Source organism: Hippichthys cyanospilos, chromosome 1 (assembly GCF_059441005.1).
Source record: "Hippichthys cyanospilos isolate Australia breed blue-spotted pipefish chromosome 1, RoL_Hcya_1.0, whole genome shotgun sequence".
In the NCBI taxonomy this organism is placed as follows: domain Eukaryota; kingdom Metazoa; phylum Chordata; class Actinopteri; order Syngnathiformes; family Syngnathidae; genus Hippichthys; species Hippichthys cyanospilos.
Window position 1 is genome coordinate 16,449,132 of NC_142369.1, and position 144,179 is coordinate 16,593,310.

Below are 144,179 nucleotides of genomic sequence, written 5' to 3' on the forward strand. Positions count from 1 at the left end.
GGAGGCTCCATGCTGGCCCAGGACATGATACACATAACCTATACTCACTTACTCACACACAATACACACCAAGACAAACCAAAAGACAATGGGTTGGGCCGAGGGCAACTGCCTAAGAATCATGGACTCTGGACAACTCAGTCAAGCTATTTGGCACAAAACACAAAAAAGTCACAGTAAAGTAGTCAAGCAAAAGATTGTAGCAAATGAAAACCAGAATTTGCAGCATATCTTGCATTGCATTACTCCAATAAAAAAAATATGGCTGACAACAAAATTTTTGGAGCCCTTTTGTTAGACCAGGGGCGTCAAACTCATTTTTATTGTGGGCCATATTGTAGTTGTAGTTTCTGTCAGAGAATAGAACAACTTTTCAAGCTCGTTACCCACATTTGCTACTTTTGAAATCAGGGGCCGGCAAAAACTGTTTTTTAAGAGGGATTGGGAAAAAAAATCGTTGGTTTAATTTTAGGTTTGTACAATAATTCTTCTGAGCAAGATTGTATACAGTGTACATTTCAGTTCATGAAACCATGACTAAGAACCACAGCACAATGACATTGCCAGTAATGCTGACAAAAGTTGTTATTGTGAAAGAGAAGTAGTGAACTGAATCAAGGTTATTTATTCACTTAACTGGGCATAGTTTGCCATTTCTTGTGCTAGCAGAGCAAAGTGATTCCATTTTATGGTCAATGGAAGCAAGCAAGGCAGCAAACTAACAGGCAAAACAGTTGGCTTGTAATTCCGTCAGTAACGGGACTGTTGCTCTAATGGACATCTGACGAAATGTCTAACTCGGCAATCACAACAACGGACAAAACACACCCTCTCCAACATAATTATTCCGCTATTTTTATGTGCATTCCTGTCACTCGTCGGTCTGTCTGCAAAACTACTGCAAAACTTAAATAAATGTTTGTTGTGTATATTATTAAAGATTTTGAAGAGATTATAATATTGCTTTGCCCTAAATACAAGTAAAACGTATCATTGCCGTTGCCTGCAAACATTGAAAATCTGTGTATAATTGAGGGCCATTGGAATGCAAAAAGGGAGGGGGTATTTTTATTTTTTTTAACTTAAAATATCTTCTGAAAAAGACATTGGTCTATCGGAAACATATTTTATCCAATCAAACCAACATTGTATACAAAGAAAAAAAAAAAACAGAGAGACAGTACAGTTTTAAATCATTGTGATAAACAGGCCTTTTTAATATCTCCACTGAGTCAAACAAGACTAATGAAATCTTCACTTTGAATACTGTAGCCTTCTAGGGATCTTTTAATTTTTTTATTTTTTTATAATGATCCAATTTTTCATAGAACAGCCTCATCATTTTCAGTCTTATCCCTGAAACAAATCAATTTCCTGACAGTGTGCAGAGTCGTAGAAGCATGAACATGTGATTCCTGCCACGGAGATGTGCAGCCTTGAAAGCACTCCACCGTGAAATGTCTTACAACGAGCCAAGTTCTGGAGGGGGTCTGGGATTGGGCCTTGCTGATGTTTTTCATAAACAACACGCTGTACGCATTACATTGTCATCAGCGCAGTTCAATTGATTGGAAGTGTGGTCAGTTTAACACTCAGCGGCTTCCGCAGACAGTGTGAAGTCTGCTTTCTTATGAGGTCAAAGGGCTTGGGAGATGAGTGGTATGTTGGCAATAAACAGAGTACACCATTTGCCATATCAGTGGGAGCTGGGTTTGAGTGTTTTAGGGTGTTACTCTTCTCATCTTGACTTTTGTCATCTAAGGGTAAAATCAGCTAATGTTATCTGAAAGCGGCTTCTGTATCGGGCATGCTGTTTAGATGGTTATTGAAAGGAATACCATATATCTTGATTTCAAATAGCACACACAACTTGAAGCTTCAAAGTTAAAACATGATATTTTTTCCAGATTCACTGTTGGACTTCTGCCCAACCTGAATCTGGTTCCGTTCAAGGTTTTCTATTTCTGTTTGAAGAGAGTTTGTCCTGGCCACTGTGGCTCAGTGAGGGCTCACAGGAGGATATTGTCAGGTTTTTGTAAAGATCGCGGTCAGCTCTACACAATAAGTGCCCTGAGAAGACTTCATTATGTTTTGGCACTCTTCAAAACCTGGAATTGAACTGAACATGACTCACAGATTCCTTTGCGATGTAGCAAGATAACATTTTGTGTGCTAGGCAGAGCCGAAAGTGAGTTGGAGAAAAAGCGTCCTCGACTGGCGGCCCTAGACAGACAAGAGGAGAGCTGTAAACTAGAATTTTGAGGACAGAATGCAAACTCACGCATGAATCGTGACAAACGGACACATTCCCATGGCAAAATGCGAACTTCTCTCAGGAGGTCTTGGTAAGGTTCTACACTGGAGACTCATGGCAACTTAGGACAAAGTCTGATTTATCGCTTCCAGATTTTTGGATTGATGTCGATGGACATTTTTCCCTTTCCTGAAGAGACAAAGACATACAGTAAGAAGAAAATGGATAAATCAACATGACAGCAGACCTGATAGCCATACACCACTCGGTTAAATTTCCTGGATTTAGATGAAAACAGTCACATACTGTGCGACTGAAAATTTAAACAACCACAGTGGGAATCTTTATGATCGCTGTAAATACTCCTGATCTCCAAACCTACTGTGGTCAACCTTCGGCTATTATGTCCTCTCGCGTTACTTTTAGTGGCTTTTAGTCCTCAAATTTCTTTGTAGCAGCATTGTGAAGTTATCACAAAAGCCTGCCAAAGATTTCATATATTGCTGCTTGTTTTCTCCGATCAAAGTGATTGAATATTGCCTCTAGGTGCACACAGACTCTTTAAGACAGGCAGGAGAGGAAGGATGATTCCCAAATTGATTATGTGTCACAATTTGATGAAGTTTCCTATTTGGTAAAGTCTTGTTGTAAGGTATTGCAATAGTAAAACAAATACATATCTGGAGATTTTCTTGACAAAATGTTCAATAATAGTGCATTGAAATATATAAATAAATGCATTGAAATAATGCATGAAATTCATCCATTTTCTTTAGCTGCTTATCCTCACTAGGGTCTTTGGCTTGCCGGTGTCTATCCCACCTGCCTATGGGCAGGAGTCGAGGGAAACTCTCAACTGTTTGCCAGCCAATTGCAGTATATGAAACTATATCAGTGTCATTTGTGCTTTGACTACTTTGAGTGCAGCCTTGGCAGTATGCTGGTACCCAGCAGGTCAGGTTCCTTTGAAGACTTCGATGCCAATGGGGTGAAGACTTCTCTGCTTTTTTTTTGTGCTGGTTCTATCCAAATGTGTCTTTCAAATGCTTTCTTCCTGTTCTGGCCACTCCAGGTGCTGACCCAACCCTGTTGAATACTGAAACATGTATTGCTGCTCATCTATTGAGTGCCTCTTCTGATGCTGCCCTCTCACTCTCTTCATCTCCCTCTTCTTTTTCAAGGCCAATGGGTCTGATGCCCTGTGATGATAAAGTGTAGAACATATTTTCCTTCCACTTACAACTTAAGACAGAGGTCTCCAAGTCTGGTCTTCAAGAGTCTCTATTAAGCCATTTTTCGATGTAACCCTCCTCCAGTAATCATTATCAATCTTCTGCAAAGCTTGCTAATGAGTTGATCATTTAAATTAGGTGTGTGGGAACATTAAAATCAGACTGGACACGGGCCAAAAGAACTAATACAAATGAAATTCATGAAATGACACAATATTCAAGTACATTGTTGAAATTAAATTGCGTGCAGCATGTGTGAGACTGCAACGTAATATGAGGCTAATTAAATAGATGTTTGTTTGATGGTGATGAACACAGTTATGCGGGTCTTGTCACCATTTCACAAAAAAATATTTGCTGGACCGGGACTAAACGCTTTTTTTTCTGCTCAGGAATTTTAACAGGGGGCAGCCATTTTAGCCTGGCAAGCAATACCCCCTTTTCATGTATCTGGAAAGCATCCCATTGACTGCAGTTCCAAACAAACCGTGCAATCAAATTACTTTATTTGCTGCGACGTGTTCACTCTTCAGAACAAAGTGCATCCTCCTCATGACATTCAAAGTGGCTCGTAGGAGAGGCGATAGGTTGTTTCATTCAGCATTAAACGCTGTTAAATGACCAGGCAAGGTGACACTTATGAAACCCCGAATCATTCAATTTTTACCTCAACAATGACATAAATCAATCTTTAATATCTTTCTTTGAATGGACCCTATAGAACGTATATTGCATTGAATATTTTTGGGTTGACTTCCCCTTTAAATTACTGCATGTATGAATGCAACAGCATTGACATATACGTACTGTAGGTACATTATGCATTTGTGCATATACTGTACATTAAATTATTTATTGTACATATCTGCGGATGTAGAGTTGGACATTTTCTTCTGTTGATGCCTTAATTAGTGCACAATAATGTGGTAATTGGCCTTATTAAGGAGCTTAAATCTAATACCAGCTCTGTGCATTGCTGTAGGCCGTGAGAGAGTCAGTGAGCACGTCTCCCCACCACCCCCCAAGTTATGACTCATCAGCTATCTTCCAGAACGTATGTGCAAGGTCAACACAACATACAGGGAAATGCATCGACGTAAATACCATGGCAGATAAATCGGTTTTCTCAAGACTACTATATTCTGCTTGATGTGCGTTGGTGGAGCTCCCACAGAATGACGCAGCAGAGCGTAACATGTTTCACCAGATGCAATGGTCCAGACTTGACGTTGAAGAAAAAGTTCATGGAATGCCGTAGCAATAATTGACCCCATTTAAAAGCACCACTTACAAAGTGCTTTAAATAATTGAAGAGCTGCCCCTATAACACACAAGTAAATTTACTATCATTCGCAAGTATTTGCATATTTGTGCGTGTGCACTAACACAAATCTCAGTCACTAACCATGCATGTTTGCACACAAGCACAAGCTACTCTGGAAACAGACTTCTTAATGAAGCCTCCGCTGAGTGAAAGTGGAACAGAAATACATACTGTCCCATTTCTGCCTTTGGTTCACCCTCCCCTCCGCTCATTCCTCTCGCTCAGTCTTTTTCACCTTCTCCAAATCATTTGTTTTATTAATGTTTTGTTGTCATTCTCTTTTGTCTGGATAAGTTAAATCACTACCTCTAATTTATAGCTACAGGCAAACACACTTGTGCAGACAAGCTTGCTGATGAGAAGGATGCCTGGGAACATACGGTGTGTGTAAAATGTAAAATGTCTGTTAAATGTCTTTTTTATCCGTGGTTATTTGCATAAGAAAATAACAACGTGCGCATAAGAATTGCTCAGGAGCAAAATAAAAAAGGATGCACACTGGAGCAGAGGCGAAATGTGACAGAGGGAGATGGGTGGAGAGAGTAAATCCAATGACACTGAAGTGGGGAGCACTCAGGTGTGGTGAGAGGATTATACAAAACCCTGAGTATAAATGACAGTAAACACCTGAATGACAGAGAGTCGAAAGGGGCGGGAGATTGGGTGAGTGCCACAGTTTAAAGGTCCTTCAAGAGAACATAATCAACACTTTGATGCTTTAAAGGTTGTACTTTAGTGTAGAATGCGGTGAGTCACTAAAGTTCCAATATGGATATCACCAAAGATAGACAGTCGGCATATTTTCCCTTTTGAAGTAAACTTCAACGGATCTTCTTGGTTTCGCTGTAGATCAGTTGTCACGGTCATCATGATATTGTCCACATTCTCAAAACGGCTTCTCTTGAGCTTGGGGAAAGAGAAAGAACATTAGATGGAGTCAAGTCACGCGAGTGCTCTTTTTGAACTGTCAGATGCTCGAGCAATGTTCACAAGCATTTTGGCATAGCCAAGTAGCACAAAAATCACCTCCTCTCATACGCCGCTTGTTGTGAACTGAAGATAACATCACATTTGCTCAGGTAACAACCAATTATGGCTTAGCTTGTGAATGTTCCATAAGCAACCTCAGAAAACAGGTGAGCCATAATCGGTCAGTACCTGAGCCTTCATCAACTGTCACAACAACCAACAAAAATACAGCCTCCTTAGGCAGGTATAACACAAGGAGTTTATGAAAGGGAGACAAGAATTGAGCATCCAGCTGGGAAGTCAGTCGGTCATCTACGCTCTACAGTCATCGTGTGAGTCAAACGTTGATGTTTAATCTTACCTTGGTTGTTACTGACTCAGTCTTCGAAGACAGGCTCACTTTCTGGGTGAATGCAATCTCTGTTGTTGCTGCTGCTGCCTAAAGCACAAAAGTCAATTTGAATTTCCTTTTACTGTGTTAAGGGCCTATGATAAAACATGGATATATCTGAAATTCTACTACTGTATGTTGTTACTAACACCACTCGTATAGATGGGTAATAATCTTGCTGGCTTTGAACATTTCATAATGGGTTGGCTTTCTAGACTAAGACAAAATTTGTATTCTTTTCTCAAAAACAGTGACGAAACATTTAAATTTTGACTAATGACTAATCTGTTAAGATCTTTATACCATGAAAAACCATACAGTCACTAGTGGGGAAGAGGGATGCTATAGGGGTTAATTCCTGTTCCTCAAGGGGATATTTTCACAAGCAGCAAAAAGGGCAGTCGTAAGAGGGGAATGCTAGATTATGTGAGTGAATTGATCCTTTAGAGTCAGTTTCTCTGCAAACCTGTGCTATGGCAAACTGTATTTCATGCTGCATTGTCAAGATGATCCAGCTACTTCTTGCATGGCATTTTTTTGTGCTCTATTAGCAGCGGTGCCAACACATTTGCCTCCTCTGACAGGACACTCAAATGTGATTTTAACCTTTTGGCTCTGGGTTAAATTCCGCAGAGAGCGGAGAGTGTTGCTTCCTAAATCTGCTCTTAGTTAAATCCCTCACCTCTGGAGCCATATCACTGTACATCGCTGACTCTACATGAAGCATGACCCCGTTTCCCTCCAACCGCGACCCCCTCCTTCGCCCCGCAGTCTTGGAAGATAGAGGAGCACAGGGGAAAGGCATGCCAAGGCAGAAGACACTTTTAAGCAAAGATTAAAGGTTTTCCTTTTTAATCAGTCATTTGGCAGCCATGTTAGCATTTCACCCTAGTGTGGCTAAGGATCAATTTTTAATGCTGCGGTGCATCTAGCAGACAGGGTGATTGGCAGAGTGAGGAGCTATTTACAAAGGGTCTATTTACAAATTTTCCATAGAAATACACTGAGGGCACAATCGACATCTCTCACAGAATATCAAATGAGCTCTTTCCCTGTACTCGCTTCGTCATGAGGCATGACCTCAGCTGTTCCCTGATGATCGCCGCTTCTTGTGCATGCCAGAGTGTTTACCCATAAGTCTCAAATGGAGGAAGAATAAAGATCAACACCTCTCTTCAGTTGCATTGTTTGTGTTATACTTCGGTGTTGCGTTGCCAGGATCTGGATAACTAGGTCAATCAAGTCTGGCATGAACAGATAAGGAGAACATACCCAAAGGAATGCCCCAATGACAAAAATGATTTGATTGTGTCACCCCCTTAGTTTCCCACTGTATGAAAGGCCAAGACGCCACTACTGCCCCAAAGCTACGAAAAAAAAATATTCCTTTTAAATCGAGTGAAAGTCCAGATTTTTGATCACAGTTATGGATGAAGTTCCACAAGCGTGATGCATACTGTATACCATGAAATCTTAAGAAACCATGAAAACCATAAACCATAAATCTTGGCCAACTTCAGCACAGTGCATCTGTTCACATGCCTGTTCTACATATTTTTGTGTTTCCACTATGGCTGATGGCAAATAGAATATCAATTACAGTATGCACATGATTGTTAACAGTTTTAGTCTGCAGGGCAGTTAGTAAGTTAAATTACAATTTAACCAGTACATTTAATAATTTGTGTAATAAAGGTGATCGTTTCACCCAAGAGTGATCTGCTTCACTTTCCATTACTTAGTATGAAATAATTTTTTGAGAGCCAATAAATCGGAGGTCAACCAGCAAACTTAGAGGCTATAACTGTATGCATTTAGTCTGCCATCAACAAGTACCTATGGGCATGTGGTACAGTGCCATAACATGCCAAAAACATAATATGCCAGAACATTGAGATGGATGGATAATGCCAGCAAAAGAGAATGCTCCACAAAGATTGCTCCTCTCCCCAAAAACGTCTGTCTCCCAAAACTCAAACTGAAATGACTTGTTTGTAAAGTTTTTCTGTGCGTTTCAGTTCCCACAAGAAATACTTTTCTATCATATGTTTTAATTCGCTTAAAAAAAAAAAAAGCCAGAGAATGACCGCTCGACAGAAGAACAGGACACAAGGATTGCCACAGCCAAATGGCCAAGCTCACTTGACCTGTGTAGCGCTGTCTCCCCTGCTGAGTGTCCAATCACATCATTTACATGTCACATTCAACGTGAGGCTTTCCAGATGGCCTTACTGTTGCAACCTTGTGATCTGATTGGCAACTGTCTATTCACTCACAGTGCACAGACGCCTGCAACTGTTGTTTGCAAAGGCCTCAGGCAGACTTCATACAGCCTGGCAACTCAAGTTAGCTGAATTCCCATTGGAGAAAATATATTAACCTAAAACTACAACACTGGAGGGAGCGTAACTAAATGGATATAATGTGACACCGAGAGAACAGTATGGACAATAATTTATATATATATATATATATATATATATATATATATATATATATATATATATATATATATATATATATATATATATATATGCAAAATGAATAGAAAATGAAATTGAATTTTATTCTAATTATGATAATGATGCCAGGTTATGTTAAGCCAGCAGCAGCAGAGAAGGCCTTGCTGGCTCTGACGGCTACCCTTGCAAAGAGTTCACAACCATTGTGGCATAGTAGGACACAGGTTTAACACAGATGTAGACAGATTTGTGAATGAAACTTGAGTCCATTCTTAACATAAAAAAGCCTTACACCTGTATCCCACTGAGCGGCTAAATGTCGTTAGTTTTTGTGGGGGTAACGGACATTGACTAGTCATTAAGGTTTGTTCAAGGTCGCACAGACGTTAGCCAGATGTTTACCAACAGTTTTAATGATTGCAAAAGTTTTTCTTGTCACCAGAAAGCGTTCAAATATTTTTGCCAACAAGAAAAACTGTTTGCGACCTTTTAAACCTCAGTGAACAACTGGCAAATGTCTTTGCGATCGTATGTGACCTTAAATGAAGACAGACTTACAATTTGCTACTCTAACAACCAGTCACAAAACTTTGCCACTCAGTAATTCTTTGGGTACATTTAATGAAAAATGGGAGCAAAAACAAGCATTGCATTTATATTTTAATTTAGTGTATTGTCGATTACCACTACTCCACTGTGTTGGCCTCTGTTCATAACAAGACATTTCAATCAGTATTTTGTGGTAAAAGCATGACTTTGAAACTATCTAGTAAAGCTAAAGGTGCCCAACAATCAATGTCGTTTTACTAAAAACCAACCCCATGTACATTTCTTTTTACATTTACAATTGTCATAATAACAACGTCAATAATAATACTACTAATAATGATAATAACAGGAACTTGAATTCTATTAAATAGAATATAGAATCTTTTCAAGGAAAAAGCCAAGTGTGAAGGAAATCATGTATTAGGTTGTGATCATTATGTGCTTATTTCTTGTCTAGAATAGTGTGCATTGCTATCCATCTGTGCAGGCCTAGTTCATCTCGCCCCAGTCCTTAGATAAAGTTGTTGACGCAGGAAAGTGTGAGCCGGGACCTTGGCCCAGCTGTTGGTGGCGCCCGACTGGCTCTTTTAGTTATGTCTTGTAATGTGCAATGCTTTGCTGGATTAATAAAAACCAGGCAGGGGCGCTTGGGCGTTGAATTAGCGTTGGAAAACCCACAAGTTCATTTGCCCAAGATTTTTCCCAATGCCTGGCATTGAAAAGTCAATCTTGGCTGGTCTGAGTTACTCTTTTTGCTGCTTAGCAGCTAGGCTTGTCCTAGTCTTTTTTTAGTGATTTCTCTGACACCAAGCAACGCATTCAATGTTATACAATTTTACACGAAAAGGAGAGATGACTGAGACCTTCAGCACTTCGCATGTTCATGTTTGTATAGACGTGACTCTTACATTCCTTCCAATCGGCTGTCTTCAAATCCAACCTTGGACCAGTCAGTCTCTCTGCCAATCCATCCAGCCATTCATCAATCCATTCACTCACAGTCAACCAACCCTCGAGCTGACCGACACATACAACATTGATCCGGTGATTGACCCTGCACTGGCGGATCAATAGTCTCTTAAATGGCATCATTGTAAGCGCTTAGGCACAATAGCCAGACATTGTTTGTGCAGTTCATTTCCAAGGAAGTGGGGCTGTTTAGGGCTCTCGCACGAGTCAGCGCTCCAATTTACTCTACTTACCTGTACATGACTGCAGCAGTGAAAAGAGAGGGCAATGGGTGGAAAAAAAGGTATTGCGCTTGGAGATTTCAGTGCAGTGCAGGCAATCCATGCAAAGCTACATTTGATGACTCAGGACACCTCCGTACTTGCGAGTACCAAAAAAAGCACGACGCACATACTTCTGAAAAATACAATTACTTCAATTATTTTAGCACGTTTATATTATTGTAATAGAATTAATTTGAGGGGGCAGTTGCCTTGCAGGAGTTAATGTTCAGTGGCACACTGTGAAACCAATTGTGTCTTTGTATGCATGTAGAGAGGGACCTGGAGCCAACATATTGGCATTAAATGACTGGAACTCTGACAAGCCCAGAAGCTCTGTCACTGCGGTTCACAGGTCTTGTTAGCCAAGGTGTCGGCACGGTGGAAATAATGGTGCGTGTGTGTGTGTTGGGCGGGAGAGTGGCGGGGGGTGACTTTAGACAGCAGTCCTACCGCCACCTCCTCACCTGACACCTGTAATAAAACTAAACAGGGCCAAGGTGCTGTGCTACGTATGTGTATGCGAATTGTGCGAACGTGTGCACCCCCAAAAAAGGAGCACAGGTGCTCCACGCTTGTTGCTGCTGTCACCAATTTGTCGGAGCCTCCAGACAGAAGTACGAGTACGGTGACGGAGCTGGGGCTTGATAAACATAGAAGCCCAGCTTCGATTTCCCATCCAGTCCACTTTGGAAACACATGGCTCTTCCTGGACACTCCTGGCCAGATGAAAGAGGAGGAGGAGGTGGAGGGGGGAGAGCAGGGGTAAAGAGAGAAGAGCAGCAATGGAGACTTGTGATGGGCTTGCAGTGGGATAAATAAAATAGCTATGTGGGGGAAGGAAGAGAGACAAAGTGATGAGTGGAGTACATGGTCACGAATTTGGGAAAGAGATGAGCACGCAAGACAAAGTGCTGACTGAAAAGCAAGATCGACAGGCAATAGATAAAAATACATATGCATCAATGGAGATGATAAAGATGGAGATGGGGGTTAGTGTCAGCAGATTGGTAGGTATGACTTGAGGGGTGAAAAGACAATAGGTAGATTGAAATGAAACATCAATGGATTGGTGGATCAGTATAAGGTAAATGATAATTGGTTGGATGGATTGATGGGGAGGGACTTGGATGGCTAGGTAGGTAGGTACAGGTAGATGGATGAACAGAAAGATGGGTAGATATACTAATGGCTGAATGATAAAAAAAATATTAATAATTGAAAAATGTTCCCACCAAATCATAATTCCAATTTATTATGCAGTTATTTATCAAACCCTCGTTCCATTTGTCTTTTAACAAGCGTAAGCAATAAATTAATCTGTATTGCAATAAGCAGTATCAGATTTTGTAGACATGACTATGTCGGTTTAATAAATTAGGCTTCCATTAAGATGAATACAAATAATCCATGAATTAATACGAATGTTTGTCCACTCCAATTAGCGTTAACTTACTCAACACTTTGACTTAAAGTGCTTTAAGTGTTTGCTATGAAAACAAAATCCTGGCAAACAACTGTGGCGTAAACATTAATCAGTAAGTCATAAATCAGATTACATCAGTAACACAAAGCAGTCTTATCAATTTTAATTTGATGAATAGTTCAGCCCCACTGTAGCCGGATGCTTGTTTGGCTGGATGAAGGTATTTGCACGGATGGATAAAAGGCAGGCAGAGATAGATGTGTGGGCAGGTAGAGGTGGGTAGGTGAGGCAACAAGGCCGTAAAAGACATACCGATGGGAAGCTAAAATCTGGGCTTGCAGAGTAAATTTCATAAAGTATATTTTTGTGGCGGACACTAGGACCATGTCTCTCACCCAGTAGGCATGTTGCTATGATCCTTTGATGCTTTAAACCTGTTGGCTTTGTCTTTGCTGTTTTGGACTTTGTTGTATCAGTTTTGTGATGGCATGCAAAGAGTAAAGATCTCCACTAGCACAGCAACGTGTGGTTTCTTCGCCTCGCCACATTTTGCTCTAAAAAGACTATAGGTGGTCCCAGTCCAAAAAGAGTAACAGTCAAAAATAAGAGCGCTAAGTAAAATTCACCAGGAAGAGAATAAAATATTGAGCGCAAACCAAAGAGTAAATTTGACTCTATTTGGAGTTTGACCAAACACTGTCGTTTTTGAGTAAAATATACCCTAGAAATATACTGTGTAGATTCTTTGATTTCCCAACCTTCGCCAACATACCCGGTTCTTAACTGCGTGCCTATTTTTCTCCTTGCCACAGTATTCCCTTCCCTCCATTTATCACTTTCCTTGGAAACAAGTTGCAGTGTTACGCCTTTCAGCTGATATCAGAAGTTTAAAGCGTAGCTCTAGTTGGATGTCAGTGAAAGAGGCGGGGCACCGAACTACCCTCTGCCCCCCTGGAGAGTTAAGGAGATCACATTTGAACCCCCACCTCCCCGCCATCCCTAACTAAACCCCACCCTGCCGTTCCCCTCCCTCCTGCCTTAACACCAACATAAGAGGACAAGTGTGGGCTCTAAGCACCGGTGATCAAACACGAGCGGCTGCTGGGTGCGTTCGGCTCAGGACGGTTGGCCTAATAGGATTGGAAGCCCCCAGGTGAGCCAAAGGACACCTCCAATCAGCCTGATTAGCCAAAGGCAGAGCCACGTTTAGTGCTGATGTAGTAGCGAGTGATGCACGCTCCTAAAAGGATCATAGGGGTTGTGGAGAATATCAGAAAAGTTGAGAAGCCGTGGATGGCAGCTTCTGTCAGTTTGGTGCAAGAATGCTGGAATTAAGAACTATCTGAAGTTATGTGTTAAGTGTCTTTTTTATTAAGCTGTTTCTCTGGGTAATAATCATGCCTGATTGCATGTTGCATCTCCAACATATGGGAATTTGTGTTTTGGCTACTGCATATGAGTAAAAACACACACCAGTGGTCAAATTTACACTAATATCACTTTATAGTTGCGCATACAGCCAGCACACATATGCAGCACTTTAATAAAGTCATCAGAGCCCAAAATTATGACGAGTGACTGGTCTCATTTTTTAATAAGCAAACATCAACCAGCATGTAAAACACAATAAAATTAGCGCACATCAAGCTGCTGGGTCCGACTGTGCAGTAACGATACTTCCCTCTGAAATGAATTATGGTTTGATGAGTGCTGAAAGTGAATGAGGAATGACTATGGGAAACAGAAGGCAACATTTGAAATCTGGGAAAAGAATCTTATGAATGGATTTGAATGTGTTTTTTGTGCAAAACACCATTTCATACAGACAAACATAGGACTAGCCAAAAGTCAGTACCATCATGTGACACAAACCGCTGGCTGCATCACATACTTGCAAACAAAATAACATTAACCTTTTTAGCACACTCGTTCATGAATTCTTAGCAATCACACGGCATTTCATATTAGAAACTATAGAATTATAGGTAAACGTTCTGGGGTTAGGGCTGGGGGTAGTAAATGCATATCTTACGTCTAGCCCTTAAAAATGTCAATTGATCAAGTTTCACATTTTATTTGAGGAAAACCACAAGGTGCCTCAGACACACATTGGGTGCCTTTACGCTCAATCAATAACCCTTTTAAAACACAAACAATTGGCAATATTCAGATTAATAAATACCTTGCAAACACGTGCAAAAAAATGATAATTTTGGATTTTAGAAACCTAAATCAGACCCTTGAGGTAGCCACTTTTCTTACCCCAATTTGTAGTCATGTAAATGTATTTAAGATACTGTACACTAAAAATCTTTTTTGATATAAAAGTACTGCAAATATATGCCACTTAAACCTCACTGTAACAAGCAAGTATGGAAAAAAACAAAAACAAAACCGTAAGGAGAAGTAAAGCCACAAGTCTTACATTGTGCTAAGTATTGATTTCTCTATGGAGGAGAAAAATGATTAATATTATTTATATCGTAACATGATGACAACATGTTTCATCAGAAACAATGTCCATTTGCATTAAGACGTTATCTGTGCGTTGTGGTTTCAACTGGGGTAACACAATTAACTCAAACCCCTTTATTAAAGGATGTAAAGAAAAATATTCAGAATGTTTCATAAAGCTACAAATTACCTACACATTACCTGTTCTTAACTTGAAATTTGACCTCATGTAAACATAGCCAATGATGGAATTCAGATTTACTATAAATATGGATAAGTATTTTTGTAAAATACAGTACATAATGTCCTATTTTCTCACAGCTTGTCTAGTTGGAGAGTACCTAGTGAGAAAAATACACTTTACTGTAAATTTTGAATGCATTTGGCAACAGAGGCTCTCTGCGCTTCGTTTTTCCATTCATTGGTATTACTTTGAAAATATAAATATATGCTTGTATAACACAGTAGATACTTCTTCGGTAGAGCTTAAAGGATTCTTGTGGATTCCAATTTTTAACAGGAAACTTTGTCTGAAATGTTTTTTAGAAAAAGATCATACGATACTACTGGCACTGAGCGGCCATTGTAAGGACCCTTAACATTTCAACAAAAATGTCGCGAGTCGCACATTTGCCTTGCAGCCTGACAGTGGGACAAGCTGTAGGATTCAGATCCTTTTGAGTCCAGGATGCTCACGGAGCAGGCACCCACAGGGGATCTGACCCCAGAGAAGAAGCTCTCCACCTACTTAGAGTATGAACAAATGCTGTATTCACACATGCACGCTATATCATCTTGCTGCGAGGCGTTTGTGCCATGTTACCTCCCTCCCTCATCAGTGTCTTGAGATTGATTGTAGGTCTACTTAGACAGCCCGCACAATTACGCTTACTGTAGAAATAGCAGAGCCGAGGACCTACGGGGATTCAGATGCCAGTCTACTTCAGATTAGCTCATTCCTGATCCTTATAACTTGTGATTTCTTCCAAATTGGAGTAGAAACACTGACCTTGAATGGAAGCAGTTAAATGGAACAGGGAATTACACCGTCAGCTTGGTTGGGTTTAAAAGCGGGAGCTAGGCCTGGACTGAGATGGTAACTCCCCTCCCATGAGAGACACACAAAAACACATACGGCTTTTTCCACGGTTGGTTGAGCGGAGCGACATGCATTCACACACGCGCGCTGTGTAATCTATGTTATCCACAAAAACTCAAGCATGCTATCACTCATCTCAGCGCGCCTATTTATGCCTTCCAATAATAAATTTTTATTTAGTACCTCCATTGAGGACTTTTAAATTATGATGTACAATAAACCTGGCCCACGCAGCTCCAATGCTCTTTCAGGGAATGTTAATGTAATGTAGTAAGCAATTTTGCAAAGTGGATTACAAATTTCACATTCAGGTTTTATAGCACATTACAATAACTTAACCACATCTAAATGTTCCGCATAAATTGGGAAATATGGGCTGCTTAATATGCTATTTTTCTTTCTTTCCTATTTTTTTTTTTTTTAAGAATCCTTCTGCAAACCCTGCCAAGCCAGCGAGCATGCTGCTTTGTGCGGTGGGGGAGTCAATAATCTTTATGAGGTGGGTTTTAATTACAAGGAGATAACAGAGTATCCTCCTCAAGGCAAGTCTCCATCAATCTCCATTCTGCATCGAGTTGTATGTAGCCGCAGCGGGCACGGGCACACATGCACATTTTATCTTTTAATCTTCAAGAAGCAGCCATCACAAACACACGAGACAACTGTTGCTCAGTGCCGCCTCCGCCTCCCTACACATAAAGGTCCACTTAAACAAGTAACACATGCTTGTGCACACGTTTACTGAGCGCGGGATGCAGGAACACACCTGCAATCTAGCAGAGTAATCCACCGAAAAAGGTTAAGGCTGATGTCTTCCCAAATCATGGCAATCTTAGAGGTCACATCAGTCATGTGCTAAGGTCAGCCTTCCCACAAAGGTCTTTTCGTAAATTATACTCAACCTGAAGTCACACTTTCACAATTTCAAAATGGAAAAGTTGAATTTCCATTTCAATCCAATCCTTTCACTTGGTAAATTAAAAAACAAAAACTCCTAAAGCGTTACATAAAAATGAACCGTTAACTCAGTTTAATTTACTTCCTGTGACAGTTTAATGCTAACTGTGCAACCAAACAAAAGTCATTGGACAGATGTTCACATAGTTTTACGTAGAAAAGTTGGCTCGCTGCTAGCTACCTCCACAGAGCCTCGCATATGCTGCTGGAGTGTGCTGCTGATGATTTAACCTAAACTTAGATGTAGAACGTTTTTAGAATTGCTTTCATGAGAGGACTATAATAATAAAAAAAATGCCTTTAACTAACTCATGAGTTGTTTTTTTTTCTTTTCGTTAAATTGCATTTTACAAAAACAAAGCTGAACTTCAAGGATTTAAAAAAAAGCTATTATAACAGTACTTTTTTTTTAAATTTGAAGATGTTATAATATTTCCATGATTTTACTCAAGTAAATATCTGTTAAAAACGTTGTAGAAAATAATTGTTGAAAAATGAAATCAATCACGATTGACTGTGAAAACTCTTGAGATGAATTAGTTTAAAAAAGGTTTTGGTTGACAACACAAAACAAAAATAAACATAATAACAAAAATATGATTTATCATCCATCTAAAATAATGGAATACAGTTCATGAAATGTGTTCTAAGCCATTATATTATTATACAGGGCTCCAAACTAACCTTTACCCCCCTACTAATGGAAAATGGACATTGCACTTTTATAGCGCTTTTCTACTATCCTCAAGTACTCAAAGCGTTCACACTGACAACTCATTTACCAAATACCCTCACACACCAGTGGTGGTAAACTGTTTTGTAGCCACAGGTGCCCTGGGGCAGCCTGACAGAGGCGAGGCAGCCATATTGCATCTACAATGTGGCTGAAGTGTCTTGCCCAAGGACACAACAACTCGTGAGTCTTCAGTTACGACACGCTCTACTGTCTGAGCCACGGTCGCACGATGACACCTAGTTCCATTCATCCATCCTCTTGAGCCGATTATCCTCACAAGGGTAGCAGGCTTGCTGGTGCCCATCCCAGCTGATTTTGGGCAGCAGGCGGGGGACACCCACGACTGGTTGCTAGGCAATTGCAGGGGACAAAGAGATGAATTACCAGTCACGCACCCAATCACACCTAAGGGCATTTTAGTATGTCCTAACTTGGATCTTTAGGGCAAAAAACAGAAAGGCTATATAATATATATATTAAATTCACTCGACTCATTTTCACTCTATTACTGAGGAATTGGCTGACATGTGGAGCAGACATTTTTCGCCAATAAAAAAATACTCAAGATTCGAGTTGAAAAAAGAAAAAAAGAGTATAAGCACATTTGCTGGTTGCACTAAAATTGTACTTACTCCCTCTCAAGATTTTGGATCAAAATAGCACAATTTAGGGCAGTCTAGAGCCCTGATTATTAACATATTTTACTTTTTGAGCTCATTTCTAGTGAAAAACATGCATATGCTGTGTTGGTTTGAAAGCACTAAGTTGAACTTTTTAACAGAGTGAATAATAAATTGCTAAATTCTGTCATTCCTGCTGTTTCAAATAGATCTTTCATTGCTGGATCTTAATGTGCTGCATGAACATAAACAAATACCTTTTCATGAACATTATTTTTTTCTATAACGTTACAGAGCGTAACATGAGTAAAGCTGAAAATAAAACACAGTTTACATTTTAAAGTCAACTAACATTCCTAATAAACACACTTTTTTTTTCCTATTTGTATGTTTTCTTCATATACAGCCTTAGGGACCATTACAATTCTATAATGATCACCAAAGTAAAGCACAGACCTCCATCAAAGATGAAGTACTAATACAGGTAAACCTGAAACAATTCAGAGCACTTTGCATTTGGATTTGTTAGCCCATGTGTTTGTTGGTAAACAGACTCCTTTTGGATGAATGGAAGAACAGACAGGAGGTGCCAATACAGTATATGATTCAGAGGCTGTTCCAATTGTATAATATTGACTGATATGGTAAAAAATGGTCTATATTTTAACCAAAATATTAGTCGTTTATCTTCATTTACTGTAACGGATTTTGACTTCATGTAGATCAGACCAATGCAGGGAAATATAACAGGCATGAATAAATTGAAACCACCCAGCATGGAGCACATGATGTTAACTAACTGAACTAGAAGAAGCAGTCATGATAAATGTGATCTAAAGGAAACCAAAGAACCATTTTGAGCCCTCCGCTCACAATTATTATTTTCATTTAATATCCCTAAAATTATTTACTGTAGTTGCTGCAAATAATGCATCTGAGTTCATCGAACTATGCCAGTGATGTATAGTGACAGGCAGAAGCAGGACATTCTCTTCCGCTAGAAGACAGAACGTACAATATACCCACATATCCACTTTTTGTGATATATGTGGCATGGAATTTTCAGAGACGGTACACAGTAAATGAATTCTGTTGAGTAATTAGATGCTCAGTAAAATGATAGAAAGACATCCTGGTGACTTCATTTGCCTGCAAGGTACCAGTAATTCTCATGTAAATTAATGGAAAAAAAGCACAATTATTTGAAATGAGTCTCAATTTGATAAAATGGTGGATTCTCTCTCTCTCTCTATATATATATATATATATATATATATATATATATATATATATATATATATATATAAATATATATATATATATATATATATATATATATATATATATATATATATATATATATATATATATATATATATATATATAGAGAGAGAGAGAGAGAGAGAGAGAGAGAGAGAGAGAGAGAGAGAGAGAGAGAGAGAGAGAGAGAGTGAACCCCGGGTTACGGCATCCCCAGCTTAAGTTCTTTTCGCGTTACGATGTGGAATACTGAGTCCTCTCTTAATGGCATTTATCCTGCTTCACAATTAACATAAACAACTGCCATGAGCTGTGGGGTTGGTTGTTTTTTTATTTTGCCTCCCTCTTGAGGCGTTTTAAAAAAAATTGCTCTTATTTTCTGTTGGCGTCAAACTGCTCCCGCTGCAACACGTCACAACAATGCTGGTCTGCTATTGGCCGGCATCTCGACTCCCTAGCCTCGGCTACCCTTACTAGAGAATAAGGCCATATCAAGTGTCACTCACAGGTAAATAAATCCTTTATATATTTTTTTATTTATGATGTTATTTGATTGCAATCATGTATATTGTATATAAAGTAGCACTTACTATACCATTTTGATCCCAATTTTTAATATGTATATACAACGTTTTATGTTTTTACCTGGGGCTTTACACACATTAGCTAATTAACATAGGTTTGGGTAGCCCGTTATACAGAAAACTTGCGTTACGATCCCAACTGCGGAATAGATTAATCTCGTAAACATATATATATATATATATATATATATATTTTTTTTTTTCCCCCAATGGGGGATATATATATATATATATATATATATATATATATATATATATATATATATATATATATATATATATATATATATATATATATTTTTTTTTTTTTTTCCCCCAATGATTGATGGTTTTCAGGTTTTACTCTTGCAGAGATAAAGAACTTTTCCACATGGTGCTCATGTGAACGTTGGCCTGCCTCGGCGTACAGTATATTTGCAAGTGAGGGCAGTATGTGTTGGTTTATATATGAGCATGGTTGTATGTTTCTTGTTTCGAAGTGTGTGCCACAGTGTGGATTTGCAGATGCTTTACAGCATATGCTCCTGCTGGGAGTGGATGTGGATGAATGTCACTAGATGAGGTTCCATCAGTGTTTACATGCATCTATGGAAGTGAACAGTCCATACCTGAGGTTCAACTTGTAATTTTGTGTATTTGTGTTTATGCTTGTCTATGTGACCCTGGTGTGTGTGTGTGTGCATGTGAGAGTGTGTACGTGTAAGTGAATGGGCGCTGTCAGGTGCTGCTCCGCGCCGCGCCAGCTGCATCTGGAGCCATCTGTGTCGAGGCTCAGTGGGAGACGAGCGGATGACTTTAATGTACTTGAACCCCAGAAAGACCTTTCCCAGACAGTCGTCAATGTGAATGCAAGACAACTGGGCCCAGTCGAGCTGAACCGGTGGATCTGGGTGGTGAGCAGGAGACAGACGCTTTGGTTACACTATAACCCCCAGTCAGACTCACTGGGGAACCTCTGGCAGCCAGATACACAAAACAAGGGAATCTGTTTCAATGATGCTATCATATTGCCTCTTTTTTATTTTTTTGATGTCAGAGGACACTGTTTCAACAACGAGTTGTCTGACAAGTTTGTGTCTTCTGACACAATGTTTTCGTATACCAAAGAATATTATCTGTATAAGGCGAATGTTTCTTATGTACTGTGTTCACAATTGCACACAATTGCACATAACTGATTGGACTTCTTTTTTTTCTTGCTTGGCCTTTGTTTCATTGCTGCCCGCACATTACCAAGCAAAGTCAGCATTGGCTATTCGACACAGTATTTGGTGTGTCGAAATGGGCCATTTCTTTATTCCTTATAGCTTCTTATTCTGTTTGATTCCCGAGCAGACTACATTCCATAATCAAGCAAATAACAAGGTCGGCAATAAAAGAAAAAGAAAAAACAAAACAAAAATCTAGTGTACACTATATCTAGTGTATATAGTGTAAATAGGTGCATGGTAGATGACTGGTTAGCACATCTGCCTCACAGTTCAAAGGTCCCATGCTCAATTCCAGCTCGCCCTGGTCTTCTCGTGTGAAGTTTGCATGTCTGTCTGTGGCTACTTCAAATTTTTGCATTTCCACTTACAATAACTGACTCTTTTAAGAACTACAAGAGACTTTCTTGGTCTGCATTTGCAAGTTGTAATACTATGAGTTTGCGCGAAAAAGCCAGCGGGTCCAACCTTGTCCGAAAAGGTGGAGCAGTCTGTTTGTCGCAGTGGAAAGGGTTGTGTACAAAAAATGGAAGAAAAAAAGTAATCCACAATGTTTACGCAGCAATGACGATAAAGTTGGCAAAATTTAAATTGTTTTTCAGTAATGAAACAGTTGATAGCATTTGATACATTTGTACAAATACACCTGTTGAAGTTCAATGTAATTAATTTTTTTGATTAAAACTTTACTTCTGCTTGAATATAATTTGTTTTGCATGTTCATTTTTGTAAACAAAGAAACATAATTCAAGACCAATAATTGTGGATAACTATGACTTACTGTATGTCATAATCTGTATTTTTAATTGCTTCATTTTCACTGTATAATGTTAAAATTTACTCAATTGACTGGACATATTTTTTTTTTGTAAACACTGCTTTTTGCTTTTTATGATTATTATTTTTATTAAAGTTGTGTTATTCTAAATAACAGCACCCGCAAGTACATTTTTGGGCTATTTGACTCATGTCTGCTCAGTAGTATTTGCTGCTTGCTTAGGAGTAGCAAAAGTTATTTTTTTATGATGTATATAATTCTGATTTCATTATCAATTATCACATGTAGAAATTCAAATCATACAACAATATGATAAGTCAAAACTAGGATTAAAACAACATCATTTAGTAAATAGTTCCTTTGGCTTGGGGACAAAAAATGTAAGGATCAGGCCTGGTTTTCTTACTTGACTTGGGGAAGTCAACCGTCACTCGTCAAAACACAGCATTTATATATTATATATATATATATATATATATATATATATATATATATATATATATATATATATATAAATATGTATATATATATATATATATATATATATATATATATTTATGATTTATATTGCATTTGTGGGGTATGAATTACGTAGATAAATCCAACCGTTTTAAGAAAATGGCATTATGGATAAAAACTGTGGGTATTTACTCCTTCATGCACATTCCCAAAACATATAAATAAAATGTTGGATCTAAACTAGCGGGGCGGCACATAAAAAAAAAAAAAAAAGGTTGAGATGTGTTATAATTTTTTTTATTTGTTTTATTTCCCACATTATTATTTCAAATACTGTGAGGCTAGCAAGCTAAAGCACTTCAAGCCAGTCAAAAATACAGTATAGGTCTTGATACACTTTTGCTGCCGATCAAGCACAAAAAAAAACAGTATCAAGTCAAAATATTAGACTTCTTCTACAAAAAGAGGAAAACATTTTTGAAAATTTGAAAGAAAAATCTTCGAAAGAAATGAAATGATTCCATTAAAGCCCCAGTGAATGTAATTCAGGGGTGTCAAACTGGTATTAGCTTGCGGGTCACATGGAGGAAAATCTGTTCCCAAGTGGGTTGGACCAATAAAATCACGGTATATATTTATATAACTTTAAAACAACAACTTCAGATTTATTTAGTTTTAATATTGTCCAAAATAGTATACGCACAACCTCACTATTAATCATAAAACATTAACATTACTATTAATCATAAGGGTTTTATTTATGGAAGAAACTCATTTTTATCCTTCACATTAGAAAATCCAGTTTGTGGGCCGTATGGATGACAGCCCTGACATAATTGAATGGTATTTAGATTTTGCTATGATAAGCTGTGATGTATCAACCAGAGTTATAGTCTTTTTTTTTATTTCTTTATTTGAGATTGGTGACGGCACTCTGAAGATTCAAAAAGAATTGGAAATGCATTCTCACGATCCCGCAAAAGCGCTACCAAACAGCAACAAGCAGAACTGTTTATCACCACCGCAAAGTAGAGACCCAGTAATGATCTTGCAGAAACCATATGATTAGTGAAGCACAAAATCAATTAATGCAGAAGCAGAATCAATAGGTGTCTCTCAGCATATATGTCCTGCAGTTAATTAATAAACAATAAAGACATTAAGCAACAGAGCATCAGACTGTGGCAACGACTGTCATCAGTCATGACGTGTGTACTGATGGCATCAGCAGGAAAGCGAAGGGAAAACACTGACAGATATAAATGAGGGCCGAGTGAAATTCTGAATACACCCACAGGCTAAGATTGTGTGACAATGTACACACACATCCAAGGGCGTGAGCGTGCATAAACTTACCAAAGCACTCGAGCGTGAGCTTTCCAATGCTTCGAAAACACAAACATGTATGGCGGAATCCTTTCAACACTCCCCTAACTTCAGGCCAAGCATCTCGACTAAAATAACAATCCCAGAAAATTAGGATTTACTACAATAAGTTTGGAATAAACTCAGGGTTGATGAAGCCTGAATTGTCTTAGAAATTGGCCCATAATATCTACTGGCAATAAAGACGACTCTGTCCTATTCTATTTGACTAAACATAGGAGTGTTCAGTATTGTTTTATAGACAAAAAAGGGCCTCATTTGACAATGATTTTAGTATTGTTCACGTGGGTGTAGAAATGCACAGGGCCATATACAAAGGTGTTGTTCATAATCAGTACAAAATTTTATTCCCTCACGTAGCCAGGCAAAAACACCTCCACCAATACATAGATACAGTTGCACACTGCATTATGCTAAATTAACCATACAGGATTCATGCAATTAGGAAAGCAAAAGTAATACTGTGTTAATCTATATTGCTCGGCTGATAAAATAAAAGCCTAAATTGTTCTTGTTCATTTTTGGAAAATTAGGCAAATATGTTTTTAGCAAGCACCTTTATATATTTGCTTTTTGTTAATTTTACGTTTCTGAGTTAAACATCACTGCTTCTACAAACGTTCTAGTTGACGAAAACAAATGACTCGCTAACTAAGAAATCCACAAAAAAAAACAAAAAAACAGTGAAAACACCGTTGGAGCATAAACATGAGCTTTGCAAAGGCAGAAACTTTTGACAGAGGTCTTCCAATTGATTTTATCAGTAAACTGTCTTGTGAGTTTATCTTTCCAACATGTGTTTGACAAATCTGTCTGTGGTCTCATATGTGTGCATTTTAATTGCATACTCACTCATCACTGACAACAGGGACAAATAACAATTTGTCTTTCTGAAGTTTCTGATATCCTTGTCTAAATGTAATCCTAACTGACAAGTAATTATGTGAGTAAAAACTAGTTTTTGCGCTGGTGAATCACGCCATGCATTGTCTATTCAGGTCTTAGATAGGCTGAATTCTGTGACATAACTTTTAGTAGACAGCTGACCCGCTTTGCCAGACAGTTGGCATTTGCAACGAAACTCTAGCCCATGCATGTATTTGTATTAGGTTTACGGCAAGTGTGACAAACCGCATTTCCGGTAAATTCAATAACCCATGATGTCGGTGATAATGGTCAGGGACATTTTTTAATTTTTTTTTTTTACAACGTATTCCCTTCACGTTTTGCTGTGACACACGCTCTTGACATCATTCAAATTCTTTCTCACCCCAATCATGTGATACTACGCCGGCTGGCCGTCATCTAGTCTCGGTAGTGGCGAAACAATGAGATTTCTATCTGTAACACCATTACCAGCCATAATAGAGTTATAGTTGCCTTGGTGTGTGTGGGTAACGTACTGGAGAACTTTATTAAGTTGATGACCTTTTGCTTTTCTACCTTATTCTACTACTACTGATACAAGATGGCCTTCAAGCCCCAGAGAGAGGAAAGCTCCGGTCGAGAAAGAGAAAGTTTAAGATGGCCCTATCATCAAAGTTCCACTTCAGTTCCAAACAAAGTGCTGTCTTTGAGGGACGTTTGTTATTTGTTTATTTATTTATTTTCCTCAGAATTTTGACTGGAGTGGTTTTCAGCGTGGCACTGCGCAGCTGATTACAGGGAGAGTCTTAATCAGGTGGCGCAGTCTGCTCGGGGGCCCCTGGGGCTCGCCGTGTGCTACATCCTGTCAGACTGCACAGAGAAACAATCAATCATCAGGAGAGCTCGGAGACAGAGGCGGCTGGGAGGATGGGAGAGATGAAGGGAAAGGTGGTTAGTGAGGGGGGCAAAGGAGCAGGGGTTGAGGAAGAGAGGGAGGAAATGCGGATTTAAGGTAAGTAGATGAGGAGCGACACAAGGCTGAAGACTGAAACTAACTTGGAGTTATGAAGCTGCCGGAGAGACTATTAAGAAGTCAAGCAAGACAACAAACGGCGGCCATTTAAAAGCTCATAATCAGTAACTACAACACTGTTCACTGCTAACCTTCACCTAAATGTTCCTTTTAGCATCCTGGCAAGACATCATCCTCACGGTCGCATTGTAAAAAAAATCTCTCCTGGCGGATGGTTCAAACGACCCCACGGATAAACAGGAGGAAAAAGAATCGAGAGTAGGGGAGCGGAGGGATTGAGGTGGGCTGCGTTTTACACCGTCTGGGCTCTGTCTGAGGCCTGTGTAATGATGCGGCTCTTTAGAGAACGTCGAAAATGAAAGGCCAGAACAATCCTCTGTGACAGGTGGGATCCTTTACATCTAACACAGGAAAGACACCACTGAGCCAACACACACAGACACACACACACACACACACACACACACACACACACACACACACACACACACACACAGTATACTATTGGCTATTTGCATTGAAAAGGGCCGTGCACAGTCATAAACTAAAGGGAATTCCACAAGGACAACTGCTCTGTCCATGTGAAGAAGAGGAGTTAAAATGGACAAAGAGCAGATCCCATAAAGGTGATTTATAGAATTTAAAAAGATGTGCTTTCTTGGCACACCAAACGGGATGTTAAGTGCTCGGAGGGAGGGATCGCACACAGATCCCCCACAAAACCTTTTAATCTTGATCCTGGAAAAATAGATCTTCTCCAACTCCCCAAGAAATGGGAGACGTCTGTGGATATTTATGGGAGAGCAAGAGACAGCCTTAATGATATGAAGAGAAAACTGGAATCTGCAGCAGTATTTGAAGGGCCAAAAGTGGAGCGGGTTTGTCTTACCTCTTGGCCCATCCCCCAAGTGAAGACATTCCCGCCATCCCATGTGAAAAAAGGCAGCCAAGTAAAAGTGTATAAACAATTTAGGAGAAGTGACACAAACAAGGACCAAGCAAAAGAAAAAGGGAGGGGAGGTGAAGGTATGGAAGGGAAATCCACAGCTGACAAAAGGGTCTCAAGCATCATACATCAAGCACTTGTTACCTCTCCCGGTGCTTGTGATTGCACATGACTGCAAACAAGTCAGTGATAAAAATCTGAAGAAAGATGAGACCGATCAGGCCGACTTTAAAGACCATCAATCACGGCCCTGTAAGCTCCAATATTATTAGTTCAAGTAAAGCTGCACTCTTCCATTTTATGGACATCATAAAGGACTTTGGTGTAGGCAGGGGGCAGGAGCGAAGGAGATCCCCCAGTGTTTTAACTAGGACTGGGATGGATGTGTTTGGAAAAGCAGACAGGATGGATGGACAGCGCTAATGTAGTAACTCTTAAGGAACACACCTCTGCAAGGGAAAAAATGTGTGCCGGCAGTGCAAGGTCCCGCTTACAAGATGTAAGTAAAAGTTTATGGTGGGATTGATGCTGCTTTCCTGTTTTTGCCCTGTGATAGTTCAATATCTGCTCAGCATGTAAGGAGGTCTGACAACATCTTAAGACCTTGGGGCAAAACAAGACAGGAGTTGGGTTACCTTAGTACAAAGAGTAAAACATTTTGCGGGAATTTACACTGATAATGCAATGTGATCAATATTTTATGCTTGGAATACATTAAAAAACATGCTAATAAATATGAAATATGTATTGCTTTCAAATTCGGATTTGTGGAGACATTTTTCTAGCAAATTCCGTGTTTCACCACCATGTTTGTAGGTCGTGTCAGCATTCAATTTGTTGTAAGTCCTTACTCTTTTTCTAGTTCCAATTAGTTGCACATAGGGATGGAAAAGAAAAACAGATTTAAATCAGAAAAAAAAACAACAAAAAACAACAACAAAAAAAGTGCAACGTGTTTGCAGTACAGACAATATAAATGTAAACTGACAAAAAACTTATTGCATCAGATTCACTAAGGCCAAACGTACACATCGTCATCCCACTCAAGTGAAGTGAGATAAGTATTGAATACATTTGTGCAGAGATGCACATGGCGAGTTAAATCTAAAATGGAAAACATTACTGTTTATGTATCAAAACATGCATTATTTGAGTGTGTTCTGATTTTAGGAAACACAAATATCCTACTAAAACCTTTGCAAAATCAGTCGTGAACTTGCACCTTCACTAACTGCAATAACTACTGGGACTGGAACTTACACCGGAACATGAGCGGCATGCTTATATTATTTCAGTGTTAGATTGTGAGCATTTTAAGGCTTCAGGACATATTTCTGTAAATGAACGACTCCGTTTTTATCATTTAAGTCGCTAAAACTTGTCAGATAAGCATCCCTTAAAATGTTTATACTATAGAGAAGTTGATCAACTTAATTAACACTTGTTCCTACCTCTCAAAGGAAATTCTGACCGTTTTCTAATACACCCCCCCGCCCCCAACTTTCTCTCTCACTGCTCACGACTAAGGACATAAAGGCGAGCGTGAAGTCCATCACTGGCTGTTGAATAGCTGCCCTTTGTGCCTCTGAATGTCATTCACCAGCTGAAAGGACCCCAAGTGCTGCCATAGCACCTCTGTGTGCTGCCTGCTTTAAAGAAGCACTTATGCCCACTGAGATGTGGCTGAGAACATTCACAAGTTTAAACGCATTGCAAAAATGAGCAAGAACAAACTTAGATGCATATTGGGGTGTGAGTTATTCAGTCACTTTCATTTGTGGCACGGAACTTGACAATTGTCACCATTTGGTTTGACCTTTTTCACATTTCCACTGGTGATAGGACAACTACACAGCCATCCTTCACCTTGCGCTTCTCTATCAAGTCCCAGAGGCCTTCGCTTGGTTTGTTAGGCCTGACAGTGGCACACCAGTGAACAAAAGGACTGCAGGGTTTAGGGCTGCCCTGGAATGTCATCGGGTTCACATTTCACATGCAGATGCGTGACCCCGAAGCCCTTTAGAGGGAAGGTGTGCTTCAACCTCGCCGAGAAGGAGGAGAGGGGGCAAAGGGGGATCAAGAGGCACTTTAAGGGGAGCCTGAAATGGGGGAGGGGTGAAAAATAAGTTTGCACTGCTTGCTTTTACTCCTCCGATGTTAAAAGTTTCTCGCCGTGTCTCAGTGGCGCTCCCAAAGCTCTGCTGAATGGTGCTAAAGCTCACTTAAAGAATAGCATAATTGTCGATATTCTGAAAATGCGTTAGAGCTCGCTCCTTTATGTGTGGTCTGTGATGCGCCCCCTCTCTTCCCCTACTTCCAAATACATAAAAGCATTAACTTTTTAAGTGCACACTTAGGGTTTTTCCCAAATGGTTGAAAAAGCACAATGGGAGGGGTTATGTAAGGCAAAAGAACTGTGAGCTCCACAAAAGAAACCAAAGTTACTGTCATATGCTCTCTGTAGGCCCAGCCAGGCACAGTTTCAACTCAAGGGCTTCACACTCCTTTAACATATTCTCCCTGCCTCGCTCTTCTCCGAGCGTGCTCCATCCTTGTTCTCTGGCTCACACTTTACTTTGTGGCTTATAGCTGGAGCATCAAAGGCAACAAGACCTTCTGCGAAAGCTTGAAATTTCCATGCGCATTTGTTTGTTTTGACCTTGAAGCCCTTTCCGAATGCTGCGACGCTCCAATTTGCAGAAAATGTAGGAGGATAAAAATCAATTTTGGCGCTGCCTTTTTTTGTCTTAGTTCTTCAATATAATAAAGTAAAACACTGAGGATGATAAAACTTTAGGGTACTTTAGTCAGCTCAAAGTATTCCATATAAAATGTCACGACCAACGCTGGCAGTTTGGAACATGAATGTGAAGATATTGTGGATTTTTTATCTGCAAACTGACACAAACTGGTTGTTAAGGTTTGAGTTCCACCAACATTTTGTACCAGTGCTCAGTTTTCATTCAGTTGAAAAAGGGTTTATACCAATCTCACTCGCCTGCATCCCTACGTGACTTAGCCTCTTTCTGTGTAATCGAACACCCACACAAAGCACACCAGGTGCATACTGTTATTCACCACTCGAATGTACTGTGTCGCAGTGTTTCCTTTGTCTGCATTTCTATTAATATCATAATTGTCAACCAAATTAAAAAAAAAAAGAATATTTTGTCCTGTTAATGGCTGGAGCCTCTTCCTCACATGAGTGAGCGTTTTTGGCATCCACTCAGCTAAATTATATCAAGTAAAACGTTTTTTGTGCTTCAGGTTTATGTCCAAAATAATAGTCACCATTATTTTGGTCAAAATTGAAATCACGATTATTCACCATGTTTGGTCAAACATGTCTATTCTATTTATTGCAAACAAGCAGTATATAAGCAAGGCTTCAAGGCTTGATACTTACAAATCATAAAAATAAACTCAATCAACTACAGTTGAACAACGTTGGTCATATTGACATTGAGTTATTATGCTATTGAGAGTTTAGAGTTATTATTTGAGTTATTATTACTATATTACTATATTGTGATTGCACCGGAGGAAAAGTTCCCTGATATAAACGTTGCATTACATGTTATACCTTGCTGTTAAAAGATAAACTGTCACGGAAATACTAATACTTTAAAATAAAACATAAGACAGTTGTTTATTCATTTTGGGAGTGAATGGAGTTGTCAGAAAGCTGGTTTGTAATCTACTGATAAAGTTTGACTGCTTCTACTGTTGCACCTTATAATGCGGTGCGCCTTATATATGGAAAAAGTTTTAAAATGTCATTAATTGAGGGAGCGCCTTATAGTGTGCAAAATACAGTACTTAATTAAAACAAATCCTCCAATGAGGAAGAAAATGAATCCTACTTAGATCCAAGTACATGATTTACTTTGTCACATCTTATGTGCCTAATTGTCTGTCCTTGTGTGCAGATTAGGGGGCGGACCCACCGGCCGCACCTGCAGCACATTCCTATCATGGGACTATTCAGGTGCGGCCGAAGCAGAGACACGTCACCGGATTTTTGCTTTACGCAGCCTTCCAGCGCCCATACCAGTCTCCTGTTCCTTGTTTCCTCGTATCCTAGCGGTTTTCCCTGTGTGTTTTTGTCGTCTGCAGTTTCTCCGATAGCCCTTTTAATTGGTAATTTGTTGGTACTTTTTTTTTTTTTTCTTGGCGCCGTCCTCCTGCTGGTTCCGCCCCCATGTCTGGTTTGTTACACGCACTTTTGCATTGTCTCTTTGATTTGTACTTTGTATCTCATTTACTCCTTTGTGTTGTACTTGATAAATTTCTGTTGTTACTTCACATGTATCACGCTCTTTTTGTTAATAAACCTTTTTGTCACATCAAAGTCTCCTTCAGCATGTTCCGGGTATACCACCTGTTTGTCCTGGTCAAAACCATGACAACGTTTAAGCAATGTTTAATTAACCAGCAATCAAAATGTAATTTTCTGTCATTTACCGAGTAAATTTCATTTTTTTGCGGGTTGGATTTTTCAAAATGGGTCTCAATTGACAGCTAGCATGGTATATTCTAGGCAACAAGTGAGAAACTCAATGCCATTTCACACTGGTAACACCTTTAGGATTCGGCTGAAAAGGACTACCGTGACCTAAATACCATAAACAACTCCTAGCGAGCACACACACTGGGGAGAGATTAGGTGTCTGTTAAAAAAACAAACAAACAAAAAACCTTGGAAGAATTCAGAGCGTTTGAATTTACTAGGATTTCCTACCTCTGTCCGTCTTGTTTGTATCCTTAATGAAGTCTTAACCTTGCGTTTGCCCCCTGGTAGTAGGTGGTGAAAGTGCTTGATTTGACACGGCTTTTTAAACGTTAATATCGCCAAGGATTAGCTTAATTAATCGTGGCAGCCAATGTCATGATCACGATTAAAATTTTATTAATTGTGCAGCTCTAGAGCCTAAAAAGTTCCAACTGACAAGACATCACATATCACATTGTTCTCTTCAGTTGTCAACGATAAAATGTATTTGAATAGATTACTTGGATTCATTCTTTTTTCCATGGAAGATGATGTTTTTGTTTGAGTACTATTAATTTAGTCACAGTTTTTGGAATGGATTTATTTTACCCCCCCCCCCCCCCCCCCCAACAAAAAATGCCCCCCCCCAAAAAAAAAAAAAAAAAAAAGAAAACACTAAGTTGTTGTCATTTCACTAATTTATCACACAACTGCTAGATAGATGGTTGACAATAAACTCATTCTATTCCATTCTAAAATACTATACTTAAAGCATTGGGAAGTAGGGATAAACATTGCATGACCATCTGAGATGACCATTTCTGTACAAACAGAAATGATGCACAACAACATGAGTGACATTTTGCGAATGTGATCTGTAGGAAGCCAGGGCAATGTTATAACCACTACTCCAAAGGATTTGGGGTAAGATGTTCAAGTTCCAATAATCACTGCGGTTTGCTTGAGAGGGATAATAGAATCACTTGTTCAAAGGTGCTAGCAGCATCTTTTATATTGCATAAAGAATTGAGTAATATTGAGACACAAATCAATAGCACCAAATTAATCATGTTTGGGCATTCATGATGGTTGCTTCGGTTCATAAGATAATAAAAGCCTTTATATTACATTTATTATGATGATGTCATCACGCTATTGAAGATTATGTGCATTTTCTCTTTTGTTTAGTGCAACATAACAGTCTTCAGGGATTCATCCATTGTACAGTATATTAAATACAAATCCACTTAAATTGCTTGCATGTGTGCGCTGTCAACACTGTGTGGAGATACTGTGCGTTTAGCAGTTCTGCCATCTAATAGTTGAGACATCTATAGCATCCACAGGAAGGCCAGGGGAGCAAGGGAGCAATCCATAGACCTGCGTAGCCATGGCAACTAAACAAGGAATAGGCTAGATGTCAGGCCAGCATGGCTAAATTACCCATTAGAGAAAGCAGGGAGGGGAAAAAGGGAATACTGGTCAGGGCACAAGAGGCTAATGGGGAGATAAGATGGCCAACATATAGATGACACACACACACACACACACACGCACACACGCAAACGCGCGCACGCATGTGTGCTGTCACATATACAGACTCATATGGACAAGAAACAAAATATAGCAGGTAATCTTTGTACACATACAGTATATGCTGATAAGCAATTCAATGAATCAAAATGTGCACACAAATTGCAAACAATACAAAGGACATAAAGTGAAGACAAAGTGGTTTTAATAAAGACCCCCTCTTGGAGAGGTTGCTTGTGAATGTGAGGAAGATGTATTTATAGGAAACCTCCCGTGAGATCATCTGCGCTCCGTCTCATAGTCATGCATGAGTGTGTGTGTGTGTATGGTAGAAATATTGCCTTGCTCCTATATTGAGCTGTGCAATAGAATACAGTAGAACCTCTAGATACGAATTTATTCCATTTGGGTGCAGTTTGTATTCTGAATCATTCTTATAGTGAATCGCATTTTACATGTAAACTGCCTAACTTGTTCCAAACTTGAAAAAAAACGCCATATTACATTTTGTAATGTTTTACCTTACTTATCAGAAAACGCGATGTTTGGTAGATGTCCCCCAAATAAACAATAAACGTTATATTTACTTCTATTTGAACTTCATTTGATGAAAAACTGAAAACATTAAAACTTTCACATTTTCATGACATTTTCTTTGAAAAAATTGGCTGTAAACGGTATCTTTAATTCCATTTTAATTAAAAAAACAAAAAAAGAAAACAAAGCAACATTGAAATTCTAATTTGGCCAACGGGAGAACAGGACACTGGCGTAGTGGTATGGCATCGCTCGTTTATTGAATTATTCTCGTATTAGGCAAACATTTGGCTGAATTTTTACGCGTAAAGTGAATAGTTTGTGTACAGAAGCATTCTTATCAGGAGGTTCCACTGTACTTTGTGCAGGTATGAATAGCTAAAAGAAGTACTGGCCAAGTAATTCCCAGCCACCACACTTAAAACCCACTTTTAACCTAAAGTACATGCAAACAAGTTAAGAGTACACGCTCTGAGCTCAAAGCCATGCGCAGCGAGCCCCCTTGCACAAACGCAGTCAAGCCGTCGAGCTCCTCCTGACTTTAATGCCGCACATTTATTTGCATGCGCCATAATTAGCGTCAGGCACACAGAGGCTGGTCCTGGGGGAACGCTGTGATAACCGCTTCCCCTTCTATTAGGGCACTCATTCCAAGAGTGTCAGACATTGCACATCTTCATTGCGGGCCCTGCAGCACAAGCAGCAGTGTAGCTACTGTTGAAGCGGGCAGGACGACAGGGAACAAGGAGGCTGCATAGAAGCTTCAATGGAGACTCAAAAGAGGACTCGGGGTGAGGGGCGAGAAAAAAAATGAGGAGTGAAAGAAAGAGAAAAATGTGGTTGAAAGACGAATAAAAGTGCGACAAAGAGAGCTGCACATGGCAAAGGTGGTTGCACATTGTGCAGCAGATAGAAAGAAGAAAGGCTGGACGCTGGTAATGAATGCAGTTATTAAATTGTTTTAGCTGCAAAAAGGTCTATTCTTATGCTATTATAAAGGAAACAATTTATCCCCACTGATCAGGCCTGTCTCCTTTCTCCTCGCTCTCTTTGATCTGCCAGCATATTGCCTTGATGTGTCCCATTCAATAGCGAATCTGGGGCAATTTTAATGCTTTTGTACCTCGCCACCGCTCCACTTCTCCCTCCCTGTTTAAAAATAGCTGTTAATTATAAGCGCAGTTTAAATGTCTCTAGTGACCCAGAAATGCAGGTTGGAGCCAGAAGAAGGGCCCGAGCATCTCCAAGTTTCAAAAGTCGGGACGTTATTCTTTTTCCAGCCTTTGCCATGCTTTCTTCAAGCTCGCCGGTCGCCCCCACCATCATCACGCCAAATATCCTTTGTCTTTTTTTTTCCACCCCTCCTCCTATGATTCTACTTCTCCATCGCCTTAGTGTTACTGCACTTTACTTCATCTCCATCTCTTCCTCTGCTGCGCCGTTTGTTGAGCTAGTTGAGAGTGTGCCGGGCTCGATGATAAGGGATTTGCCACTTTTTCTCCAACGCACCAGAGAACTGCAGCAAGACATTGGAGACCATGACTGTGAAACCGCTTCAGTCTGCACATTGTGCGTGTGCGTCTTTGTATCTCTCTCCTCAACTTCCTCCTCTCATGGAGATAGAGGAGTGGGATGTTGAAAGGAAAGGCTTGTGAAGGTGTGCTAGGTAGCGTAGTGCGAAGCAGAGGCGCTGGTATACCTTTGGGGAAGAGAAAGGACTGTGCGGGGACTCGAGGTGTGCACCTGGGGGTTGTTGGGGGTGGGGGGCAGTGTTATAAATAAAGCATTAGCCTCTTGAAGGGAACAAAGATGTGAGGGGCTGTCTCTGCAGCTCTCTTTCTCCCCACTAACTCTAACTAACAGTTAACCCGCAGGCATGTACATGTACTGCTTTCATCGCTGTGGGGGTACATGTAACACGACAAAAAAGAGGAAAACTATGGGACTTTCTTTTGTCAAAATCTGGGCATTTTCTCTGCTTGCTGTGCTGATAAATGAATAATTATGTTAAACTGCGGTCCAAAGCAAAAATCTCCAAATTCTTGGTTTTTGATCTGCAACAACAAATGGCTTGTAAGGGGATAAAAATAAATTAAATAAAAGGCTAAACTCACTGGACAGTAACAACTCAGAACTTGTACGGCTAACTATGCATAGTTCAAACTATAATGTCACTCTGATTTATCACTTTCTATATGATTGGAAACTTGGTTTGCTTGTCCCAGGTTGGTTTCTCTTCACACACCTAATCAAACAAACTGTGTGAGATTATTTTCTTGGTGCAATTTTGTAAAAAAGAAAGCAAAGGAGAAATTTAAGGTTCAGAATTGTAAAATACAGGACCAGCAGACTTAGAGACTCAGAGACTCTTTCTTCCCCTCTGCCATCAGACTCCATAACAGTCACCAGCAGTACAATACAGCTAATAATACAGCGTGGTTAATGAGGACCGGAACCCTCCCGCAATAAGTGAAAAAAAATTGTGCAGTAAAAAGGACAACATTTCACCTTCAAACTGTAAGATTTACAAGATGTGAGCAGAAACTACCAACATATATTAACAAATGTAACAGTAAAACGTATTGAAATAATAGAATGAACTTAAATGTAGCATCCGTCTTCATCTTCTTCATCTCGCGACAACTGATATAACTTAATCCATTTTGGTGAAAAGTCCACTTAACTTCAATGTGTCAACATTTGTTCCTCTTCTCAATCACCTGAAACATTTTGCTTTCACTTTTTATTTACTGTCTCATTGTTAACTGATTGTGTTTTACTTCACTTGTCACTGATACTAAACATATTGCCAAATTGATGTTGTTTCGGGCTTAAATATAACACTTTTTTCTATAAGGAGATCCTTTCACTGTCTGGAGATTCGATTCCGAAGTCTTTGATTCAATTAAGAATCAATTTTCAATACAAAATGATACGATTCAATCAAAAAATAGTTTTGTGTCAATCTATTGATGTATAAAGAATCATCACACAACTTCAGTATGCTTTGTAAGACAGAATAAAGAAGGGAAACAGTGTCTTTTGGAATTTTTTACTTTTACTAAGTTTTGATTGTTGAAAAACATGCCTTTTTCCCCCAAAATAACAAGTGGATAACCATTACTCTTTGAAGTTAGCTATAAAAGCCATAACTTTTACATTCAATCAAGATTAAGCACAAATTTTAAAAAGTGTTGGCCGACAAACAAAAGACGAAAATACCATTTCTCAAGTGAGCTTCTAAATTGCATGTGCAAAGCATTATATGTGTGCGTTTTTTTGTTTTTTTTTCATCTCCGAGCATATTGAGAGAATTTTTTGCATTTACTTTGCATTTACATTCGCAGTTGTGTGACTTTCATGTGGCACTCAAATTTGCAAAACTGGAAAAGACAGCGTTTCTCCCATTGTCCATGTATCACACCTATGTCACTTTGCTCTTTTTGGGCAAGATACTGGTGATCTTTCTTCGTAAAGCTCTTCGTATATCTGTTCGTAAATCGGGATAGTAGTGTATCTTAGCTCCGCTATCTGCAATATTTTCCTCCATGCCTAAATTTTTGCTTTCAACTACAATGGAACGGTTTAATTTGCTCCATTGTTTGTTTTAGCGCGTCCTGCACAGTGCGCCTCATACATAGTTCAAAAGCCGACAGGAAGCGAATGGATTTCTTTTAATTTATAATATTAATTTTGGGACATTTTAAATCAATTTACATTACAACAAAGGTGGGAATGTCATCTTTAATATTTACACTTTGGCATAGGATGTATTGTGCATCAAGCTAAACAATCACAAATTAATTGACAACTCTCTTAATAAAGTCACAAATTGGTATCACTGTAAAGTTAGGTTGACCTCAGTGAAACAAATGGCAAAGTGAAAAAAAATATATGACTTTACGATGAAGGGTTATGAGATCAAACTTGATGACCTTGCCAAGGGACAAGGGGTGTGGACGCCCTGAGGAGGAGAAATGAAGCGCTGCCGTGACAGCAACGCAGTTGTGCTAGTGACAAGAAGAGATGAAGAAGCCGCGCTTCTTCACTGGTGTTACATATTAGCACTCTCGTTTGCCACGGGAATCAAGGGGTATTGCATGTGTGTGTACGGAGCGAGGCACGAAGGCGCCCCAGCTGAGGCCTTGCATGGTGACAGCGGCAGATACGAATCTAATGAGATAAGGAACGTATGCAAATGAACCTGGCCACAGTTCACCCTAATCAGCTTAACGCCCAGATAGAGATCAGCTTTCTGTCACACGCGTAGTTTCACACACAGAATCTAAAACAATCAGCGATGGATTTTTCATGCCACATAATGCAACAACAGAAGTATTCGTACACATGGATTAAGACACATAAGGTAAAATGAAATGTGAATTCAAAATAGTGGACACGGATACAGTACATTTCTATCATGACTTCGGACATGTCACTCAATAGATTTGTAATGTGTATGAAGTGCAAGAAGCCATTTGGGAGCAAACAATACAATGACAATAGTAATATTTTCTTAAGTGAAGAAGATCGAAACCAGTGCAGCCATCGGTGATGATATCCAAATCGATCGACAAGTATGACAAGTACCTTAATCCAAAGGTATCAGTGAGAAGTTAACATGATATTAAATATTTCAAGAGGGTTCTCTGTATCCCTTGTTGTTGTCTTCTTCAGGTTGAAGATGAACACAAAAACACAGGCGTTGACTTAAAACAGAGAGCACCTTGCTAGAACTATTTTGGTTGATTGTGGTGTGCTGGCGCCCATCTTTTCTGGCTCATGTCCCACACGGCATTCATCTAATGAAAAGCTGGCTGACTGGAATGCTGGCTGTCTCATCACAAATCATTGCCAAAGGTTCCTCTTCCCTGCATCAAAGTCACTCTGTTTTAATGTAACTTTTATCAATGGCCAAGAAAAAACAAATAACTTCCCTTAAAATGAGAAAGAATCCACAAGATGAAAAGACGCAGTGAAGAAGATTATACTTTTGGGAATTAGTTATGGCAAAAACCTTCTGATGAAGTATTTTTATATTTATATCATATATTTATTATTTCCAACAGAAAAAATAGAAAATTATCTATAGTGATTGTATAAGTATACCTAAAACTGTATCCATTTAATGTGAATAAAACAGCAATATAGATTAACTTTCAACAACTGCTTTTTCACAGTGTGTTATGGGTTAGTCTAAAACCATAAACAACATACCAAGTGTATCTTTTGCCTGAAAAAAACAAAAATAAAAAGATGCCAATCCGTATTTTGCTGCTATTACACTTCATAGAACAATCTTTTCTAGTCTTTTCTCAGTCTTTTCTCTTCCCTGGGATATTCCACGCCCTCCCCCGGCATCACCTCGGGCACCCCCCCCCCCCCCCCCCCGGGACCCGCCCAACTATTTGATAAGAACTGTTGTAGAGTGAAAACGACATAACACGTACATGTACACAGTTTAAGGTAATCCCAATTTAGCTCTTAATATCACATGACCAAAGCAGGCTACCTAAGCCTTGAGCACATGATGTGATGTGATGTCCATACTCACGGACAGCAAGTGAAAATAGGATTCTTTTTTTTAAGTACTGTATTAATTGTACAAATAAAATAATTTTGTTGTCAAACTTTCATAGAAAAAAAGAACAACTTTTTACCTTCTCAAAATGGCTAAGTGTCCCTTTAATTCATTTCAACTATCCTTGTTGTAAAGTAGGGCTTTATTGTGATATGCCTTCATTATTTCACTTTTTTTGTGTTTACACATTTACACTGGTCATTGTTCTAGCCATCACAGGTGAGAATCTGCCTGGTGCTCAAATTGCAGCAACAAAAAGTAATCTATTAAATGTAAGCCTTCAGATATGGAAATTGGTAAACATTCGTTACACACGGTAAATGTGTAACGATTACACTTAATGCTCCGAGAAGACTTTGTCATAGGCAACAAATGGTCAGGATGAATTTGTCATAGGCAACAAACTGAATATTTCATACATGAAAAAGGTAATTGTTACATATTTCACCTTAGTACACAAACTGTTATTCATATAGTTTTCTCCTTGTAATGGCCTTGAATATCCTTTTATAACCATACAGTATACTTTTGTCCTCTATTGGGAAACAAAGGTAACTGCAGATGAGTTACACGAAGTGGAACATTTTCAGCCCCTTCCTGCCCTGCATCACCCATATTAGCTACCCCTGTGGCTCTCACCCTTGCCTCACCCCTCTCAATCTCATCCCTCTCTCATCTCGCTCTCTCAGCCAGCCTCTCATCACTTGTTCATAACTTCATAGCAGTTGGAGGCAGAGCCAGAGCTCCCATCAAATAGACCAAGACTTGATATTTTTAGGCGAGGACTCGCTTTGAGCTGTCGCTCCACTGAGAATAAACCCTGTCCAAGCATGAATGCCTTGTTACAATGAAAAGTGCATGAGATAAACCTCCCCCTCAAGGGGTTAGCTGCACCATGACTGCACAGAAACTACGCAATCTGAAGAAACCAACACCTTCACTGCCCCCTTGCTGTCCTCTGGATGTGTGTCAACACAGTGAGCAGATTGAGCATGGGCACATGCCAGGGTATTCTGGGAAAGGCTCCAAAGAACATATTTGTTGAATAGGGAGGAGAGCGGAAACGGCCTGGCGTGTACAGCGAGGCACGGTTATAAATATTGGGTGATGCAAGGGTGATACATGAGGTGGTGAGTTGAGTCACTAGGTGAAGCTGAGGTTGGGGTGGAGGAGGGGGAATAGGAGGGTGACTCCAGTGTCAGGACTGACTCATCACTTTGGAAAAGTGGATACTGTCCCAACTGATTAGTATGTGTTACCATGCTGGTGTCTGGAAGTCAGACGGGCCGCTGCAGAGATCTTTAACCTTGGAGGTTGACGGGATGATGTTATAAGCACATCGTGCCAGGGAAGATTTGTAAGGCAAGTTCTATTAATACTCTCTGGATCAATTTCCAATTCATAAGTGAATCATCACCCAATGCATAGACTGATACTATGTGAATTCACACAATCTAGATTCAAAAGCACGTGACAAGTTTAGGTATGTGAAAATGAACTCAAAATTGTACTATTTTTCCAAATGAGCATGACAATGCAGCCTATTGAACTGATAGGGGGATCGCCCAAGCTGTAGGCCCTTCTCAAGGTTTTATAGTTTTCCCCAGATGGGGTTTTGAGTTTTTCCCTGCCCTTCTGGGAGCTTTGTTCAGTGGATGCCGTTGTGAATTTGTGATGGACTCTGTGATTTCTTATTTACTTTTGAAGCTCTTTGACGTCCTGTGGTGATTATGGGCTGTGCAAGTAAATTCAAGATTCAAGAGTTTTATTGTCATATGCATTGTCATACTACACAATGAAATTCTCATTCTGTTTACTTGCTGAGAAGAATTACATTCCACACAAAAGAGCAAATAATAAAGCAGAAAGTTAAAAAAAAAACTGCGAAAGAAGGCAGAAAGCAGTGATAATGAAGCTTTAATAAAGGCATACACTCACATTCCGAACATTTTATGGCGTAGATGGAGTGAAGAAACTTTATACATATAAGGATGATAGTGCAAAATATGATGTGGTTAGCAGATTCCCTGCATTGTGAAGGATTAGTAAGGTACATGTGTGCATGCAGTAAAGTGACTGGTGACGAGTCAGATTAGTGCGTCAGGGATTCGTTCAGAATCCTGATGGCCTGTGGGTAGAAGCTGTTAGCTAGCTTCACAGTCCTGGCAAATATGAGCCAGTCTCTCAGAGGTCTGTCCCTTTGAACCTACTCACGCGAAAAACGCAGAAATGATGAATCCGAGTGACAAGATACTCATGCGGTCATCCGGGGCTCATAGAACTGCTTTTACATACGTAACTGTCGTTCTATTTCGCCCCTGCCTGCGGTGCCACAAAGGATGCCAGCCAGAGAGACGGGCATCCATGCATACCACTTTGACACCACCCCCAGATGAATGCCCATGGACCCAAAAGACCGCCGGTCTCACGGGGCCAGCATGTGAAGGCACCAACGAGACACACAAAGGTACTAATGCCGATGCCTCTTGACATGCAAGCAGAAGCTGTTCAACCACATCTGTAGGGGACAAAGGTATAGAAGAGAGGAAGCGGTGTCGAAAGTGAAATCGAGTGAAGACATAAAAACTAGACAAAAGGGAAAAGTCTGTTCAAGCAAAAAAAAACAAAACAACAAAAAATACAAGATTCACAAAGCATCGGCCGCCAGAATTACAGAGTATAGTGACACCTCAATAAAAATGGTCTGCTTCCAGGGAACCAGATGACTTTTCCAAGCTGCTCCCAATGCCCAACTGAGAAACGTGGCGAAGTAGCATAACGGTATCCTGACCACAAAGACTGCGTGCATATCAGACAGTCGTGTCGGTATGGGAGAGCCTTCATGCACCTCTGTTGGAGGGGGGGACAAGAGCCACCTTCATGAATGAACACTTTTGGCAAAAGTGAGAGCCTGAACGAAAGCACCTGGAACTGCCAGTGGCCCTCTCAGAACATGTGCCTGTCAGATTGACTGAAGTAATCCATTCTCCTCGATGTGGTCATGTGATCTTCTCATGTGGTCATGACGATTGACACCTCTCAGGTCCAGAATCAGGAAGAATCCACTCGTCTTCTATGGGATAAGGAAGTAAGCGGAGCAAGAACCTCTGGACAGCCTTGGAAGGAACACACGATGGCTCCTTTGGCTAGGAGAATGGGGAGTTCCTAGTCGAGGGTCACGGCTTTTGCAAGAGAGTTCTGAGAGACGGACGACACTGCTTTATACAGTATATGTCACTCAGTGTTACATTTGATGTATTAATTAATGGAATGAATTTTCATCCTGCACTTGCGCGAAGGTTGATTCCGTGCTTTAAGCACCGTCTCTGGCCGCCTGGAAGGGTGAAATAAAACTATTTAGTTCTGAAATAATCCTTGGAACCACCTTCACATTTAATTGGGAAAAATCTCTCTATCCAGCTGAAGGGAAAAGTGGAACATTTAAAATATGTACAGTATTATATGTACAGTATTGTACAGTAGTACATCAGTAGCTGATGTCCCAAATGAAAATTAGAGGTGCCCCCCTGATTCACAAAGGAACCAAGATTCTCATTTACTATGATTCAAAATGTATACAAAATGTCCCTAAATTGAGTTAAAAACATACAAATCTAATTTGCCGGACGCGTAGTGCCAAGACAGAGACAATAAAATCACCACAATGGTGTGCTGTGAACGGCAACTTCAAAATAAATACACCAAACCATACATGGTTGTCAATGCAATAGCCATACTAAGCATCTACTCTGAAGTTAGTCTTCGGAGCGGTGGTCACCACCAGCTAGCTTTACTCCTACTGATGACTCAGTTTTTATTGCCATCACATCATTCACGTCATCAACTCGCCATTAAAAATAAATCATATTCAATCACTGATTATGAATTATACTGTCATTGTATGATTCGGCACAACTCTCCAACACCAGCCGCTCATGACAATGGTTCATTCAAAGGTACTTGGACATTTCAAACAGACAAAAAAAGCTCCATCTCTATGCAATAAATGTTATAAACTGCAAAAAGGAATGTGTGTTGTCCAGAACCCACCAGCTGAAACAGTGTACTGTCTCTGCACAAGTGGTTGTGTTCTGTGTTATGGGTCTGACCTGTGACATGCCTGAGTCCAATGTCAGGGGTTATGTAGTGCCAGTGATATTTCACACACCTAGTGGAAAATGAACAACTCTGGAAAGAAAAGTCACATTTGACTGTGGAGACTTTGATAGGAAGCCTTTGTTTCATCGTAATTGATGAAAAATATAAACAAAAAATTCAGAATATTACATCTGTAAATGGTTGCAAAAATGTCATTGTAAGAGAAGTCTATCAAAAAAAAACAGATTCATCGTGAATGACATAGGGATTACACCTGTTGCAGCTGACTGTATAACTCTCCCAATGGGTGAATGCATTAATGTTTCCCATTCCAGCATTCTAGTCTCAATCAGAGATAATAAATACATAAATAAAATATATAAATAGATACTGTAAGTACAGACTGTTAAAGATACAGTTCAGTACTTGAATACGAGTACAGTATGAGAAAAAATTGTTCTAAAATATCACTGAAATAATGTGGAACTTCAACTTTTATGTTACGTGTGGTTTCTATAGTTTAACAGAACTTGACAAATCACACTGTGAGCACTTAGAGGTTGAACGGGTTCCTCTTATACCTTGCATGCCCCTAAAAGATGGAATGTAAAAACTAACCTACTTGACAAATATCATCATGTGAAAAGTATACTTGGAAGCACAATTTTTCACATAGTGCTGCTGTTAAATTGTGAACGTGAGGTGCATTTAAACACTTTGGAAGGTCAGGAAGGCATCACCAAACCAACCTTCTTTTTTGGTTGTGCTCCGTCCACTTGTATTTACACACGTCCTAACACACAAACACTTCTTTCAAAAAACAAATACACAGAACCATAAACAGAGGCCGTACATATCATCTGAAAATGCTCCATGCTGGCACGCAATTGCTTTGAAAACAGACATAAGCGCGAGTTGGTATGCGGAGGTCATACGTCGCACATAAACTGGAAGCAGCACCTTCATGTAAATTCTTTCCCCTTGACAACTGAGCTTTCTCATAAGCTCCAGTAGTCAGCTGGTTACAGCATTCTCCAAGGGGCAGGCATGATATTATGTTAATTTAGGTAGGGACTCTGAAGTGTGCAGTGATTTTGTGTAAATGTGTGATGCGTGTGTTTTAAAGGTAATGGTGTATGTCAATGGGGAAAAAAAAAAAATCATTTCCAGTCCATATCATAAAATACACAGTTAACTGCATGAATTGTGCTGAAAGGCATAACTTTATTTGCATGTGTTTCTCCTTGCTAATATGTGCATGTCTTTTATCCATCTGCATCAATCTCCTTCCCAATGAGAGACTACAAATAGACGTGCAAAGAGACACGATCCCTGTTGCATGCTTGTCTAGGGAGGCGGATTATAGCAAAATGGACAGCTTCATGCCACAGGGTTGGTCTTGATACCCCTGTAAGCTTGGTATTTCCTGCCCAGTGGGGGCAATAATTAAGAGGGTGCTCGGCGGCCTCAGCGTTTAACTCTCTGAGACCTTTATTAGGCTTTTGCTCAACTTGGAAACAGAAGAATAGTGGAGGAAAAACAACATATTATGAAGCCTGACCAAATCGAAAAACCAACGCTGGCAAATACATTTTGGTTAATGTGAGTTTGAAGAAATGAGTAATTATAAAGTAACATTATCAGCGGTGAAATTCAGTACACTACTTTTGAGTTTAAGGACTTTATTCAAATCCGGAGAACGTTGACTGACGACTTTCAACAAAGTAGCAGATGAGTTGTGCGGGGACAAGTTGAGTTGAGAGATGAGTTGAATTTTTGTGAAAACAAACAAACAAAACTACTTATCTGTAGCATTGTCCTCTTTCACTAAAATGGGGTAAAAAATACTTTTTATAAATACAGACTAACCTAAATCTAAACAACTCAAACAATGGCTTGGTGGAAAAACTAGCAGTGACATGCAATGACTGACATGTACTGTACGTACACTGAAGAACATCACTGCCAAGAATGAAAAGCAGACAAAGTCTCATTTTTGGCATCTGTGGAAAAGACAAGACACAATGGCAAAGCAGTTGTCATAAATGACCTGAAGACAATTCAAACACCTCTTACCTTCCTGTCAGTGAGAACAAGTGGGAATTGAACCACAGACTGCTTAAGGAATACACTATATATGAAATAATTGTGCTTGGGTCCAGTCTAAAGGAAATATCAATTTAAAGGTAAAATGTGAACTTGAAAGAGGATCAAATATGCAAGGTAAATCTATGTGTACATTTTCCAAATGCTATTGCATACCAGCAATGCAATGACTGAAAAGGCATCCGATTCTATTCTACTCAGTTTAGACTGAGACCAAATATAGTGTTTTTAGAGTAAAATGTACTCTAAAAAATTCACGTGTGCATTTTGCAGCCAAGCATCACAGTAACTTACCACATGTTGATGTTGGCAATCAAAGTGATGTAATCAAACACTTGATAAGCATCAGAACAAAACAAAAGACTTACAGCAAGGCATTCACAGACACGTCCAGAGGTGTGCGACTCTTGGGTAAAAATGTATAATATTCTTCAGTTAACAATTTGTAGAACTAAGAAATGAACAGACTAGCCAAAGAATGTTTGATCACTGCAGGTTTTAAGTCCATCATAAATGAAATCGCAATGTTAATATTACCTCAACATAATTGTCAATACCTTATCCTATTATAATTGAATTGCTTTTGTAATGTGTGATCCTGGACACACACTATTATTACACACCTGCCAGTATTAAAGCCCACTCAAAGTGAGGGCATTACTAATGCGCCTCTAGCCTGATTGTAGCCTGAAACGCCACTTCTTCGGCTTTGACCTCAATGATCCATTAAAAGAGCCCTCGAAGAAGCAGCACAGGGGAGGGCAACAATTAGTGTGTTAGTAAACAAATCCATCAGTTACGATCTCATATCCCGCCTCGGCGCTTTGTTCGCCCCGACCGGCACGCCAGGGGGTACTTTGTAAGGGAAGGTGGAGATTGTTAGACCACTTGAGTACCACTTCAGAGTGCAGACAGGAAACAGAGCAGCAAAACTCCCCTTGAGGAACTTTTTTTGTGTTATGTCACCTCCTGAATTTCAGGTCCATATTTTTTTCAATTGCACTGATTATCATCAACACTCAGTTCAATTCACTAAGAAATGAAGAAGAATGGCATGTGAAAAAGTCATGCACAGGTAGACACCAGAGGTCAAGGTGGGACAAAGAGCCCCTTCCGTCAGTGGACTTCGTTTCCTTTTCATCACTCTCTTTGTGTGGCTGTCAAACTGGCATCGGACAAGTGTGTGCATCAGTGTGTGAGTATGTGTGGAGTGCTAAACAGGGGGGATAGGGCAGAGGGTTCAGGGCAATGTAAGGTAATCCTTTAAGTGGGAGACTTTAACTCTTTGAGAAAGTAAACAGGCGAGCAGTTGAGGGAGTATTGTCATTGGGTAGTGTTACAGAACAGCAAGAGCGCCCTGGGGCACTGTGAGTGGCTGACTTAGGAAAGCCATTTGTGTGCTCTTGTCTTTCTATATTTGAGTGGCACAACCCTTGACATTTCTCTTTGTGTGGACATTTTGCCAGGGCAAGCTCCTTTCACTCCCTAACACCAAGCCTGTGTGTACATCTGAATCCATGCTCAATATTGAGGGCAGTTTTGAAGAACTGTGCCAGACCACAAGCAGATGTCTCTTCACTGGGCTACCAAATTGAAAATATCACCGATTATGTCCCAATTCACTTACCGGCCACTAATTGATGCATAAAGCAATCTGTTTATATGTGCATGATTGGGCATGTGTCCTTGAGTATGTCTAAAAATGTGTGTGCTGTGTGTGCAGGCATGCGTAGCTTGCGTGTTAATGTTTCGAGGTTGGGGGGTGGGATGACCCTGCACAGCTGACGGTCAGCCATGCAGGACAGAACAACACAATAACACTCTTGTTAACCGGGACATGGCATACCTCCCACCTGTTACTATCAGAGCCACACACAGGCAGACATATACATGCGCATGAGGATACAGAAACCGGGTGCACACTTTTTTTTTAACTACACGCATCCACCCCATACCAGGTGCTTCCCTGTGATGGCTCATTTGTGTCCACTTCTTCCATCATTTAGCAGCGCTGTCGTTTATCTCCAAGGCTGTCAGAGGGATTCTCATCGCTTAGACTACTTCCTGTCTGCCTAAACAGGCCTCTCAAGCTAACATGTTTAGTCTGGAGAGCTGTGGAGAGGATGCAAATGGCATACTGACGCCCAAAAAGTGGCCATCCTTAACTACTACACACCACTGGTGCGCTCTCAAGCTGGAACTCGGCAGCTTTCGAAAGAAAATAAGCAAAGGCCTCCATTATTGGTGCAGGTTTTGCAACCTGTTTACAGTCATCATTCGACAATGCTATCACGCTATTTATGTGTTCTTTCTTATTGTATATTCAGTGCTTACTGTGTTTAGACAGCAGAGCTGTGGGAAAATACAGTGTAGACTAAATTTATAAAATATGGAGACTTTGTGCCTCATCGAGTGCAAGCATGAGTGACCGTGTGGATCTTCAGTCAAATAATAAACAAAACACTGAACATATATTGCTTGATTAACCACCAATTAATGTAGTGACTGACGTGAGGAGAGCAGAGATGACTGCTGGCAGCTAGAGTCATGGGAATTGTATTTGTTGAACAGAATATAGTGGAGCCTTTAAGGTCAAACAGAGCCTGACATTAAATTCACTAAACAAAAACAAACAAATAAAAAAAATCACAAAAACCACCCTTTATTCAGAAATACAGTCATATATATGGAAACTGCTGCATGGCAAAACTGCAGCCATCACAAAACCTTTAATACTATACAGCAGTGGCGGTCTGTGCGTTTCACACATGCGCCTTTAATAAAGTCCAACTCAAATCAATACCCCTCATAAGCACACATGCATATTACTGGGCTACACAGGCTATTTTCCGGAGCATTTAAATGTCAATAAACCTGCATCAGCAATTACATTTTTTTATACGTATACTGCCATAACATAACATAATATTCAAAATTATTTGTCCACAAAGTTTTATGAAGTCCACCAAGAGCAGGTAAGCTTTGAAAAGATTGTACGCTAAATTATAAATCACAGTTTAATATAAGAATATCATATTATGAGCCTGTGGGTCATTTGTTATTTTTGTGTATGTGTTGTTCTGCTGTGTTCTCTCTCTTCTTGGTTTGTGTGTCTTTTTTTTTTTTTTTTTTTGAATGAGGAAATTGACAACAAGGTGGTGTCCACTCATTGGATGGCTCGTCTGAGCCCACCGACAGCAGTCGTCCTCTCGCCAGCCATCGCACCGCCAGGAAATGCCAGCCTTTCAGAAAGCCTTCATCAGTGTGAAAGTAGCGGCTAAAGTAGTTGGTTCATGTTCTCCCTCCAAAGGAAATAAAAATTGCCCTTTTTGTTCAAACATAACTCACTAGTGTCACTGGCCTTTTCTGGTGGTGAAAAGACGGGGGATTCACGCACATGAATGCTATGTCCCAGGTTCCCCTAGACAGGGCAATAACAATTATTTTCTTTCTTTACCATTAATTGAATATGAATGAAATAAAATTACAAAAATATATTAAATACGCAAAAATAAATATATAACAGGCTTGCACTCACCAAAACGTCTATCCCCCACTTATTTCAATACAAAATCCATTGTTCTTTCTTTTCTCAGAAAGACTTAAATGACTTGCTTGTGTCTGTGTGTTTCATTGTGAGTATCCAATCACATCAGGTTTAACGTGAGGTTTCTTGATGGCCACCTTATTACTCGATTGGATATTGCAGCTGTCAATTAACCATATGGGCAGGTCCACATATGTTTTTGCACACTGCACAGAAGCCCACGACTGTTGATTGCGATGGCACTGGCCACAGGCAATTTCATACATTCTGGCGACACAAGTTAGCTGAATTCTAATTGGCTAAAAACTCTAACCTAAAACTAAAACACTGGAAGGAGCGTAACCAAAGGGATATAATATGACACAAAAAGAACAGATTATGGACAATTATTATACATATGAAATGTACTTTTATTATAGTTATTATACTTATTATAGTTTATTATTGTTATGATAATGATGTCAGGTTATGTTAGGCAAGGTGAGAGGGCCAACCACTGCTATGCAGGTATGGTACATTTTTTAGCACTGCTATGATTGGCCAGGACTCAGTTTCAATCCCACAATGGCAGAAATGCCCTGTTGAGGCCCATCTGACCAGTGGTGTCTAGGAATATACCAAAAGAAAGAAAACTCGATCCATGCACACAGTTAGAGAGTGCTTTGCTCTGTAATACTGAAAAGAACAATTTTTATACATATACATTTATGAACACAGCATTGTGAAGAACATGTTATCTATTTGAGTTTTGAGAGCTTGAGTGAGTAAGCCACTGGAAAAGATTGACATGCGGCAGGGAGTGTGCCTGTGTGGGGCGAACTTGGGAGAAAAGGGGTGCAAAAACAGGGTGGGAGCGAAAAACAAATTCACCATGCCAATCCAACTTCCAAAAGTGTGAAAATCTCTATAAACCAATCAGCTCCAATAACAGGCAAGACTGAATAGATGAGAAACAGAGGGGGCGGAGTAAGAGGCTGTGTGGAGGCCACAGAATGAACTGGCCTTCCCCCATTCACTTTTAAATTTCCTCCACAGTCCCCTGCACACTGTTAATTACTGGCCAGGCATTCCCCTGCCACCTTTTCACACATAACAAGCGCCTCTTCCAGACCCACCGCTGGAATATGCCCGAAGCCGAAGGATCAAGACCAATTATGGCCCTAAGCTGGACCCATTTCTTTCTAGCCCACGGGTTGCGGAGGGTGTTAAACTGGAGAGGAGGGGAGCAGAGGTGGTGGAAGTGTTATTTTTCCCACAACATAAATGTGTCTGTTTATCTCGAGGTTGCATGCGGGGTTTACATCGCACAGTTCATCACTAAGAAAAACAAAATATAAAAAGCTTGGCACTGGAACACTCAATAAAACACAAATACTTTTGCCACATAACAAGCAGCGTGTCAAAAGAGAAGGGCACACTGCAATCCTTGGAACTAGGACTCATGATTGCTATTTATCCAGAACATCTTGTAGTGGAACCTGCCGTGATGATGGATAATCAATGAACAGCCAAGGTATGACAAATGGATTCATGCAGAGAGCAGCGGAAAAAATGAGCAGGGGGTCAGAAAGTGGAAAGGGAAGTGGAGCGTTGTGTTGGAAAAACAATACTCAAGCCTTCATCAAAATGTTGATTTGCCTACATACCAACACACGCACGCATGTGTGCGTGTGCACACGTATACAGACATAAACACACACATGCCAAAAAATTGGGAATGAGTAGGTCGACCATAGGCCTATAGATGACCAAGCACAGACTCTCATGAGCACACACACACTTGACACACACGAATTACAGCTCAGAGAAGCTATTAGTTCCCTATATAAGGAGGGCTGCTGATGAAAGGTCATAAATGCAGCTATGTAAATAAAACAAATGAAAAACCAGAGCTGGGAAGTGGTTTGAGATGATGCTGAGGAGAAACCAAAGGGACCATCAGCTTTTTATTATTTGTGCTGCTCTCTTTACTTTCACCAAAGCGGGAGTGAGAGATGCCATCATGCAGGCATTACATAACCTTTTCACATGGCTGAAAATAATAACTAGCAGTAGTCTTGTGGCTCCAAGAATTGAGGTAGATAATATGCATTAAAAAATGCAATGTACCTAAGAAACAGGCATGCTATATAGATCTTTCTTTCTGGCATTGTATAAAATAATTTAGTGTATGTTTGTATGTACCTGGATTTGAAAGGGGCAACCACAGTTTCCCCTTGTAGTTGTCCTGTTGAATGTGTCATTTAATTTATTTCTTATGTATTTATTATTAGAAATAATTTGTTCTATATTTATTGCTGCTAATTTTGATTATGTATGTGTAGCATAACAGTTGTTTTTACAAAACAAACTTACACACATATACGTACAACAGTACGTACAGTATAATAATGCTACAAAAATCATTCGAATGCCACTGTCTTTACACAAGAATAATGTGATTCCAGTAACTGTGATTTATGTTCTGGATATAAACATTTTCTGAGGACAGATGATTATATATATGTTCCCGTTCATTTAAAGTACACAAACACCTGCACTGTTGACTCTGAAGGCCTCAGGCAGATTACATACAGCTTGGCAACAGTGAGGTGAATTCTGATTGGACTAAAAACTCTGATCGAAAAGTACGACACTGGAAGGAGCGTAACCAAATGAACATAATATGACACAAAAAGAACAGTATAACATCACTAGCAATCTTAGGACCCATGGTTAACCAATTCAAGTTTGAATTAAGCACTAAAAAGCACAATAAATACAATATTGAAAACACTCTCACACGAGATAAAGTCTTTGGGCAGCCACCTTTGTGACCCCTTGCACCCACCAATAGCAGACCAGCATCTTAGTGACCCGTGATGCTGACCAATAGTAGACCAGTATCTTGGGGAGTCGCAGGCCAGCATTGTAGTCATGTAAGCAGTGAGTGGTATAGTGAAGTATGAGCGCATTGCCCCTAGTAGACACGCGCGCACACTGACCGCCATGTTTGAGAAGAGAAGATTTTTTTTTTATGTCGCAAGGCAAAACAATGGCATAAAAAGGGGACAAAAACATAAGGCAGGGACGTTGTAAACCGGGGGTCCACTAAAAATATATTCTTTTTGTGCTGAGATCAACTTTTGTTTTTGTCCCATCGGTCTCACTTATGTAGGTGGTAAAAGTCAGAAAAGGTGGGTGCTGCACCTTTTTTGAATCTCCCATCAGCATAAGTTTGTCATTTTGCCCCTTTGTGAAATATATATACTTCGAATTGAGCGACCTTGAAATAAGGGTGCTCCTTAACAAATCTGTCAGTGTGTCATTCTCTGAAAAAACGTACGCATCTTTTGTCTCATAAATTTAAAACGTCCGACGAGTCGTCAAAAAACAAACAAACAAAAAAAACTGGTTGGATTTTCACACAAGACTTAGTTAGCCATGCCCCAAAACAAAACAAACAATACAACCAACAGTTTCCTTATTGGCCTTGTGGAAGCTATTGGTCTGATGATCAACAAATTGCTGCAAAAGACCGAAACTATTAGGTGATTGAGTCTAAAAGCTGGTCAATACCTCACGTTTGACAGAAAAGCGAAAGCATTTTCAGTGTGTAAAATAGCCTCATCTACTTTCGGTGGCATGGCTCCACTTCCCATCGTGTGGCACTTAGCATAAACAGATGAGCTGATCTGAACACCTGCCTCATTCCAGTAAATAAATAAGCCCTCTACACTGCCCCACAACCTATGTGCCACTTCTTGTGCATGTCCATTCCTCCACCCCCTGCTGTGCCAATGCTCTCCATTTATTTCCCCTCCTCTCTATCAGTCGGTCGGAGTAAAACTGGAAAAAACAGAAAGGGGCTCATATCATCGGCGGGCCAAAGGTGAGTCGCCTGGGGAGGCGGCAGGAATGAAATTCTCCCAGTCCCATTTTAGCAGCCATTCAAAGCACATTACTCTGGAGAAGGAGAAACTTATAAAGCCTCCTCCACTTGAACACATTTCTGAGTGTTTACGGCACACAGAGAAGGGCTGCTGTTCCCATAGCTCCGTAATAGATTCCCAATTTGGGTCCTCCCCTCTACTTGCTCTGTCTATTTTGCTTTAGCACTCCATCACCTTACTTAATTCCTATTTTCACTTTATCTATTTCTTTATGCTCCGCCACACACACACACACACACACACACACACACACGCACACACACGCACACACACACACACACACACACACACACACACACACACACACACAGGTGGAGGGACACCTACAGACGCTGACCACATAAGATTAAGATTTGTTTGGGTCGGCTGCTTATACGCAACTGTATGTTCTTCACAGAGCAAAGCTGATGGCCTTAGTGATATGCCTTTCATCTTCGCACCTTTCACAGCAGTTTACTGTATCTGCACAGGAACATGAGCTAGCTGTCGGCAAAAGTGCATCTGGATCACTTGGATTCAAATTTAAATGACGCTTCGTTTGTGGCGAAATGGGGCACTTTATTACAAAGGTAGACTATAAGAAATTGGGATCAAACACTGTTCTGAAGACGTATGCAAAGATATAATAAGATACTGTACAAATGGTAATTTTAGAAGTCCTACTTCTTTTCCCATTAGTCACACCATTAATATAACAGTGAGAGAATAAAGGCATTTTGTAGGTAACCCAATTGAGTTCAGTCAAAAGGTACGCTAACTAAACTAAATCACGCTCTTAGGCTACAAAGGTGTGACTTTGCCACCACCACAGTAATTAAAGAAACACAACCATGGTGGAAGGGCAGCTTAGAAATAATGGTTGTTAAATTAGACGTGCCACCTTCGAGGAATAAGAGTTGCCTATTGTGCCCATTATTTTTTTTCTTTGCGCTAACATTTTTTTGCCTTCATGTGGTACTTTGGATAAAGGCAAGACAGACACATAACTTTGAGTCAAAGTGAATTAATTATCATGTCCGGGTTCTCTTTCATGAAGCTGCTCACAGGCTATGATTAACCTATGCACTACTCCTAATTTCACAAGCTAGCGGTCATTGAATATGATGTCAAATGTTTTTAATTAGGTTACTATGTTTCATTTCTGTATTCCAATTGGATGCTGCGGGATGAATGGATACCATAAAAGGCCATTTCACAGCTATGCATTTCCTTTTGAGGTCATTCTATAACACATTTACAGAGGTCATGGTATGAAAACGAACATGTCAGTGCTTAGTCTCACTAATTATGTGAAAGAACATTAAGAAAGGGTAACATTTTAAAGGATGCCTGTTTTTACAACAGTCTACTAATATGCCATTCAACATGTAACACAATACAAGTGAGAATACAAGTGAATACAAGTGCAAAAGATGACATGTTTTGCTATTGTGGCCATTGATCAGTAAATGTAGCTTAGAATGTAAAATTCCAGCATTACAGTGAAACCCTTGTGCAGTATTCTGATCATTTTGGGTCATTTTCTTCCACATCATTCTCACAGTATTCAAGCCAAGGAATGGAACACTCCTGGTAGTGTGGTAACTAATAGGTCAGGGAATTTGACACCTGTCACCGTTTGGGTGGAATTTCAGCTCCCTAGTGTCTTCTTTCATTGCGTTCCCTTTGAAGTTAAATGTCTTTGATGTAAAGATCAAAGGACTGTGGAAAATACCCCACGAGGGTTAAAAGAAATCCATCTCTTGCTAAGCAAATAGAAAGTCAGCAAAGAAACACAAATCTCACCAGTTAACAAAAAAACTCACTGCCTTGTCAAAGGCTGTTTGCAGGAGCAGAGAACAAACACGAGAGAATGTTTTTGGAAGCCTACTGTTTAGGCTGGATGGCAAGCTGCCCATCAGTGACAGGCCCCGAGCCAGTGGACAAGTGGACGGGTCGATAGGATATGGCAGGTGAGACCTGGCCTGGAGTCAGATCAGAGTGGTCCAGCTGGGGCTAAGCAGCAGCCCAGCAAACAGCAGCACAGTGCAGGTGTGCCGACACAGACGTAGATGTGACCTGCCATTGATGGACTTTGAGTGAATTTGGCTTGATTCAAATCAGCTTGTATTTGTGTTATGGCCACAGTGGAAAGTTTGGGAATCTTCTCAAAACCTGCCTGTGCTATGCAAAAAGATCCATCCATCCAAAAATGAAGAATGACTCTAGGGTGCCAACTTACCGTAGTTGCTAACCCACACTATCATGGCTTGAAGTTTGTAGAGTCTCAGTCTACTAGTATTTACAAATTGTCCATTACAGGAAGCTTAGAATGTTTGCCAGGTTAATCTACCGCTTTTATATCAGGGCATGGCAAGGCTCCCTCGAACAATTTTTCGTTCATGTTCCCTTTTCTCGGTTTCCCAAAATAGAGGACACAAAAGAGACTTACTCCCCCCTTTTTGAGACTACAAGGAGGGGGGTACTTTAATCAAGATTGTGTGCAAATGAAATGTCACGCCCTTTAATGTGAGAGCACTGTGGGAAATGTCGAAAGAAATGTCAATTGGTTGCAGGGATGGGGGACCAGAGGGACCGATATCATCCATGGTACAGTAGGCTGAGGGGCCACTGGGCATTTCCAACCTTAACAGTGAGGACAAGAAAACGGAACATAAATTGGTTTGAACCTCAACAACAAGTGCCTGGACTCATTTACAAAATAAAGAGAACACTGCACAATTTGGTGATACATTCATAGCTTCAAGGGAAGTTCTCTTGATATTCTGTTGGATGTGTTGAGGTATGAACTTTAAAGGGCCTGACAAACCCTTCTCAACCAAACTCTTTTACAAAATTGTATCGACATAATTTAGTTAGCAATCTCAGAAAGAGCAGTTTCGGGGACAGTTTAGATAAGCACCCACAGAAAAGAAACTAAATGTATACCATTATTGGATATAAAAAATATCTTCAATGGATATTATATAAACTAAGCAGGTATACGCTTTTACTCATGGTCGATAGGATTACGACACACCTGTTTATTTTAAAATATTCCCTTTGAAAAGCAATCAGCTTTCATTAACCGATGCAAGCAGATTTACCTAAGAGGCCTTTCTCTCCTGCTCCTCTGCAATCATCAACCAAATGGTTGAAATTTGACATTTTCAAAGCAGTATGGGATTATTTTTCCTCATTGATATCATGGTCCACCTGTCACAGGGAGTTAAAGAGTGAGAGATGATGCCCTATCACAGAGAGGTAGACAATCACCTAATTTTAAGCGAAGGAAAATTAAACTATAAGGACAAAGAGCAGCACACGAACTTGGTGAGACATGACTGCTCATATCTTGCCGATGAAATAAATCTTCCACTTGGAATATGGCTGAGAAAGAGTAGGAGGGAAAGTAGGAAATGATGCATTTGGGGACGGATAGTGCTGAGAGTGAATGGACTGGCCTGCAGTGGAAGGGAAAGTGTACTTAGACTTAAATTGGGTGTGTGGCAGACTGGACTTTTAACTGCAATTACCTGTCTAATCCTTCTTGGACCATCCAGGTCATCCATTTCCTATCCCCTCCATCCATTGGCCTCCTCTTCTATCCTTTGCCATCACCTGTTCCACATTAAAATAAATACATAGATAAATGAAATAAAATGACAATAAAAGCTAAACTACCATGAACATCTCCATGTTGGCTTTCTGGGTCAGACATTGGGAGGATTGAAACGGCAGGTCCAAGTGTCCACTGTTATAAAACGTATGATAATATCATTCTAAGATTTTACTGAGAACTGGAAATTTTCTATATTTAAGTCACCCTAACCCTAAAACGTGAGCACATAGCAAAAGGAGTGGCATGTACGGTACAGTACTTATATCTGATTTGAGTGTGCGCATTTGTATGCACCGTTGCATTTTTATAGAGCACATCTGTAGAGTATGTGCTTCCAGAGCATAACCTACTTGAGTGCTTAGAGAGGTGATTTAAGGCTAACATACCCCTACAGGCCCACATCCACCTCTGCAACACGGATGTAGTCACAATCCCTTGACAGTGAGAACCCTGAGGGAAAAACAAACATTTAGCCATGATGAAAAATCAAGTAAGAAAAGCCAGTGCTTGGCTAAAGTGCATTTAGGCATATTAACATAGCCTGCTCTTTATCCAGTCTTATCATATCATCCGAGTGAGAATGTGGCAGTCTGGACAATCCAGCCATGCAGTCACACACTTATTCAACTATGTGAATTAGTTTTGGGCTGGTGGCCAGATGGAGCAGTCAGTGTAATCATCTTCATGTCGTTGCTTCCCCTGATGCATAAAGTGCTGCAGTTGCTTGCTCAGAATTGTGACAGCTGAAAATGTGTAGTGGTCATATGGATTTTAGTGTCTTTGTCCTGCAAGTATGTGGGTAACTTTTTCATTTGTAGCATTTTGATTTGCTGAAACACCTAATTGCTCCTGATATAACAGACTCTTGCCGAGATAAGCTTCAACTACCTTATCAAAAAACTGTATTTGACGTGTAAATGTAGGTATAATTAAAATGGATGCATATATGTAGCTAATAATCAGATCTATCGCCATACTCTCCTTATTCATGCCTTTTGTTGCATTCTCCATGTCTTAGAAGGTCCTTCAAATTATTTGCATCCCAGTCAAACGGATTTGACATCATTGGAAAAGTCAGGATATCCTATACTGAACACACCACGACTTGGTCAAGCGAGTCAAAATATATAGACAGGAAACAAATGTCCACAACAGCTGACATACATGAATAGGCTGGGTCTCAGGCAGATATTTGCTTGTGGTTATGTACCAACATTTATGTTGGTATAGTTAGCTCTGTGTAATCAATTAAGGATATAGCATGCATATGACGCAGAAAAAAAATATTAAATATGAAAAAAATAGGTGGTGTAATGAAGTCTATATAGACCAGCGGTCACCAATGTGACCGCGGGCACCTGGTGTCCCCCCCAAAGATCACATGAGTAGCCCGCAGCCCTGTTCTGCAAATAGCTTACAAGAGATAGAACCCTGGTTGACTTTCTATGAATTTGAAAAACAATTATACATGTATTATGTTTACATTACATATTACACTTGATTTACATATTTACTACAGCTATTTTTTTATTTTTTGTGAAAAATCATTAACATGATCGGTGTATTCACAGAAACTGGTAGCCCTTCATATTACACAGTACCAAAGCAGTAGCTCTCAGTTTCAAAAAGGTTGGTGACCCCTGATATAGACCATTAGTGCAATAGAAAATGTTCATAGTACATACAGTATATACATTAGTATAAAAATACATACAGTACATACATGCAAGCTCTAGTCTATTGATATTTTTTGTTTTGTTTTGATGGCACAGCTTTCATTATATGAACAGTACTATAATATATCTTTATCATCTGTTCGTATCTACACATTCTTAATAGAATCTAGAGCTCCAAGCAAAGTATTCCAAAGGATAATGGAAATTTAATTTTATCCTTATCCTCACATGATATTGTCAAGGTGATTTAAGAAGCTGAGATGGGAGCGTCGATCCTTAAAGACAGAAAAAATGACAATAGCGTGTACGGAGAGCGAAAGAAATAGACGAGAAGTGGATGAGAGAGGCAGATAGGAAGAGCGTACCGGCTGCACTCTATTTCCAGCCGAGTGTCAAAATGAATTTCACATCTTAATATGGGGAAAGTGCTTACTCTCCAAAATATGAAATGGTGGTGGCCGTGGTGAAGCAGAGAGAGGAGCTGGACTCAAGAAAGGAGAGGAGAGAGGGATTACAATGTGAAGGCTACAACGCAGACAGTAAAATAAAGACAAGTGAGAACTCAATTAAAGGCATGAAGCTGACAGGGGAGGTGGGGGGCTGGCTCCAAGGTGCATAGCGGGAGGCACTGACAGTAAGGGGACTCTCCTGCCTTAATGAGCTTAGCCCCAAGGCCAGACTTACTGGTTAGCTGACTAAAAAAATATTAACTGACCAGCCACTACGATCACTGTAACATCATGAAATGTGCAAACAAAAGAACTTTACAGAAAGGATTCATTTTTAAGTGGATATTAATTTTGACTTCAGCAGTAAACCGTATGTCATGTTTGCCTTTAGCAGGTTCATATTTTTCTCTCCTCTTTCTGGAATATAAAAACTATTCATAAGATGTCTTTCCAGTAATCATTAATGCTGCGGTCTCTGCAAGCCATGACATCAGCACTAAATTGCTGCAAATGTGGAAACAATTCTGAGAATAGCAGGTTACAGGGGAATAATAAGCCTATTTGTGCACAATTTTATCTCGATGTTTCTAAAACAAACACAATAACATTTTGTAACCCTTTTCATATTTAGATTATCACTAACCCCCTGGGTAGGAAAGGCTAATTTTAGCATATTATTATTTCCATTCCTCTATGGGAACCACTTTTTTTTCCCCTAAAATCGTCCGTCATCCATTCTGACAAGCTGGAACCCCCCCACCCAGGATGCTTTGATGAAACATGATGCACTTTGCTTCATAAGCAGGAAAACTCTCTGCTCGTGATCCTGTATGCATTTTCTTTTCTCTTTATCGCCACTTTAACAGCAGGAGTAAAAGGAAAGACAAGCAGAAAAAAAGAATTTTCCAAGACTGCCAAGTGGCAAAGTTGAGCTAAAGCCGGAGCGTGGAATCACATGAAGCAAATGCCCCTGGAGGGAGCGAGTGAAGGAGAAAGAGAAAAGAGAGGGAAAGGAGATAGAGACAGTCTGATGGGCCGCTGCTGTTCAGTGTTGGGGATGATAAAACAGTGGGGGTGAATAAGGGCCTTGAGCTATGATAAACACACACGTACACACACCAGTGTCTCAACACTAAAGCACCTGCCTCTCCATGGATGGGGTTGATTGCATAGTCCTGACTCATCCTTGGCTACATGTCAAACCCCGGGGAGGCTCCGATTGGCATGGAGATACTAATGGAGTGGAGCAGGAGAGCTGCTGGGAATGGCAAATCTCCGGCTGTGGGATGCGGCGCAAGTCTACGCGGGATCAGGCTCTTGCCCATCAGCCCCGAGTTTTGATCTACAGCGAGGCACTGCTTTTGATGTCTTAATCATCTCCCTCAATCGAGCTCAGGGAGGTTTGGGGATAGGAGAGCGGGGTGAGGTGAGGGTGAGACGGAGACAGGGTATGCAGCGAGGCTTCGGGGGCAGGCCTGAGGATGTAAACCCTGTGTGGGTAGGCAACCTATTTGTCTCTGATTACAAAATCTGGTCTGCCTTTTCCATCTAACCCACTTTGGATTTGTCACAAACTTTGCGGATAATTGTTCAACTCATCTGCACCGAATACCTGGAAAACCCCGAAGAGGATGCGCTCCACTTCGCCAGAAAAAGGTGCTCCAACTATGCTACAAAGATGAACTTCACAAGAAATGTGAGTCAAAGAGTCTCCGGGATGATCATAAGAATCACAACTGAGCGGTAGAGTTCAGTACAATCCAATTAAGTCAACAAGCAGTGTCTTGAGAGAGGAGCAGAGGGCAGGAAGAACGAGACAGAGGAGGTTCAGAGAAGGAGGTGGCGAGCTCGAGAGAAAGAAAGAACGTGGTGACTCAAGATGAAACAGTCAGATAAAAGAGGTTCATCAAAAGTTCCAGACCCCCACCCATGGCTTCTCCTCAGGGCTAAGTGTTCCACGGAGAAGCCTGAAGAACTGAATCGACTGATGAGATGAGGGAGGGAAAGGGGTGGCAGATACACGGAACGAAGGAGAAGCGTCCCCCCCCACTCCCACTCGCAAGAGAGCATCTCAGCACGTTCCTCAGTCAGAACGGTATAGGCAATTAATAAGTTAACAAATCAGGGACTCTCCAGCTACTACGTCAAAGCGCCACTGAACAAATCGATAGAATAAACATGCCAATGCAACACATACCCTACTAAACGCACAGGGACAAGCATCTAGAAAGGCAAACTTTTATACCAGTCTTCCATAAAAAATTGACTGCTATGCAAGTGATGGAATCCAGAGTGGGGAGGTTATTAAGTACCACAGTTTGCATCTTGCACGAGGTCCACGGGGTGTTATTCTGAAGAGGATATTCACTGTTACGAAGGTAGAAGAAAGGCTTCCAATGAAGACCCCGTGACTTCCATATTCCTTTTCAAATATCGATTTTGCTCTCAACACGTCTTTCATTTACAATAGAATAAGAACAGAATTTACCTCTCCCTGTCGTGTGTCCCAGGTCTGAATGGCTGTTTGGCTTTTTTGGAGATTTATTTTGGAAATTTAACCAACATCCTAGTCAAAACTGCCAATTTGTATCGATCGACCCTCTCACCAATATAAATTGGTTGAAAACAACAATTCAGAAGGAATGCTTTTACCAAGGGATTTGTCTGACTCATAAACTATGAACTAGGTTAAATTTAATACATTTTTTGGTCAATTTGACTCATCCATTTTTTAGAGGTTCTACTCGTTTGTTTGCTTTCATATGCTGTAACGCTCCTTATAACTCGGTGCATCGTACATATGGACGTTTACAAAAAAAGACCTGTTCATTGAGACTGTGCTTTAATAATCAGAAAATACTGTATGTGCCTCAACTCAAGTTAGGGGCCTTCAAAAGGGTCATCAACAAACAGCAATAACAATGATCAAGAGCCACAACCATAAACAGTCTAATTTAGACAATAATTTGACTCTAAAGTAAAGCCAGCATCCAATCAAGAAATAAATATGATAGGAGAGTCAATTCTGAAATGTCAAACATTCCAGCAAATCAAATCCCAAACTTAAAAACACAGTGCTGTCCATTCTTTCTTCCCCAAACGATGCTGCACTTTAACTCCAAACCTCCAACCACTGAATTTAATCCATCAATTACCCAGAGAGCAGCAGCAAATTCTTCACATGGCTTGCAAATTGTGGCTTTCCTCACTCTCCCTCTCGCTCGCACATTGGGTCTCACGGCAGATTTGCCGCTTGCTATATTTATCTAGTACCGATGCATATTTATTTCTAATTCTTACATGGCTGCAGGCTGTGCCGTGATTCGCCATCCTCAACCGGTATTAGTGGCCCTATAATAGGGCTTAGAATTACATGTGGAACCCTGTTGGAGTCTCATGGCTGGATTTAAGGTAGGATTTATCATGTTCAGAATTATTCACTATTGAAGCGCCTTTCCGGGCTCTATGAAGAAAAGCGAAGCTATGAGACCCAAAAAGGGCCAATATGGAGAACGGGGAGTGTGGAAAGGCAATAATAGGATGGAATGGAGAGAGGGGAGGAGTAGAGGCGCAGGCAAAAGTATTGTAGGACAACGAATTGGACTGAGAGAAGGAAAGCCGGGGTTTTAGGAAAACCTAATTTTAGCTGAGCAGACAAAACATCCTAAGAGGAAGATGACTTTCTTGTTATTAAGTATTTTCAAGCAATGTGGCTTCTGACAGTTTCTAAAGTCACCTGCCAAATTCTTCTATCAGGCACATTAAAAGTCAAACTTGGTTAAAATGAACTCAAATAATATGGCTAATTTAAGACAACTTGTATCCTGAAATGAAGTCATATTTTATGCCTTCCTTTATTCCATCCTTCCTTGACTTTCTTTCTTTCCGTTGCCAAGGTAATCCATTCACCTTCTGGCAGGTTTTCTTATGCATCTTTCGTTAGTTAGCTAAACAATATGATGCATTCCATCAAACTCGCAATAGGAATTTCTGATATTTGATGAGGAAAGGCACATTAGAATGATCCACATCTGTCCAAGTCACACATTTGGTGAAACTCAAGGCGTCTTGATAATGCCCATAAAAGAATCTAAGACACCTTAATGGTATTGATTGATTATGTCTGATGTGATCATTTAACAATTCAAGTTTTAAATCAAATCTGGTGTTTCGATTTTTTGCAGGCTTGCAAGTGAAATGTTTGTTGTTAATTCTGTTAACTATTTGTTGATTTATCAAGCGTTCACGCGAGTGATGCAAAACTGGAGTGCACTAATTGACTGTCACCTGCAGATGTTCTGTTGATTCCTTCTGAATGAGTTGATGTTCTAAAGAAGAAGCTAATGTAGGTTAGCACCGTTCAGTTTGACTGCTCAGGACTGTTGACAGTGAAACAATATAATGCAAGTAATTATCACAATTGCCTTTCTTCCAATTTTTAGTTTCACAATTGACACCCATCAACTATAGGAATTCACAAATACATGATTCCTTATAACGTATTCACATGATATAATGTGATACAACCTCTCAGACTCACAGCCACTGTGCGGAAGATTGGAGGAAAAGCAACAATGGCCTGCCCAGTTTCTTTTAATAAACAGCTTTGTCAAAGCTGTTGGCAAGACTGACTCCTGTTTTTAACTTATTATGACCGTATCATACAAACCGTAACAACACAACTTTGTTCCTCATTTGGCAGACAGCTGTGTTTAATTACTTGGCACACATTTCTACTAAATAAGTCATGTGAGAATAAGCCGCAATCAAAGAAGCATGTGACTACCAGGAATGCATTCGTTATTTGACAACATATATGATGTATAACATCGTACGGACTAGCTTAGGAAGTGAATTGAATACTGAATACAGAAGTGATTTATAGCAAAATAAATGAATGTTAACTTTTGGTATTTTTTATTTTTGCTTTTCATAGAAAATTACAAATGACAAGTGACCTCTCATTGGTTCACTTCCGTCAAGAATAAATAGTCCTGCATTTTCCTTGTTTATAAATTGTTCAAAGCAAACTGATGATGCGGTCTCTAGAAACACCTTCTGCGAATATTATTACAGGTGTGAAAATCTTTAACTTCGAAGAGACGAAGTAAAATATAGTGCGAGCCAAATCAAGCCCAATAAACAACCACAGACACCTAAAATGGAAATAAACCACCATTGTTTAGATACAGCTCACACCATCTATATCCCATATGGAACTGCGATCATGAAACATGGATCTGGAACGACTCTCAGGTAACAACAACAAAGAGCACCGAGCAGCTTGACCTTTGCAACTGTTGGCAGCAAACCAATCATGAGAACCCATATCGGAACATGTGCCCCAGGCTAAACTCACTGCTCACACCGAGGAGGAGAAGGAGGAGGAGAAAGAGGGGGAGGAGGACGACGAATGGAATTTGGCTCAGCCACATGATGCCAGAGGACTTGCACCCCCTAACACCTCCACACACATCCACAAAATCTTATTTTTCATTGAAAACAACTCTGCATAGCATTTAGATATTGAATGGCATTCAAGGGGACACGGTTTGGCTATTTCATTACCACCAATTTAAGTTAAAATCATCCATTACAAAATAATTTGAACAGTGCTGACCATTAATCATTTAATCAAATTTTAATGTGACTGGAATTTGCAGTAGTAGTGAGCAGCATTTCATGTTTCTGATAATGCGTTTGAATATATTGACGTACAAAGGATAAATGCATTTTCCTGACTATGGGAGGGTGAAATACTTCTAATACGCTGAGCTTGGGCACACAGCTTCTTTGGTCCACTATAACGTCTGATTGATATTTGTTGTGTTAAACCGCTGTATAGTCTTGGCCACCATTATGCTGCAGATCAGTCTCAGAGTGCTGGAAATTGTTGTACAGTGCAACTATCACATATAGTGGAGCTTATGGACCCAGAAGCAGACAGGACACAAACATGGAAAATTAGAAAGCCTTTGCAGGTACAAACAAAAATCAAACGCAACCACAACTCGGAAAACTGGACTTGGACAATAAATTGAAGAGTAAGACCTGGAAAACGGACTTGAAAACTTGACTCAGAAAAACTCGCGACGTAGACGTGAAAATAGGAAGACAGCTCGACAAGACAGTTTGAGAGCTTGAGTTGACATCCTGACAACATGACATTGAGAACTTAGAGTTTCAATGACAGACATCAATCTTAATCGACATACCTGTAGTGAAGCAAACTAAAGAACCGACCAGCAACTGCATGGAAACTGATACAAACCACTTACACCTAGTAAATACATGGCCCTATATGACCAAGGTGATAAATACATAAAAATGACAACGGGTGACAAAATACATGGCCATTAATGACAAAGGTGACACATATATAATCATAACTGCTTAACAACTGATATCAACAGAGTAACAATGCAATTTTCCCCACGAGATTCCCAGAGTTCTTTGGCATGAAGTGCCACGTTGAACTTCCAGTGACCTGTATAAGAGTGTGAGAGCGATAAAAGCAAATTCAACAGACCAGCTCCCCATTCACACGGGAGACCTTGTAACACTAACGGGTTAGAAGACACCGGGGAGGGAAAATGACTCATTGGGCCCAATTTTCACTTAGGTGAGGACTCACTTGTGTCACCAGTGATTCAGCCATAAATGGCTGTGTGTTGACTCCCTTAAATGAATATGAAATATTCACAAAAATCTGAGGTGGGTCTTTACATTTGTGAGATGAAGTGCATACAGATTTGGGAAACAAGTATGTCCTTGGTAATAACTGTGTTTACGGTCAAGGGAAATGTGATATATGGGCACGCATTTGGCTTATCTAGGTCGAAAGCAGCTTTGGCCTAGACTTTGTACTTAGGTGAAAGGTAATAAGCACAAGTAAATAAGTGAGTTGTGTTGAGGATGACATAAGTAGGCCAGCTGTTCAGGCAGCCACCACCATCGGTGTAACAGGCCCGTGGCCAGCATAGTGCAACCTGACCCTAATCTCATCTCTAATAAAATCAGCTCCTCTGTCACTGTGCCTATTGATTCCTAAACAGACCGTTGATACAAGAATCCCTCCAACACATGCTTGCACACAATCATACAAATACTCAGGCATTCACTGGTTGGCAAACAGACAGATACACAATACCCAGGCCTGCGAAAATATAAATAACTGCCATGAACATGTATGTTATAGAGACAGCGCAACGGCCCAAAGACCGTATAGTTCAAAATCAGGCTAACATCTTGGAAACAAAACGTGAAACATTGCGCATCGTCAGACCTCGGCTAGCATTGAATCAAAAGCCAATTTAACTTTATTTCACTAAACACACCACAGTAATCCAGGCAGAAGGAAATACAATTTCCATGGATCACAAACTGACCCGCCACGGCCAACGTGATGATATGTTCCTTTAGCTTTGCTTTGATGTTACATTCCCCGCACTCCAGTGACAGCTGGCCTTGGCTTTAAGGGAAATTCTCTCCAGGATGAGAACAATTATCACATGTTGGGTGAGTTTGATAGACAAGAAGCCACAGACTGATGGTGAATCACGGGGTGCCTTGGCAAAGACGATATTTATTCTGCACACTTGTTTAGCGAGTTGCAGGATTCTGTCGTTGTCTGCGCCATTTAATCATTTATAGTGCATGAGATGGATGGAATATCTCCCTCTCTGTGTCTCTCACCCCTTCCTTGAGAGTAATCAGTTTAGCTGTGACATTCTGTTTTTCTGTGGTTTCGCTGGATTAGCTGTCAATATTTAATTAATTTGCTCAATGCAGAGGGTATAGATTAAAGAAATGTATATTGGATTATCAAAAGCAGAGAGAGACAGGCAGACAGAGAGGTTGACTCACAGCAAAAACCCAACCAATTACAGTGGATTACGCGACTTGTTTGGCTCAAGCTACGATGCTACATCTGATGCTATTATTACATATATTACAGTCTGTATGAGACATTTATGAAAAATAACATTATGTACGCTGGGGGTGCCATTGCGGGAAAATGTTTAATAGACTGTGAATGATACTAATCCAACAAAATCCAGTAAAATGTGGAACAAAATAATGCATTCACATTGAACTGAATTAACATAAAAATGTGGTAAGGCAGATGAGAGATGAGTATTGGAAATATGATTTAAAGCAATTCTTTCTTTCTTCTCTTGCTCCATTTGGAACTTCTCTCAAACTGCAAATACAGTACTTGATTCAGTATACTTTTGGTTATTTCACACAGTTTACACCCCCTCATTCCACTAGGGTTCATTCACCTCACTTCCACCTCCCACTTGCGGCTTTCTGCTTGGTGCATCGTTTACGAATAAACAGACAACCGGTAGATGAAGATACAGACAATATATACAACTGTGTACGGTAAAATATGCTTCCGGACAAAACTTAAATAAGCTGTTCTGACTATGTTGCAAAATACCCTAACGCTTAAGGTGACAGACGGGTTATGCAAACGTGTGTGTGTGCGCGCACGTGCATAAGCATGCGTATAACCATGTGTAGGGGAGGGGGATGTTTGTATCCAATTAATTGGATACTTTGACCCCACTTCCGTCTCCTCCAATTTACCAAATCCACCAGACAAACTATTAATGTGCTCACTGCCAATGTGAAAACTTCTTTAACCCCCATTAAATTCAACCAAGGTCATTGCGAGTGTATGCATATGCTGGCGTGGACTCAAACTAGCCCTATTAAATGTGATTTGGGGACGGAGGGGGGGCTGAGACTGCAAGAAAGTAGCTGGTATGGCGGGGATCTTGTGTAAACAGCCTGTATAAGGGAATTATATTCTAAATCCCACTTAGTGGAAGCTTAAAGGTAACATTGAACAGAATTATGGCAGTACGGTGCGCTTTCTTGGGGAGGTCAAAAGTTCAGTTAGGTACTTCTGTCCCAAAGCCATGCTTGTACATTGGCGAAAGTCTCTTAAACATGTCAAATGAGAACAATGACCTTTATTTTATTGTAAACTCAGTTGAAATGATTAGTTTCATTCTTGTGCTGTTGTGAACAGAAAAACGTATCGGGAAAAGTGTGCAAACTACTGCTCATTGTCATGCTTGCTAACGGTTTAAAAGGTTACTAACAGTGCAGTGATGTAAACTCTTCTGCTGTTATATCTTTGGGCTTATGGAAAGTGTTGTTTTTGGACAGCCTCAATAATCTACTATTTGTGAGGAAAAGGAGGATTTGTGCCTCTTGCTCTCTCTTTTGGGCTTCTTCCACTTGCTATTTTGAGCTTTCATCCAGAGTTGGCACAGCAGGGGCAACTGAAACTAACGCTTCTCCTCATTTTCTGGGCTGATCCCAACTGGATTCACCTATTTGTTTGAACAGGTACGCTTGGATTCGCTGTTAAGAACACCCTTTTTTTTCTTTGTTAAGAATCCCAAATTCTTCTTCAAAGGAAATAAAGTTAAAGACTTGAGTTTTAACACTTCTATTTGCATAAATATAACTTCTTAATTATATCATTTTGGGGGTTTATCTGTTGGGCTCGAGAAAAGCACCATCTTAATGACAGTAGAAGAAAAACTTCACTTCTTCAATAATCTTTACCAAATTCAGATGTTTTCCATGATGGTTTGGAGCTCATTCAATACCAGGAGCATAGACTATGTTTAGCGTTTCTTCATCATCCATTATTATTGGTACAATATGGATGAACAATGCCTGATTTACAGCTAGGCAGCTAGGAGGTTGTTTATTTAAAAAAATCATTAGCGGAATCATGTCGTTGAGTTAGAGCTACCGATGTTACAAGGACTAGACCAGGCATGGGCAAACTACGCCCTGGGGGCCTCTTAAACTGTTAAGTCCGCTGAACTTGAAGAAATGATCAATTAGGAGGAGGGACATTTCAAAAAATTACAAAAATACATGGGCCTTGAATAACACTGTTGTAATGCTTTTGTTAATTTTCTATTGAAATTAAAGTATATGTTTTCTAGACAGCTCATATTTTTATGAGGTGATTATCAAAACACTTCACACATTTTCTACTCCGGCCCTTTTATAACATTTTTGAATCTTTTGCGGCCCTCAAGTCCAAAGGTTTGCCCACGCCTGGACTAGAACCTTTAGTGTGTCTAGAAGACTTTAGTGTGGTTTATAGTGTACGTCTGTCATTGAATTCTATTGCTCTGAAGTTAACAGTTCCTTTAATGCGCTACATTGGCGTGTATGGGTTTGAGTTTACTCTGGTTTCTCTGCTTGGATTAGATTAAGGCCATTACACTGACCCATTCAGTTGTGGTTAAACAGATTGAAAAGCTTACATTAAAGTCATGGCCTTGCTGCAGCAAATGACACAAATAAGCACAAAGCACAATCGGACTGAATAGGAATGATCAATCACGGAGCCACTCAGGGTTCTTCCCTTAACTTTACTGATAAGATTACACTGGACTCTTACACAATAAAGCGAAAAGCTGTACAGCAGGCAGGCAGCGGGAATTATCCATGCTACAAAACTGACAATCCTCTCACTCCCCCACAACTGTTAAGAATCCGGTTTTAAAATACTGTAGAACACCCCAGCAAACCCGGAGGTGAAAATGCAGCCACGCATGATGTCCTGAAAGATCCCATCGGGAGACATCTGGAAATGTTGGGAGACATCAGTTTTGTGACAAGCTAAAGAATTCACCACAATTCTGAATGTTTTTCTTTGCTTTGATGTTACTGTAACGTCATAAAAGTGCACCAGGTAGTCCTATATGGCTAAAGAACCAATGTACGTATTGAGGATAAGAACAAGAGTAATTTATTAGGAAACTGGAAAATCAAGAGTTTAGTCTAGCGTTCTGAAGAAAGTCAATCATCTATTTTTAATTTAAATTTTAAAGTTTGAACAAATTGCAAGTTGACGATATTCTTGATGTTTCTTCTGCCCATGTAAATAAGGTTGCCAACGGCCACAGTCAAGTTTTTAATTTATTTTTTTTGGTAATTTTATTTCATTCATATTCAATAATGGTAAATAAATAAAATGACAAATATAGAAAAAAATATCTGAAAAGTAATGTGTAAATAATGTGCATTGGCGCAGCTGTGGTATTGTAGTGGAAGTACACAGAGACTTGAGTCATTGTGTGCTGTTGCATTTATTCTCAAGAACAAAAGGAAAAAATCTGTTTTCTATTATTTTCAATAAATAGTTGGTTTTGTGATAATGTTATTGTTTTTCTTAAAATAAACTGAGATTTGTAATTTAGTGTACAATCTTGTTAAAGCTTTCCTGCTCTTGATGGACTTAATAAAACAGTGTGGACAAATAATTTCAAATCCCCTTTTGTTTTTGAATTTTGACAGTATATGTTTCGTGATAAGTTTTAACTGCTGATGTGAGTTTATTGATGTTTAAATGCTCTGGAAAGTAGCCTTTGTTTTGTTGTCTGAATAACATTTTGAACTTTAGTGAAAGATTCCTTACATCACGAGCACTGCATGGTCGTGATACATTAAAAACATGAACAAACAACAGGGTTAAAAGCTACGAATAAATTTCACTCAAAGCACTTCTGTTACTATTTTAATTAAAAATACATTTTTAATTTATCGTTTCTACCTGCACTTTTATGACACGAGAGCTGGTTTGCATGACTGTGTGGTGAAGTCATGTCACGAGCCTCTGCCATTCTCACTCCTGATGTGGGCAAGCTAATTTGATTGCATTGCTCTTTGTTATATTCCCGTAGATTATAGCAATAAAACTCTGTTACGGTAGTTGGGACATGCTATGTTGATTCATCTATTGTAAAGATATCTTACACGGTTATGGGATCGTGTCTTTCAGGGATGTTTTGGAACAGCCCTCAGTCGAATATAGCTAATGTCGATTAGCGGGCATACTTGTGATGCTGCAATGCATGGAATGTCAAGCACTTTTCAAAAGCTCATAATATATATTTTTTTGTACAGTAGTATACGCATTTGTGTGGTTCCAGCGGTAAATAATTGTTCTCGCTTGGTGACTGATTAGTTACAGCTATTGCAACAACAAATGCAGGACGTCGTACTTTTAATTTGTACCAAAATAAAAAGTTCATAAGAGAATAAACCCCCTCCCCACAGGAAGGCAAATAAGCCTCAGTAACAAGCAGAAAATAAGGACAGATTATGACTCAGAGGCAAAGTGGGAGAACTCTGGGTAGAACAAAAGGAAGAGAGAGGTGGTGTGGGCATGATGGAAGAGTTAGTCACTGGCTGCACGGAACATTGTGGTTCAGGGCTGTCAATCAAGTGTGCACCCCAACATTCACATGCACGCACACACACACATCCATATTTTCTACAGGTCCAGATGCACCTGGAGGAATCCAAGCAAGCAAAGCACAGCAGAAGCTGAGTGTGTGTTTGTGCGTGTGTGTGCATGTGTGTGTGTGTGAGAAGAAAGAACCCAGATGTTTCCTCACCCTTGCCTCTCTCGGCCCGCCTGGTGGGGTGTCTGAGGGCTGTGGACGTGTGCACTCTGTTGTGACTAGTACCAGATGTGCTCCAATGACCCAAATCACCTAGGCAGTAGACATGCCACATCGGCCCGAATCTTCCAAGACCCACCGCACAATCACACAATATCACACATCACATACACACCTGTTTCCATTCATGAGCCATACAAAGAAAAGTGCAACCTGGGTAAATGCTGTCATATTTTTTACGGCTTTACTGCTTGTCTACCTTTAAAGTTTTTCGTGATTTTTGTGCACATGCAGGTATGCAAATTGTCAAAAATAAATAGTGATAACATTAAACACAGATGGGTTTTTTTCTGAATTTTCTTTTACTGATGCTGAATTAGCTTAAGTAAATACACCTGCGTGACCTCAGAGTACTCAAAAGGTCAAAGTCATTCAAACATTTAAAGAATGATAATTGAATTACTCTTGGTGCCGAATAACTTTAATTTGGTAGCTGCACAAATTGCTTCCAGCTTTTGCATTCTGCACCTCCTTTAGTTGTGTGTTCATATTTTATCAGGCAAGACTTCTAAAACAAGCAGTAATTTTCTAAAAGGCATGTAATCAAAGCTAATTCTGGTGCTTTAAATGTGCTCCCCGTTTGTTATTTTCCCCATAGGTAATGAACACAAGGAAACTTACTTGGGAAATTTACGACAGCCGCTAAAGATCGTCACCAAATGACCTTCATCCCACTGGCCTGATTTATGACCTTAAATAAATGTATGTATGTGATTACTGACTTTTTTTTTTTTTTTTTTTACCATGAGTGAGGAGGGACTTTGGGGCCCCATATTAGAACTGCCTTAGGGGGGTAAGCTTTTTGGCCAAGGTGGGGCCCCATAATGCGGTTAGATCGAGGTCCACAAGAAGTGCAAGCAACAATGCTCTACAAGAACTCCCCATTTTGATCCTGGTCCAATGCCAGCATATCTACTACCTGAGTCTCTTTGAAGAGCGACACATTGGCCAGGGTATTTAACCATGCTGTTTGAGGTCCTGGAGCTGGGAGCACAGAGAGGGGAAAGAGGGAAAGTGATATGCGGAAAGAGAGGCTGCAAGGGAAAGATGGAGAGAAAGATGTAAACGAGAGGACAGAAAGTGAAAAAGACTGCAGTGGCAGAGGCAATCGAGGCTTGAACTCTGATGAAATAATCAAGGTTGGAACTGAGAGAAAAGAGAGACAGAGTGAAGGAGAGAAGAACTGTATTCAAAGCATAGCCCAAGTGACCTCAGGTTGCTTCAAGCAAGTTGCTTAAGTGCTTCTTACTCCTTCTTACTACTGTTACACTCAGTGGCGGGCTACGCGTTTCAATTCTGGATCTTTGGTGACGTCCCGTTCCGTCTGTCCATTCGTCCATCAGTCTGCCTATCCATCCATTTTCTTTAGCTGTTTATCCTCACTAGGGTCGCTGGCTTGCCAGTGCCTATCCCAGCCATCTTGATCAGTAGATGGGGACACCCCGGACTGGGTGCCAGTCAGTTGCAGTGGTAAATACAATAGTGACTATTTTTACCAATCAATTCCCATGAAATCCTCTTGGTCAAAACCTACACTCAATATGACCATCATTGACTAACGATATGGATGAAACAACAATGCAAGTTTCGATACTGTGTTCATAATACTTGCTAGAGATCTTGCTCGAGAAGAGCTGTGAAGGGTCTCTGCTGTATGGAGGGCTTGTCTTTGATATAGTTTCTGGGCTGCAACTTTGGCAGCATGTTAAATATTAATAACGATTAACCCAGTTCAAGCTCTGCAGCTGAGAGTACAGACAGAGTTCAAAGAGTCTTGTGCTCAATGCGGGCACTCTTTGCTCTCCAGCAGTTTAGCCCTGCTATCATCAGGAGGCTGCTTCCGCAGCGCCATGCACCACAGACCCGACTGGCCTTTCTCACTCCGGCTTGAATATACAGCAGGCATGATAGGGTGTACACAACATGTGTGAAGTGTGTGTACGGAGGAGTTCTCACAGGCTTTAAAGATGTAATTAGCCAATCATTTAAAGGCTGCCTGGTTCAACTCCGTTTCTCTCTCTCGCCTCTTTCTCTATCTCGCCGCCGAGCTGCCCCAGATACACGCGCCCCCACCTCCTCCATGAACTCCTGATAAACTCAACCTTTCAGAGCTACAACATTCCTCAGCTTGGCACATTCACCCCCACTAAATGGGTTCGGACACCTCGGAGATCAAACACAATCTCCATTGTGCTGCAATTACCCAGGCCTCTGTCTCAGTACCCCTGCCCTTCACCCCCACCTAAGCACTTTCCCTCTTTCTTTCTCTCGCTCCTTCTTTCGCTCCGTCTCTCTACACCCACTCCCCCATCTCTGGGCTACATCCTTCTTGCCCTCTGGAGATGACGCTTCTGACGCACTACGGCCTCAACAAAAGCACGCTTTGTTTTCATAAAGTGTCTTTGGAGGGGAGTCCGGGGCAATGGAGAGCTGTCAGACGGGAAGCGCTGGCTGGATGCTTCACAGCGCATTGAGAAACCAAGCATGTGTACATTCGTTAACACATGATCCTGTGACCCTTTCTGCTCAATTGCATCAATTTAGAACACTTAACCGGTCGCTGCGCAGGTCAGAGGAGACGGAATTCTTTGATACAATACTGAATATTCTTGGGAAAATTGTAAGCATGCTTAGGTTCAGAGGTCTGCATGTTTTTTAACGTTGTGGTACAGATACAATTTAATATATAATAAATGTTCCCTGTGTGTGTGTGTGTGTGTGTGTTTTTAGTCTACAACAGTTTCAGGCACATTACAATGTTATCACTGCATATTGAGAGCAATATTATTAAAACAGCTGAATGGCAAAGGAACTCACAGGTGAACAAGTTGAACTTTTATTGGAAAAGCCAATTATGACAAAATACACTTAACTACAGCTCTTCTGCAGTGGGGATGCAGAAAATGAGCAAACTTTGCCAGCCAGGAGATCACCACTTCAATCTCACATGATACACCAGAAAAAGTTAGAAACATTTCATTTAAATAAAAGGAGAAGCGGTTGAATTAACAATCTGAAAAAAACATTGGAGGAACGTTTCAAGGTCAGTCCACAATTCTGACATTTTTACCTCTTAGAAAATGGATAATCAAGATGGATTAAGAGGAAAGGAATGATCATCAAAAGCAAAAGCCTGCTTGAATCACGATGACTGCACTGTAAGTAATTTTGGAAGTAGGGGCTGACCAGCAACAATTCCTGGTGTTTAGCCCTTTCCACCTCATCACGATTGAAGGCAGGAGCTCTTCGATGTGCGAAGCAAGGTCACACTGTCTGCTTTTGTGTCACCCATAATGCATTTGTTGCAGTGTGTGGCCCCACTGTTAGCCATTATGTACCTATTAGCCTTGTTTTTCTACTGGCAGAAAAGTACTCGTTGGTTTCACTCAGGCCGACCGTCGCCGCACTTTGTTCAACCTTTCAACAGCAGAGGCAATCACTCTAAAGCCCTATGCAGCAAGAGCACATAATGAGGTGGAAACAAGAGGAGGTGATGAGGTATAAAATACAAAAAGACAACATTGATACCATACCAAACCAATACAGTTTTGATTGGTACTCAAAACTCAATCGTGGACTGGCATTTTTTTCCAGATCCACACCAACCTGTAATGGGTCATTCCTGGTCAATACCATATTTACAACTCATTTTGATGGCCATTGACTACAGATTAGTGTTGTCTTTGAATTAATGGGTTATCGGTAGTGGAAAATAAATAAATAATTACAAAATCAGAAAATAGAAGCTCCTCATCTTTGGCAGCACATTCGTTTGAGAATGTCGGCAAAGTGACACAACGTGAGCTTGGTCTAACATGCCCCAAGAGTCCTCACAGATCTGCCTGTCAGAAATATTCAATTTGCAGTTCTTCCTCCTCCCCTGTGTGCAGACACCAGGAGTTATCTGAGACAGAATGAAAAGTGAGAGTAGGGACAAGAGAAAGCGGGCCGGGATAACATGGAACCGTGCGGCGCTCAGTTTCTGTGTCCCTGCCTTGTGTTAATCTCTCTGAAGAGACAGAGGTGGCCATGTTGGGTCAAAGCCACTACATCAAGAGCCGTGGGCCTGGACAGCTGACCTTGGTCTGGGAGATGGGAGGTGACAAGAGTGGAGGGAGTTGTCTGTGTGTATGTTGGGTTACAGAGGGCAAGGGCGGGGGAAATATCCCTCTGTGTTTGTGGCGAAGAGATATGAGAACAATGCTTGTAAGTGTGTGTGTTTCAGAATATATCTGTTTTTAAATGCACACAGTGCCACACAAGACCCTCTGTGGCAAAAAGGTTTGCACTCTAGTACTGTGGATTCATACTAAGAGGTGTCAAACTTGTGTGTACGTGTGTCCGTGCGTGTCCTTGCAGTGTGTTGACCCTTGATAAGTCTGGTGGAGAAGGACAGACTCCCACATAGTGGCAAACAGAGAGCAGAATAGGTTGAGTAACCTTCCCCTAATGGGCCATGACTATATTAACTTATTCACTGCCATTGACAGCTATAGGCATCAACGATCTTTTCTTACTGGGCCGGCAGTAAATCAGTTAAATTTTTATTTTATTTTTTGAATTTTCATATCTAACAATTTGTACTACGTAGTTTGATTTGATTAAATGTCACTTGTAGGTCATGGACATAGTATTTGTTCTTTGATCTGATTTTTATCTTTGTCCTGTTAATCTTAGGTATGAAAGGTCTCCTTCCAAGACGCACCACGGGTCAGAGGAAGGGGGCCTGGAATGAAGCATCCATCTTGAAAGAGACAGCTGGCTACGTGCAACTTTCTATTAATATACGACCTACACACACATGTACGTGTGCACAAAGATAACAGACTCCAAATGGCCAAACAGCTGCCTATCTTTGTTAATCCCTCATTCTGCTTAGGTCAACCATGTGCGTGTGTGTGTGCGACCTGATAGGATGTTTGCCTGAGATTGTGAACTCTGAACCCACTTGGCCACTTTTTTTTGTTGACGAGTTTACAAAAGACCAGCACAAACAACCGCCAAAGTGCACAAAGATGTGCAGTATGTGTACCCTTTGCATCGTCTTTTCAGCTCAAAGGTGAAATTTATTCTGCTTATCCTATCCAAAGTCACAAGATGGGCAAGAGCCTATGCCAGCTGAAGGACTACCTACACATTGACCTGAGTCAACAGTGTATTATTTTGATCAAATGTGAAGTGTTCAGTGTTAGCCATGCCACTTACCATACCACCAATGACCTCACCAAGTACGATCACATTAAAACTGGAGTGTAATGCCATGTAAAGCCTCTTCTTGGGGATGAGGACTTCACAATCCCACCAAGGATTTGACTACCATCTTTCTCACTATCAGAAAAATCAAATCTGGTAAATCTTCTTTGTCTACTGTGACACTGAAAACGATATGCAATGAAACTGTCCGTCTGTCCATCTATCACCCTGAACTGATTGCCAGTTAATTGCAGGGCATGCAGGGACAAACAACCATTCGTGCACCCAATCACATCTAAAGACAATTCAGAGAGTCCAATACACCTACCATGCATGTTTTTGGCATGTGAGAGGAAGCCAGAGTGCAGGGAGAGAACTCGCGCGGGCTTTGTGGGAACATGCAAGCTCCACACAGGAAGGCCTAAGCGAGTTGGAATTGAACTTGGGACTCTGAAATGTGAGGCGGACGCGTTAAACACTCTTTGACTGAGCCGCCATGCAACAAAATTATTTTGGTGAATTGTATGTACAAGTGACTATAGACCTACATTCTCTCCATGAAATTTTTTAGAAAATAGTTCTTAAATCATTCACCCAGTTACCGATCTTTCATTAAAGATATTAAGTTTTTGAACTTCCCAATAAGCGTGAGGGCTCTAATAATAATCAATTATTTGTTGGTGCAATGTCTGTGCTTTGTTTGGGAGGAGTCCTTATAATTTTATATAGATGTACTGCAAATGTGTTTGCTTCTCTTATTCTCTGTTGCTCTTTGCAGCATGAAGTCAGCAGATGTCTGCGTTGTGTGTGACCAAGCTAACTTCTTTCAACAGCCATAACAAAGACTCACGTAAATTAAAAATAAATACATGAGCCAATTACCGTATTTTCCCCCATTTTCACCCCCCATTACAGGGGGGGTCGATTTATAATCCCATAAATCAAAACAGACCAATTTTTTCCACATATCTGTGTTTGAATAACATTAATTCAAATAAGTAGTATGTCATTTACAAGGTATAAAATGATTTAAAATGATTCATTATACCTCTAATTTGATATAGCATGCATTCATTTTAAAGCGTTTGCACAAAATGTCATAAAAAATGCCCTTTTATCAAGCACCAAGTTATTGCCTGTTTGTTGTCAACAACGAGGCTGCATGGATGATTTTTCTGGTGGACCTTGATGCATTATGAAAAGGAAAAGACAGCATGACATTTCTCAGCCTTTGGATGTATGCTCAACAAGCCGACATGGATGTCAGCAGGTGGAGGGAGAAACACCGAAAGGCAACGTTTCACGCTTGGACCTCACAATAATCGTCATTTGGGTAAAGAGTGCTTGAGATAATATCCCAAGTAAGATGATCAGCAAAGCATTTCATGTGTGCCTCCATTTCAAACAAATTGGACACCTCTGAAGATGACTACCCGTGGAAGAGTAACGAGGATGTTTGCGCAAATGACAAGCAGGAAAGGGAGGACGTCTGGGAGTTAAATAGAAGGAGCTATTTGGCGTGACATAGTGATGATGACTTTTAGGGCTTTTTGAAAAATTGATCTTCAGCTGTGTCAAAAAATAAAGCATTGAAACTTCAAACCATTTTATTGTTTCAACATTGGTTTCAACATTAGCGTCCACACGCATGCGTGAATTGTCTTGCATTTGTTTCGTTTCCGAACCGTCCCCTCCCTCCCGTCTCATAACCGCAACAGTATGTTATTCGATACACGATAATGCATCTAAAAGTACCGTACTTTCATCATTTTAATAATGCGTACAATGCGTTATAGTTGGACAGCCATGAGCTATGTACCATAACCACTAGTCGGGTAGATCATCGTGTTTTTGTAAAATTCACGCAAATTGAAGTAAAAAAGGTTAACTTTCAATCACAATTCTAACTTTTTTTACTTCCAATACTTGAGTGGATTAAAACTAGAACATTTTGATACTTTTATTACAGCAAAAGTCAGACAGGCTTTTGCTCAAGTGTGACTTTGGCATTTAACTAAATTATTTTATGGGAGGAGTCTTTATTTGGGTATTGCTTATAGTCAGTTCACACAAACTTGATAATATGTTATGTAATGACATCAATAGAAAACACATTCAACATACTAAACCAGACTGTTAAAAGAAATAGTCTTTTGACCACAGAGAAAAGGCAGCAGCCAGACCCAATCCAGCTTCATTGTGTCAAAATGAATCCAACATTGTGAAGGTCAGAGCACTTCCACCTCGGAGGTAACCTCAGTGATCTTGTGAATCAAATCAAATAGCGGCCAGCAATGATGTGAAGCATCAACGTTGATCTCCAACCACAATGAAGCACAGCTGACAAGTGCCCTGACATGGCCCATGAACTCATCTTACATGACATTCACCTCATTAAAGAGTGTCAGGTATATTAAGGAAGAGTTACAGGCACACTTCACTGCAACAGAGGTTTTTTTTTTTTTTCCTTTGGAGGTGGCAATCCTCCATTGCAAGCATTGTTTGAATAAAATTCATTTGTCTCTGTCTCTCATTAGCCAAGGTTATGTCTCTTAACCCCTGTTACAAGATCAAGGTAATTATTCTATTAGTCCTTACAATTACTGCAAACAACTCTCAGTCAAGAGTGATGAGCTGCTGTGGTAGGATGTGGGATCGATAGATGCAGTGGAATAAATAAGAATATAACAATTGGTGCTGTAACGAAAGATAATTTGAAGTATTTTAATAGTCGATTAATCAGCGATTATTTTTCAATTAGTCGACTGATAACTATTTTTTTCTCCTTGAAATTAGCTATCCTGAATTAGCTGGCCAACAAGGATGCTTTAGTTTGACTGGCATATCAACATCCAGTTAAAGGGACTTTTACTGGTTTAAGACCGTTTTTTCATTAAAGAGGAATAAAATTAATAATACATTTCAAAAACTTGGAAATAAATGTGTTTTTACTGACCAAGTATAATCATAGCTTAGGTCTAGTTGTCATAAAATGATATTACATGGGAGGTGGCACTCCTCCGGAGGCTGCCATGTCTGTTATCGCTACGGACAATGGTGAATGCAGCACCTCCTGCTGTCTGTAATGAAAAACGGTCTAAATCTTACACTTTGTCCCTTTAAGGAAAAAAAAAATCCATTAGCATTCCAAATACCCCGTATTTTTCTTGCGGGTCTCTACTTTCTGTTAAGTACTTTGGGACGATCATTGCCCCAGGTGGCCAATAAGTGGATTAGGCCCGATTAAAGTCATGCCAGTGGAATTTGAGGAAGGGACCTGCATGGACAGAGACACTGAGCGGCGCACCTAATGTCAACCGGCTGCTTGTTTATGACCCAGGCTGGCACCTATCCAAACGCTGTCATTTGTCGTTCATCACTTAAGTCCTCAAAGTACACTGTTACAATACAACCACTTAATAATGAGCCAGAGATGTACTTTATGCATACATGTGCTTACAGCAAGCATGCCATTTGACTCCAGGCACTAATACAACTCATTTGTGATTTCCTCCGAGTCACTGGCATTAAACAAGATAAAACAACAATAACTATCTTCACTTTCTCACAAGTTCAACATGCCCGAGGGATTCAGTATACCCATTTTCTGGAAATGGCTCACATGCGTTCACGCATATGAGCCATTTCCAGAAAATCTAACTTGGATTTACATTGCAGGACCGACTCACAATTCCAATTTAGTGCCTGTGTTATCTTTTTTTTTTCCAAGTTATTTAGAGTGTATCTGCAGGTAATAGCTACACAAGTGTCAACATCTAACAGCAACAGCAAACATGTAACCTCAGTATTTATTCGCCAACTGCCTTTAGCAATCTTTTCAGTTCAAAATCTATGTAGTGATAATGTAGCATATTTGGACAATGTTTGTGATATATTTCAATTTAATCTATATATTTAATCTATAAATTTGGATGAGTTTACTTCATCAGTATTCATATTTTGATAATCAATCACAGTCTATTCTGTGGCAGTGGCAACTGATCCATATGGAATTTTCATCAACAAATAGAAGAGGCCTCACTCTGCTATGGCGATATCTGATACCATGTGGTTTTTTTTTTGTTTTTTGTTTTTTTCCCCCTTGACTTTACAATGCCATGACCCCAAACTGAATTGAACCACATGGGTGAAAACAATCCTATTTGTGTCACTATAACCATACAGTGTAAATCCAGCTCCAGTAACACTTTAACATTTTTTGCTCAGTGGGAGTACAAGAGAGGGGGTGTGTCTGGGAGGGTGGTGATGGGTGGATGCTGAGCGGCAGGTCAAACAAAGGCAATAAACAAATTAGCAAATGTTGATTAGTGCATTTTGTTGTTGTTGTTGTTGTTTTTGGACTCATTTAGAATACATGGTTGGGCTTGTAAAAAGGAGATGGTGGTTGGTTTTTCTTTTCCCTGTGCGGGGTGGTAACTAATTTTCTGAGTGACCAAAAATAACTCAGTTTCGAAGGAATACAAATAAAACGCAGAACGACACAATGTTAGTTTGTGTGATTGGTTTGTACCTATACATTTCGTCGCATCGCTTGGCGACTCTGCCCCACCATAAAAGAAGGCATGTCCACTGTTCTTTTACTTTAACTAGGGGTGGAGACATGTCATTGTGCCAGGCCATGAGAGCTCTTCAAGGATGCTGTTCCCATATCTTAAAGCACATGCTCTCTGTGCAGTGACAGTCATCCACACAACAGTGCAGTAAAACCCTGGGGGTGAATTTTTAAGTACTGCCTGGACCATCTGTGGAGGTGGGCTTGGAGCTTTGTAGACTGACAGAGTTTGGCCACGGGGGTTTTCACTGACAGGCGTATTAGCACAATGTGTTTCTCGGTGTATCACTCGCTCTGCGTGGGCTGGAAATTAAGGGTAAGACCAAGCCAGATCAGACTAGAGTGGGCCAGATCTGACAGAAACCACCATCATTTCCTAGATGTATAAATAACCCCCCTCTTGTGTTTGTCTAACCTCCGCAGGCACCTTCTGTTGGCCTAGCCATTCACATTAAATACTCGGAAACATATATTTTAAAAAGCTGCTGAGCAGACACGCACGTGCATACACCAGTGTGTCTGCTCCATTTCTCATCCACCGTGTAAGCCCTGGAGCATGTTAACCTGACTCCAGGAGAGAAAGGGTCAGGTTTGGGGCCAGAAAAGGTGTTACTGATGAACCGGGCACTTGGCTTACACAGACACTGACTGATGGTCAGGTGTTGTCCTCATGAAGTATGATCCTGAGGAAATTAAAAGAAGGTGCTGAAGCTGAAAGTGAAAACAACCATTTTCACACTTAGATTTCCAACTTTTGCTAGTCAACGCTGAATGCCCTTGCTTGATGTTTTGTCAAACACGTTAAGTATATTTCAATATGTGCTTCAGCATAGTCCAAGTAAAACTGGTCAACTGGAAGGCCGTTAGAATGCTGGTAGGTAACTTGAAGATGAGGTTGTGAAGTAGCAGCAAGTAGATGGTTATTTTCAATGATATTTTGCTGTGGATAATATGTCAGTCATTCATTGTGTGCCACAGGCAATGTTCCGGCACACCCTCTAGCACATTCTCACACACTTGGGCACCACCCTCTTCAGTTGATCCTGTGACCTGCAGTTGACCATTCGAACCTTTGTCTTGAGGTCAGGTTAGCTCCCACACTCCAGGGTCACAGAATGGTCATGTCGCATGCTTGGAACATTTCTGTCAAAACACCAAACCTTTTTATGATCCTGATCTGTGTAATTTGTCGGGAAAGGGGGAATTTAGCTTTGAAATGAGCTTGTCGAGCAAACACCAAACACACAAAGTTCAATATAGATGTTTTTTCTAGGTGAATGACAGTTTGGCAAAAAAAGTATTGATTATTAATTTTACGAAATGATTATGAATAAAACAGCAACATTGATTCCTTCCAATACATGTAAATCGGTGTCAATTATATGCAGTTTCACTATTCAGCCTGGTATCAATTCCCAACCAGCAGGGATCAGCAGTAAATAGAAGAAAAAGAAAAAAAAAAAACCACAATGTTTTTAGTTGAGTTTCACAGAATGCATTGCATGGCACAATTAATAAACAAGTAAGAACAATCGTTTTGTCCCATGTTGTGTTGCTTGAAGTTGTATTCTTAATTTATATGGGAAAATGTATTTCATGATTTTTTTTTTTTAAACAGTCACAGAACTTTGAATTGCACACCTAATCATTACTTTTTTTGAATGACACTTCTACACAATGAATTTATCGACAAACCTTTTGATATATATGACGGAATAAAATCTTTTGATTTGGACTTATGTGTAATAAATGACACCACTGTTCCAAGTGGTAACATACAGCAGATTAAAATACATGGAGTCAACAAGTTCAATTAACCGACAAACATCAGCCATTTGGCCGATTTTTTTTGACCAGTGTTTGAAGGGCCAGTTTAATTGGATTCATTGGTTGGGTTCTAACAGTGACTTATTTTTACAGCGGTATTACATGTAAATAGTAAAACATGAACGTAACACTTAATACAAGTTTCATGATGATGGTCTTTTAAGCTCAAAATCGATTATTTCTAATGATGTTATTTTTAATGAAATAAATTGCATGGACATCTTAAAATTAAATCCATTGATTCGACTGTAACTGCTGAAAATGTAACAGCTGGCTGAAGTACATTTTATTCACATCTGCTTTCATGAAAAATGCTTCTAAAGAACATCTTTTTTTTTTTTTGTCAAACAAGTAGTGGGACAACTTTAATAATAGGAAAAAAATTTAAAAAATTAGTATAGACTTCCTTGTTGCATTCATTCATATAAAAACTGCCTCTGAATAAAAGCTAAATTGTTGTACAGAGATTGCATTGTTATACAGAAACTCTCATTGCTTTTATTTTTCTTCCAGTAAGTAAGGTAAAATCCCTGTGACTTGTTTAAGTTCAAGAAGGAAAAATAAAGGCTCAAAAGCGCACAGGAGTACATGTTTTTTCTACAAATGTAACCATCGCACGCTTCCTCTAATAGGTTTATGTTAGCTAATTTCCTGTGGCAACTTTAGAGGAGGTTGAAGACCAGCATAGTATTTTGTACTACATAATTGTCAATTTTGAAATGAACGTTAAAATACACAAGAGCATAGTGAAAATGATTGATGAGATTATCTGTGAATGTGCATACAGATGCCTGTGTATAAAGTTTGCGCTTTAGGAGGGTGACCCTGTAACATCCTCTAATCCAAAGGCCACGGCCAAGCGAGATAGCATCTTCACTTGTTCCATGCACAGCCCATCCTTATTACCTTGGATATAATCAGTTCCCATCTTTTTTGTCTCTGCCGCTGGCTACACACAGGAGCACCTGTCAATCAAAGTGACCACTAATTCACTCCATATGAAAACCGACATGCAGGGAATTCTGGAAATCTCATATTCTGCCCTTTTATTTACCCTCCTGGTAAGTTGACAAATTTCCTCATTGACAAGAGAAATGTGGTGATCGCCGCCAGAGGAAGGAACAGATCAGTTTCTTATTTTCTTCACAGGCTCAATTTTGCTTATTTTAAGTAGCGACGCTGGAGCAATAGATAGTGGGAGTATGATGTCATGGATCTGTGGGGTCTGCCTGACTGCTCTTGTTTTGAAATAATTAAATATGATCTCTTGTGCCCTTGATCCTGGGGGGTAAAGGACCACAAGCAGGTGAAATGAACCACATAATTGAAAAATCCAGAGTGCAATCCAAAACTAAGTGGTCTTCTGAAACCATAGTGCGGTGGGCACAACAAATTTAATAAATAACTGCTGGGCACTCTGGGGGGTTTGAGTGAGGGGCTGTCAAAGGGGCCCAATGTTTCCAGGTTTGCTGATCGTCCGCCGGGAGCGGAGGTGACACCGAATGTGTTGTCAAGCGTAAATCCCGATGCAGAAGACCCTTGCAAGATGGGTGTCCATATATCAAAGGTCTCACTGACTCTGGCTGCCATTTGATCTCTGCTCAGGAAATTCAAAATTCCAGGCAGATGAGGGGTGAAACTGAGAGGCCCTTAAGCCCGGCTTGTGCTAGTGATTAGAGGCAGCTGTTTCGATTCACATTTCGGAGGACTTGAACCCTACAAGCGGCCGGGTTTTTACATGGCTGACTACAGATTGGAGCAGCTCGAACCGCGGCGGCCATGACTATGGTAGAGAGGTGTGAACATCATCAAAAGTACATTGTCCTAAAATTTGTACAACAACCCCGAAGAGCAAAAACAGCACTCCTCGGTAACTGTGCACGAGACACTATCCCTGAGGTAATGATGACTTGAGTGGTCTTTGTCATTGGTGAAAGAACATGTAAAGTGAAGGGTGAAATAGGTGAGGCACACAAAGGGGAGACACAGAATGAGTAGAGTGATAAAAGGCGAGACAGTGAATTAAAGAGATAGGGAGAGGTGTGTGACAGACACCCAGAGAATGAGGGAACGGGCGCAGAGTGGCGCAGGCACATAAACGATTAGTCCCCAACACGAGCTGACAGCTGGATGCATGACCTTGGCTGGATTTGAGCACAACAACCCACAGTGTTCATTTGCATCCCTTCCATGCCAAGTGATTTAGATACAATTCTCATCCGCTAAACAGGAGGAAGAGGAAGACGTGGGAGCGTAAAAGACCTTCAGCAAGTTTAGAGGCGGGGCTTCAAATTATGTGGCATTATACACAACCTTCACACAACTCAAAGTCCTTTTGGACACTTTGGCATGCAGAATCATATTACTAAAAGTCAACGATGGGATGCTTAGCGGTGTTAGCGTGGAGGTTCTCGCACCACTATTTATACTGCCGTGAAAGTTGGGGACATACCCCTCTTATTAGAAAACAATCTACCTGCTCTTAAACAGACTTGGAGCTGATATCTTTGCAAAGTGGGTAAGAGGTGAGCAACGGCTATGTTGTCGCTCACAATGACACAATATCTGTTAAAAACATCATTTAAATCAAGACATGCCATAGACAAATGGCCATCAGAAAATAAGTATGACCACAAAGCAGGTCTTGACTGTCATCAAAATCCAAATGATGTGACCTTTCATCCCTTTTTAACCTTTTGAACTTTCTATTCTGCACCTACCTGTAGATAATTCCAAACTAATGACTCCCCTATCAGGAGGCACTAAGAGTGGCCCATGACCCTCCCTGACCTTCCTCTGATACCTAATACGTGATTATTTGAGGACACTCGAAGAAGAATAGATACTTGCGCAGGATGTCATTAGGGCAGAGCTAGCCAGAGGACACATGCTATTATAATCAGTCAGAAGAAAACCATTTCATAATTGATCTAAAGCCATCACTGGTGAAATGCAGTGCAATCACACGAGGTCCATTATCTGTAATCGTCAATGTGAATATAAAGACACTAGCAGAAAGCGATGGAAATAAGCGAGGCAGCGTGCCATTTGTGACCTCTGCTCTGCACTTCACTCAAGTCTAAGAAAGAACCTTATGCCAAGTCATTCCGTTACTCGTACGAGCAGTAGGCCATGCCCCGGATTTATGGCACATTTCACACTCCGCCACCATGCATGACAAGCCATTGATCTGAACCTCACACTGGAGTGATAATTAGTCAACTGCTGCCAAATGGCAAGACAAAAAAATAGAAACAAAAAAAACAAAACAAAAAACAAATGACTGACTGGCCTCTGCAGAGGTGCTGTGGTTATGTATCAGTGCTTCTTTTGAGCACACCGCTGCGGGAGCACACTTGAACCAGCAGGTGGGGATTGATTGATCAACTACTAAGAAATTAATAACATTTCTCATATTACCATTTAAATCCACTGGCGTCATATGCCCTTTCAAGTGTGAACAGGTCTTTTGTTTGAACACCAATTGCACTATTCATGTATAGGATTCTGCAACACACTGATTGCAAAAGATAAGTATTTATACAACGTAGATATTCAACTCAATATACATCCAAAAATTGTCACGCAGGTTCTCATGTTTAGGATCAGAGCAGGAGATCGCAGTTGTCTACGGCAGTCATTATCGCATCTTTTTAAAATCACTTATGCATTTGATTGTTCCATTGAATAATCCCTCAAATCTTATCATACTGTATTTATTTTCATTTTTTAAATAGCTTGTTAAGTGTTGAATGTAAGTTGACAAACACAACAAACAAACAGAGAGCTACATTTGAAGGGCAAAAAAAAGGAAGACTAGTCTACTCTATGTAACCATACTCAAAACATTGGTATGCGGCAGCTCTATTGACTAAATATTCACTAGATATATTTGTGTACTGACTCGCTGCTTTTTTGATCGATTTCTCATTCATGCGAAATTGATGCTCAATTTGTGTATTTTATGTCAGACATGTTAGGTAGGTGGCTCTAGTGTCTTTGGACGCACAAATGTATGTCAAGCATACTCACTCACTTCTAGTCCGGATCTGCAGCAGTTATGCTAGTTGCATGCCGAGGCGGACTGCCTGGGCAAAATCACTAACCCCAAGAAGAGTGACTGCTGCCACAGCAGGTCCATGTAGGCGCCGTTTTCTTTGGGACTTTAGAGGAAAGGGCTTTGAACATGTATCTGTCATCACTCTCTGCCGTTGCCCCTGATCGTCGTGCTCAACATGGGCAGTGCTCCGTGGCTGACCAAGAGGAGCAGCAAGCAAGGACGAGCTCTGTCGGTTCTGCCTGAGAGAGACTGCGCAAATGGTCATTCTTGGTCCATGCTTTCTCTGAATGGTTCTGGGAGAACCAAAATTATATTCCCTGGTCCATTCAGTTCCCAGGACTCGGTACCCAACCCTACACACAACAAGACAGAAATAACAATGATTAGATCATTTAAAACTGGAGCATGTGGCTGCGTATCTGAAGGCTGTGTTGCTCGGCCACCTGATGTAATTTCTGGTGTGACATGAACACATTGTTGTCCAAATGTACATGGACTTTGGAATGCAGCCTTCAAATCTGGCCGTTTCAAAAAAGATGGGCTCTGAATGAAAACTGCTTCCTTGGCAGTTAAGTTAATATCTGTTAAAAATGTATTGTAGGCTTTTGTCATATGCTATAATGAGTGAATGCATTAACAAAAAAACGTGTTCTGTTCTTCCATGCATGCTCTGTATTTCAGCGGAGCATACAAACTTCGCTCCAGAAAAAGTGGCAAGCAGAAGCACCATTTTGGACAAATAATTGACTTCATTCAGTTTTTTAGCGTCTCACTCCTTTTATTTTGAGCTATGAAACAACATTGTTCATATTTTGCTTTAGCTTCAAGATTGCTTGTTTTTTGAGGAAGAGACTAAAGCCAAACCCTCCCATCAGCGTGGGGTCTTTTTTTTTCGCACAAAACAAAGTAAGTTGTAGCTAATTATATTTAATGTGTTGTCTTGTTAACCATTTATTTATGAATATCTTGTTCTAATCACCCATGGAATTGTTTATGTAAACTCCTAAATTGGTTATCAACACCAAGTCTCCTGATTTGCCGTGGCTTTGGTCAGAGAGTGTCTGTGTGCTTGCAGATGGGCAGTAAATCATGCTGACTGTAGCGCAGTCAAAAAGGAATGAGCCACACTTGACTTCAAAAGGTCTTGTCACTAACGTTGATGTTACAATTACCAAATGTCCATTACACGGGTACCTGACAAAGCTACAGTTTAAGACGTTCCAAACGAGCAACACATGTTCAGTTTGTTTCCGTTTGTGTGGTTTCAATAAACAGTGAGGGTGTCAGCATGTTGAGTGCAGGCAGGCACACACAAGACGGACTAGAATTGAATCTAGAAATGCATGCTTTGTCTAATTCTGGCAGACTTGCTGCTTCCCTTTTGACGTCAATGTAGCTGTGACAAAATGAGCTATTGATATAATCTTTGACTAAGAAAGGCATAAAAGGGTCCTAAATTTGCCCACTTCTGTATTGAGCAACCTTAATGTTAATTTCTATTGCGAGCTCCCAAGTGTGTGCACGGGGGGTGGGTGGATGTAGTAAAAATCTGCAACTGAAACAACTTTCAACCCATAGCCCCTTTATTTAGATTAGGGGGCGGATCAAAGACTGGATTTAATCTGGGCCATTGGGCAAGGGTGGGGATTACGGAACAGTGGCAATGTGTGGTACTTTGCCTTCACTAAACACACCTTGGTGTTTTAGAGTGTGGAAACACTCAGAGCCAATTTGTAGTGCACAAAACACCCATACCATTCAAGCAACTATGTATTATGGTAACAGGGAATCTAAAGAACAATCAATTCATTTTTGCTAAAATTAGCCACTGCCACAAAAAAAAAAAAAAAAAACACACCTTGGGGAATGTGATGTTAGGAAAAAGAAGCATCTTATGAAAAGGGCTCTTAAATGATCCATTATCTGAAGCATCTTATCGTTTTAAAGGTTGCTGCCTAGCCGGTGCCTATCCCAGCAGTCTTTGGTCAGTAGGCGGGGCACACTCTGACCTGGTTGCCAACCAATCACAAAGAAAAGGGATACAAAATGGCAAATTGCTCTTCTTAATTCCCACTCAGCCCAACATATCCCAACCATACTCATATGAGCAGTCAATCATAAGTGCAAAAAAAACAACAACAAAATGTTTGGCTCTGTTTTTAAAGCAAAAAAATGTTGCTTTTTTGGGTTGATAAGAACCCAACTTTGATCAAAAATGAATTTATGTAAATCTAAAATTTGTCACAGCCTACCTGTCTGGCTACCTCGTTCTCTCTCAGAACCATTTTTACCACATTCCAATCATCAGTCCTGATTACCACTAGGTTCAACTAATTTCCTGTACAGTATACCACTGCCTCTCCTTGCCATTATTTGCCAGGTCATCTTTTGTTCCCATGCTAAGACTTCCAGCAAATAGCCTCACCTGCCTGCGCCACAACTCTGTATGTCCCTGACCACTGACCTGCTCGACCATTTTTGCCTACTCATGCCTCACCCAGCTTGTCCCCGACCACTCCAACGCCTCCTGCTCCAATAAGAAGCCCTGTCCCACCTGCCTCTCCACACTTCAGTCACTCAAGAACAATCCGCTTTGGCTCAATTTTGTCTGTCTGTCTGCCTCCTTTCCCTCACGCTCACAAATGCAAGCCAGCAAAGTCAGCAAAGCCAGTTTCCACTTGCCTAGGCATGCTCCTCGGTTCAATCGTGATAAAATTGTGTAATATAATATGAGCTATATACACAACAATTTTGGGGGGTTATTTTGAAAAAAAAAAATATATATATATATATACATACTGTACATACATACATACATACATACATATAAGCTATAAAATAAAATAAAAAAACATTTTTTAGATTTATTATTGTGTTTTTGTTTTGATTTTTATAGTATTATGAAATTCTGTATACTATAAACTACAAACTATATACTATGAACATTTATGTTTAAAAAACAAAAAAAAAACAAAAAACAAAACCAAAATAACAAAAACAATAACGACACAATTATGGGTGAAAGGGGGACCAATTTTTACTTGGGTCAATTTGACCCCAATTTTTTTTGTAAAAGTACAAAGTCAGTCCCTATTTTGGAACCAACCCTTTTTAGAGCGTTCCAGTCATCAATTTGCTCTTTTATCCTGTCAATGTTAAGCCTTCCAAAAAAGTTACCTCACCCACAATCATGTATGAACTCACTCATTCTTATGAAGCCGCTCTAGAAACAAATGGATGTTCAGTTCGAACAGACTTTGACAGGACAAGTGGGAACCATTCACTTGCGCAACGGCAACTTCATCTGGGCCATGCCACGATCCCCAATTATTAACAAAATAATATGCATGTTGGCCATAACAGATTTGTACGCACTCGTTTTCACATGGAAATTCAAATGTTCTTTTTTCTCGTCTTACTTAAGACCTTCCCTCGGTTGAGGTGAGCTTCACAAGTTGTTTTGATCACTGACTCAGTTTGTAAAGTGCCTTTGGGGTAGATGTGAGTTCAGCCTTCCCCCAAATCTACCCACGTACCCCTAAGGCAAAGCTCTGAATGTCTTTAAAGGAGTAATAGGGAGACGTGCCAGAGAAATGCAGTATGCTGACTTTTTTTTTAGTCCTACTCAACTTCTCCCACTTCTTCTTGTGCTTAATGCCACTTCTGTTGTATGTACACACGTGGAATCTGAAGTCGTTTTACTCAATTGAAGTCAAAGATAGAGGTCTTGGCTGGGCTATGTTTGGGAAAAAGAGCAATATCTGTGAGGTCCGCACTCCCCTCAAAGCCTCCCTTGTCAGGAAAGGCCCCAGTAAGAGTGCTGGGGGAGCACCAAACAGCTCAACGGCCGGGTCATTTATCATAATCGACCCAATGAAAGAAGCCAAATAGCTTTGGCTTCCAACTCTTCTTCTCTCTACATCTCTCTATTTCTTGTCTCCCTTCTCTCCTTCCTTCATCCTCTTTCACCGCCTTTGTGCAAATGTGGTGGGAATATGGTAATTGCAATTTTACTGAGGTTGCTTGTACCAGCATGGAGACTGGATGTTTAGACCTGGGGCCTTCTGTATGTTCTGAGATGATTTGTCAGGCCGTGGTGGCCCCTCAGGGTCAAAGGCCCCGACCTCAGGAGTGCTGCATGTGTTTTTATGTGAATACTGAAGGTCTGCGCCGGCCATAATGAACCTCAGCTCAAATAAATGGCCATCCGTTGGCCAGCGAGGGATGACAAAGACCTCATCTGCATACTTGCAGGTAGACACCGTGGTATCGGATTTGACATTTGCGTGACAGCCTCAATGTGGTGGGCTGCATCAGATGGGAGAAACTCAGTGCGGGTGTCCGAATGTGGAGCAGAGGAGCTATGGCACCTTCCTGGGAGTGTTTACTACTTGCCACCACTTTTCCTGTTTTAGTCTAAGAAAAATCAATGACAATTAATCTTTCCCAACATTAAAACAAAAAAAAAAACCAACAACCTGAAAACAACGGCTTTATTTGCGCATCTGTGTGCATGGCCCGTGTGAACTTTTGTGTAGGCTGCTGGCCTGCATACGAACAGGGCAGAGGGCGTGCACACACACGAACACACACTGACAGCTGACACATTGGGCTAGTTCCGAGCCGCGCTTCCCTGCCTTTCTCTCCCAGTCTCTCCCTTTGTCATTAAAGAAGCAAACGTGTTCTCGCTTGGTTTGTTTGTTTACTGGTTTGTACTCCTCCTGGGGGAGTTAGGAACAAAAAACAAAATTTGTTCTCAGCTGGCCGCCTGCCTCGTCCCTGAACACTTCTCATTCTCTGCTTCTCCTCCTCTCGCTTTCTCAGCATGGATGAGTAGATTACATATGCTTCCTTTCTGAATGAGTTCACTTGTAAATAATGGATTGATTTATTGTGTGTTTGTGTGACTCTCAAGGATTTTTTTTCTCCATCAGACAGTCACAGTAGGAGCTTCAGTTTGTCTCAGTGGAATGGTTAAGGTAGGATTGGACTTACATAGAGAAAGCGTTCAAGGATATGTCTGCAGGTATGACTATAGAGGGCGGGGAATTTGTTGACTGATACATATGAACGTAAGTCAACCAGTTCTAATTGGTAATGAAATAAAGAAGTGTGTTAAAAAGGTAAACAATTCACATTAGACATTTCACAGCAACACGGTGCTGTAGTACAAATATAAGCAGTATGGGATGCAATATCAAAACTGTCTTTCTTTATAATTCAACGTTGTAATCATGAGCCCAAATGATATATTAGCCACTATCAGAGAGGTATTGTTTATACTGAACAATATGACTATAATTGCTGTCTGCAGTGATGTTGCCGCAAGATGCAGACAAATAAGATCAATAAAACACCTCTCTGTATCAAGTAAGCTGTTAGATACAGAAAGTACATTTTGAATTTTGAGAGTCAAGGCTAAGGTCATTGTTGTGAGTGCAACAGAAATGTGGATGTACTTTATTTGGAAGCAACCAAGGCTAAGGTTGATGTAATTGTGAATCTATTTCATTAATAATCTTTGAAAACCACTGTGGAATTATTTGAATAGCAATAAAAGGATAGGGCCCTGAGAAGTTGTTAAAAAAAAACAAAACAAAAAAAAAAACAGGGGGTTTATGTTTAAGACAGTAGAAAATCATGATCAGATCATTCCACCTACCAATAGAATGAAAAACCAAAGTTGGTATCATATTGATACAAAAGTTAGTTACAATTATTATTTTTTTCTTTATACTGTACAACAACCTTGTCTTGCAGCTTGCAATTAAAGCTACAGTAGTAATTTTGCTGCTAGATGTAGACAAAAAAGATCAATAAAATACCTCAGATATGATACAAACTAACAGATTCAGAGAGAAAATTTTGAAGGTTAGACTAAGATCCAACATTACTGTGAGTGTAACAGAAGTGTGGATGCACTTTGCTTGGCAGCAGTCAAGGCTAAGGTCATTACACTTATGATGCTATTACTCTAATAATGATCAGTGAAAACCACTATGGTGTTATTTGAATAGCAACAAAGGGATGGGGCCCTGAAATGGTTCCACAAATTCTCTTCATTGGAAATGTCACCTTGAAGGGGTGAAAAATGAGGAGCAGGTAATGCTCATGATGTGAAGAACTAATTGAAAGCGATATGTAAAACAAGCTAAGAACGCATGGGACACACTTTCTGGCCCGCCCAGCCATAAGCTACAATAATTAATATTTTCAGTGTTGTTTAACAGTAATTTGGAGCATTTTTTAATTTATTTTTTTTATTTTGGCAAATTATTAATTCCAGTTTCAGGTTTACGTGAGTGTATTCATGCTTTGATTCAATTCGCCATGTCACTCCCCCTTGTTGCTTCATTTGTTCAGTTTAGTTTAGGTTCATGCTAATTGTAAAGCTTTAATGTTATTAGGATATGGTTAATAACTCAACAACAAAAAAGTTTGTCCTTATAAGACAAATGATTTGAAATACCAGTATTTTATGAACCTAAAAGTACTTGGCATGCTTGTCATCGATACTGGAACCAGTATTAGCTAGGTACTGATCAATACCAAAATCTCAGGTATGGCACGGCTCTGCAGATCGGGGTGACCAAGAAGTGAGAATAGAACAGAGCACATGTGCACATGTTTGTGTATCTGTATTGGTAACTAAGCAGAGAAAGACTGATGCAGGACAGCAAGATCTAAAAAGTGGGGGGTGGGAAGTTACCGGAAGATGAATGGCCTCTAAGATGAATGCATGCAGGCCAGAGCGGGGCGACCCCCACTCTATTCTGGCCCACTACCATGACATCAAAACAGAAGGGGAAAACATCCCCTCTTTGTGGAAGAAGCTAATTTAATTTGTACCTTCCAAAGCGGGGTAAATATGTTTGAACTGTCTGACTGAGCGTACGGTGGCCCGATCGGGTTCTCACGGGAAACTGCTGCGCACAGGATATCAAGCCTGCCGCATCACAACTTCACTTTCCAAACTAATCTAATATCTGGGCTCTTCTTTTCTTTCACTGCCCTCCCTCGCTCCATCTGTTCCTGCGCTGCTTGTCTCGCGAGGCCGTCACTCCCTGCTGTCCGTGCTTCGTGTCATTCCGGCTCCCGGTGTTCCCCGGGGATGATCCCTATGACCTTCTCGCTGTCTTACTGGAATTTGACGTCAAAGGTCTTGTAGCTGAGAATTGAGTTTTGTTTAGTAACAAGAATGACCCTTTGACTTTCCCGCTAGTCAGTGACTCAGTCACGCAGGCATCCTCTCACACTTACACTCCTTCTCATTTGCTGTGGCTACTTCTCTCCATTCGGCGTTCTCCTCTCAGACTCACATCACTGGATCTTCCATTCTCTGCCCCTTGGTCTCCCTCCCTGGCTATCTCATGTATTATTTCAGTCTGCAGGGGCTCTGGGTGGAAATGAAATATGGCGGCGAAGCCTCAATGGGCATGCTCATATTCTGTGTAATTACCTCGGCCCAGGACCGGGTCTCGGCTCAGTATCTATAAATCTGTGCCTCTCGCTGGCCCCAGCCGCCTTTTGAAACCCTACCCTGCCGACGCTTCGCGGTGAGACTCTGACCCATGACCTTTCACACCGCCAGGGCTGCTGGGAGTGACCTGTGACCCTGCGTTGGGCTCTCTCAGAGGCTGCTCAGTCTGACCCCTCTGAGCCTCGTGACCTGCTAAGTCACAGCTGTGCTTGATCTGTCCTTTGGGGCTTGAGGGGAACACGTTAAATGGGGAGGGTTTTTTGCAGGAGTGTGAGAGTTGTGCGTGTGACTTGATTTGTACGACTGGCTACGCCATGACTGATGCATGTCAATTACTATCTCTTTGCATGTACGTACATACAGTAGGTAAATTACCAAAACAACATGTGTCTTACTGCCAGGGTTTCAACATGTAGACTGGGTCAAAAGCTATCAATCAAGCGTACAAAGGTCATGGGCCCCCTAATGCTTGTGTGTCTGTATGCAATGCTAATGTCATCTGTTAAATAAAACTATGTAGGGATGATTTATCACGGCGTATCGATCGTTAAGACACACCCAATCTACAATGAAGTAAAAAGTCTGAAATGTCTGATGGTATGGAGATTTAATGAGACACGTGAGCACATGGGTCGCTTTGTGTCTGCTGTTATTATTAATGGCTGTGTTTTGATCCTGACCTCTAAATGTGTTATCCTGTTTCTTACTGCTCTCGGTTAACATTATCTGATGTTCTTAGGCTACCTCGGTTGTGTCGTCTGCACTCACAGGATGTGTTTACATTAGAATGACCTGTTCAAAGAGTGACTTTTGCTGAGGTTTTGCTATTTATTTGCATTAATAACATTTTTATGTTACAATGACTGTCATAACGATTCAGTACAAAGCAGTATAATGCACATTACATTTCTTGTATCAAGAGCTTACTCAAAAGTTGTACTTGTAATGGAATATGCATAATTTACGACTGAGAATTTGATTTATGGCCGTGATGTCTACTAGTCACAGTAAATGGAACAGTATACTTTTGGTCAGTACTTCACAACATTTATTGGTGTCCAGGTAATTTAAAAAAAAAAAAAAAACTGAACCAGAATGCTGTGTCAGATTTACTACAATTTGAAACGACATTTTCAGTGGTATCTCCAGGTATAATATATTCAGGAAAACCAGAGGACAGATTATATAATATCGGACTTTTGTTGTAAAATGTCACAAGTGACAATGTGCATGCGTATGAAACTTTCAAAAAAAGGCATGAATTGTTTTGCAAAGCAGTAAATTGCTTCACATTCCGGTTAGTTGGCTTTTAATTTGAGAATAAACATGTGCTGTCCCCGTCGGTAATCAAAAAGCATTAAATTACTGTAGATTGACTGTTAAAATATCACGTACCCCTAAAGTGCCTTTACGTAACTCCATTTGACAACTGCTGACAAAGTAAGTTCATTATGTTCCGTCAAGGCAAACAGGCAACAGTTTCTCTGTTCCTACAATCATGAATTCCTCTGCTATGTTTTTCAAGTGTTTAGGTGAAAACAGAAAGGCAATATTGTTTAAATCTGTCACCTTGTGTTTTGTGTTTCCAGGATAGTGTTGCACATTTAACTAACACAATAAATTATTTCTGATGAATATGGTCTTGCCTAAACAGGCAATAAGTGTGTGGATTGAGTAAACGTATTGCTTTCATGTCCAGCCATGGAAACTTCTCAATGTTTATGCAATTCTGTCAATCTCAACAAGAGGGGAGGGGGCACGTGCTAAACTAAAGAAGATGATCCTTTTTTAACTTTTCCACTTTAGTCCTCTGGTCCCTGAGCAAAGAGTTTTGACCTTTCGTCCTACCGTCATTTTCCAGCATTCATTCCCTCTCTGTGTATGTGCATGGGTCCGCTCCCCCTTCGGCCTTCAGATCCCCATGTCGGACCAGAGCGAGGCCTCCGTGACCTGCAGCTGTGTTTACTGTCAACACAGACTAGTGTTAGGACAGCTGGGAGAACAAGAGAAGGCCAGACAGTAGAGCACATGAACGCACATAGCCAGGGCAGCATATGCTAAACGTGTTCACGCATACAACAGTTTAAAAAGAAAATGGACAAATACCAACACGTGTTCCCATAATTACACGGTACAAACAAGATGCAACAAATTATCAAGTGATATGACTACTCATCAGAGCCACCCAAACGTTATCTGTTCGTATAAGCCTACAAACATTTTATAGTGACTTGGTTCAAGGTGGTCAAATTTTACTCCCTAGGGTGCAGTCAAGCACGAAATGCTAATCATATGTATAGAAGATAAGTAATAAGTAGTCATATCCTCTCACTTCAATATCTGTAGATTATAACAAAAAATGGTGGCTACAGAGATGATTACATGATTATTTAATGGGATAATTGATTTGCAAATATTCGATAGTAATAGCCCTAATGCTGACCTCGTCTAACTTTTTCAAATTTAACACACACAGACTATTCCAACTCATATTTAAGACACTCTCGGAGAAATATGGAGTAAAAGAACAGCTGGTAACCCATTTAGTGTGCGCATGTAACAAGTCAAATATCTCTGGAATTCTCTTATTCTATAACATCTCCTCTGTTCCTTTATACAACTGCATAAGTGTGGGACAGACCACGATTCACACACTCTGCATCCTGCCTTCATGACTGGCTACACACATGGAGCTCGGACCACGACCTTAATGTGTTTCATGGGAGCTTACAAACCCTTTCCATAGTTGTGGTATGGCTCTCCACATGTGTCGTGTCAAGTCTGTGAGAGAGGAAGCTCCACTGAGAGGGGGGGGGGGGGGGGGGGGGTCTCAAAGCATGCACTATCATTAGATCATAAACAATGTGGCCCGTGGCTGTTGACTATTTTACTGATGCCGGAGAAAGATATTGACATCATTACTTCACAGAGCTCTGAGTTTTAATAACCAATAGTTCAACTGTATCAACAGCATTCCCATCTATACTGCCAATCTACACTTCTACACATCATTAGAAAAAGATTTTTTTTGTTCTTACTGCATATTTTCCCCCAATGTGTTTCAAAATAAATACATATAGTATATAAAAATATCCACCAAGCTACAAGTATGTACGTTGTTTCACACAATTACATTAGGTCTTTGGATTAGGGAATTGGATAAAACTGAGTTGTGTGAACAGCTGCATTAAAAACATGAATTAAATGTAAAGAAATGTTTTCTTTTTTTTAAGCCTGTGTTGAAATGCTTTGGGAAGCCATTCAACAAGACTGAGATCTTCAAACCTTTAAAAAGGTATTGACACTTCCTCATTGCTATTGACACAACTTATCAGGCGCCAGGGAGGCCATCCTGAGAGGATATTGACATCCTGTTTTTCATGCCATTGATGCACACGCTGACATGCCCGCACTGTCCCTCGTTGTGCACCGCATATATGTATAAAAGAACTGGGCAGCGATAGATAACTGAGTCCACATGCCCCTTCGTCACCTGCGATGGAAAGTGCCTGTCTGTCTGTATGCATGCATACTCAGTCACTTTCACTATGCTATGGTTACCATGGAAACAGACACAGTATGTGTGTATGTATGTGCTGGGAATGCTGTAACGAGTGTGAGTTATTATTTTTTTTGTTACAATTTATCTCGCACTTGTGCTCCTGTTTCTGTCTCTTGCTCTCTGGCCCTCCATCACTGAAAGTCAACCAGTGTGTGAAACAATCAATATCATTAATCAACACAACTCAACAGCGCTCAGCTCTGCAGGGAGAGATGAAGAGGCACGGGGGAATGTCAACATGCCGGCCTGGAGTCGTCTTAAGCAATGATACATATCACACATCACAGGGATGAGGGCAGAGACAAAGAATGGGAGCCTGAGAGCGGGCCTGGAGAGGCGGACTGAGCGAGACTGATCGTAGTGGGATAGAAGGATGCATTGTGGAAAGCGGTGGAAAGGCGCAAACAAGCAAGCGCCAAGAAAAGAAAAAAAAACTCACGTCGGAGAGATATAGGAGTTATTACTCGGTTGTCACCTACAGTATAAAATCCCATATGACATCAGAAGTGCAGTAGTGATGCTCATTTGTCTGACTCTCAGTGAGATAGAACAGTCAATATCCAGTGTGTAGTCACTATTACACCATCTACTGGAGATGCAACCGCATATACTGTACCTTCTCATTAATGCATACTGACCAACATTCACACAAATTAAAGGAAAGTCACAGTACAGTATGTGAGACAAAATAGTTTCAGCATGTATGTGTGTATATATATATATATATATATATATATATATATATATATATATATATATATATATATATATATATATGTAGTGGTTCACTAGACAGAACTGTGGTCATTTCACACGGAGGGATTGTGTGAAAGTGTACAGGACTTGGTTGTGTTTCGAACGTACCCCGAGATTTTATTTTGCCATTCACCTGACGTCAGCTTGAATAGGCTTCAGCTTGCCACTACCCTGAAACAAAAGAGGCATTGAATGAGTGGATGTTGTGATAATGATAACAAATTAACTTTAATGACACATTTTGTAGGTATTACAGAATTTATATTTTAAAATGTAGAACCCATTAAATACATGCAACACAAATAATAAAGAAATGTTCTTTGAGCAAACACTGTTTATGAAGCAAATCTGAGTTGTACTAAAATGCTTGTTGAGTCAGAAAAACATCGAAAACATTCATGTAAATGTCACCTCAACGCAAAAACATTCACATTTAGAAAATGTGATTTCTTGGCTTTTGGCTTATGCTTGCCAAAAAGAAAAAAAAAACACTGAAAGGATTAACGGATTATCAAGTGTCTTGCCGTAGTAGCATACCACTGAAGCACATTCCTTTGACACATCTCACTCCCACTTCTTGACATAACAGCACTTGGCAAAAAGGTAACATAACACCACAAATTAGAGCAAAGAGGGGAAAAGGAAACCGGGAACAAGCTAAACTGCAGTAATAAAACATCATATCCACTTTTTGAAGTTCTGTGAGACGGTTTTGGAAGGCAAAAAAAAAAAAAAAAAAAAATCAAACAGTGACAGTAAAATTGAGGACCACATGAAGATGCAGATGAAAGTAATGATGGAAGATACAATGAACCAGTCGTTGCTATCTGCCAGCCGAAATAAAGTAATGCGTACGCAATGTTCTACATATACTATACATACATACATATACTACAATAACTAATAAGGTTTTCTTTTTCACGTGTACGTTGGGTTACAGTCTATTTATTATCAAATACTTACTAGGTCAAAGTCTGAAGGAGGTGTGCTGATGTGATGGGCAGTCAGGGCCATGCGAGGTCGATGCACGGGCGATCAAGAGTTGACTTCACACTGGCGAGTGGTCGGGTACAGGCTGGATCAGTACAAAGGCAGGCAGAAGTGATCGAGAGGCTAGCTTATGGTCTGAGACAGGCTGGGTCCGTACATGAGCAGGTAATAGGGTTCGGCAGGCTGGCGAATACAGAATGGGTCAGTACACAGGTAGGCAAGCGTGGTCGAGAGGCTGGTGGGTGGTCAGAGACAGGTTGGGTCAGGACATGACTAAGCAGGCAGGGTAGAGTGCTGGAAAGCTCGGCGTAGTGCATCAAGACAATCAGGCGATGTCTGGGAGAGAGAGACCGGGTTTTATATGGAGCAGGTAATTAGAACCAGCTGTTGGTATTTAGTGCCGATTGGCAGGTAACAGGTGAGATGAGAGAGATAATAAAGTGACCGGCTTGGCAGACTGTGACACTTTTATAACATTGAAGAAGTATCACCTTCAACACATACCTGTACTACTTGTCCTTACAGTACAACCCTCCCCCCCCCCCTTCAAAAAAAAATGGTGTTGACTATTTTTTACATCTTATTACAGTATTTGACTTATTTAAGTGCTTGTGTCCACAATCGACAGTAGCATTATTTTATTTTAAAAGGTTTACAATAACATGCACTAGAAAGCCACTGCTATATAAAGAAACTGCCCACATTTTCCTTATTTGTATTTGGCTACAGTCGACAAGTATATCCTGATGGTTGTACAAAAAGCTCCATAGACAAATCTAATTTCATTTCTTTACCTTGCGTTCCCTTCCTATTTTGGGTCAAGGGCTGTGCTGCCTCACTCTACCTCTGTGCCTATCCCATCTGAGGCACAAAAAGTGGCGTGGTGATGACAGCGTTAGTGGTCCCGGGCAGTAGGTTAGGTGGGAGGTTGGGTGTTAGCATGTCAGCAGTGCTTTCGGCAGTGGAACTTGAGTCTCAACACTTTCGTTTACCTCCACTTAACAACTCTGATTTCTGACCCCCAGTGAGTGTTTGCTTCACCACACTCCCCTCACTCTTTTGGGGAAAACATCATCTACATGTAATGCAGTATTATTATATCTAATAATAATATTTTATTTCAAAATATTTCAAAATATTACATATTTTGAAATATGTACTGTATATACATAAACATTGTTACAGGGCCTTTTGATAAGTGAGTGGTGTGGCACTCTGCTCAATTTTGCCCCAAATCAAATGTAATATTTAGTCAAGGTCACGATCAAGTGGCAAGTTCATGAATCGTCCATTTCATTACAATACTGGGAAAAAAAAAAAAAAAAATATATATATATATATATATATATATAAATATGCTCATTATTGTATCAGTGGATAATTATCTACTAATAAATTAAAGATCAAATATGTTTTCACAATATGAAAAAAAAACACATTTAATTATATCTATATGCTAAATAAGACTAATATTGGCAGGATGATTCCAGTTTTGTTCCTCCCAAAATTTCACTTTTTATCTGAAGACAACAGTAAGAACAGCTGATGATGATTGCTGAGTTGCAATTACGGTAATTTGCGCATTCAAAATTGTGACAGTGCATTGAGAGATGTGTGCATCTCCCAAGAGGCCTGTAAAACAGAGCCAAGCAAAGTAGGAATCGAGGATGAGTGCTGGCTTTGTTGTCGGCCTTGTAACCTTTGTATACCACAGTAAATTCCATTTCATTTGTATCATTTGATCCAAATGGCAATCCGATAGCTCAAAAAACTCTACGTGATGAAGATCAGTTTTGGAATTTGTATTCAAAAATTATTTGAAAACAACTTTCAAATTTAATTTAAATAAATACATTGGATTTTAAAAAGTGTGTACCTTAGGGTAAAGGATGCATTTTAAAGAACATACATGTTGACCCCCAAATTGAATTGTTCCAAGATGCGGACCCAAAAATGAATTTGTCCTGTCTCAGCAGAGTTCTATTGAGGTTCTGTTCTCCATTGTTATGTTCTCTGATGGCTCTTTAAGCCAGGAGCCAAAAGTTCACATCTGCATGATTGGACTACACCTCATACGCATTCTCGGGGAGAGAGCATAGCATTCCCTGACAGATTTAGAGACTTGTTTGTTTATTTCCAGTAAAGTGCGCAAGACCAAACACTTTGCCGCATTAATATTCAGCATCAACGCGGGGAGGGAGAGGTGGGGAGCCGGAGCAAGAGAAAAGGGAGAGATGGAGGTACGGAGACAGACCTTCTTGCGCTGCTGCTCCGCGAGGAGGCAGATTATTTTAAGACTGATTGAGACGCCAACGTCAGACGGATTGGGAGCGTGAAGGCAATCAGCAGAAAGATAAGGTGCTGTTACCTGAAGACGCAGCACTGTGCTGCCTGTTTGGGTAGTCCTCCCTGCACGGTCTGATAACAGCTTACTTTTAATGACCAGTGAAAGCTGGCAGGAGATGGACACTAAACAGATCAACCTCTCCTCCCCTCCGGCTGCGCCTGGCTCTGCTCACCAAGTATACCCCCATCTCCCCCATTCCCTTCTCATTCCTTCCATCCATTTCTCTTATAGGATATCTTCATCCAACCATCTACCTATCCCTTAAGCAATGCTCAAAGCAAGCCTGCCAGCATCCGCTGCAGTCAAGTGGCATAACACATGTAAATACATTCCGTAAGGCAGCACACACTATCGGAATACATCCATTCTCGTGAAAACAATCATCATACATTTTCCTCAGAGGTGCTTATTTCGCAACCATTAGGCGTACAGTCAAAGTCATAAAACACAAGCACGCGTGCTTAACATGCACACAAAAGCATTCTCTTTAACCTCTTCACATTAAAAAGGTAGGCACTTATTGCGCTCACCTCGTCTTGGTGGATTACAATTAGACAGGGATTCTCCTGCAGGGCAGAAATGTGTTGCTTTGTGATATAGGGATCTATTTGACTCTAATGTAATTACTGTACAGAAGCTCTTGGTGCCCTCGTCAGCCATAGATTAACGCGGCTCTCGCCCACCGCCTGCTCACCTTTGGCTTTTTCTCCTTACCTCCAACCGTAGAAACATTCTTACAAATTTTCTTCCACTCAATATTGCTCCATCGCTTGCCAAGTTACCCTCTGATGGCAGGACTCTCAGCAACACCTCTCAGCCTGCAGGCCAAGTAAGCTGAGAGGCTGTCCGGGGTCATCTGCAAGTTGAGTGACTGGCTTAATGATGGAGGCAAAAGCCTAAGTTGAGGAACCAATGTAGAACAGCAGTCTGGTCCGTGCCACCTTGTTAGAGAACAGCATTGATGACACACTTCTCCAGCGGTTAAACATGTGTGACATGCTAAACCAAATGAATGAGTGAATGACTTTGATTGATAGGGTTTTTATTTAATTATCTTAAGACAAAAAGAAGGCAATGCACTCATTTGCGGTGAAACAAAGCCAATTGAAAAAACATAGGATGAAAAAGCCTTTTTCTAACGTACTGTGCTTGTAATGCACTTCACCAAAGAACACTGTTCAAGCCAAAATGATTTACATTACCTCAAAGTTATAAAATCCTTAAAATATTTTTGTACATCATGATATATATTTGAGTGAAAAGTACCATTTTTTTGTCATTATTAAAACTGTTTTGATAATGTCACTGCCAGACACACACTTTGAAATTATACATCTGGCTGGTTGAAGATTCAGCACATCTTCATCTCTCCCACTTCTTTTTTCTTTATCTGTCTTCTCTACCCATAACCCCCTCACCCTAACCCTGTCTTTGTAAAACATGTTCTGACATCAAAGAAGCAGAATTATTAATCCTACCAGAGGTATCTGTTCCCAGTGTAGGGATCAAGAACCAGGTCGTGATGGATCGAGGTGGGGGGATGAAGGCATGGGTGGGTGCGGGAGTAGATGAGAAAGAAAGGCAAAAAGACAGAAAATGGATGGGGGAAGTCAATTACAACATTAAGCAACTTCAGTGAGGAGCCCCAGTAGTTGACTAATCTCAAAGAATAAAACCGTTCTCAGACACAATGGCCTCACAGTTAGCATTATAGCACATACTGCTGCCACGTAACTGTGTTTTTACGCATTAGTTTGAACATAACAGTCTACGGAGGACACTGTAACACTATAGAAACAATACAAACCACGGTTATATGCGATAATGAGTCACAAAAACAGACGGCGAGTGGTGACACCTGTGCCTATGCAATCACACATAGCATTTAGCCAGAGAATAATCTCCCCCTGAAATGACTACACTATAGTTTGCCAGATTTTCCATATGTGGAGTCAAGGTGTAGGCGTTAATGAGCTGAGGAACACATGGAAGAATGTTGCTGTACGGCTCCATAAACTGCCCCTCTGAGTCTGTCAAAATGTACAATACTCTAGAGAGTGAATATACAAATATACAAGCAGCATCTATCCAGAAAACTAAAATTTATAAAAACGAACTGATGCAATTTTGTTTAAGCCAAATTGTTCTGTAGAGAATTGCAGCACAATTAGCCGATGCAATGTATAAAACTTAAACTTAAAACATTGTCTATGAAAGTCATACAGTATACAAAACAACTCCCCTCAGCCATCACCTAAACGTGGTAGAGGGGTTTGCACGTCCCAATGATCCGAGGAACTAAGTTGTTTGGGGCTTTAAGCCCCTGGTAGGTCACCTCTGGCAAACAGGTCCTAGATGGGGGACCAGACTAAGCATGGGTCCTCTTGAGGAAGCACAGTCTGGAAACTCAGAGGGGGGCTCTCCCATCTCTGAGTCTGAAGTCACAGAGGTGGTCGAAATTTCCTTGGTGGCATCCGCCCTCCTTTAGAGTTAGAGTGAGAAGCTCGTTCAATCGGGGGGGACTCAGTGTCGAGCAGTTGATCCTCTACGTTGAAAGGAGCCAGCTGAGGTGGTTTGTCCATTTGGTTAGGACGCTTCCTGGATGCCTCCCTGCTGAGGTGTTCTGGGCATGTGCCGCCGGTAGGAAGCCCTTGGGACAACCCAGGATACGCTGGAGACTATGTCGCTTGGTTGGACTTGAAACGCCTAGGGCTCCCTCTGGAGCAGTTGGACAATGTGGCCAGGGAGAAAGAAGTCTGGGCTTCCCTGCTAAGAGTGCTACCCCTCGGTCCAACCCGGGATGAGCGGAGGATAACGCATGGACGGGTGGATCGACAAAACAACTATCATTAATTATTCTCATTTGCACCCCATGAACATCGTGCAAGTTTTCTGCTTATATCTCAAAAAACATGTCCAGTTGGAATGCGGTTTGGCGTCTTGTACAATTTATACAGAAGGAATTAGCGCTTAGTGAAATTTTACTTCTGACCCAACCTATATACAACCTAATGAAACAACGACATTCAACTTTGGTTAGTCTTTGGATTTTTGCCATTGATTCCACAAAAATTGTGGACTGACCTCATGAGTTCATGCTTTGACAAGGCTGTAATGCATGGGAATACATCCCCTACCAAGAAATGTGACACAGCAGGAAATAGTTTTACAGATTTCTTCCTTCAGGGCCTTGAGGGGCAAATAACTGTCTCTTTAATTTAGGCTCACATGCTTTCAGCCCCCAGTGACTGGTCAACAGTTTGTAGAAGAGGACTTCTCTATATAATATTATTTTTTAATATAGGACCAAGTGTAAAAGAGTAGAGAGACATGCGTACTTGGGAGTATAAGGTATCATTATACAAAGGTGCACCCAATTGCTTGAGTTTGTGGGAGTCTAATGCTCCTAAGCTCTTTCTAGCCCTTTTTACTGGTTTTGGCATTTATTAGATTTTATGCGGTGCACTTAATCTTTATTGGGCTTTACACAACGAGTTAACCGCGACTGAATAGTAACCTAGGGAAACTGAGGATTGGCCTCTTGCTCTTCACAAATCAAATCACATTTTTGCTTTTTCATTTAAATAATATATTGTAAACATATGAAATGAACTGAAAAAGTCAAAACATATTTACAAGCAATGTACCACTACAATTACAAACATATCTAATTCCATTTTTTTTTTCATTCCGCTTTAACGCTCCTGCAAATTTTATATAATTTTGAAAGTACCACAAATTTTGGACGATATGCCAATAGTACTTTGTTCTCTCTAGTCAGGCATAGTTGCAGTTTTTTCACCAACCAAGTATGGAATCTCCAGGCAAAGAAAGGAAGACAGAAGAAAAGTATAACAATATTAATTTTGAATTTGAACTGCTAGATTACTTGTCACCAGGGGCTCTACTAGTAAACATAATCATGTGAGTTTCTGTTGTGTTGGGACAGTATTCTAACAATCTGAGTGTGTCAGGGTAAAAAAAAAAAAAAAAAACGAAAAATTTGAAAATATGTTGTTGATGCTCTTATTTCCAATCATGCATTCTCAGTCTGTGTTGAACACTTGATGCTTCTGTAACCAGACAGTTTCAATAGAAAAGCATAATTTTTTTTTAATAATAATAATAGAAAAATAATATAAAAAACCCCTCCAGGTAACATCTAACTCTGTGAATATCTGATTGGTCAAGAGTGATTCATTAAAAAAAAGAATCTATTGCCTGATCGAAGTAATTGTGTGAATCTCTGCGTGAATCATCCCATTCTCAGTTATGATCGATCGGCAACCAGCATCAGACAAGGAAGGGACTTTACTAGATGCATTGCTATCCTATCGTATGGGTGTTTTAATCAGTGAGTCAAGTTTTTAACGTCTGTCATTTCTTGTTCATGAACAAGTCAGTGAGTGGCCAGCTATTCTCAAAGATCTCTTTGCGTCTCTTAAAGAAATCAGTGAGTACTGCCTTTGACCAGCTCAGTGGTGAAGGTCAGTTAAGTGTTTCGCCAAGGAAGAAACGATAATGATACCAAGCAATGCATTCATCTTGCGGCGATCCAGATTATACAAAATGCAAACCATGTTAATTGAAGCACATATTTGGATAAATATTTATTTCAAATTCTAATTCATAATCAATGTACATATGCACCAATACATACTGTCACCCACGAACACATATCACAGCTGCAATTATTTTGTTAATAATACGAAACATAATTCACTAATAACAATATCAATGAGTAAAAAATGTGGGACTGTCACTGGACGCATTAATGAGAGAGAGCAAAGTGAAGGAAAAACCAACATTGAGGATGAGATGCAGGCGGAAGCCTGTAAAGCCTGCTGACCGAGGTCAACGCTCTCAGATACACATCACTAAGAGGAGCTATAAAAGTTCAAGAGGAGGTGTCTTTGTCAGCCCAGAGAAAATAAACCCGAGCTTTACTATACAAGGACATCAGCATCGAACACACAGCGACCGGGGCTGCGTAACAACAACAAGCAACAAGGACAAAATCTACATCAATCATTCAAGGGCATATGCAGTACATCTTCCATGGAGCAACACAAGTTCTCCATTAATGTTTGCATCCGCACACATTTCCAAGCACATGCTCACATAATCACTTCCACTTTTTCAGCCTCTCTCAGCGCTGACCGGAGAAAGGATGTTTGTAGTGGAATTTCACGCCATGACGTATCCAGATCCAACAACTTGTTCCAGAAAGCTGAACAATAATGAGAGGTTAACAAGAAATGACTTTTCTTGGCTCTCTGCGGGAATTGGTCAAATCGTTTCACACAATACACACCTTTAGCAACAAGTCCAAATATTTTACATAGGCACAGTTAAGCACATGACCACATCATGGGAAGAAACCTCAGGGATTGCTCACAGTCTCTAGTGCGGCCAGCATAAATAAGCAACAACACGGGCTGTTCATCACGGCTTATTGGTGTATGTACATGCCGATGGTTTGCTGCAACATGATTGGTTAGTGCATTCATCAATCTGATAGTGATCAGTCCCATATAGGGGAGATAAATCATTAGCTCTGCAGGGGCAAATGCGTGGCACGCCAGATAGTGATTATTGATGGGTTAATCCCAGCACCATGCCGTTGCATTCAGGCAATGGCCTTAGGGTCTATCATGCAAAATGTTATTATCGCCTTTGTATTAAAGACTTTTTAGCATACTAATATTTTAGCAGGCGAAAAATTAGCTCCAGTGTGCAGTCTAAACACATTCATTATATTGCAGCTGTGACCTGACAAAGTGTTCGATCGTGCAGGCTTTAAAGAGATTTCAACATCATAACACATTTGCCTTATTATACTTTGACAGTGTTGCATCCACAATCCTATCACAGTCCCCAGTGTTTTTTTTCCATTGAATCGCTTCTGTGTGTAGCCACCCATTCACCTCGCTCTCCCCCTCTCGTTGTCGAAGTGATGTTTTGCAGAAGTGCTTCTAAAAGCCCCAGAGGGTAAATAGTGCTTGAAAAGTAAACAGAAATGAGCTGACCTTGCCAGAGTTTTTGGCTCATGACAGGAGAACTGCTTTAAGACTTCAAGCAGCAAGGGTCACATCTATAAACACATTCATTCCAATGCCAGCAATTCACAGACAAAGAGAGAAAGCAAACAACTTCCTGGCAGAGGAAACTAATGAAAACCCTGCAGAGAATGGTAAAGAATAAAAATGAACCAGGACAGTGGGAAACGTTACAGAGGGTGGTCTTTTCTTGCCAAGTAGTGTAATGACAGGAAAAAGTCTGAAGATGAAGCAAGACTTTATGTAAAATCCAGTGCACAACTACACATGACTAAAATTAAAACTGGATAAAGTACTGGGCAATCGATCTATCTATCTACTTACCTACCTACCTACCTACCTACCTACCTACCCTACCTGCCTACCTACCTACCTACCTACCCTACCTGCCTACCTACCTACCTACCTACCTACCTACCTACCTACCTACCTCTCTACCTATCTATCTATCGACTCACCACTCCAGCGAGACTTGGATGTCACAGACTGAACAAGCCAACAGCACCACATCATCCACAAATAACAGAGATGTAATGCTGAGACTCCACAACTGGACCCCCTCAACGCTTCGGCTGATTCTGTCCATAAAGTCAATGAACAAAATCGGTGACAAAGGTCAGCCTCGACTTACTGCCGGAGATGCAGACCAAAATCGGTCATTGATGGTACAGGGACCGAACAGCCCTTATCAAGGGATTTGGTAACTCCCCGAGAGACATGGTCGAGTGCCTTCTCCAAGTCCACAAAATACATGTAAACTGGATGGGCGAACTCCCATGCATTCTCGAAGATCCTGCCATGGAACGGTGGATCAGCTCAAGGTCCAATGTTCCACAGCTAGGACGAAAACCACACTGCTCCTCCTGAATCCAAGGTTTGACCTGACAGACCTTCCGTTCCTGCACCCCTGAATAGACTTTACCGGGAAGGCTGAGAAATGTGATCCCTCTATTGTTGGAACACACCCTCTGGTCCTCCTCCTTGAAAAGGGGGACCGAAACCCCAGTCTGCCAACCCAGAGGTGCTGTCCCCGATGTCCACGTGATGTTGCACGGGCGTGTCAGTCAGGACAGCCCTACAACATCCAGAGCATGTAGGAACTCCGGGCGGCTCTTATTCACCCCCGGGGCCTTGCCACCGTGGAGTTTTTTGACCGCCTCATATCTTTAGCCTCAGAGCTAGGAGAGCCCACTTCAGAGGTTCCTCAGAAGAAGAGGTGTCGGTGGAATTGAGGAGGTCTTCAAAGTATTCTGCCCACCAGTTCACGGCGTCAGTTCACGCTGCCCCGAGTTGAGGTCAGCGGAGCCCAATCTCCACTGTACACAGTCAATGGTGCATTGGTTTCCCCTCCTGAGACGCTGGATGGAGGACCAGAATTTCCTTGAAGCCGCCTGGAAGTTAATGTTCATAGCCTCACCGAACTCCTCCCACACCCGAGCTTTTGCCTAGGTGCGCGGCTTCAGCGGGCACCGCTTGGCCAGTCGGTACCCGTCAGCTGCCTCTGGAGTCCCACAGGCCAAAAAGGCCTGTTAAACATGTTGTGGTTCCTCTGCAAAATCAGTAATCAAAACCTCCTTTGCAGAGAATAAGCTACACTTCTGACAAGAATCATTTGTATGAAAGGATTACGAGGAGTAATTTAAAAGGAAAAGAAGGAGAAGCCATGCTAATTGCTAAGCTAACCGCACGTTATTGTCAAAGACCGAAATTAATTTGTCCTTTGGTGATTTAGTAGAGTTCACAGATGTCTCGCTGGAACTGCATTATTGCAGGGCATATCCAAATTTGAACAGCAAAAGAGCAGACAATTTAATAAGTGCCTGACTGGAGAGAAATTACATAAACTAATGCTACACACAGAGCTAAACGGGGAAATGATTGTAACACAGCTCTGTTTGTGTCAGCAGAGGAGTGACCCTTTAAGAAAAAAGTACAGTATAATTAAGTTGACGATGAGCAATTCAGGATGTAGTATGTTTAATGTATTACTAATGTGATTTATTTTCACAATGCAGTCCTGATTTTGCACATTACTATTCTCAAGGAATGCGTCATATATATGCAGTATTTTTTTTAAACAGTGATTAAAGAAAAGTGAAAATATATTATGGTATATCATTGCTGAGATATAAACTAGCCTATATCGTGAGTGCAGATTTTTTCCATATCATTCAGGATTAGCCGTGGAGTCTGTGTTTGGTTTACCACAATGGTTATACTGTGGCTCTGAGAAGCCAGGGTAACGCAATAAATCTAATTTATTGAAAAAAAACAAAACAAAAAAAAACGTTTTGAACACAAGATTTTATAGCCATTCCTATTTCTAACAATTGCAAAGCAGGTAAAAGGTAATATGTAGGTAACTGAAAAATCGAAGCCACAAAATTGAAATTGCCTATATGATTAAAAAGTCTGTCATTATTTTATTACAAACTTGTAAGTTTTTTTATTTTTTAAATACATTTCTAAGTTGTTCATAAAATAAATCTTCACTTGTAAGATGGGCTCACCGCACACTGAGTAATGTGCAAAACCAATTTGGTTCCACATGACAATGTTGAAATCTATAACAAAAAGACACAGGGACATATTGTATATACCACAACAACACCTTTTATGACCCCAGTCCAGCTGGTTGGTTATCCACTGCTAAGGTGCAGTGAGGGGAAAATGACCGAGTGTTTGGGTTAGGTTTTTGGAAATCCGATTATAATCCTGCTGCAACTGTTCCAGATCATTGTCTTGGCGGACCAAATTCTTGCCATACCAAAAATGCATCTGTCATTCGTATAATCAATCAGAAGCTGGCCATCATTCCTCATTTCTAGTTGTTCACAACACAGCGCTGAAACCCACTTAAAATCAGCCTTTATTCAAAAGTGAGTCAGCCAATTTGGAATCATGATGAAAAGTGGCCCAATTCACAAAGTTTCTATGCAGCCTCAGTGAGACAAAGTCATCATGATACACATAAAAATAAACAACTCGAACGACTGCAAAGCTCATTCAAAAATCTTTTGGTGTTGTTGACAAACTCTGTTTAGACTGTCAGAGGCAATGTAAATTGACACTGGGGCGACCTTTTTTGTGTGGAAATGTGGAAATAGGATAGCACAACAACGAAAATGAACTAAAATTGCAGGCATATACTTGACCAAATCGCATGCAGTAACGATGAACGCATCTTTAAACAATACTTTTTAATATTTTTGGTGAAGATAATTGAGGCAAAAGCAACACTGTGATGAGTTGAATGATTCTGTTCCAGACAACTGGAACCAGGCCACATCCCGAAACATAAAGCAGTGAGGAATGTTCTCAGACCTTGCATAAACATATACAAGCTTCCTTCCTGGTGGTCTTGAGTACACTCTTCAAGGAGACAACCAAGGAGCAAAGTTTTTTGGTTGCGGTCTAAACATGACCAAGCGGGGAGCAAGTGGGACCTCGAACCTCAGCCCGATCAAGACGTTGTCCTCTAAACTTCTTGCGAGCTCTTTCCCTCTCCCCTCGCTCATATAAAAAAGCTGATGGGTTCAGCCGGGGATGGCAACGGCTCCTGCGGCTGTGTTTATTCAGCTTTAAGAGAAGGCAGTTTAGCAGGTGCATGCCGCTGTAAGTACAACCGCAATCCACCGCTAAGAGGATTAAAAGCTAGGATGATATCTTTCTAGTAAATAACGTTTCACTGGAAAGAAAATACAGCAATAATGGAGCTCTTCTCATTCCGTCAGCTTCATCCTCTTTGCATTGGAAGACAAAAAGTAAGTGAGAAGGAGGGAGAGAATGAGTTTATATGAACTGGGGGGAAAAAAAAAAAACAGGTGTTAAGCTTCTCCAAACTAGCCTGAGTAATGGGGTTCTGTTTGGAGGGTGTGGAGCTGGCGGATAAACACCATGCTGGTCGATATATTTGCCTCCTCCCACTCTATAATCCCAACAGCGTTACCAACAGTTTGCATTATAAGCATCGGAAGCATCTCAAACGTATGCTAACTTCTCACATGGAACTCCATTCAGGGACAGGCTAAGCTTCTGTGCGCTATCGCGTTCCAAACTGGCAGGGATACTCATAGCTAAGTGGAGATGAATCATTGAGGGCTTCATTTCCATCAGTTGAATGGGTCCAGAAATCACAGTAGTGGGACGCCAAGGCAAGAAAATTCGATATATTTATTCCCTATCCCCCACTTGATGTTGAGTAGTTGCTCTGTAACATCAAGACTCTGTTAGACTTATTGGGGGAATTATCAGCTTCGAGCAAGTGAAAGCAGACCACATTTTTAAATCCATGTTTAACTGTCTTTTACGTCTAACTTGCATTATTTGACTGAGGTAGTCTATATGTATGATCTTTTTTGTAACTATACTGTCTAAATAAAATCTGCCTAGACTGAGATGTGTTTTTGTTTTCCTATTTTTTTGTATGTATCTGATACAGCAATTCCAATGTGAGTGTCTATGAGATTCCCCTTCCTCATTGTGTTCCCTAGCCCACTCATAAAGAACTGGATGTTTAAACTGTTAAATCAGCGGTTCTGGGGTCTGTGGCCTGTCTGCAGGGGGTCAGTGAAATAATTTGGGTGTTTTGATTTGGTTTATTTTTAAACAGTTACAGATTTCTGCCTTGTTTGGCTCAGCCTCTTGTTTTTTTGGTGACACGTCTGGCCGCTACTGATTACTGCATTTTATGATGGGGAGGGATGGTGTGGCTTCAGTTGGGAGCAGAAATGTAATAATTTTGAAATGTATTAAAAGTGTTTTGTGTCTACAATTACTTGCTAAGATAGCAAATCTAAAGCGGCATTTTATTTCATAATGCTGTTTTTACACTAAATATTTGGCAGCAAACTTTTGAGGGGGGATATTGAAATAAGGTGTGCAATTTGTAATTTTTATTTTCTAAACTTCAGTATAGCTGAAAAGTAACTAATATACTTGTCAACTTGAATATGTTGCTGAATAAAACGAGCACTTACATGATTTTTTTGTTTTGTTTCTTCAAACATTTGCAATGGAGGTCCTTGGAAAATCTGCTTCCTAAAAGGGGTCCCTGACTCCAAAATGTTTGAGATCATTGGTAACTTGGCAAGACAATAGATTCTCTCACAAGCACACCCCTTTGCTAATTCTCAAACAGCAGTAAGCTAATCCTCTGAGCTGTCAGTCTTGCCCTTATAAGTGAAGTTTGGAGGTAGCTCAATCACATACAAATAACTATAAGTTTGGGCTGATGTTGTTCTCATTGGAAATATCCTTAAAGTTAAAGGATATTTTGTTCAATGCAGAAAGCAAAAACTGGAATATGATTCAACAACCAATCTTTTGTGTAACACTACTTTATAGCTAAAATTTAACTCAACTCAGAAGTGTTTTTTTTTCTTATGTATCTGATACACCAACCCTAATGTGAGTGACTTTGTGATTCCCCTTGCCCATCCTGCTCCCCAGCCCATTTTTTTTTTATTTTAGTTTTTTGCCGAGAACAGGTCTGACACTTTATTTTTTTTGCAGAAAAACATGTATTAATAAGTTTTTTTTTTTTTGTTTTATAGCAGATTTCTTTTATGATCCAAAAGAGGACACTTTAGGTCAGGGGTCACCAACTCCGGTCCTCGAGGGCACCTATCCAGCATTTTTTCAGTGTAACCCTCCTCCACTGCACCTGATGCAAATTATCATGATCATTTTGGTGCTCCTGCAGAGCTTCTTGATGAGCACATCCTATGAATCAGGTGCAGTGGAGGAGGGTTACACTGAAAAAATGCTGGATAGGTGCCCTCGAGGACCGGAGTTGGTGACCCCTGCTTTAGGTTGATTATTTTTAGTGGACCAACACAAATGAAGTTTGAAAGGGTCTAAAGTTTAATGAATCAGACACTGATAGCATGTTTTATTTATACTTTTAACAAACCAAAAATGCTTTGCACTGGTTAAGGGGTGCTTGGTTGAAAAGATATTTCACAGGGGGTACATAACTGAAAAAAGGTTGAAAACTACTGCCCTAGCCCACTCACTAAGTGCTGGATGTTTACACCTGCTAGACCTCAGTCAAAGCCTAGGGGTGGTTAGTGACCTGCCTCCTCTCTCCTCCCCACTCCTCCCTTTCCTAATGGGAACAATCAGGCTGTTAAGAAGGCATCAATGGCTCTCACAGCTGGAGGTGCATGAGTGTGTGCATGTGCACACCCGATGTTGTGATGAGCACCGCTCACAACACACTCCAAAACCTAAGTGGGTGGGTGGGGCATTGGACGGTTCTCCACCTCATATCACACAATGCAGCCATTTCTGTGGCCTGCTCAAGTGGAGCAAGAAGGAGGATAGTGTTGGCCTTCAGTGGGTATAAACCTCTAGATCAGTGACATGGCAGGACAATGGACTCTCTCACAAGCACACCCCTTCGCTAACTCTCAAACAGCAGTAAGCTAATCCCCTGAGCTGCCAGTCTTGCCCTTATGAGTGAAGTGTGAAGTTAGCTTAATTACATACAAACAGCTACGACTTTTGGCTGATGTCGTTCTTATTGGAAAGGACCTTAACTTTAAAGGGTATTTTCGAAAACGCAGAGAGTTATGTACCTACTGGTTTATGATTCTAATAGTAGGTGTCGATTATGACAAGAGTTTTTAAAGACCTGTAGAGGGCAATGTTTTGTAATTTTCACACACTACAGAATAATACTATAACAACGCCAAGTTTTAATGATTTAAATTAAGTACACGTAACGAGGCTTCAAAATGGCTTTGTCCCTTGACTGACATCTCATTTTAATTATATGATATATCAAGGTATGCTAGGCCCCATTTTAGCACCCCCCCAAAAAAATCATAGTAATTAATACAAAAACAAAACAAAACTGAACAATTATATTAGCACAATTTAATATTACATATTCTCCAGTCTTTTCAGCAATTATCTTCAAATGTGTTAAACTTAGATTTCACCTTACAGACACTTTAAAGCGCAATTTTGGTTGATGCCTCGCATTTTCACCAAGATGCTAACTTAAATTAGACATCACTAAAAGCGTAATGTAAAACATTAAATGACCACCTTGCCAGCAAATGGCACATTTTTTTTTCTCTCTTTCATAATCAACAGTGTTATGCATACAATAAGTCAAACACAAAACAGTCACAATTCTCGAGATACTTCAGTGGTTAAATCCTGCATGTGCAGTTCATAATGGTTTTTTTTAAGATGGTGTCTGTTTTAGTTTAGTTTGTTTTTATTGCAAAAAATCTTAATTACTTTTGATTTATTTGTTTTAGTATTGATTTGTTTTCATTCAACCATATTTTTATGAATTTCTGTTTGGGGTGAAATGATAACTGGAAAGCGACCTAGCGTCACATTTTTTTGTTCACAAGACCTGTTCCCAACTCAAATGAACGAATCACTACTGTACATTGATTATAGCAGTAGTGATCTTTTTCTGCATGCCTATTTGAATTTTTGAAATGAAATATTTATATTAAATATTTATAAATATCATCTTTATAATCTGCTCCTTTGGGAGTGCTTATTTCAGATTAGCCTTGTGAAATGGAACTACAAAGTGTGCCCTTTTCTTCCCCTTTGCTGCAACCTCTTAGCCCTCCTCCCACCATCGCCTTTAGCTTCCAAGCTGACACTACGCAGCTCTTTCATCCCAAAGGTTTCAAAGGTTCTCCTCTCCTTGAATACAAAACACTGCCGCCTCCTGAACTTTTGATGGTGGCTGAAAAGCAAAAGAAAGTCAGAAATGCCTCTCTATAAAGACATCACAGGCAAGGTTCAGGTGTAGTTCACCTGATATCTATCCATATTCAATAAGGTAGTGGTGAGCCACGAATCCCACTAGATAGCTGCTTATATATTGGTGCTGAGGAAAGACCTTTTGAATAGGAAAAGGTCCATGGGCACCCAGAACAGTGAAACGACTGTGGATGAGAGAACCAACAGCAAAACAAACAGCTGTAAAGTTGCCTTCAACAACATTGCTTGTCTCCTTTTGTTGTTAATGTGACCATCCAAGAGATTGTGGGATGTACTTACCGTCCATTTGTCAGTAAAAACAAGAGCTCCAAGGGAAAGATAGTGTTCGAGTGTCTGAGGATAAGCCATTGATTACAGTGTACTTTTATCAGTCCTAATGACAGTCTTGCACTGCCAAAGAAGGACAGCGTATTGTCTTCAAGATAGAAAACATACAGTTTAGAGGGTCCATATGCCACACTAATTGTTTATTGACTGTTCACAGCAAGAAGGAAGATAATTAGCGTCATTAAGTAGTGTAACTAAGCAGACACAAGTTGTCAATTCCAGATCCCACCAGGCTCATTCACTCGATTGTAACAAGCTGTGTCGGATAACCGGCGCTTTTTCCATGGGAAAACAGCTGGAGAAGTACGGAAGTACTTCTTTTCTGTTTTTATTTTTGCTCCGCCTGATTCATTCTTCCTCCTCTCCATTCCTCTGTTTATTTTTCCAAATACAGATTCTTTTAAAAATAATTGTGTCCTCTGTCCTTTGAATGTTGAGACAAAGAAAAACATTTTTGTACAGAGAGGTTCTTGGTAAACACAGAAGGAAAACGGTTAGAGCCAGCATGAGCACAAGCAAAGGGAAACGGTTACGGAAGGTTAAATAATACTACTTGAGTGTTAACACTTTAAAGAGATTTACTCATACCTCGAGGCAGCTATGGATCCAGGCAATAAAACAGACACACTTTCAACTTTAAGTGTCCCCACTTGGACCCTCTCTGGCATTTATGTAACAATATGCATGCATTCTTGCCAATGAGGTTCCTTTCAAATAGAAAGCAACAGTATTTTGAGTACCATGATTCTGGGATGACAATCTCTGTTCAGCTTTATATGATCTCTGGAATCCCACAATAGTCTGCTCTGATGTCTTGATATCATCGAGTTATTTGAAGTTCAAAGAAAGAAGTGCAAGTGCAACACTCATAACTCTTGTTTATAATGAAATATTTGGGAATACCTACAAATTCAATTCAAACACATTGAAAGGATCATGGTCATGTTTCCACTTTCTACAGTTAAATATAGGAATTTAAATCACATTTGGCACATTTCTAATTTAATTTCTTACGAATAATAAGCTTTATGGTGTTGATATTTCTAATTAGAAAGAGAAAAGTCCTTATTACTGAAGCTTCACTTATCACCGTGTGGCTGACATGCCCCCTTCATGATGTCATTCAATGCCGGGTGGCCACAAACTATCACTCGATCATCTTGACCACTTATCCTAACGAGGCATGCGTGGCTGTGTGATCCACAAAACACATTTTTGCCACCTGGAAGCTGAGCATCTTGCTCTTTTATTACAATTTCGTGGACTGAACTTCATGAACATACTGAGTAAAAAAAAAAAAAGTAAAAACGAAATAAGCATTAACCATTGCTAAACAAACTCATTGAACCACAAATAAACTGTGTGGAAGGAACGTGCATCGATGCTAACATTAGCTATTGAGATGCTAAACAAGCATGGTCGCCATCCTTTCATATGCTAACTAGATCGTTGGCAGGAGTATGAAGCAAATAAAAGGTGTTCGGATCTAGGAAGGGTCAACAGCAGGTTGCAAAAACGATGTTCAACACTTAAAAAAACAGACTTACAACCATTGCTTTCGAAGGAGTAAGATGTAACACAAGACAAACACCATGTCCAGCTGGAGGTAGGTTGGCTGCGGCATGTTCATCTGAATGAGCAAGGCCTATATGCGGCTTTTATACACAACAACTTGCTGACTGCATCTCCGAAATAAAGCTGACAACGGATGTTGACAACATAAACTAATATGCGAGTTTGTAAACTCAACAATGCCATACCTAGCATGAAATAGCACACATGAATTATAACGTTTAAAAAAAAAATACTTAAAAAATATTTCTGTGGTTGGAACAATAAGTGATTACATTTTTCGGGGATGAAAAATAAAATAACTAAATCGCCATGTAAATTCTTCCATTTTTACCTCTGCATTTTGATTATAAATGTATTTTTTACAATAAAAATTTCATCACCCCACTTGAAATTCTGCTATGCTATATAATATATATGTTCCAATTTTGAAGCAATTTATACGTGGACAAGGCACAAAAAATGTGAGTTTTTGTAAAAATAAATTGTGATTTTATGAGACGAATCCAGAAATTGTTTTTGAATCAACCAAACAATAAATTTTGGGTCTTTGGTTGCAAATTGATGAAAAAAAAAAGTATAATATTTAATTGAATCATAATAATGTTCTTTTAAACTTAATTTGTCTCGGCATTGATATAAAAAGTCTTTTATGTAATCAAGAGGTATTTTTAAAAAAAATGTAAAACAGCTGTTTAGTCATTTTTGGTATGAACACAGTTGTGAAAACACTGGTTTGTATTTTTTCATAACGTTTGACTGACTGCATAATTCCATCAATATTCCTCCAATGATTGACATTAATGACTTAAGTATTCTAAAATTCAGGAAATCTTTAAGTAATAATAATAATACAAAATTAATCTTGCAACATACCTGTATATTATAACATTTAATATTTGTTTTTGTAATGAAGGACTCATTTTGGAAGATCACTCTAAATAGCATAACAAAACTACCCTTCCCTAAAACCATTAAAAAAAAAAAAACAGTTTTCAGCGGTGGAATTTGTATTAAGCAGGTGTCAAAGACGTGTTGAAAGGGTCTGAGGCAGACAAGCCTTTTGCTCTGAAGCACACAGGGTCCTGAGGGTCCGGAGCATGTGGGCAAAAACCATCACTTACTCCCAGATGTGATCGGGTCAGCGCAGCAGCTATGCTTAGTCTCCCCGGAGACATTCAAACACGCAGCTGCGGATACCATTAGGGCGCATACTGTAGTATGATCCCATAACCGGAGGCAATAGGCAAAAGGGTATTTTCAGGAACCACCTTGACTATGTTTATAGTGATGAATATGATTGATCATGATTATTTTTATTGGCCTTAAATATGTATTGGAAAAATGAATAAAATTCTAACTGTTCAACAGGTTCCAGTTCATACAAACACAGAGCAATCAATGGGCATCAATAGCTGCCAAGATAAAACTTATTTTACTTTCTACTTAGACATGACAGAGACTTTTAAGAAGATTGCTTCTTTCTCGGTCCAATCAAATCAAAGAGTTTGTCAGCGACTGTCAATGGAGGCAGGAGCTGCAAACCTGGAGCTCCTGTGTCAAATGTGCTTAATTGGGGTGCCACTCGGACATGGCGTGGGCCAAAGGGTTCCGCTAGGTAACATGAAACGCTACCATGAGAATTGGGTTACACGTTAACTCATACAATACACTTGTTGACTTTTATTTTCATTGTGTGAACATGGCAAGTGTGTGAACATGTTCAAAATATCCTTATGAAAAGTGTAGGAAAAAATAAACATTGAAACTGATGTCAAACGTTAGTCAGGCTTCTGCAAGCTTTGGCAACATTTTGGCAAACTTTGAATGAAACATGACTAAATCAAAAGTGGCAGTGGCTTCTCTAACGTTCACGTTTTTCTTTCAGTGGTAGAGAGGCTTTCGTAACACATCATTATAATACTGTTCAGTACACCAATGTTGGGCAATAAGACATATTATAAAGGGTTGGATACTTCCTAATTAAAAAAAAAAAACTATTTCAGATGATCTGCAGGCCTAAGGATCGTTTTAAGACTACTTTCATCAAATATATCACCATCGTTCTACTTCATATGAGAGCTTGAAGATAATGATAACTATCTGTTTTATATTACCACAATACTATCTAAAGTAGGTGCAGGTAACAGCATTTATTAATGAAAACATCACAATGAAAAAATGATTACAAATACGTAGAAAATGCCATGCTAAGCTAATTTGACACAAATTCTTACTAATCAAAAATATGACAGAATGCTTTAAATAGGTACTTTACCCCCAACGGGAAAAGGTTGGACATGGTCTGACTGTGATTGACAGCAGCAGTTACGTTGCAGTAATGTTTCAACTTCAATCCGGTAAGGGAGTGTGTACAAAGCAGAGACGCGATATGAGATTCGCCAAGTGACGCAGGCAGTCTCTGCTCATCTAGTGAGAGGACAAACAGCAAAATTGTGTTTGAAGCCATGTTAAAACTAAGGCTGCTGCCACACTGACAGTTTCAGACAAACATGCAATAAAACGGTGGTGCTCAATGTTTCGAATGCGGTCCACTGCCAACGTGGTGTTGGTTGTCATTACAATACAACCCCCCCCCCCTCCCAAAAAAAAAAAAAAGTGCACAGCCATAGTAGACATCTTCAAAAAATAAAAGTGGAATTGGGATTGCATACCCCTTTAAGCAGATTTGGGTTTCAATGAAACAGCTGGAAAATGTTTATGTTTACTGAAAGTGCGCCTCCGTGGAGTTTCACCCCCTTTCTAATTCTTTAATTATGCTGCTCATTTAAAAGTTGCCCTTTTCATCCATTATGGATCAATACCATATTTGATTTTGTTTGTTCTGTGCCAAGTGTCAATGTGCACAAGTCAAAGGGAAGCAGTCCTTTGTTTCATCCTGTTAATAAACACTAAAGCATTGAATATTTTATCTTCTGCAACCCAGACCCTCAGAGATGTCTTTGTGTTTAACACCCGGTGTCTGAGAACCTCAGAACACTTTCTCTCTCCGGTTCTGCTGCTCCCCTTATACCCCCTCCAATCTTTTGGGTTTGTTTGCAACTCAAATGTCTGTGCAAGGCTGTGTTGTGTAACTTATTTAACAAGGGTTCATTCTCTTGGAAGCAGTTTTACCCGCAGGACCGACCCAAGCTTTGACTTGACTTTGTGGATTAATAAATTAACCATTCTGTCACAATTTGAAGTAACATTTTAATTATTAACAAAAGCCAATGCATAATTTCATTTCTCATGTTTCAAGAAAAGGGCTACGACTTTTTTGTTTGCTGATTCTCTTTGGCTGATTAAAGCTGTAAATCTCTTTGGAAGCCATGCAATGGTCATCACTGACTCAACAGTTTGTGTTGTACAAATACATGAGAAAAGTCAGCTATGGTTTAGCCAGATTTTTTTGTTGTTGATGTTTTTTTTGAAGCAGCTAGGGGTAAAATACCACAATCTTGTGGCATATCAGTGGCAGTACTGTAATTTAACAGCTATAACCAGAGGTGCACGTACTTTCTTTTGTGGGTCACTCACATAAGAACTAGGACATTGTGTTTGGTACGCACCCCCTCAGCTTTTTATTTATCTATTTATTTATTTATTTTTATTAAAAAGTCTTCCTCAATTAGTCCATATCCACCTCACGTAATTTAGTGCACAGCGACTTTAGCACTTTTCAAGCCTGCGTCGTCAAATAGTTTCATAAGACTATCAGTTACGGTTAGCTATGGTTTGCGCAGATTGTTCCAGATTAATTAGTCCAACGAAGTCAGGGGTAAAATCTCCGTCACTGTCCTTCATGAGAATGATACGCAGCCCTGACAGCCAGTAGATGCCGCTTCAGTAAAAAAATATGAAGACACGGAACGCGCATGCTTAGGCGAATGAAAGGTGAAGAGAAAACTACTACACATTGTTCGTGCAGTTTATCTTAAACCTAGCAAGAGGACGATTAGCTATTCCTTCTCGACTAACTTGTCACCAATATCTTTGTCACATGCTTGTCTAATAAAGAATGACTGAGAATTCTCTCCCCCATATTAAATTCACCCGTTTTGTCTGCTAGCTGAGGACCACATTTACGTGTGCTTCAAGCCACGGCATATCTTGGAGCCACTTTTCAGAAAAGGAAAAAAAACACATTTGTTCAGCCCAGCCTCGGTTGAGTATGTTAAGTAGGTACACAAATGTGCTAAGTGAAGCATGCAATGTTACATTGGTGATTTCTGTCACGCATGCATACCTGTGTACCACTTTGGTGCATCCCTGCTTAGAACAATATATTGTACCAGCATAACATTTTTTCAAATATGCCTTTATGTTTATCTATGTGTATCTTTCTTTTTTTTTTTTTCCCCTCCAAATATGTGCGGAACTTTTGAGTCGATTTATGTTTGCGATTAGAACCTTTTTTTTTTTTCATTCAAAAATATGCCTTTTTTGTAAGGTTTTTTTTTCCCATCAGATGCTTCAAGTGTTTCATTTTTTCCTAATATATATATATATATATATATATATATATATATATATATATATATATATATATATATATATATATATTTATTTATTTTTTTCTGTGGTACTTTTGGAGAAACACAATTATTAAAAGTGTTGTGATTGTAGTTGTGGGTGTGAGAACATTGCTCCCTCCACATGAACACTCAGTATGCTCTCACAGCTCCATTGCCATATGTCTCAGCTGAGACAAAAGTGCCTCATTGCCCGCCTCTCTCACTGTGTTTTCCCTCCACTCACACGGCTTGCCCCCGGTCGCCGAGCTAACCCAATTAACAGGAAGCCAATGGCTCCCCCAGGTCAGATAAAGACACTGCTTCCCAACATACACAGACACGCAAACACACACACACACACACACGTACAAAAAAAAAAACCTAGAGTGTTCGCTGCAGCCCCTGCAAACCTCCCTGAACCCTTAGAAGATAACAGCTGCTCACCATCGACTTACATCTATGTGAACCATGACCACAATGGTCTCAGTAGCATATAGCAGCCATTCTTGCTCATGTATAGGGGTGGACTATAATGGGCTTTTGTAGGCAGGGCCCATGCGCTCGTCGTAAAAACCGGCACATCTTCATTTTAGCCCCAGCACATGTCATGGTCTACCTTGCCATTTCAGCGAAAGGATCAGCCTCGCCTCTGATTCGCATGACGATTTAGCAGCAGAATATAAGTTGGTGTAAGAACATGTGCATTTCATTTTCGCACTTGGGCAATAGTCTAATTTAGCATGTTTAGAAATTTGGTAGAATTGCTATGCCTCACTGGGCATTCCTGCACCCAGAGCATTTGCCAATACGGTTCCAAAAAGTATAGTAGATATTAGATCACCTAAAACTACATCTAATTTTGTCTGATCATAGTGTACTGGCTGGAGGTGCAGATGAAAGTCTCCTATTGCCCACGTCACTTATGTGGTCGACTCCCATCATCTCCATCAAAAACAACATTATTTCTGGTGGGCATTTGTTATGCTCCTTAATAGATATGCACAGTCGAGTAAATATACCAAGGCCAGAAGTACACAGAAATGTTTACACACACATTTTCTCAAAATGAAAGGCAAAGAAATTGAACTGAAATGTTAAGTACAACGAACTTAACTTGGGCGGTGATTCTTTAGCATAACAGTAGAGGGATCATGTGTACTACTAGAAGTAGAAAAAAAAACACTGAGACTAACTGAATTATTGAACTTATCAACTTGGGCCAAATGTGAAGGAATAAAAAAAAAAAAGAAAAGAAAAATCCCTTTTTTATTTGTTTTCTTTCAATTTTTAGTGAATAATAAAGAAAAGCATTCATGCACATATTAGGTACAGTCTCAGCCCATGCCCTATGACCCCAGTGTCACTCAAGCGTGCGTGACCAATAGATGATGTCACAGCTGACCCTGAGAGGGTGCTATCCGGAGAGGCCACAAAAACAGGATGACTTGTAGAGCCACAAACACATCAATCAAACCCCGGCTCCTCCTCCCCCCCCCCCCCCCCCCCCCCCCATCACTCTCTCTGTGTCACATACACACACATGCTTACACAGTCACATCCAACCCGGCTGTCTCAATTAACCCATGGTTAATCTTGGACCTCCCGTAGCAACTTCTAAAAGGGATCCGGGTAGAACGGGAGATGGTATCTGCCAGCAAGATTACAGTGCGACAGGCAGATCAAAGAAGGCCGGACTTTGGGCCCCAGCGATTAGCGGTAATTAAATAAAGTATGTCTGTTTAAACTTCATTAGCAGCTGGGCGTTTGCTCCACCAGAGTGGGCACAAATCAACCATCCTTAATTAAAAGATAATCCACAGGATGGCCCCCTAATCTCCTTCCAAAATATGCTCTCCTCTCTCCCCCCTACGCAACACACAGGCAGGTTTTTAGTCCACGGCTACTGGAGAGACAGACCGGTGGGTGGAGGTGAGCATTAAAGCTGCCAAAAGCCTGAATAGCGGCAGCCAGGCGAGTGGGTGACTCTTTTTCGCCCATCTCCAACACCCCCCGACCTAAAGAGCAGTGGAGAGGGAGGAGGAAAGGAAAAACTGTCCCCGATAACATCAATTTAGCATGCCATTATCTCCAATGCTGGAAAACTACACTCCGGCAAAGTCTGACATAAATCTTGGAGAGCTGGGGGGACATTGAATATGCATGAGCTGAAACAGATATGACACTGCTGGCACATTAATATTCTTGTCACTGGAGGTTTTCAAACTTTCAAGTCGATGACTTGAGCGAATCCAGTCTGGAGTTTCCATAAAACAGGGGCAAAAGACTATTATACATAATTAAAGAGTGACAAGCTTCTGAACTCCGAGGGTAAAAAATAAAAAGATGGAGGCAAATAAAAAAGAAAAAATGTTTCAGTGGGTTCCATAGGATCTACATGAATCCACAGTTTGCATAAGGGTTAACGGCATTTGCATCCGATGCATTGTTAATGCAACTCAGTTTCTTGATATTCAGGACCAGGGAGCATATGTGCGATACTTAAGGGTTTTGCAAAAAATAAAAATATCATTTAAGCGCGACTGTGCGTGTGTATGTGCGTGTGTGCGCGCATGTGTGTGTCTGTCGGAAAGCCCGGGAACAGCAGAGACGTTTAAAAATCAAACACATTTACATTATAGTTTGATTCTCTGGGTCATTTACTCACCAATCATGGGTAGAAGTTCTTTTGTTTGAAAAAAAAATATATCACAACACTTCTTTTTGTTGTTTCGTTTAATGGGTGGCTGGAGCAGGCTAAGGGCAATTCATTCTTTTTACCAGGGAAAGATTTGAAATTTGGCTAATGTTTTCATTTAAAAGTCACAGGAAAATTTCATTTTTACCTCAATGCGCCACTGCACCTTTATCTACAGTGGAATCATAAATAGCACAACTGTTTCAGAGTCAGAATATCTGGTTTTGAATCATCATTGAAACAACTGTGGAGTTTGCCTATTTCCGCTGTTCTTGTGTGGCTACCCCAGTCTGCTCCACATTCCCACAAAATTGAGTTCGTATAATTTTTTTATATATAATTTTCAATATAATAGGCATGTTTTGGCCGGACAACAGCATTGCACATCGGGTTGCTCACTCAGTCAACTTTTCTGTGGAAATGATGCTGTATGACTGGAATGACTTTCATTTCCGTGCATTTTTGAGAGTGTCATGTTTGTATAGCATGTGTTACATATACAAGACGTACAGTACCATAGTGCAGTATTTTGTTGATAACTCATAGAAATACACAGGTCAAATGTGCTGCAGCTAAAACAAAAGAAAGCACTTTCAACTTCAGCCTTAAACAGAAGCTGTAAATGTGAGCAATGTTTATGTAGTGTTGCTAGTTTTAGATTGTAAAAGGATTTGACTGGCGCTCACTTCGGTTTATACTTTCAAGCAGTAGGCTACACTGTATTGCTGTAGCTAACTGATCAATCACGTCAAGAGGCGTTTCAATAAGTGTCAACTGCCATTTGGTTGATCATGTTATGCAAAATTGAATCCAAACCAATGGCCTGCCATATGAAAGGCAAAGACACAAATGGGCTGTACATCAATTATGCCATATATGCAACAAGCACAGTGCATAAATACAATGCTGAGTAGTGTTTATACAGTAACAAATTAGTTTAAAAGGTGGTGATCAATCACAATGCGTGCAGTAGAAAAGCACTGGAGGAGGAATGTAATGGATAAGCCAATGATGTACAATTGGAATATACACCACTTGCAATTGATTTACAAAATATCTCTCTAGTGCCTGCGCTATTAAACAATAAATAACATCCGAAGGCACAGGCAAACATGCTCCAACGCTGATTCTGCCATCGTAGCTGACAGAGGCTCACTGTGAGAGAATTACATTTGTCACGTTTACTTCTTCAAAGAAAATTTATAGCGACCTGCGATCGTCCTCCAGCGTCGTTACGACAGAGGTACCAACGAAGGTGAGGTTACCATGGTCACTGCAGAGGTGTTGGCTGGAGGAGGATAAGGGAATTGTTAGAGATTACATCAACATTGTTAACAGACATATTTCTCAAATTGATCCAGTCCACATAACAAAGCTGGGGCGGAGACACACAGCCTAACCTTGACCATCCCTAAAGTACAACCCACAATAAATAAATACAAACATGTGCTTTTGACAAGAGCAATCTGTAAGACCCTCTCCTTTCTGCTCTGCCCCCACCGTTTTCTGTGGAATGTCCCTACACCTTAAGGTTATTCATCATTCACAACAATATATCTGAACTACGCTCTCTGTTGCCAGTATTTTATTTTATTTATTTTTTTACCTCCAACAAATGGATTTTGCCCTTGACAGGGCTCAGCCTATGTTGTGACACTGGACACCCTGCCTGGGGCCACTTCAATGACACTAGGAGATGGACAAAGGTTTATCCAGAACACCCACTTGTTTATAAAGTGAGGCAACGGTAGAGCTGAGACAGAGGGAAGTCAAGAGGCGTCCAAGGACACCTCAGCCCTGTCACACATTTTAAACCCGCTATGCTGATATCACTGTTTTGCTCATATCTGTGTTTTTTTCCAACTAAGCCCCTGGGCGAGGCGCTTCGGCCAGATCTCTCAATACAAGGCGATACCTCTGTGCGCTCTCAGCCTCCCTCCCGCCTGATGCCTCGACTCTCATTTCCCGCCACTTGTTACCTTAATTTGGCAACAAAGCCGGATCCTGTTGGTGTCAGCAAGCCGGATGAATGGGCAAATGTCATGGAGTTATGATGGTGCGGAGGAATTGTCAAGCATCTTGTATCATACATGGCAGCTGCACAGCAAGATACAGGAGTTTCTGAGCCCTTCACCACAATTTTGCTTTTTCTTTCACACGTCCCAGTCACACCGCAGTGTCATCTCACACATTAAGCGTACATTTTCGGATGACACGCTATCCTGTTGACACACGTGTGCTGTACATTGGTTACCCCCTGAAAATCAAGATGCAGAGATTACGCTCGTGGGTGGTGTGTGTGTTAATTAAAGGGTCTATTTTTGATTGGTGAGGAATTTGGTGGATTCCACAGTTTACGCAGTGCCTGCGTTCTTGGATTTTGTCTCACCACTCAGCAAAGGGGCAATTAACTATCGCTTCTTAAACAGCTTGTTTGTTAGCCCAAAGTAGCATGATATTCATGTGTTCTTTTCATTCTCGCCAAATGAAGGATGACTGAAAATGTTTGACCCTGTATCAAGCTCCCCTTTATTAGGATATGAACGGTAAATCTTGCACCACGAGTGTCCTTCAAGCCACTGCACATCTTGGAGCCACTTTTCAGAAAGAATAAAAACATTTGTTCACCTCAGGCTCGGTTGTCATGAAAGTAGGTCGAGTATGCGAATGCGCACAGTGAAGCACGTAACGTTGCACATCAGTATGCACTTATGTGCATGCTTGGTCATACCTATAAGACAGACAAGTAAAGCACGAACAGATTGAGCTTACCAATGCTGGAACAGTTAGGACACTTTATTGTCTTAGTAAGACTGTACAGTATTTTTCGTCAAAAGAGTTATTTCCCACATAAACATTGTGCTATTCCTTCACAATAATAAATGACAATTACTATGAACTTGGAGTGTTGTCTTGTTCCTCCATCTTTCCTGTTCATTTGGTTGATTTGGATTCCACCAAAATATAGACGATACTTTCATTGGCTGCCGTTTATCTTTAAGCGTTATTGCTTTCATTTTCCTTTCTTTGAAATAAAATCTTAAGTCCTCACAGTACAAAGTACTGCATATCCTTAGAATCACCGCAGCTCTTTCTTGACATGTCCCCACACCTAAGAAAGAAATTTGTCGACGTGCCTTCTGCTACGATGCTCCATTTGATTGGAATTGTCTGCCAGATTGCATTAGATCTATTAGCTTTTTTATTGATTTAAGTCATCTATTTTTAACTTATATTAACCCATTGTTCACCTGGTCCTGTTTCACAAGAGGCCATAGAGTACTACAGCCTGTGTTTGGCTGTCCGTTGGGATGGGTGGGTCACTGGGCATACAGTATGTATATTGGTTGTGTTGTTTTCCTGTGGTGGTTAGTGTTTTGTATGTTTGACTCCCTCCAAAATGAAAGGGTTTATCTCAAGGGGTTGATCTAAAATACATAAATTTCAAATTTGGTATAACAAAGAATTTTTTTTTTAACTATTGGTCTGTAGAATACATCTCATTAGTCTATTGAGTCAAAACAAGCATTACTGCCCATCCCAGACTGAGATGTTGAGTGGGCTAACATTGTAGGAGTCTGTCTGTGCCCTGAAGAAATGTCTCTGTTATGGACAACAAGATGCATGAGATGGTGGACTGCCAGGCAATCACCTACACTTTACATGAACATATGCTCCCATCAAAAATGACCAGAGTAGAGCATATCTTCTCTGGTGCATGTGCATGTACAGAATAGAGAGCAATTAGGCAGACTGACAGCCCTGCTGCATTATAATCTGTACATTTGTGAATATATGTGACAGGAATAAAAATCCATAAGTGTAACATTGCACATTTTGTGATATTGTCTGCAGCAACAGACACCTTAATAAGTAACCACGCTTTATTTCATCTTAGATGGAACAATCAATAAAGATAAAGTTGCAAAGCTCAACTGAAAACCAAAGTCAGTTTTAATGCTGCACATCTTTATAAATTTTGGCCTTAAGATCAACAACCCACACAATCTTTCAATAAAATCTTCCCATGCACTGAAAAAACTACTTCAAATGTGTGGGCCTGAAACATATTGAGATCACTGTTTCACACAAGGACAAACAATGGAGCCAATGCCTTGCTACTGCTTGGAATTGAGACATACTAATAAAATGTGCAACATTATTGTGAAGATCCGCTGACAGCAGTCCAATCTTCACACAATGTTCTGCATACTTACTGAGGCTCGACTTCCTGTTGGGAGGACATGCCAGGAATTTTGGGCCGCCTACTCGGACATTCCATGCGAGCAAACAGATATTGGTATCTATAATGTCACCGACCTCCACAATGGGAGATAAAGAGAGTCTAGAGAGTTATGTGCAAAGAACATTCTGAACATGTCATCATATGGTGGCACAGCGCTACATATCTCATAAAAAACGTCAAGGCAAAAGAAACCCACGCTAATTACGCTTGCCCGTATGGGAAAGCTAGCCCAATATGGGAACCAATAGTGGCATAGGGTGTTAGAAAGCCTGCACTGAATGGTAAAAAGCAAGAAGATAGCGCGCTGGCCCCTAAGGCCGCAAAGGCCTTTACAGCGGGCACAATGCAGCTGACACAGAACCAGGAAAATGAGCAAGACAAAAGTCTATTCAGGCCTTGGCACCACCTAAAGGCTTGCCCATCCCCCAAGATGCAAAAAAGAGGGCAAGAAAAGCAGAATGAAATTGAGTGAGTAGTGAAATGAATGGAAGAAAAGCCAGGCTGCACTGGTCTTCGTTGCGTCCATCAAATGGGACGTCTGACAGCTGGCCTTAATGAGTGTTGTGTTCCTGAGCTTTTGTCCTGGGGTTGGTCTCTAAACTGCAATGTGCACTGAAGGAACCCATTTCTTTTTTTAAGAAACAGTTTTACCAACGTATAGCTTTTTAAGTGTAATGTCAAAGGTTACTATAATGATTCTCTTGTATACCAGGCTGGTTTGATGTTTATGGTGTGCATTTTTAGTATTAAGGTGCAAAAATACTACAGTAAAAATAAAATGCAATTTTGCTACCTAGCTAACAAAAATAATATTACCAACGAATTTCCTTCATGTCTCACACAGAGAGTGATTGCAACCACTCCTTTCAAAGAATGTGACATTTATCTCTCTATGCTCAACTTTGTTTATTGGTTTACTGTTTGTGTACCTTGTTGAGACACAAAGGTGTTGCCTGGTTATCTTTTTCCGTCAGCAGGAATAACTCACATTCCCAACAAATTCAATACATTTCTGGCAAACATCTGGACTGTGTTGGAAAATCGAATAGTTTAGTATGTTTTCTGAGTTTATACAATTTCTGCTCTTAAACTCCCTTAAACATGAAAAACAACAAACAATATGAGATAAATTCCCAAACTAAATGACTGTGATGAGAATTTGGAAAACACACTGGGAGCATATGATCCCCTAATTACCACATTTTAAAGGATTTCTCACATATTCTTTTTTTAACCCCTTCTTCATTTTCCTTTTTCACGCTTGCATTTTGTTTAGCAAATAGCTTTCCCTAATCCTCATTGAATCAATTTTCAGTGTCAAAATGAATAAATTAACTTGCTTTATTTTGGAATAAACCCTTAATACAGAAATGCTTGGTAATTAATTTCTTGTAATTGCCCACCGGGATTGGTGTCACTAAGTTCCCTTCATGCAACTATGCTTCATTTACATAAATATGCAACTAAATTGTGTTGTGCCAGTGTGACTTGGAGAGCAATCTAAACGAGCCAGGTAGGTTTTGTGGAAGGGGGTTAGTAAAACCAGTTCAAAAACAGAAACTGGACCAGATCTGTATAAACGCACATCCACTCCTGCCCATCTTATTTGCAGCCATTAAATTATTGTAAGACGAATGAGGATACTTCTCTTGTTTATTCCTTGAACCCAAACTTGATCTTACTGTACCTAAAGCCAAATGCTGCTTGAGGTGTAATACACATAACATGTTTTTTTTTTTTAACATTGCAATTTTGTTACTTCCAATGGAACGTTACATTAGTTGACCAAATTCCTTTGCTGGGCTGTGTTTTCTTGTACATACAACAAAACCTGCATGTGCAAAAATACCCCCCAGTGTAAAAAAATAAATAAATAAAAATCCAGGCATTGAAGCCTTTCCCTATTTCTTACTTCCGCATACAACAAAAAATCCCCCTGTTGCATGATATGAAATGTTTTTTTTTTTTTTTCTGCATTTGAAATGCACTGAAATTTACTACAGAGAAAACAAGCCGGCAGCAAAAGTCTAGACTGGTTTATTGCTTGACGTGCCAGCACGCGTTTTGCAGCACTTTATACTCGGTGCTGCTTTCCCCCGCAGTGAAACGATACTCACATACTATAGGTGGCAGTAAATGGAGTCCACTGTATACAAACAACACTACTCTCTAACAGAGGAAGAGAATCCTTTTGGATTCAAATATTTTTTTAACAGACTCCTCATCTCTCTGCAACGTGGTGCTCACCAGGAGTTATATACGGTATTTAGGTCATGGTAGTCCTTTTCAGCCTAAGGTGTTTGTACTGACGAACTTCCATTAACAATAGTTTATCTGGCATGTTTTCCACTCGAAATTCCGGAAGGTATGCGTTGTGGAAAATCTGGCGTGCGTGGACTCCACATAGAGCGCGTGGATGCACCAAGCTTAAACTGCGTAGCGTAAAGCTTAAAAAGTAATACAGATGAAAATTGGATGAAGCAAAGTGAAAGACATTATGGAATAAATTGATATAAGTATTAAAATTAATGCTTATCGTAGATTTGGCAATTTTTTTTTTTTTTCTTTGTTTCAAATCTGGATGGTTTCATCAGATTCAGATTGTAGATTACACAACCAGTTTTTTATGTTTACATCTGAGGCATAGATTTGCCATGGTGAAAAGTCCCCTCTTGTGAAAATAATCTGGCTGCAAACGTGATTTCATTGCAGAGGAGTTCTACTGTATTGAAAAATATAAGTGTAGTTGAGGTTTTAACTCCAAACCTTGAGACACACCATTTCCATCCATCTTAAAGGAGGATTTAAGTCTTCCTCATCAGGATCAACGTGTGCCCTCAATTTAGAAGAAGAGTACATCTTTGATTACGATGTTGGGCAAGGTGCTGCCAACTAAGCATGTCAACACTAGCTGAGTTTGGGGCACAAGAGGAAAATTTCTATCCCCCTCCTCCACTTTCTTTTCACCTCCTCTTCTTTTCCCTCCATCACTCCCACTATAACATCACACATGAAATGAGGGCATGCCCCCAATGAACATCTAGCAGTCGTTATAGGGCCTGGAAGGGCTTGACTTAAAAAGAAATTCTCAGTAATAGTTGTAACACATCAAGGGCCGCAGTATGCCAGAAACCTCAACTGGTGAGCCTAATTTTTCTGTTCAAGTTGATGCTATGATAACTGTGCTGAGACTGGAAGGTAGTTGTTGTGCTGATGGAACATCAGACAGGCCCTTTCCCTGAGCTAGAAACTGCTGTAGGAGCCAGGATAGTAAATTAGCATAAGTGTTTGTGACATCAACAACACGTTAACTCACTCAGTCATTCAGCAATCCATACATGAATTCACCCATTTTGTGCTGCTTATGCTGTTTGGGGTCATATGAAAGCTGGCTTTGCACACAGGCTAGTCACCAGTCAATCACAGGGTGCATATAGAGTTGGACACTAATGCATGATAAACCGCTAAACTATTTGGTTATTTTAGTTTTAATTCTGTGAATTTATGACAGCTGTTTGAACAGCAACAAAATATTACAAATGTTTTCAAAGCAAGGCATGATCTAACAGTCCATTAACAAAGGGAATAGTCCTAATAAATGTGATTGCCCTAAACCTAACCTAATTGGTGTCGTTACACTATCTGGATCAGACTGCTTCATTTGGAGCGAAATGTAACGTGTAGGATCTTATTATTATTATTATTATTTAATGTGAAATGTTCATTAATGGAGGACCCCCCCCCCCCAAAAAAAAAAAAAAAAAAAAAGAAAAACTGAACTGTTGGAACTGTAGAACTGGTGGAATGTGTGGATGAAGCGTGTAAATATGAAAAGTGCAAGACCACAGTATATACCATTGCAAATAACTTGTGTCTCCCATATTTGGACTGGACAACATATCAATAATCATAAAAATGTATGAAAACTGTAATATTCAAATTACCAACTTTAGCAGCGGAGGGGAGACAATATAAGGTGTTATGACATTTTACATTACAGACTTGTTCTCGTGTCTCATTTTTATAAACCAACAATTTTCACCTTTTGTATCCTGAATTTTCCTTAGGGTTAGGTAACAAGAGACAAAATTTTTCTGATGAGGCGTTTTGTAACCTGAATGTTTCGCAACAAGAGACGTTCTTAAGTAGAGATATCACTGTAAATTAAATTCTACACAGCTATAGTTTTATTGATGCTCGTTGGCAGCCAACCAAGGTCTGTGCTTTCTGACTGGGTTTGTTGCTAAATGTGTTTGTTTGCTTCTTGACAAGGAATATTATTTGAGAAAATAATTCAGCTGCATAATTTAGTCCCAACAGTATATATATATATATATATATATATATATATATATATATATATATATATATATATATATATATATGTTTTTCTCATTTGGACTATTTTGTTGGTTTATTCTTTACATACTGGTAATATTCCATATTGTTGTTTTCTGCTGTAACAAGTGAATTATTCATAAAGCACACAATATTGAAATAATCGGTCAGAATGAGCTCACAAACAACAAGAATGGAGGACAAGGAGCATCTGTATAAGCATTTGGCTATTGACCACATATGAGAGTAGGTTTCGTATGAGAGGAGATTGATAGCACTCAGAGAAAGGGAGAGCTAAGTAGATATTTGTGGATCATAATACTGTACCATCGAGCACTAACGCCCAGTAGCTAATGTATGTAGTATCATGTCACGTCCTGCTACAATGGCAACAATGATCAATTGCGATTGGTCAATAATTGACCAATACTGGCTGAAGCTAACCATAGAATATATATTGTATATCAGCTCGGTGCATTATCATGTACTGAAATAATGCCTCAGAGTTTATTGTTTATTGCTATTTATTTATTGCTCAATTATGGAATGCAGTCTGCTGCTCGGGGAAGTGAACAGAATAAGTATTTCATTGCATGGGACAACTATACATATGGCAATAAATCTCTTGAATCTTGAATTGAGCAACTGCTTTAAAACAGTGAAATTGATTAGGGAAAAAATTCATATCAATGTCAGCCTGTGTCCTACAGTGTTTATGATGTTAGGACAAACAGTAGTCCAGAGCAAAGGGTGTGAAAACATGTCCTTCCTTATTGTGCCTTATCAAAAAAAAAAAAAGAAAGATGCCAAGATTGATGTGAGGATTACCAATGTCAGACTATTGTGGTTTAAGTGTGCTTTCAAACACTTAAATAGAGACACTCCATCAGGATCAGGGTTTGAAGTTGAGAAATAAAGTGAGGTCCAATGTGAATCAATATGCTGGCTGTAGACGGGTGGCCACCTGCCAAAGAAACTGGCACATCCAATGTTTCTTCGTGTGGACATCAAGGATGAGTAGTGAGTCATTTAAGCAGTGGACTCTCCAATGTAACTGTCCTCTAACTCTGGACAGTGTGACCCTGTCCTTCCTTTTTGCACATGAAAGCAAATGTCACACTGAATTACACCGCCCAAAGAAGTCAAACATTCAGTCCTGTGTTGTTTTTCTCAAACGCGAACCCAAAGCACACCAGTGACAAAACACCCAATTTCACAATTTGTATCAAGTGTCTCATGTTTAGACGATTATTAATATGGGCTTGGAATGGCCTCAGAACTATCCTGGGAACTCTCCAAAAAGTCTAAGACAAATTAATCCAGTATGACACAAATGGAGATAAGGATGTGGAGAAAGATAGCAAGAAAAGCAGCGTGAGATCTCCAAAGCGACGTGAGCGCGTCGGTGTAGGGCACTGTCATGGCTGCGTGTCTGAAAGGGCTTCAGCCTTTTGCTCTCTAGGCATTTTAACACACCATAAATCACACTCCCCGCCCAGGCGCCTAGCCTTGCATTATGTGAATGATATATTTTATTTACACTAGAGAGGCAAACACATGGTTCTTATAAATCATCTCCTACCTTTTAATAATGAGTCAACTTCCACTCATTCATCACCACTTCCAAAGCCCTGCCTGCTGTGAAACACGGAGGAAGGAAAGAAAACAAACACTGTTTGCTAACAAGGAAACTGTTTGAGAAAGGGTTTGCAAAAATTCTTCGGAAGCAATGGTCCCGTTTTTAAAGATGTTAAATGCCAATTGTGCAAAGTGTTAGAGCACAGGGGATTTGAGCGATTAAGTTTGTCACTCAAACAATAACCTAGCGAGGCGATACAAGAAATTTTCTGCTCTTTGACATGTTTATACAAGATAGCTTGAGCACCATTAGTCATTCACACACGTCTCTCTGAAGTCTTCCCTAATGATCGAGCAGAAGCAGAACCACAGCCCCATGACACGCGTGCCACTAAAATCTGCTACGTTTTCCAATGTGGCCGCATTACTGTCAAAGCTCATCAAAATGAGCCATTCAAACCCCCAAAACCTTTTTCCCACCCTCTTTGCCCACAAAAAATAAGTTTGCCAAAACGATAGCTGCTTTCTCGTATCTGTACTTAAAATAAATATTGCTTGACTATCGGAACTCGAGAGGAATTGGGCGGGCGTTTTTGGAGTGACTCCTTCATATTTAAAATGAATTAGAAAGCAATCCGTCTTAACAACAGTCTCAGAAAGTGGTGCTTTAATATGTTCAGGGTCTTTGGAATTAGTCCAAATCACACAAGAAAGGCTAAGGAAGCTGTTGAACACATCTCCTCTGTGGGAAATATAATGTGACACGCAGATAATAAGTGGCGGTAGACAACTGTAACGGAACTTTTCGATGAGAGAATATAAATGCTACGAAGTAGTTGAAGAACTGCAAAATACATCCTGGAAGATGCCTCTGCATGAGTAAAGATATTTAAATAATACTGGCATAAAATGACTTTTAGAATGAGCAGCCATTGCCAAACCGCCATAAGATAAATGACAGCAATATATACTCGACTTCGCGAATAGTCATTACATGTCAGAGTACAAAGTTAGCTTAAAAAGTTCAGGGATTTGTGTCACAAAAATTGATTTCAAATCTAAATTAGAAAACACTACTATTACAGTGACAGCAGGATCACCATATAGACGATAACAAATTAAAAAAAAGCAAACAAAATATTTAGTGCCCCTTTTAACAGCAACAGTCCACAGTCTTTTCCTAATATTATATATATATATATAAAAAAAAAAAAAAAAAACATTTTGGGGGCTTTTATTTTGTAGAAAGTATGTAATGAATATGGTAAGGTGGCAATGTGTCTTAGAGATGCAACATTTGCTCAGAAAAAGCAGTGGCGTAAAAGTGAAAATTCACACGAGATTCCATTACAAATAGGTGAGTAAACCATGCTTATTCAAAATGAACCAAGAAAAAAAAGTGTCAATGCAAATGACTGCTATCATTATTTAAGAAGGTAATAGTTTTCATTAAGTGAGTGAGAAAGCCACAGAAAAAAAGATTTAACACTTGGAGCTGCTAAAGAGGTTAACTGCTGTGTATAGTAATAAGCAAATGCTGCTCCTCTCATTAAAGATGGTGGCCCAGTTTATTGTTTCGTTTGTGTGAATTGCCGCAGCCTGGCAGCCACTATTTAGTATCAATAAATACTATTTTATGAAGCAACATATAATCACTGGCATGTTTATGTTTACATTTTTTTCAATGTGTTCATTAAATAGCAACAAAATGTACTTTTGAAAGGTAAACCATTTAAACATATTTGCATATATGGATGGCAATTATGCTCTGTACTGTGTTGTTTTCTTTCTGTTATGTCTATATTTTCATGCCTGTATTGAAAAGCCTGTAAACATACAGTAGTAAACTTGTGACGGGGTTACATTCATTTTCCCCATTATCTCCTCAGCTCCTAGTTTTTCTCTCTATTTTCTCCCTCTTCCACCCTCATTATCAGTCCGGAGTGTCCTTTGATTGACCCGTAAAGATTTTCCCACACCACTTGCTTGAAGTTCATATAGAGTCTATCTATCTATCTATCTATCTATCTATCTATCTATCTATCTATCTATCTATCTATCTATCTATCTATCTATCTATCTATCTATCTATCTGTCTGTCTGTCTGTCTGTCTGTCTGTCTGTCTGTCTGTCTGTCTGTCATCTATCTGTCAGTCTGTCTGTCTGTCTGTCTGTCTGTCATCTATCTATCATTCGAGTTTTTATTCAATGTTTTATATAATTTAGGTTCAAAATCATGCCAAATTTGTATCATTCAGGATTTCAGTCTTCACACAAGTTTTCCAGAAATTGCAAATTTGATTTTAAATCCAATGTGGTGGTGGTGAATACATGCTTATTTGCGGATTAATTGCCGTGTTGATTGTCAAAGATGAATACTTTTGCTTTTTGATATTTTTATCATCGTCATGAATGTTATTCATTTTGACCTTAATTAATTACAAACATGGCCTCAATACACGACATTGAGAATTTGTATGCAAATATGTTCATAACACTATTAATTTTCAATTTCCATTTTTCATTGTCATTGTCAGGCTGCACAATAAAAAATGTGACTTAATTTACCTTACCAACACAATATAGGAAATGTATTTGTATTTATTCTGTCTTCGCAGTTGTTTTATTTTGGTAAGGACTAAATTGAAAAAGTAAAGGAGTACTAGTTGAAAGAACCAACTTCGGTCTTGGCCTGCAGGGCTTTTACAAAAAAAAAAAAGAATCAGTCACAACAAATCATGTGAGTGCCAAACAAACTTGTCACAAAGTCCACTATTGCTTGAGGTTAACCACGGAAGTGTTCGAGAGCTCTAAATGTTTCCTTCAATTAAGGAGAATCCCTGGGTCTTTAATATATGGAAATGCATGTTGCTGCTCTGTGGGGTTGACACAAGAACATAGGTCATTTGTGCACCCTCTGGGACTGTTACCCTTCATAAGTGTCCTGAAAACAAATTTACTTTTGTCTCCACAGATATGAGGAGACTGACAGAAATGTTATGATTTCTTCACTGTGCAATAGCATAATCGATTAATACTAAAAACAACAACATGTGATTGAAATGAAGACCTAATTATGTGCATGACACAATTTTGGAAATTGACACCACCTGGCTTACATTTTTTTCACGCTACGTGGAATACTTACGTTTTTCGTCCACTCTTTATGGCATTTGTCCCACTTTACCGCAACTGTCATGACCTATGGGGGTTGTCTGTGTTTATGTTGTTTTGCCTCCCTCTTCAGGCGTTTTTAGGTAATTGCTCTTATTTTCTGGTCACGTGACACTGCCTGCGCTGCAACACGACAAGAAGATGCTGGTCTCCTATTAGTCGGTGTCACGTTGTCACTAAGATGGTGACACTTGCTCTAGTGCGAGTTCTTACAATATTGTATTTATTGTTTATTTTAGTGTGTAATTCAAACTTTAATTGGTTAGCCATGGGTCCCAAGATTGCTAGTGATGTTAAACAGAGAAGTAAGAAGATGATTATTATGGAAACGAAGCTGGAGATACTCAAGAAATACGAAGAAGGCTAGGCTAGATTAGGCTAGGCTAGGTTACCCTTGTTAGGGATTATGGCTGTAAGTAGCTCAAGTCATCGTCACTCGAAGGTAAATAAAATTTTATTTTTCCTTTATTTTTTAATTGTATACACATTTATAATATATAAGTAGCACTTAATATACTATTTTGTTACCAATTTTTAATATGTATATACACTTGTTATGTTTTTACCTGGGGTTTTATATGCATGTGTGCGTGCGTGTGTGCGTGTGTATATGGATGGATGGATGGATGGATGGATATATGGATGATAGATAGATAGATAGATAGATAGATAGATAGATAGATAGATAGATAGATAGATAGATAGATAGATAGATAGATAGATAGATAGATAGATTTTTTAGATTAGAATTTTTGGTTAGTGGAAACCTTTACCCACATTGTAAATCACTCCCAAAGTGACCCGAATGAGCTAAACGATTGAAAGTACAAATGGGGCAAATGTAAATGTGTGACGTTGAACGTCATTTGGTGGAATCTTGGCCTCAATGGAAATGCATGGGTGGCTCTGGGTGAAAAAAAGTTGAATTTTGGGAAACTTGTGAATTTTTTGTAATGAGTAAAACACTTGGCTTGATGGTGTTTTTATTTGGAATATGCTACAATTAGAATTATGTGAATTGGATGAATTATGTGAAAGGAGATTTACCTATGTCAGAAGTTAGAGGAATACAAAAAATACAAATGAGCAATAACGTACAGTGGCGTCACATCAAAAATTAGGTGATTGAAATTAAACTTTATTGGACAGATGAACACATTATCTGCTTGGATTCAGCTAAATCCTACAAAGATAAAAACAGTAGTTTTAATGTTTGATGGTCTGATAAAATTGAGTCTGAAAATTTGAGGTACTAAGATGCAGTTTCTAAATGGTCTTTAATCAGAGCTAAAAGTTTACTCTTCAATCTCCTGTAAATAATTTCATTTCAAATCATTTGTGGCGTTGTTAAAATTGGCTGCCATTATTTAGACTTAGTCTGGACTTGACTATTGAAGTCAAGAAAAGAGTTTGCTTTTGTGCATCTGTCCCACCTTGTTCAGCATAGTGAAAATGAACAACTCACTTTGAGAATTAGTACAGTGTCTCCATTGCACATAATTGACTCGTTGTGATATTCATGAGAAGCGAGTCGTCATCCAACAGAAGCCACAAAGGAGGATAGAGATGCTTTACATGAAAATCTAATAGGCAATTTACATTTAAATTTCCACTGTCTCCGTTACGGGTAGATTTAAAAGAGCAAGGCCTGCTTTTAATGCCTTCGTGCTGTCTCCATACCCCCTCCTTATCTTTTCCTCCTCTACAACACCATTTTCAAGCCCCTGTATCTCCCACAAGGCCTTTCATCCTCACCTTTAAGGGTACCCAGTTGGCCATTGGTTCTCCGAAGGCCCTATGGAGATTGCACCAAAGTCAACCTGAAGCCCAAACAAAGGCTATTCATTAAAATGTATCCAGCAGTAAGCGCAAAGGTTCAAACTCCTGCACTCGCCCAACACAGCAGAGATCAAACCAGCTATGCAACATGGGAAGATGTGGTCCTTATTTCCGACGATGGCAGACTGCTCAAGCACCCAGACTGTCCGCATTAAGCAGTCAGACAGAAAGAGCGCTCTATTGGGTCAGGCCACTAATGAAGATGTGTGAATAATGTCCGTCCGAAGTACAGCGGGACCTCTCAGGTTTAACGCAATCCAGTCAAAGATTCAGAGAAGAGAATTCGGATTCACCTTGAATTTGTAATTGCTCTCATAAATAATGGAAATTAAAATAACTGTTCCAGGGTAAAGCCATCGCCATCACGAGACTTTAAGTTCCATACGGGCGATCTTCATTCATAATTTTCATACAGACAAATCATATGAGGATAAAGGTAATATAAAAAAAAAGGGGGGGGGGGGATCACTTTCTGGTATTCGTTAAAACTGTATAGGTAACCAGATCTTACCTCTCTGGTCCATTTTGTACCACTACTTTAATTTGATTTTTAAGGCACCCCTTCTCAGGAGAAAAAAAAAAAAAAACAAGCAATGAAAGATTGGTTGACTGGCAAGGTGGCTTTCATTGGCTTGCAACTCGTGGGCACGTTTCATAGTTGTGACTCCTCTAAAGCCTGATCTGTTGATTTGCGTTTCCAGACCTTTACTTAAATTATGGTACATTACATTGTATGGGATTGAGGAGGGGGTGCATTGCTTTCAAAATCTAAAATTTGGAAGTACAGCAGTGCTATAATTTCGGCTTCTGCTATTTTGTTGAAAAGAGTTGTTTTTGTTTTCGTGCAAGAGACTAGGATGAGCTCATACTTGATTTGAATGGCCATGTTTGAGTATTGCGCTCACGTACAGCAAGTGAAGTGAATTATATAATTTGGGTCCGCAACTCGAAGGTTGAGGGATTAGTTAAGCATGATTACATTTGAATCAGTTTTAACATTGCAAATTCCCCATTTAATAATATTATATACTAGTAGTTCTTTTCTAAACCTAACACAGCAAACTAATTTGAACAACAATAATAGGTAAATATTAGTAGGGCGATTTCCCCTGGATCCACCTCTCTAATCTCATTTGATATACTTAAGGAAACATCGATGCCTGAGAACATACGAGTACTGTATCTGGTCTGGGAAAAAAGTGATAGTGACTTGAACAAAAAAGAAAGTTATGGAAAATAACTTTCACCCAAGGACACAGCGCCAGATGTGCGAAGACTTATGGGAGCAATCATAGGTGGCCAAGACTCTGGTGTGGGTCTTATTAAGTTAGGCTGCAACCCAGCACCTTCAACTTATTAAGCTGTCAAGAGTTGCAATGATTAAAACCAAAGAAAGGTCAGTCCCAGACCTTCAGCATTGTACAGACCCTGATATTTGCTTTTAGGCCCCCAGACCTAATGAAGACGTTTTACTTGATACATGCAAGGGGAGATGGAAAGAAATGGTTCTTTTGTGGCACCTTCTTTTTTAAGTCCGCATATTCATCCTAGATGGCTAGTAAAAGTGTCAAATACTTTTTACCCCCCCCCCCCCCCCCCACCCATACATTCTTTTCTTCTCTGCCCCATTTCTGTTCTCCCTGGCTCGTTTGAAATTAATTTAATCCATGACAAAGACGATGATAAATAGGGAGAGATAGTATGAAAAGGAAAATCGGAACCATAGGCTAACTGCTTGCTGTTTTGCACAATCCTCGTCTCTCCATTCAGCACTTTTGCATAACATCACCATGTGTGGGGATCAAAGGGAACAGGTTAATGGGAAAGGGGCAAGGGGATAATTACAGGGAGGGGACAGGTCGGCGAGAGGCAGGTCCAGGTAGGCCTACTCCTGCTAATATGCTCCCGTTATGCTGACAGCAGGTTTCCTGTGTCTGAAGATGGGGATTAAAAAAGGAAAGGGAAAAAAAAAAAAAAACAATCTCGAGGGGTATATTGAAAGCTGTCATGAAATTCCGTGGCTGCTCACTGACGGCCGCAGCACACGGATTTATTCTCTTGTCATAGCTGATGATGCCATTCGGATGGAGACAAGGCGTATGTTGGTGGAGTAACAATAAGGGGCCCAAGCACGGGGTCCGGCGGAGAGGAAGGGTTCAGGGATTACAACCCCAGGGCAGCGAATCAATCACGGAGGAGTCAGGTGGGCTGATTTGGGATGCAGCGTGTGGTAGAAATGAGGACACGAGAATGATGCCATCCTTAAAAAGTGCCACTCACACACACTGTTTCAATTTCAGCTCTCGTGGAGCGATTGTGTGAATATGGTTGTGTCAGTCTCTTCTCCCCCATGTTATTTTCTCATTTTTTAAACAATATATTTGCTGTCAGTGTAGCAACTAACCGCATGCTCAATGTAAATGTGACAACGTCAACAGCCATAATGTTAGCGGACAGGCTGAAATCTCTTATGTCTTTGCGTTACGGTCATGGTGTGCGTCATATTAAAAAACATAAAAAATAAATCCAAAGTAACCACAGTGAGCATACAAAACTGCACTAATAGCTTGAGTTGAGAGCTTGAAGTTTTGAAAATATGTCACCGGGAACCTAGAGCTCAAATAATATCATATATCAATCCAATATGCTAATAAATCAAAGCAAATTACCATAGCAACTCTGGCAACTGATATTTCAAGGAGCAAATTGGTCATCACCAGGCAGTATAGGACCCTGCATGAAAACGGTGATAAAATGCAGAAAAATGACAAAGGTGATAAATACAGGACTATTATTATAATAGCAATTATATAGCAACTGATATCACTACAAATGTTATCAAATAGTTAATATATTTTTAGTATGTATATCTTATGAAGTGTTTTGGGAATGTTTCCTTTGCCTTGTTTATTATCTCGCAACCAAGGACATAATGTGGGTGTTTATTGGCACATAGAAAATATTTTACACAACCAAAGACATATTCATCTATATGTGATGAAACCAAAAACAACATTATCACTCTTCTACATACTTCCACAGGTTCTTAATCAATCAACTTTAGTTTCATTAGCGGCAACATGGGACTCAATTTCGCAACTACTCATATGCGCTAGAGTTACAGAACCAGAATGTTTGGTTTCAACTGTTGCTTTCCTCTTTATCAGACAGCATAAGATTTAACCATTTAAAAATTAAAAAATAAAAAGTTTAAAATTGTAACATTTCTAGGAGATTTTAGGTGACATGTTTCGGTAATATCTTTAACCTTTTTCGGAATGTCACATGATTGTCCATGACGCATCTTTTTGTCAGCTGATGTTTCGTAGAAGCGTGACTCACCTCTATGACCATGCCTCTATGAAACAGGTTGTAGTTGTAATACAGTAATTGGTCATGCGCAGTAATATTAAAATTTGTTGTATGATGTGCAATCGGCTGGTTTAGCCTCATTGAGTAATGCAAAGTGTGATCGTTAAGTTATGACTGCTTGGCAGGGAGAAGGAGAGGGCGTGCAGCCCGATGCCTTATTCTCGCTCGAGCTGCTGAAGAAGAAGCATCTGTGTCCGAGTATTTACTTATTTCCCCCCTATTCAGGTATGAGGGAATTTGTTGTCGTGACTGGGAATTGAGAGAGGAGGTGATTAAGAGTTTCTCGTGAGTGCATTTGCATTTTGAGTGTTTTGACATCTATTGTTTCGTGTTTTTTACATGTGGGTTGACATGGCCCTCTGCGACTATTACGGGTGGACTCGAGTTGAGAATGAGAATTCCGTGATGCGTGCGTACACGTGTTGTTCGTAAACGATTGTAGTTGCAAAAAAAAGGACTTCAGAGCTCAATACGTGAAACTGACGTCATTTCAGAATCCCCACCCCTATGCACGGCATTCACGCGGCCCAGATTTTCCGCAACGTGTACCTTCTGAATTTCTCGTGCGCTGGTTCGCTGGCGATGGGGATTAAAAAAGGAGAGGTTCGCTGGTACAAACAGCTTTATGATTCGTCCGAAAAGGACTACCGTGACCTAAATACAGAAAACAACTCAACTGAGGAGAGATGAGGAGTCTGGTAATAAAAACTTGGAAGATTGTAGATCGTTTGAATCCACTCCCTTTGTTATAGAGTTGTTTTTATGCTGTAGATTCCATCTAATGCCACCTACAGTATGGAAGAATATTGGCTGACTGCAGTGGAAAGCTGCACCAAGTATAAAATGCTACAAAACACAAGCCGGCAAGATCACGCGCATGCATATCAGAGTACCATGACCACTACCACAATAAAAAAAAAAAAAAAAAAAAATTGGACACCTCTTGAATTTGTAGGTAAACCATGAAAAAAATTAATGAGTGAATTGTTAATCTATGTTTACTCTATGTTCCCCATGAAAATGGCCCCTTTCTTTTCCCATAGGCGCAATGGAACTTCCATATACAAAATATTTAGTCTGAAACATTTTCTCAAATGCGATGTTTTATTTTAATTAGTTCATCTGGTGTGGCTTTGAGCTGTCTTCCAACATATAGAATCAGTTCATTACTAATTAAATAGCTTTGTAGTTACGGTGTAGCGTTTGCGATCGAGGTCAACTTCCAGCAATCACATCCGCAGTTCCATTCGCTCATTATGCACGCTCGATCTATGTGTTTCAGGTCAGAGCACACATAGTGAAATTTAACGTCTGCTTGAAAAATAACACAACATTGTGCATGACTTAATTACTGTGAAAGAATTTCAAGGACACTGAAATTACACAAAGCTACCGGTGGAAACGCAGGTCTGAGATTAGTGTTTTCTTCACCTTCACTATCCCTCCCATAATTACTCGTTGACAGAAGTAGCCTTAAAAAAATGTTTTTGGGGCTGGAGCCCTGATACTTTCCAACATATTCTATTTGAATGTGTCCGCGCTGCAAACCTGTCCAACAACCAAGTCAACCCATCACATTGAGAGCGGTTTCAGTCACAAGGCAGTCTGCCTAAACTCATTTGCATA

The 144,179-nt window shown here is 40.1% G+C and overlaps 1 long non-coding RNA gene across 1 annotated transcript; it reads right to left on the reverse strand.

Annotated features, from left to right (window-relative positions):
• Positions 1 to 5,078: 5,078 nt before the first annotated feature.
• On the reverse strand, positions 5,079 to 116,851 carry LOC148429444 (uncharacterized). The gene is made up of 9 exons (XR_015866849.1): positions 116,770 to 116,851; positions 98,702 to 99,064; positions 97,847 to 97,909; positions 95,269 to 95,385; positions 85,917 to 86,293; positions 56,037 to 56,100; positions 55,565 to 55,649; positions 6,141 to 6,218; positions 5,079 to 5,716 (listed from the first exon to the last, which is right to left on the reverse strand). It is a non-coding gene; the product is annotated as an uncharacterized LOC148429444 (long non-coding RNA).
• Between the last annotated feature and the right edge of the window lie 27,328 nt (positions 116,852 to 144,179).